Source organism: Catharus ustulatus, chromosome 8 (genome assembly GCF_009819885.2).
Source record: "Catharus ustulatus isolate bCatUst1 chromosome 8, bCatUst1.pri.v2, whole genome shotgun sequence".
Taxonomy (NCBI): domain Eukaryota; kingdom Metazoa; phylum Chordata; class Aves; order Passeriformes; family Turdidae; genus Catharus; species Catharus ustulatus.
Genome location: NC_046228.1, coordinates 5830500 through 5974678, shown reverse-complemented (window position 1 = coordinate 5974678; position 144179 = coordinate 5830500). Strand labels below are relative to the sequence as shown.

General features: G+C 41.6%; 1 protein-coding gene across 1 annotated transcript; it reads right to left on the bottom strand.

The window, feature by feature from the left end:
* Window positions 1-44260: 44260 nt before the first annotated feature.
* On the bottom strand, window positions 44261-87606 carry CACUL1 (CDK2 associated cullin domain 1). Its single transcript, XM_033066241.2, has 9 exons — window positions 87253-87606; window positions 81224-81350; window positions 76924-77026; window positions 67576-67671; window positions 63134-63236; window positions 53115-53204; window positions 50342-50480; window positions 48219-48262; window positions 44261-47741 (listed from the first exon to the last, which is right to left on the bottom strand). Exons 1-9 carry the CDS (start codon window positions 87512-87514, stop codon window positions 47701-47703), a joined length of 1005 nt encoding a protein of 334 aa, XP_032922132.1. The 5' UTR covers window positions 87515-87606; the 3' UTR covers window positions 44261-47700.
* Between the last annotated feature and the right edge of the window lie 56573 nt (window positions 87607-144179).

Here is a 144179-nt window from a genome sequence, read left to right as displayed (position 1 = left end):
AAATTCACATTCAAGGAATTTTTCTTTTATCTCCAAAAGCATATTTAAAAAATAATATGTTCCCATTAAAAGAAATGTATTGTTTACAGAATGCCCAGCTATAACCCTGTGGATCTGTAAACTATGCAGCAAGCACTGCCAGAAAGAAATGAAAATTGTACAAAAAGCTGATAAAAAGGATACAGATGTAAACAAGCTAAATAAACCTTTTAGTTATGACTGCTTTTACTCAATAGGAAAAGTAACCTTTAAATATTTTTTTGGTGATTTACAAAGGTATAGCAAAATTTCAGGCATAAAGTCATAAATAACTAAAGCACACTGAAAAGTGAAAATTAAGAAGTACTAAAGACCTAGTTTCACATATATAAAACAACAATTTCTAGTGTGGGAACAGCTCTGGTTAATCTGGAGACAAATCTTTCCCACTAATAGTTCTCCAAGCACTGTAGAAATCTGCACTAGATGTGAGGCAGAATGGAAATTATAAGATAATATAATATTATACAGACCTCATAGATAAAAAGCCATGGGATGCCTAAATCATCCAATCAAGACCTCTCCATGATTGAAATTGAGTCCTGTGGATAAGTGAAGCTGAATTCAGTTTTCCTGAGATATTTGTCATCATCCAGCTCTCTTAATATACTTCTTCAGGTCATTATACAAAGTTCTGTCTGTTTATCAAGAAATTATAAACTCCAGTGCCAGAATTGCCCTCCAGGAGCCCAAATCTTTCCTCATCATCCTTCATAATTAACCAGATAACTGAAAGTAAAAATGCACATCTGAGGAAAAATAATTTGAGACTTGGCCACATCTTTAAATTTCCCAGCCACATCAAGAAAATAAGCATCTTTTCCCTTGAAGCAAAATGAAATTTTCAAGTAAAACCACAATACTCTAGATCTGGACATTACAAAACACTAACAGCTCTCACAATTTCTTACAGAAATAATTAGGGAGGGGTCTCAACCCCCCATTACAAATTTCTGCAATACCTTTACTCCATAAATGAATACAGAATATGGAAGATGCTTTTTCCAAATGGCAGCAGTTCAAAATATGAAGAATAAAAAGGAAAGAAAGAAGCAATTTATTTTGTTGCATTAATTTTGTAAAAGAGTTGATGCTATGGTGTCATTTTACCACCGTGCTGAGGAGTCTTGTTCTTGAGTTCTACAGGCCAAGGATTTTACCAAGACAATATTAAAATGAGGTGGCTAATGATTAATATCCATTTCAATTAAATGGCACATTGTGGCATATCAACCTGATTGAATTTGAACACACACACATACCCTAAAAGAAATTATAATCTGTAATGCCTCTCAGTGTTCATGAGTCATATAATAAGATGAGTTTTCTGTTAAAATAGATGTCAGCTAATACACTGTGATATTCTGTGGCAGAGGTTCACAAGGGCTGAATTAATTCCAGTGAGATAGATCTCCCTGGGGTCAGTTGAATGTGACACTGAGAGAAGGTAGTTAAAAAGCAGCAAAATTCATCCACTGAAGGGTTTGGAACCCAAATTTTTCAGTCTCTCATCAAATCAGTTTTTGTTAGTTCTGGGGTTTTTTGTTATTCTGTTAAAAGTAATTTCTTTAAAACTTAATGTGTTTCAGGGTTATATTCTCTGATTAACATGCTTGATTCAATTACTCAGACACTGTTTAACACACTTTTTAATGTACAGAATATAACTTCAACCTCAAAAGGGCTGAGAAGGTCAGATCTGAATGAGCAGAGTACAATAATTAAGTATAGCCACAGAGCCAGCCCACACAAAGCATCCCATTACCAACGGAGCAGTTTCCCTTCTGTCCCATTTCTCTCTGAAGTTAATGCTGCTTGACTACAATGAATCACAGTAGATGGTGCCCCATTATCAGCAAAAGTAGTCTATAATTCATAATAAAGCAATTTTTGACCCACTTGAAATGCTTTTTGCACCCAGTTATTCTTTTCTTTTTCCACGTTGAGCATGAGTTGCCTCTATCCAGTCTAGCAGCTTAGTTGCTGCACACAGATTTACTTCACTGCAATTACACACTGCTCAAAGGCTACCAAAATGCTGCAGGAGCAGTGAGGAAGAAGCATGATGAACAAAGAGAGCACAGGAGCAGCAACCAGCTGAAAAACATGCTTTGTGTCTTGGAGGAGACATTCACAAGCATTCGCTCATTTGTTAAATGTGAAAGGGGAGCAAAACTCTGAGAGGCTGAAATGCAAAGGCTGAGAGAGCTGCACGTCCTTGCCATGGGAAAAGGCACATCTGAGCTGGGTGAGCCATTTGTATGCACCAGGTTATCAAGGATCAAACACCTTGTCCACAAAAAGGAGAGAGGTCTCGAGGGCTCTGTGTGTTTGGTGCAAAGGAGGGGGCAGAAGAAGGCGTGTAGATTCTTTTGCTTTTCACTTCATCAGGTTGATGGAGTCTTCCAGGTGATCTAACAGGGCCACAGCCTGGCTGTTTATAGCCACCATCACCCCTGAGAGCACAGCTGGAAGCAGTCTGAATCAGCTGCCACAAAGGGCTGCAGCTCAATGGCTCCCAGAGTCTGAATGTGTGGTAATCATCCAGCTGGGAAGTCTAAAATTATTCCATTGAAAGCACAAGACATTAACTCCAGCCAAAAAAAAAGAGTAATCCTGCTGTAAGACTCATGAGGGGAGGCTCAAGCTGCTTGTAGGGTATTTTTGACACCAGGCAGGCACTGTGTGGTGTGCACTGTCCCCATACATGATGAAGTGTTTGGAATCTTCCTTTTCAGTGATCTTTTGACACTTAAACAACTTTGGGTCCTCATTATCCCAGACATCTAATAAGTTGTTCCATAAAAAACAGAATTGCCAAATCTTGGTCACATAGATAAATATCTTGGATGTCTCACACCACAGCAGCTGTCTCAAAACTCATGTCCTTTTTGACCTTCTCACCACATTGTTCTCAGCTCCCCATTAAAACCACCAACTGGTGAGGACTCTCTGGCACTGGGAATTTCTCATAGTAAAGTTATTATTAGTGGTGGAGATGAAAAGACACTGAGTAACAAACTCTGCTGTGGAACTCATTTGTTAACCAGATGTTTGCTAGGTTTTCTAATCCCAAAGCAACAAAATCTGTCACAGGAACTCCCTTCAAATTCAACACACAAAAAACTGCTAAGTTTTGCAAGTCAATAAAAGTTTGGTGTTGAAAGCTTGATATTTCTACCTAAAATTATAATGCATTATTTTGTACAGATATTATCTATGTATACACAGTTACTGCACATACAGAGTTACAATATCCACACACTTTGAAAAGAGGAAAAAATACAAGTAGTTAAAAAATAAGTGATATAGATAATTTTAGGTGGCAAAGAGGCACGGTGATGAGTCAAAAAAGGTCTGTGAGAAGGAACATGATAAATAATGCAGTTAATGGAATATATAAATTATTATTCATATGCCATATATAAAGCATGACTCACACATGTTTTCAATACTTTCATAATTTGAGCTCATGTCTCATTAGAAATATGATTCAGGTATATAAATGAGACTTCAAAGATTTTAATATGGGAGGAGAGAAATAGTCCCGTAACAGCAGGTTGAAAAGACAAATTGTGATTATCTAATGAGGTGTGGCAAGGTAATGACAAGACAGCACTGACCAAATCATCCTGTCCTTTCCCCTTTAATAATGTTGTGATTTTTGGAGTCACAAAACTGAGTTTGTGATTAAATTAATTTGAATTTTGTAACAGAAGAATGGTGGTGCTAGGTTAATGTATGTACTGCAGCAGCCTCTGGTAGTGACTTTTGGGAGAAGGAAAAAGGGAAGAGAAGCAGGATGTGTTGATGCCTGCCCTGTGAAAACCTTTGAGCAATCAACATTCCAGGTTCCTCTAAGCCATGGTTTAATCCAGAGAGATTTGTCCCATGGGGTTTTCTCCCACAGATTTCTCTGAGTTTTATTCATCCATATCAAAACAAACTGCCAAAAACATGCCACGTTTTCACTTTGCAGCTTTGGATTTAAGCTGATCACTTGATTGATAACTTTGTTTTGCTTCCTAATTTTTTGCTTCCTCAAGTCCTACCCCGTAGTTTGCTTGCTACACTGAACCCATAAAGTTATCCACTAGGCAACAGGCTCAAAATCAAAGCCATGCAATTAAAACATGGCACTTTTTTTGCCAGGCATCCTGCCTGAATTCCTGCCTTCTTTCACCTACAGAAAAAGCCAAAAAAAAAAAAAATCATTATTGAGTACTGCTAAAGATGCAGGTTGAACTTCCCAACAGGAGAGTATAGACCTACATACCAGGCATCTCTGCAGAATTCAAATAAATTAATATTTTATGTTGAAAATTGATCAGCATTACAGATATTGTATGAAATACAGATATCTAGTGGTTAAATTTTAACAAGTTTTGTTCTCCATCCCTTCCTCAGCACTTTTCTCCTGCCTTCATTAGTTAATTCTTTCTGCCTGAAACAGTAAGCTTCTGATGCTTAAGAAAAACCCAGAAGAGCAATAACTCAAGAGACCCTCAGAAGCTTTGATCATTTGTTCACTCATGCTAACCTACAAATCTTGCCTTTTTTCCCTTTGAAAATTCTTGCTATAAATTCCTGCAGGAGAGTCTCAGGCTCTGTGCTGGGGTCCTTTCAGGTGAACTTCTCATGAACACTTTCAATCTCAGTTTGCTGTAGAGTTCTCCAAAGCAGCTGAATGCCATGGAATAAACACATAAACCAGAGTCAGAGCTTCTCCAAGTCACTGAGATACCAAAGATGTGGATAAGCTCAGCATTCTTGACTTGGAATTTCACTCCCTCTGCAAAAACCAGTAGAAGGCAGCCCTGAAATCATGTTGAGCTGGACAGTTAATCACAATGTTAGCACTGCAGTAAATTATCCTGAGTTTCATCCAAAATCAATGACAGTGTTCATTCCTTCATAAAATCATCATTTATCATTTGTCCTCCAGTAACTTTATTAAGTCATGGTTTAATAATTAAGAGCATCTTGCATCTATTATTCATCTTAAAAGGATCAGATGCTAAATCTCAGATGAAAAGAAACTTAATATTTTTGAAAACTGCAGGCATATGATCTGGAAACAATATTGATTTAGTTAGCCTGGTTAGTGCTAATAGCAATAAATACTACTGGGGAAACAAAAAATAAGCTTACAAAATTTCTTCCTTCTCCAAGTAATAAACTGCATCATTGACCTTTTTCAAGCGCTATCTACATGAGATTCACATATTTCCCAGCAGAGCCACTGCTTTCAAATAGGCAATTTATTGGAATTTAAACCAATTTGTAATTTAAAACTATTCATAATAGCATTAGGATTATTTTATTTACTGGATGACTGGAAAATTAATATTGCAACAAAGAGTTTCTCAGCTTACACTGTTTCTAGAATAATAATCACTCTGTAAAAGCCTGAATATAACTGTCTTAAAATATGTGTTAGTAAAATTCACAACCCCAGACAGAGGTACATTCTCCAATATCTCTATTAGAGATTATTTATTTGTGATATCAGTCTATTAAAACATCAGATTGAGGCCAGTTGAGGAGAGCAGCATCAGGAGTCAGAAATTCCTGTGTTGTCCTTATTATACCTTAGCTTGAACCTCCAGAGAGAAAGCTGTCTTTTAAACATACAGAGTGCTTCAGGCATTTACCCTGCAACCATTAATCACAGAATATTCTATTCTGAAGTACTGGAAGAACAAGGATTTATTAGTACTTTATTCTGAGGATGTACAGGAGTGACTTTGCTTGGGAAGCTGGCACTCCAAATCCTCTCATAAACCTATCCAAACAGCATGTGACCTTTCAAAAATGTGCTTGGCTAAAGGTTACATATTCTGACCTTCCCAGACCTGTCAGTGGAGAGGAATTTGACTGACTCAGCACTTGAATTCTGAATCTTTGAAAATCACCTTCCTTTTTTAGTTTCCATCCCCATGCCAGACCCTGGTGACTGCATGACAAGTGTATAGTTGATAGAACAGTGGAGTAATGGTTTGTGTTGAAAGGGACTCTAAAGATCACCTTGCTCCTACCCTCTGCCATGGGCAGGAACCAGGAACACCTTCCACCTGGCCAGGCTGACCAGGGCCCCATCCTCCAAAGCCTCCCAGCTTTGTTCTTCGTTCAATTCTGTTAGAAGCACAGGAGACATTTTTTCTTTTGATATTATGACCATGTCCAGACCCAAATTTCCAAAAGCCTGTGCTCAGCTAACCATCCAACCAGTTGTAATATCACAGCGGCCATTAGAACTCAGAAGTTGTTTTCCTTGGAAATGCAGAACTCCTCTAAATACAGATCCAGCTGATGTAGCTCCCACTTCAGCAAAATTCCCCTCAGATCACCTGCTGGAAGTGTTTGGGCTCCTGTCCAGTGAGCTGGTTGGGCAACTGGTCTCATTTAAAAATAACAGTGTGAAAAACAAAATTGTTAATAAGTGGAGTTGGCTGACAGGCTGTTCTCAAACCACTGCATCTCTGAGTCACTACAGAGTCCCAGGGGCAGATCATGACCCTGGCACCATCCCTTGTGCCTTTCTGATGGTGCCAGAAAACATGTGGGTGTCTGCAAAGCCTCAAAAACCCAGGATACCCACAGCTCTGGTAGAGGTCTCCAGAATGAAATTCAGAAGATTCTATTAACAGCTCACTGGTTCCCAGGAAGAGCTTATTTAACCAGATATATTTGCCCCCACTGCCCACATTTCAGTGCTCACAAATTTATATTTTCCCTGCATGTATTCTATCACTATCCAATGGGTCCAGCCAATTTTGGCAGCATCCCACATGCACAAGCATTTTTCAGTAAGTGGCAGCCAGATCCACATGAGTCATCCTCAGAAATTATCTTTTTCTACAGGGCTCCAACGGGTACAAAATTCCAGCCGTCTCCTAACAACCAGCCCCGTTGTTGAGTCCCTCTGGTAAGTGGTTGCTTCAGTCATACATGTGGCAATTAGTGGTGATGGAGAAAGAGCCTTTTATGCACAATTCCCAGCAGTGAGCAGAGTGATTCTAGCTCTTGGCTGAGCTTATTGACACTCTGCTTGTTTCCCTCTCCACGTGGGAATGGAGAAGAAGATGAGGTCTGTGTTAAAAAGTCAGCGCAGGTTCAATGCTGTTTTCAGCAGAGATTCAGTGAGGCCCACAGCAATATTCATCTGGTTCCATGTGACTAAATCACAGTATAGGTAAATAAATATGATCTTAAAGCTTCCCAGAGGAAGCAGTCTGCAAAATGGAGACAATACAGAACTACTTCATCTGCAGGGAGTGAAGTTCTGCCTGTTTATGAGACAGCTAAGAAAGAGAAAAACCTTTTTTGTGTGTGCAATAATTTCTAATTCTTCTTTCTCCCCCTCTCTTCCCAGATAATCAGCAACCAGAAATAAGAGGAACTTTTAGAAAGTGTTTTCAGTCTTTTTGTCAGGCAACAAATATTTCTTTTTTCTCCAAGGCTACACTAAGGCAGTGCAGGACAGCAAGAATTGCAGAGGGAATAAACAGCCATGCAGAATGTCTGGTCATGGTCACACTGAGCCATGCTGGACTCAGCACCAGCCAGACTCTGCACCCACCTTTGATCACACAAAGGTGCCTTCACAAAGGCTGGTGGCACAACCCACAGTTTGCAGAGGATCAGCACAGAGCAGATATCAAAGGTCACATAGCAGTGTCCCACTGAAAAAGTCTTGTCCCATAAGCTAAGAATCAGATTTACCAATATACTGCCTTGAACAAGCAATAGAAATTCTTTGAATAGTTTGATCTGAAGTTCAGTGATTGCACTGGATGATTTATTTTTTTATACTTTACACATTAGCCTGTCATCACTATTTCTTCTAAGGCCTGGCTGCCCTGTATAATGATCAGCTTTAATGGGTACAATCAGGTATAAAAGGGAATTATTCTCCACAAAAATATGACTAAGTATTTAAAGTGTCCTTGAGTAAAATTAATAAAAATAAAAAGAGAAGTAAATAAAAAGAGGGAGTGAATGACACTGGAAACCATTTGCACTTTAAAAATATAATCCTATTGACATCCATAGAAAAGAAATCAAATGGAGAACACTGAAATTAAAATTACCCTTTCATCTACACAAATTATTGGAAAGTAGTTAGACAAGGTGATTGTTATGCAAATGTAGATCCAGTGCAAGGCCTGGGAGTATTTTCCAAGAAGGCATGTTAACTCTTTCTAACACATTATATCTGTTTGTCCAGAAACCCTTGAGTGTGGCTTTTCTAATCATCCCCACGTGCTTTGTCTTCAATGGAAATATTTACAGTCATGAGCATTCACACACAAATACATTTGATGCTTTTCATGAGTTACAAATGTGGCTGATGAAGAAGTGGGTGTTGATGTATATAAACTTCTGTAAAGCATTTAATGCACTGGCATGTGGCACCTGGATTTAACAAACAGAATATACACAAAAGTAATATATTGTAGAAAGTGAGCTCAAATGTAGATGATATATACTTGAGAGAGTAAGAGGTTACCACACCAGCTCTGGAGAAAGGTTTATTCAGTTGTTTTATAAAGCATGCAGCAGCCACAAGGGATGGGTTTGCACCAAGAGAGCAGCAGCAGAGGATGAAGCAATGCTTGTATCCCAGGGAGACACAAAAGCAGAAACTCTGCACACAAGCCAGGCTTCCACAGCCTTGGCTAAGAGCATGGGGGCAGAAGTGGCCACAGATCCCAAATTACCACTTGTCAAACACAAAGCTCTCTTGTGGACCAGCTTTAACTTTGTGGTATGAGTAAGTAGCACTTGGAGGAAGATGAGAGAAAAAGGGAGAGAGAAAGAGAGAGAATTATATCAGTCACCAAGCAAGGCTGGATGCATGCACAGCTTTTTCTCAATTTCTCCATACCCTCTAAAAAGTTCCAGAAAACCAAATACTCTGCATCAGCTTTTCCTAGAATCCACTGTTCCCAGGAAAGCCTCAAAGGACCCCAAGATGAGTGCATGCAAGAGGAGGTTAAAAGGTGAAGATGTTCTGATTCATGCAGACATGATGAGAACATCTGGTAATGGAGGGACTATTAATCAGCAAAAGGCATAATGAGAGCTGAAGGCCAGAGCTGGAGCTGGATAAATTAAAGCTAAAAATAAGGCACAAAACATCAGCTATGCAGGTTATTGGGCATTGGAGAAATTTTCTGAAAATATGGGATTTTTGTTGCTCAGAGTCTTCCTAAAGATTATAAGATTTAAGGGTTGACTTTCTAGAAGAAATTCTGCTCCTCACTAAGGGTTTAAAGGTTTAAGTTATGGTTGAGGCAGCTTGTGCCATACACAGCATCCTTTAGCCAGAGAAATTCCCCTTTCCTGAGGAAAATTCACTCCTATGGAAGTGAGGGGAGTATGAACTCATGCATGCATCAAGAGTTAAACCCTGCCTCTCTGTCTGATGCACATGCCCTTCTTCCTTGCCTGGGATTTGATTGTGCATCTTGCTAAAGAGTTTTTGTTTCTATTTAAAGCCATGGGTAGAGATGGTCATGAGCCACATGCTACATCCCTGGGTTACAAGCACATGAATTTCAGATTGAGCCTGGAACAAATGGATCTGTAACGACAAAGGCTCAGGAGTGAGATTAATTTAAACTACAGGGACAGCAGCTGAGCATTTCCTAAACAAAAGACTGCTCCTGGAACAAATATTGACATGTTTAAAAGCTAGAAAGAAGGAATTCAGGAGCACTGAGTGTGTTCATTGTGCTTGCTAAAAGCATGCCTCACTCCTCATGCTATTTTAATCAGGCAGCAATACACAGAATTAAGGCACACTTCTCCCACCAGACTGTCTCTTCTCCCTGTGCCTCTGCTTCTGCTCCATCTGTAACTTTTCCCAGCATAATGAGAAATTGCCACAGAGCAGAGGAATTATGCAGGTTTTATTTTGAGATGAGGGAAGGGAAGAATTCTGGCTCCATATGACCTAAACAAGGGACCTGCTCCCACTCTGAGGGATAATCATGGAAATGCTAATGGTGACAGCACACTGTGTATCTGACCTATACTTCAGCACAATTTTCGTTAACAATTCAATATACCTGAAACAGCAATGAAAATTGCACAAATTCGATTTAGTCCTCCAGTTTGGTTTTTGTTTTGTTTCAGCACCAGTTGTTAAAAAAAAAATGTGATTTTTCCTACCCATTGAATTTATTTCTCTAATGTCATCCCAGAGGGGAGTTGGAACTGTGTGAAAGCCTGAAATGGATCCATAGTTAGCCAAAAACAAAGCTCTGTTACATGTGCAATGTTTTTATTAGTGTTACAAAATAATTTTTTTTTTCTGTCTATCACATACCTACTCAAATCCAAAAGAGTCCATGGTATAAAGGAACATCTATTTCCAAAGCATGGAAGGGTAAGGACCAGCACTGAAACCCCACAAAGCTGGTTCCCTCAGCTGCCTGCTCAAATCTGCCCCTCCTGTCCTGAAGCCACAGCCCTGCACATTTTTGCTTTCCCAGTGCTGGCAGCTGCCTCTTTGCAGTTCATGTAAGTGGTGCTGCCAGGCAGGATGGCTCTTCCTGCTCACTCCATAAATGGTCAGTTTTGAGGGAGAAAATAAAAAAATCTCCTAAAAACTTGGCCTAGGATGAGCTTTATAAGAAAAAAAAAATAATAAAGAGGGGCTTGATTGGAGTAAAGCAAAAAAGAATCAACAAAAATTTCATTCTGGGCTGTGCTTTGCCCACCTGGGGGCTTCAGCTTTTCAACCAACATCAAAATACAACATGTCAGTATGAAAAGCCAAGGTTGCTTTTTGAGAAAAAAACCCCACAGCAACATGAAAATTAACTATGTGGACAACTTTGGAGTGAACCTTTTTCAGAATGCTGAAGAAAGGCAGGTTTTTAACATTCCTTCTCCTTCTCTTCCCCTCTGGCAGAATCTGTTTCCTAAGTTCAATTGAAATTCCCAAGTAATTTCTCTCCTCCCCACGTTCTCAAGAAACCCTCCAGCCTCATGAATCTGCTTCTCACAGACTTGAAAGACTTAAAATGCATAGGAATTGCTGCTGTTCAGAGCTGAAATAATATAAACAGGAAGAAGTTACAAAAAAAAAAAAGGAAAATTACTTTTCCCATGGTCAAGTAATCATAGGAAAAGGGGGAGCATTTTTTGACTAAAAGAGGAGAGATTTAGATCAGAGTTGGGAAGAAATCCCTGACTCAGGGAGTGTGAGGCACTGGCACAGTTTGACCAGGGAAACTGTGGATGTTTCAGGGATGTTCCTCATCCCTGGAAGTGCTCCAGACCAGGCTGGACAGGGCTTGGAGCACCTGGGATAGTGGAAGGTGTCCCTGCCCATGGCAGGGGGTGGAACAAGCTGACCTTTAAGATTCTGTGATGACTGGGATCTCCTCAATGTGACAGTCCAAATAAAAGCCCAGGTGTTCTCCTGATGGGATCTGAGCTCTCAGCCAAGGGTTTCCAACAGAGTTTTGTTAGATGGTCTAATGGCACAGAGGATTAGGGTGGAGCATCCCCTCCTTTCCCATTCCTCCCTGTGTTTTTTTCAGTGTTGTGAAAGAAAGGAGGTGTGTAATTCCAGAAAAGGAGTGATGGAGGGAAGTCTGTTGTCCTTACCAGCTGCACCTCCCCACCCTCCTGGCAGCCTCCTCTCAGGATGGTGGCCATCAGGTACACTCTGTGCCCATCCACATAAATAGATCTATTGCCCATAAGGAGTAAATCATGCTGATCCAGGAGCTGGGACAGAGTTTAATCTCAGAGTTCATGTTCCTCAATTAACTTTAATATCCCTGGGGTTGTCATGCCTACAGACCCAGCACCATCCATCCAGGCACCATCACTCCTCCTCTGAGCAACAGCTGCTCCATCCTCATGAGACCAAACTGCAGCCCCTGCCTGGAGCAGCCTGGCAAAGCCCTGCTGGGGTCAGCAGAGCTGGGCTGGCATCTCCTGTCCTGACATCTCCTGTCCTGGCATCTCCTGTCCTGGCATCTCCTGTCCTGGCATCTCCTGTCCTGGCATCTCCTGTCCTGACATCTCCTGTCCTGGCTGCAGCTCTGTGCCTGCAGTTCATGGTAACAGCACTGCAGGGGCTCTGCACCACCTAACCACCACCTCAGTGGTTTGCCTCAGTCTGTTTACACTCAGAGCCAGGATTAACAAAACCACGATGGAAACGGTTTTTCTTGTGTTTGGGCTTGGATGTTTATTATATCTTATCAAAAAATACAGAGTGTATGACAGCACTTCCAGCTACCTGCTAGAAGCAAGGAAAAATGACCTCAAGGTCTTTTACAGCCAAATAGTCCAATAGAGAATTAACACCTATATTATTTATACTTTTAACCCAATAACTAGATTCCCATGACCCTTAGAGTGACACTGACTGACCAACCAGAAACTGCCACCTGAAACCCATGGAGGAGAAGGAAGAAGAAGAAAGACGAACAAAGAGACACCTCCCAAAATCCTCATCTTGTCCCATAGCTATTGCTATACTATAAAAACCTCAAATTTAAAACCCATCACCCTGTGAAAGCGCACACTTCTAATTCACTAGACACTCGTGATTTTTACTTCATCACTCATATTCAGAAGCCTTCTCCAAGGTCTCAGGTGAAAAGCAGTGTTCTCCAGGGGGTGTGTGACTGGAAGCACAGAATGCTCAAAATCCCCAGGTTTCTGGGATCCATCATTTCATGGACTGCACCCCCAGACAGCAGCCAAGTGTTTCACTGGTGAGCAGATCCCTCCCATCATGATCCCTCAGCTCCAAAGGTCACTGCAAGCCTTTGAAAACAACACAGAAATCACACCAGCTATCCCAACTAAGAAGAAAAAATTCCATATAGCCACCTAAAAAAAAAAAAGAAGTATTTTCATTCAACGAGCACAGTAAATTCTGAAATTAAATGGATTCATCCTGTCCAGATTCTCTTCCAAGTAAGTCTGACTGACATGGCAAGGAGTGATCTTGGGGAGGGCTTTAGACTGCTAGAGAAGTAAAAAGTGCGTGTTGATATTTTTCAGAGAAATGTTGCAGAAATCTGGGCTCTCACCTAAACAGAAATTGTAGTACACAATCTCTGTAGTCCATAAAAATTTGCATTCTGGCTAAAAGATGAAAGCCACACAAATCTGAAATATTCTTCCAGGCTACTCCCAGGCAGTTTAAATTTAGGACTTGAAGGGAAATCTAAGGTACTCCCCCCAGCTATTTAATAGAGCCCTCCTAAATAAATAAATCCAGCTAAATATTAAGAGCATGTATGATTTCTGTCCATGCCCCTCTTCCAGAGGCTCTAGTTCAAATTCAATAGCTTCAATAGGAGCCTCATCAACTTGCAATTGAATAAATCTGGTGATAATTTAATGATAACATGCTCCTGTCCTCCAGCAGGAGGGAAGGCTCAGCAATGGGACCTGAAATAATGAAATAATGAAATAATGAAATAATACTTTGGTGGTTCTGGGTGTCCAGGCCTTACACAAGTTAAAGAGGGAAGCCACAGTGGCATTAGGGGAATACCACAGGAGGCAAGAACACTCTGGCTACTGGTTGTCCTCCAGTCCTCAAACCTGTTAATTTTCTACTCTGATATCTGAACACAGCGTTACACAGGAATTCAACTTGAATCAAGGCTGTCTCATGAAGAGCCCCATCAGCAATGGCAACTAATTTGTGGTCTGAAGAATTATTTTAATCCTTTTATAACAGCATAAAGAATACAGTGAATTTCAGAAAATAGTTGTTTTGTCAATATTTGGCTACTATAAAAAGATTCCAAAGGAAAAGTTGTGAAAGTCTTTCACTGTTTCAACTGCAATCCAGTTCCATAAATCATTTGCAAAGAAGCACCTGGGTCTACCCCACCACCTGGGTTTCTAATCTGTGGGACAATTACAAAATAAATCCCCCAGGCAATTTAAAATCTGGCTGTAATAACCTAGTGTTTTCCAAGATTATGACAGAAAGAAGCATAAGAGAGAAACTGTTCATCAGCAAAATGACAACAGCTGGCCAATTTTGCTTTTGAATGTGTATCAGCACTGCTGGCCTTTGTCAGACAGACTGCAGAGAGTGAGTGGAGGCTCTTTTTAAATGTGCTTGTTTCCACTGGCAACCAATGGAGCAAAAGGACAATCAGATTTAATCAATTGATTTCAATGCGCCATGTTCAAAGAAGTTTTTTTTAAATTATTCAAGTAACAAAAGGAGGAAGAGAAAAGTCAAGCAATAAACTGTAATAGCTCTCATTAACTTCTGTGGATCAATTGTTTCATAGTTTAATTTTGTCAGAATCTTCTGAGCTTTTCATATTTTCATCAGATAAAATCTCTTTTTTCCCAAGTGAAGCCACAAAACTTAAACGCGAGCTCCAAACCCTTTGTTTGGATGCTGATTTTTCAACTCAATTTTTCCAGAACTTCAAATAATCAAAATACCTTTTCCTGTCTGAAATGCCTCCTGCTTTTTTCTTAAATAACTCTCTATACGTGAATCATCTGTATTTTTACGCTGTTGCCGAAACGACGTAAAAAACCTTCCACCCAAATTGGAAATGCAACGAGGCTGGATGGCATTTGCAAAGAACGCCTTCCCAGAATAGTTTTCCACCTAACCTTTAATAAGTGTATTTTCCATATATTTATTAATGTCAGTAGAAGAACATGATGTTCTGGAATAAAATATGTACGGAATTTCTGCGTCTTTGTTGCGTAGAGCTCCTGGTTCCAAGAACCATTCAGAGGCTTTTAAACTGTTCACCATGTCACTCCTGTCAAGTGGCACTTTTGCTGAGCTCTCTGCCTTTTTTTTTCCATTGCATTAATGCACACTGGCATAGCTTTTCCTTGAAATTTAAAGTGACTTGTAATAGCACCACAGAACACATCCACCTCACAGACCTTACATTACTCTTGCTTCATTTAATTTTTAAACAGATCTAAATCTCTGTATATCCTGTTCAGACTCCTCAGCTTCCAGTTCAGCGTGTTTAGGGCAGCTCCTGACTCACAGCCAGCATGGAACCAAGCCTCTTAGTCTCTCTTCCATGTTGCTTTCCCATTTATATTTCTCCATCCTGTATTAACCCTCATGTCCTTTGTTATTTTTGCTTATTTATTACCAAAAGGGCACACACATAGACTTGGTTTTTTCTGTAGGAGCTGTAACAAGCTCTGATGTCACAGTAACACTTTTTGTGAGTGTTGTATTTCTCCAGGTTTATTTTACTCCATTCCTGAGCAATGCCCTGTAAATTTGTTGTGAGGAATGTGAGTAGAAAGGGAGATCCTTGCACTTACATTCTAGCTTTGTTTTATTTGCTTCCCTCTGATTTCCCCTGTTATTTTCTTAACCCTTATTTTTTTTCTGTTCTCTTCCATGATTCCTTTTAAGCTGTTTCACAAAAGCACATTTCAGTAGTCTATCACTATATTTCTTCATAGCTCTCAGGGGAAAAGAACATAAAGCAAACAAAACACTCGCTCTTTGATGAGAGAGAAGTTTGTCTCATGTTTTCCAAGCCACCACCTTGTGATGAGATTTCACTAGCTGGGAATTTGACATGCCAGCCTACAGTGAGAGTAGGATGTGCACTGCCAGCCCACACTATTCTCAGAGCCTGCCAACCAGTCCCAGTTCCTCTTCGAAGCAGATCTGTGGTTTCAAGTGTTTGTCAATATTCATTGCCTTTTCTCAGCAGTTGCACAATTCTTCACTTTTAATGAGGAGGTAGAAATGCTGGTAGACAGGTTGAGGAAGGTGCAAGATAATAAAAAGGTCAGACTGAACAAAGATTGCACTGCATTAAGGAGGAATGTAAAATTATTCTGTGTGATTTTTTCAGTAAAACAATGAACCAATCCAGATTTCTGCATTCTTGGGAAAGACAGTAATTCTCTGCTGGACTGAGGGTGAGATGTGATACTGGTACACGTGAAAAGCAGGTCAGAAAACATTAATTACATTTCAAAGTGCTGGCAAAAACATCCTTTCAAACATTCATTTCTGGTAAGAGAGCAAGAACAGGAGATCAAAGTTCAAGTAGGATTTTAATTAGACACCTTGCTTACTGTGGTATGACAGACATAGAGTGAAAAGAAACTTTTCTCCTCTGCAGCCATGCTCTACACAGCACTTTATTCCCTCTAGCACGTCAGAAGTTGGCATGATGCAGAAGCTGACACAAACACAAACAGGTACCAGCACAGAGGCACTCAGGATAGTGACACTGCCTTTCCCCCACTGGGCACAGGCAGACTCTGATCCCAGGCTCAGGTCACCCACCTTTTGGAGACAACATGCTCTTTCATTTGTTTTGGACCCTGACAAAACACATCTGCCAGGTTCGCTGCAGTTTGCCACAACAAAAACAAGCCCAAAGGTGAAAATTGAGGTGTTGGAGCTGGACCTCGAGTGACAGGAGCAGGAGGAGCAAGGCCACAGGACAGGCAGCAATAAGCAATAAGGTTTCAGGCTATATCCTGCTTTCTTCGCTCATCATAATTAATTTTTCACTCTGAGGAGGAAGGACAACTATTCATTTTATAAGATTACAGCAGATCAATAAGGGGAAACTATGATGGATTCAATACTTGACAACAGATTAAATAAAAAGCATAATTCTGGGTCTGCTCTAAAGTAAAAAATTAAAAGATAAAAGTAGATGTCTAGGGAAATACAAAATCAGAGCAGTTTTCCTCCCTTTCCTCCTTTTCTGTCTCATTAAAACAGAAATTGCAAATGATTTTATTATCCTGTGTTCAGCAGACAAGCATCATGATGGTGAACAGTAAAGCCTTTTTTTTTTAATTAAACTAATACATTTGTAAGAATACAAATGTAAAAGTGAAGCAAAGAAAACTTTTGGGAGAAGATTGGTGTATTCTACATAAGCCTCAAAACATTTTTGTCTGAGTCACTAAACTGAGATTTACTAGAGAAGGAGGCAGCTCTCCAAAGTATTTTAGAGCTCTGTATTTTGCAAACCATAAGCCAGATTTGCTGTTCTCATCTGCTGTCCTTCAGCCAGCCCTGTTGCTAAACCCACTACACAACAATTTGTCAGGGACTTGAAGTAATTGCAGCTTTTTCATGCTTGTTGGAGAGATTTCCAAAGAGATCTCCTGTCAATCTACTGCCTGCTCAGAGTTTTGGGCTGACAGTGACCAGGTAACCTTTACTGGAAATATTTGTGGCTTGATGAGCTAAATACCATATCAAATAGGAGTCTACTGGTTTGGATGTGGTTGTTCAGCTAGAAGAGGCCAGGGATTTTCCATCTTGAAAGTCAGGAGATTGCTACACAACTGCTCTTGGTCTTCTAACTCCACACAACTCACATCCACAGAACAGAGCATATTGAAAGAGGAATATGACAGTGAATATTTCTGAATTATAATAATTAGGCTCCAGCTGTTTTCATTATCCTCTGATGGGGATAGAAACCAAACACACTCAATTTTAAACATAATGAAAGACATTCTTCTGGTTCATGGCAATGACTTTTTAAATGTGTCTTGCATTGGGGTATAGAAATATTAAAAATGTGCCTGCTTGCTTCTGTGAAGAGCCAGATATTGTGCAACACAATATTGAATTTCAGTAATTAATTACATGCTGCCAAATTCAGCTGTGGCTTTCCTGAAATGCTAGCAGTTGTTTCAGCTAGTCTTTATGGCTCTGCCTCAAAGCCATTTAAAATGGGTCAAAATCTCTCCATTGACTTGAAGAGGTCTTAAAGCTGATCCTCACTGTCAGGGAGGCTGCTGGAAAAAAAAAACAAAAGGACCTGGAGTCTAGTGTTATTCACAGAGGAATAGAAATGAGAGTTTTGGAGAACAGCATTCATTAAAGTATCAGTTAAAAATAAATGGAGTTACTACTGCTACTACTAAGAGAGAAAATACATGCAAAAATCATCTCTGGACCTCAAAACAATCAGGATTTTCTGTTGGCTTTGCTGTCCAAAGCCAACTGGAATTGGAGACCTGAAAATGTGCTCTCTTTTCCCTGCAACTGAAATAAAATCATGTCTTATTAAAATGTTCTACAGGTGGTAGATTTCTTTTGAACAGTAATTTCAAGACAGAACTGAAATAGTTTATTTTTTTTTTAATGTTATTTTGGTGCTTTATGGGAATGGAATTGGCTTCTTCACAGTTCCAGTCTCCTGTTAGAAAAAGCAGCAGCCAGACCTGAAAAACCTGCAGTTAAAGGAATGTGATCCCAGTGCTGTAAAAAGACCTGGAGAACCAGGAAAACCTATGAGAGAAAAGGAATCCCAGGGAAAAAAATCAAACAAACAAGCAAATAAATTTAAAAAAAATTTTAGAGGAACGGAAGAAGCAGATTTTGAGCTAAAACAGTGGAACCAACAGTCCTGGAAACTGCAGGGGAATCGTGTGTCTGGAGGCTGGGCTGCTGTGAGCCCCAGCAGCACACACCAGGAAAAACCAAACCCTTATTCTGTAAAAAGCCATGCTAATTCACTTGTAATTGTAGTGTTGGTTTTAAATATGGGGCTTGGATTACATTAACAGGTACCCAGATATCTGAGCAAACTCATACAAGCTGCAGGAAGCCCCTGTTACAATCAGCATGTGCTGCTGGGTGGCTCAGGAGCCTGCACACATCTCCTGGATCTGGGAATCTGAGCACAAAGGAATGCTGCAGCTGCTGCCTGGCACAGCAACTTTGGGCAGTTCATGGGAAATCTTGTTTTCTGCAACTTCTTGTCTATGGAAGTAAACTCTCCCCTCCTTGGTAGAGTGAAAATAGCTGTGGGGATAAAGAAAGTGCAGGTAGGGATTCCAGAAAAAACAGAATTCAGGGAATGAAGAAGCTCTTTCTGCTGTATGCACAGCAGAGGCAAGAAGAAGTCACAGCAGGAAGGATTCCTGAAATCTGAGGAGAAGTCACATGAATAAATAATGTGTGATTTTTGACTCCTTGGAGCCCTGAGACTTTTGGCCAAGAATCTTTCAGAACAAGCAAGAAAAAATTCAAGTCATTGTTTTGATTAAGATGCAAATGGCTGGGTTTGGAATACTGCAAAAAGCTCAGGGATCTGTTACCTCTACTGGCACAGGGTGAGGTTTTTTTGGGGGGTGAGAGATCACTGGAACAGAAAAACCCATTTCCTTGAAGGGGTGAGAGAAGAGACACCTGCAAGGAGATTGAAATGCCAAAGAGGTGCTGACTAAATTATTTAAAACTATAATAGGTTGACCAGGCTGAGCAGGGAAAATTCAACAGTTAAAGTGTTCAGGGATATTTTTAATGAGAATTTTCCTCAGTGCTGATCTTACTTGTGGCTTTATGACAAAATACACCAAAGTGGTAGAACAATGGTAGAAAACTCAGGGATAGAACAGAGCATGGCCATGATTTTGAGAGCAGGAACTGTAATTGATTGTGCCTCTTGGATTGATTAAACATCACCACCTTGTTAGCATCTTAACAAGCAGAAAACAAAAAAAAATTACAATTTCACATTATGTACACTTGTTTTTAGCAGTTGTCTCACCAGCACACCTGGGAACAGATATGCCACACTGAGTCTGTTAATCTCTGTGTGCTGCCTGAGATGTTGAAACTGTCCTGGTGGATCAGGTGGCTCAGTCAATTTGAATGATTGAAGCTGCCAATGGAGTGCCATAAATATGTATAATAATACTCCTTGATGTTAGAGTTTATCAGCTTCAGGTTTGCCTGAGCTGGGAGCAGCCTCTCACATCATCAAGCAGCTCACTACACACTCTGTAGCCTCAGAACACCAAGACCGTAAATAACTCTTTCCAAAATCAATTACAGGCTACACACTTGAGCCAAACATTTACTGCTGCAGTTGGGAAAGGAAGGGATTAACCTTTCCCCATGCCAGGAGTTTGCCTTGCATTGAAGAAGATAGCACAGGTCCAGTAAATTATGATCTTGGTGCATGTGGAGGTTGAGAGACAAATTTATTGATGCTCACCCAAGAGAGTCACTCATGTCACAGCCCAGGGGCCTGTGAACCAAACAAAACAAGAAACTTTGGCCTTCAGTTTATGCAGGCATTCCCAACTCACACAGCAGAGCTCTCCCCCTCACAGGGGAACACATTTCTAAGTTGATGCTGCAGCAGCTTGTGGGATATTTCACAGCCAGCCTTTGGAATGGAAAGAGGGGTGGTCATTAACAAAGCCAGCACAAGCACAGGCATTGCAGAGGAGCATTAAAAACCATCCTGGGTGGGAGAAGAATATATAGAAATATACTGATGGAGATACAGATTGATATAGATAAGAAATTATAGAGATAGATAGATAGATAGATAGATAGATAGATAGATAGATAGATAGATAGATAGATAGATAGATAGATAGATAGATAGATATAGATAGACATATATGGTATAGATGGTTTAGAGATATAGATATAGATGATGATAGAGATATAGATGATGATATAAATATAGATACAGATATAGATTATACAGATAGATTAGATATAGATATAGATATAGATTAGATATAGATATTGATAGATATAGATTAGATAGATAGATAGACAGACAGACAGATAGATAGATATAGCAGCTTCTGATCTAGAAAGAAACTCTTCCCAACACATCATTGCAGATTCTGGGTGGAGGAAATGGATTTACTCAGCAAAAATCTTTTCTAATATCAGCTTCCAGAGTTTGACTTTACAGTCCTTGTGCAATGGTTTCCCAAATCATGTGCTCAGCATGCTCTCTTGGGAAATGCATCATACTGCATTTTCCAGCCTTAGGGATCCCATGCTGAGGTCAAACTGTGCATTGTGCATTCCTCTGGCTCCCTGACTCAACCCTGGGGTGCATAAAATCCTGTCCACAATGACACCAGCTTTTAGCAGCTTTTATTTTGTAATTAATTGCTCTACTCACAGAGCCTAACTGGTAGTGTAAATTACAGCTTTGGGGATGGAGCTATTTTTAAAATCAGCCAATATTCAACAATAACCTTTTAAAATTTTATTTGAAGTAGCAGAATAATTCACCTTCTTCTATTTTTTAAATCCCACTTGCAAGTCTTCACCTGTCTGATGCAGGAACTGGAGGTTTTTTGTTGTCCAAGTTAATCTCAGAAAATCAGGTAATCAAGTTCCCACAGCATTGGGTATATCCAGGGAGATTTACACAGATAATTTAAAGGCACCATGTTGATCTGTTGTAAAATCCAGGCTGTCAGGAGTTCAGAAATTAAATCAACAAGAGAAATCACTAGGACTTTAGCAGATTCTTTAAGTTAATCTGATATATTAAAAGATGTCCTAGACATGAACTTTTATATATAATTTGAATCCCTTACACTGCAGAAACATTGCAAATCATTGAAACATGGCTAACTTTAGTGTTTCATCCACTGTAATAATCACAAATAAACAGCTGTAATGGCAGTGGTTCTATAGCAACAACATCCCAATGACATTGAGCATTATTTATAACAGAATGATGTAACCAGATTGTTTGATTAATATCTGCAGAGTCATTTCTGCAGTTTACACCCCTCCTGGAACACAAACAAGCTTTCTGAGGCTGAAGTGTGTTTGGGACACTCTAGGGCCTGATGTGCAAGATGCTGGACACCCACATGCCTCACTTCAGTCCCCAGGGCCACCTCATTCCTTACAACACCCACCCTTTGGGCTCCTTCTTTGTGCTTTCCTCCCTCTGATTCCATTTGTCATCAACTTGTCTGAAGGGCAAGAAATGAGAAAAGAATAAGAAGCTGAAAAAGCAGAGTGTCTCTCATCTTTAATGTCCCTTTTCTCTAATTTGTTCTTACTCCCTTTTCCTAATCCCACTGCCCAAAGGAAATCACAAAAACCCAAATTACCAGTGAATAAATCCACAAGACTTCTGCAGCAGGGCCAAGCCCAGTGTTCTCTAGTGGTGTCCAGAGAGCACCTGTGCCTCTGAAGATGATTTTGTAGCTAAGAACTGGAACATTGGCTCCTCATCACCACCCAGAGAAGCTGTGGAGGTCCCATCCCTGGGAATGTTGAAAGCCAGGCTGGATGGGGTTTGGAGCAATCTGGTGTCCCTGCCCAGGGGTTTGGGGCCAGATGAGTTCAAGGTCCCTTCAACACAAGCAGAGGAGCAGGTGTTGAACTGATTGCTACCTGACTGGCAAAAGATTGTTTAGACACAAGCAGTTAATCCCTCAGGCCACTTGTCACACCTCTTAGAGTGTTGTAGCCCAGTTGTCCCTCAGCTAATGCCACAAACCTGTGATTCCTACTGCAGCTTTTAGCTGTGGGTGCACCCAGCAGTGCAAACAGGAGCTGATCCAAAGCTGCTGCAAGCTCTTCACAGGTGTTGTACCATCCACACTGAATCAGAAAAGGCTTCACTGAACACCCACAGGCAGGTCCTAGAGAGGCTGACAAGAGCCAGCAAGGTTGATTTTTAGGTCCAGGGATTCAAGGTGGTAGAGTCACATCAAGAGAGAGCAGCAGTGGAACCACTGAGATGGAGCATGCCAGGGGGCAGAGATAAATCACTAATCACTAGAAAGGAAAACAATATCCTGAAAATAAAATACCCCAGATAAGAAAACACAAATGCAGGTACAAAAATCCAGTCCAGCCTTGCTCATCAGGGCTGTATTAACAAAGCTTTCCAGAGATCAAAGGACACTGATCCTTCTGCCAGATCAGTCCTCACTGAGAGAACAGGAGGAATTTCAAAAGTCAGGTAAGCAAGAGAAAAGAGACAGCAATAGAAGTGCTGTTTGTATTTCCCTGTCTAAATTCCTCACTGTTTTCAAGCATTTTGAGATTAACAGTTCAAGATCTGCTGCTCTCCATGCAGCTTTTCCACAGACTTTGTGCAGACAACTTATTTGAGTCCCAACTGAAACACAAAAGAATCCTTTTGCCAAAAGCAGCCTTCTCTGGGGATCACTCTTGCTCAAACATGTTTGTCTCTAAGCCTCCCATTTAACTTTGTGGGTATGAGTGCAGGTTAGAAATGCACTAAATTTCTTTATAAAATAACAAAAAACATTTTCCTCAGGGAATACTTATGTGGAATTTGTAGTTTATGCCTTTACCCTTAATATTCTGTACTTTGGATTTATTAAGAAACAATAAATGTTCTGAGAAGAGTCATATCTGAGTTTTTCAATCACCTGTCCCATCCAACACACTTGGAGCCCATGGGTGCAGCTACAGAGCCTGAAGTAACCAGAGGAGAGATCATTGTGGGTCCTTTTTATTTCTGAATGATGACAATGATGGGTTGGTTTGCCAAGGTTTATCTTGCAGGGTGGGACTCCACATCCTGCAGTGGGGATCAGACTCCAGATGAATTCAGATGTGGCAGCAATGTGGTAAATCCAGTAACCATAACAACCATAATCCTCACTGCAGGACTCCAAAAAACTTGTCCTGCTCCTATTTCTTCCTAAAAACACTTTAGCTCAAGGAAGATCAGGGTTTGCTGAGGTTTGGGGAGCACAGAAGAGCACAAATGGAAATGAGGAGGGCGAGTGAGGTTAGAATTAAAAGAGGATAATGAACAATTAATCAGGATACAAAGGGCTGTACAAATGTCAGAGCAAAGCACATCCTTTGGTCCTGCAGCAAATGAGATATTAAATACCCCAAGAGGCATGTTGGAACACCTAAAGGAACAGCTCAGGAAGTTAGGCACTTTTCTGTTCAATCATCTTGTCATGTTTATAGCTCCCCAAAGCCTTCCTTAAATATGATAATAGGAGGCTGACTAGTCTGACTTTGTCATTTTAATTAAAAGCTCTATTCCTCATGGCAGGAGCAAGTAAAAAAAATACAGTTCCTGCTGCAACCCCATGGAAAATATTAATGCCTTCCTCTATAAAATTGCAAATGAGTGGCACAGCTTAGGGATTGCTGTGGCCTATGTTCCATATGCAAAAATCCATAACTCACCTTCAAAAATGAAATTTAATGGCAGATACACTTTGTTAATGTGAAAAAAATCCCAACCATGAACCCTTTTTCACACTTCAGAGAACTTTTGTTTTTCACCCTAAAAGATTTTTCATCCAGAAATTTCCAAGTTTTCCAGCATTAAAAATCAGTTGAAGCTGCAAATTTTATAAGAAGTTTTCCAGTAGTTTGAAATTTGTGTTCAAAATTTTATTCTGCTTGAAACTGTCACATTTTATCCAAACTGGGAGTTAGCCATTAAAGAGAAAATCCAGTTCCCAGCCTGTTCCATTAAGCAACATGATTGTACAGAATATAATAGCTTGAGTCCATATCCTTGCATTTCTTAAGCAAGTCCAAACCCACAGATTGCCAAGCACAGCAGAGATCACACTGCCACCAAACTCCTTCCCAACATCTGGATCACAGCTTCTACAACTTCATCCATTCTTTGTCAGACCTGGAGAACTCCCTCCACAGTCACAAAATACAGTTTGCATCTATTTAAAAAAACCAAAAGTCACTCTGGTACACATAGCAGGGGAGGACAAACCTTGTCAGTCATTAAAGACATCATTTTCCTAAGTGATTGCTGGCAGCTGATGCTGTTCTTTCAAAGGGCAGAGATATTTATGTGGATAACTACCCCACAGCCAGCTCTGCACACTCATCTCTTGCTGCATGTTAACAGCAATCCTTGTTCTCTCTGGTCCAGGCAGAAGGAACATTTTCAGATGGATTCTTTTTCCAGCTGAGCAGTTCCATTGTGCCCCTGGTGCTCATGTGAACCCAAGAGGTCTCAGGCTGGAATTGCCTTGCACTGGTGGGTCAAGAACACCCTCAAGGGGAGAAATCAGCACTGAGAGTTCAGTGACAACAGCAGAGAGCAACAGCAGCTCTGGCTAAGAGGGGGGACAGTCAGGGTAGTTTTGCACTAAATTCCTCTATCTGCTGAGGACAAACGGCAAATCACACCCTGTAATGTTTTTGCTACTCAGAAAATAAAGATGTGCAGGCTCTGCATCTTCAACCCACCTTGTAAGCTGAGATGAGGGACAGAGGGCAGGTGGGGGACAAACACAATCCACCTTTTCCAAGAAAAAGAGTTTAAAAATGAACACTGGAGCAGTAACCACACAAACATCTTTCTTTAGCCAGCACAGCCCAAGATGTTGCAGTCCAGATACAGATATGCATTTCTGTTTCCTAGAGCAAGCTGTAAGAAAAGATCCATCAACATCATTCCCTTGTCCCTTGAGCTCTCCATAAACACTTATGCTCTTAGTAATTCATTTCCTTTGTTATTTATTAAAGCTTTATTCTACTCAGATTTCAGATGTTATTCCACAGCAAACCTCTTCCCACAAATCTGTTGGTTCCCTTGGTTCACAGGAAAAACCTTAAATAAAATATTTGAGGAAAAGAAATAATAATGGAAAGTGAATTAAGATAGCCTCAAAAATCAATCAGCACTATGTGTAAGTATGAAATGAGTTCAGATTTAGGCTGGGATTTCTGAGGAAGGCTGTCACCTGCAGGCAAGCAAACCTCCTGCCTGCCTTTGATCAAAGTCCCTGGGCATTTAAAGTGAGCAGATCAGTTTCTCCATCACATGTTTTTCCAGTAAACACTCAGTTTCTTGCAATAAAAATTAAGCCTAATTGAAAATCAAACCCAAGCATGCTGATGAGATGACTTGTTTTTCTCTGGCAAACCAGTCCATCTGTGTCAGAAATGCAAATCCTTCCTCCATGGGGCGATCCCCAGGGGTGGCTGCCCCAGGACACCTCCAGGAGGGTGAGATGCACTCCTGGCCCTTCACCAGCCCTGGTGCCCAGGAGACAAGGAGGCAGCAGCCCAGCTTTGCTCACAGCTGAGGATGAGGAGTGGGGAAGTCACCTCTAGAGTGAGGTGCTCCAATCTTTGCATTTTGCTTCTGCTCAGATCTCCAGGGAAGAACACAAGTCCCACAGCTTTGCTGTGTTCACTGCTGTCCCACAGGGCTTTCCACTTTTATAAAGTGAATATTAACAAAATCTGGCATTGGACTGCAAGAAATTCATTCAACACCTTGAATAAGAGTTTCCTCTCTCTCCAGAGAGCACAGGAGCTAGAAGCACACTTTGCTTTCTGATCAATCTTGTTTGGTCAAGCAGGTATGGAGACACCTAGGAATGAAGTCTGTGACTGCAAACACCATGCCAGAGAATATCTATTTGCACCTTGATGGCATTAAGGACTAAGGCATTTTTGTGGGAGGAGACAGTAGAAATCCTTGGAGAAATCCAGACTAGGATTTAGGCTTGGAAAAAACAGACATGGAGGAATAGCTAGGAAATATTTCAGCAAGACTCTGAAACCTTTCAGAGTGGTCCCAGCCAAATCTAGACATCTTTTAAATCCCCCCAGGGATGGTGAATGGCTGAATGCCTGGGCAGCCTGTTGCAGTGCTTGACAACCCTTTCAGTGAATAAATGTTTCCTGCTACCCAATCTAAACCTCCCTTGTCACAACTTGAGGCCATTTCTTTGCTGTCACTTGTGACTGACCTGCCCCTCACTACAGACTCCTTCCAGGTAGTTGTGACAGCCAGTGGCACAACCCTTTTTTGCATTATATATCCCTTTTATACAGTCTTGGCACAGCCTGCACTCACTGCAGAACAATAACACAGCCAGGCAGGAAAAGAAATATCTAAGAGTTGCAGGTGCAATAGAAAAGCCACTCAAGTTTGAAATTAGCACTGCATTCAATCACTGGAACCCAAAGAGAGCACTGAATTTATAAGTTTCTGTTTTCATAGGACCTGTTCATTAAAATGAAGATCACATAGTTTGGAAATTGCTCTATGATAAACAGATCAGGATTTATGACATGGTATCTATTTGCAGCCAGCTATGAAAGCCAAAACAGTGGAGGTTTGAGTGACTGCAGGGAATGCTGAGGGCTGTAGGTTTTGGGTTTTAACAAATGCTTTCACCATCACATCCCATTCAACACCCAAATTTTCACTATCTCCATTGCCTTTCCTGCAGAATTTGCTAAGTCACTAATGGACAAAAACACATCCCTAGGTCCAGGCTGGGCACTGCAAGCTTCTCCTTCTCCCATTAGTCAGAATTTTCTATAATTGGGTTTTCCTCACATTTCAGGATATTTATTTTTAAATTAATCCAGCAGGTGTTGTGAAAATAATTATGAATAGCAAATGGCTCCATTGAACCAATCCCTTGATGACCAGAAGCAGATTGCACCCACCCCAGAAAAAGCCTTCACTGTGAGCACAGCAACAGAAATTAAACATTCTGGTCAAAAATGCCCCTGGTGCCCAGCAAGGCAGGCACCCACTTGTAAGATTCTGTGTCACACAGTGTTCTTCATTCCAGATGTTCTTTTATTTCCCTGCAATTGATTTTCAGTGTGATGATGAGGACAGGAAACTGTTTCAGGGTGTACTTGGAATAACAGAAGCACCAAGGACTGGCTCTTGTAACCTGTATTTTTAAAAACCTTCAGGCTCAAAACACGGAGGAAAGCTGAGCTGGGCACTGTTGGGAGTTCTTGCATTTGCATACTCTGTTATTATTATTATAGATTTAAAAATCAAAAGCAGAAACTCAATGGACCCTCCTCAACCTATGGGTGGACAATTAAATAATCACAAGAATTCTGCCAGGAAGTGAACTTGTCACATGCAGCACCTGCTGCCTTTTTCTACTTTCATTTCTATTGAAGCTGCAGGTTCCTTTAATTATCTAAGTGAATAACTTAATGATAAATTCCATTCCATCTCTGACAGCTGAATAATTCAGGAGAATTTTAATAGGGAACAATAAAACAGACTTTTAAAAAAATTCACTTTGGTTCCATCTCAGCTTTAATTAAGTCAGTTCTGGAAAGATCCAAGTTCTAAAGGTCATTGAAAGATGTTGGCAAATTCATCAACTACATTAAAATCTTAAAAAAATATATATAGGTTTCATTTCAACACTCCAATGTACTCTTAAAGGAAACTGTACATCATGACTCAAGTATCCCTATATATTAATTTGAAATGTAAAAATTGCCTAGGGTTAATTGTAAAATGAATACTTCTATTTTTAAATTGCACTTGCAATAAATTTGCTTTAGCCAAAGTACATGATGTTGTTTTTGAGTTAGTGACCAAAACTTCATAAATAATGATTTTTTTCAGGGTTTTGGAGTGAACTTTGGAACACAGTTCATGTCTAAACAAATAAAACAACAAAGTTTTGTTTTCAAGTCATTACTGAGACAAGCAAACAAGAACATTCTGCTTGGAGTCAGCCTAGAGAATTGTTTGATTTGAAAGGTTATTAAAACCCATTTACTAACATTTGCTGTTGGATCAAAGTTTAAATAAGGGAAACTGCTCAATAAAAGTCAACATTTCAAATGCAAAAGATCTCAGTGCTTCCAAGTAACAAAGTGATTATTTTTGCACCCCCCTGCCCCCAACAGAAACAATTCCCTAACCTTTCTCCAAATTCACAGTGCACATTGATTTTTTGGGGTCAGTTCCCTCTGTTGAACCCTTCACCAGATCAAGTTAAAACCTGGCAAACCAGTAGAATCCCCTGCAACCATTAAACAGATTATTAAAATATTCACCTGCTGCTCAGGTGGGTTGTTACAGAGACAATCTAACAGGGGTGCACTCCTGGCTGACCAGACTTTATGCAATGACAAGCATTCATGAAAGTAAATGAATATATTTACGATTATTTTACAAATATCTTGATATGGGAGATGTTCACTGCACCTGCTCTTAGAGAATGGGACTGCACTTTGCAAAGATCCCCTGGAATCACATTTTCAACCTAAATAGATTAATACCTAAACACATTACCTACAGAGCTGCTGTCCCACAGGAAAATTCATCATCCCAAATCATCTGATCAGCCAAGAACGAGACAGAGTGCAGAGCTCAGAGCAAATGCAGCTGTACAGCATTCTAAGGACTGGATTGTGCCTGACTTCAGCCTGACCATCAGAAACATTCACTCTCCCCTTTCCAGATGAAGCAAGTTTCCAGCAGCTAAACAAGCCCTGGTAATTTCCTGCTGTTGTGGAAATTGGCTCCATATCCACATGCCTGGTGAAAATGTATTTTCTCCTTGTGACAACCCAAGTCAGGGAAGGTCATTTACAAGTAATGATGATTTAATGCAAAAATGAAAGCAAACCTTGCACTGAGTTTGCGCAATTTGGGGGTTGGGGATTTTCAGCCTGTTCCAAGAAGCAAGATTCCATGTAAATTCCAGTTAGGACAAGACTCCCCATCATCAGAGCCATCCAAAACCCACTGGGGATTTGGAGCAAAGCACTGTCTGGAAAGCCATGCTGCTGATCAGCATTCCCTGCTAACACTCACATGCCTGGTGATTTCCAAATCTCCAGCCCTGTCTGCCTCTCTAGCAGGAGCCAGCCACAGCCTGCATGCAAAAGCTGTGGGCCATTTATCACCCTGCATCATTCATTGCCTTCTCCCTGGGATGGAGGGATGCTGGATCTGCCTGAGGCTGCAGCAGGGCTGTGCACAGCCCCACCCTGCACAGGAGGAGCTGCTGTCACCACAAAGTGAGCTGGTGTCACACAAAGTGAGCTGGTATCACACAAAGTGAGCTGGTATCAGCTGGTATCACACAAAGGTGAGCTGGTATCACCACAAAGTGAGCTGGAATCACCACAAAGTGAGCTGGAATCACCACAAAGTGAGCTGGTATCACCCAAAGTGAGCTGGTATCACACAAAGTGAGCTGATATCACCACAAAGCTGAGCTGCTCTCTGCTTCCACCAGGCCAAGCCCAAAGGCATCATCCAGCAGCACAAATCCCTCCCTTTCCTCTGTTGTTCACCCCCTTTTTGGGAGCTAACTCCAGTCTGCAGAGTGGTCCAGACTGCACCCACTGCTAGAGAAAAAGGCTTTCCCACTTCACCACCAAAGCCAAGGCACAAAATCCCCAGCCAGACCCAAAGCAGCAGAGGGGAGGTGCTAGCCAAGCCTGGGAATGAGATTTCGTGCTGCCACTCCAGCAATTCCAGAGGAGGAGGTGGAGGTGTCTCTTTTGAAGAGATAAAGAGTTAAGAGAGAGCAGAAACTCCCCCCAAGCTGCTGTGCAGGAGGAGAGGATGGATCTCATGGTGCAGTTCCTTGGAGCACTACAAAAGGAGGGATTGTGGCAGAGCCCCTGCAGGGATGGGGATCCCCCTTCACCCCACCCAGCTCCCACCCATCCCCATGGAATTGCTCCTCTTGAACCCTTTGGTGCCACCAGCAGATGCTCCCAGCAGGGGCATGAAGGAAACAGCCACAAAGGAGCCCTGTGCTGGGACTGTCACATCAGCCACTGGCACGCTGCAGGCAGAACCTGGCTGATTGTTCATGCACAGCTGCACCACCTCATTTCCATGGAACTGTCATGGCTGGGGGGCCAAATTAGGGAAAAAGGCTCTTTGCATGCAAGAGTCCCCAGGTGCTGTGTACAGACCAGGACAGCCAAGCAACTGGAACAAGTCCACAAAAAATGCAGAAGGGATGAGACTAAATTGAGATGCAAAGCAAAAGAATAAATCTGTACAACTTCTCCTTGTGGGATTTACAGAAATACCAATTTGTCTTGCTTTCAGACTGAGGTATTTCTTACTGCCAAAGGCCAAGGCTTTTTCTTGTTTGTTTTTAATAAGACCAAGGTTTTTGTAATGCCTACAAATCCAGATATACAATTTAATGTGAGATATGTTCCCAACATTTTGTGGACTTGGACCATCACCTCATAATCAGGGAGCAGCTCACTATCTCAAGTCTCCCTGATTGAAAATGCTTCCCCTCACACGTGAAGGGCAGCAGTCAAATCCTCCGCTTGGATTTGGACACCCCACTCAGGGGGTCCTCCAGTTTCTCTTGGCTTGCTTTGCTAGGGAGAGGAAATACAACATCAATATTAGGCCAGGCTTTGATTTCTCAGACATTGCATCTCTTTGGCTCAAGCTGATGTTTTCATGTTAAGGGTGAGCAGATGATCTTCTCAAATACAAAGCACAAGCCCAGGAAGCCTGGGGGCAGACCTGGGGCTTTGCTTTGGGCTAGGCTGCATTCCCAAGCTCAGCTAACAGCACATCTCTTATGCACTTCTTGCAGTTGCTCAAGAGCTCACTGGAACAGTGCAGACCTGGATGGGAGAGACACAAACAGGCAGATGCAGTCACTGCCCATTTGGTTTCCCCTTGTTGTTTACACCAGATGCCTGGAAGGAAAACAAGAAGCAAACAAATATCAAACCTGATGTCTTTCATTTCCCTCCACACCCAGAGCCCACTGTTTGCTCTTTGGTCACCTTGAGAGTCTTCTCCCTCTCTTGAGGAATCCCCTCTGAAATGCAGATGAATCAATCACTCCTCCCAGCCATGCCCTGGTTACAGGCTGGCTGCTGACATTGCTTTTCCTGCTGAATCCACTGGATCTGCACAAGCACCCACCCTGGTTCCAGCATCCCCCAGGCGCTGAGCATCTCACCAGGGAAGGGGCACAGCCCCAGATCTCAGCCCAGGAAAGCTGTGCAGACTTCACAGAGTGCACTGGGCTTCCTACTGAAAGAAGTGAATGATATTAAACCTGTCTCCATGTCCCACAGCCCAGAGAAACTGCTCAGGGCAGGAGACAGACCCTTGCCCAGGGCACAGGACTCTTCACATCATTCCCCAGGTTTATTTTGAAGCCAGTGGTACCAGAGCTTGACTTCATCAGTGCCACCACGCTGGGTCTGTAATGTCCACTCTGGGCACTGGCAATGCAAATGTCAGGGCAGCTCATCCTCCTCCTCCTCAGCACAGTCTGCATTCCCAGCCAGCTGCAACAGGCTGAGCTCATCTCCTCTGCCTCAGAAACAGAATTATCAGCATCAACATCAGTAACAGGAAGTTCTCCTTAAAGGATCAACATCTGATTCCACACCAGCCCTAAGACACCTCACCCTGTGACACAGCTCATTAATTAAGGCTCACATGATGGCTGTAGGAGTTTCACTGCACATGTGAACCTATGCAGAAACCTGGAACCTGCCAGCTTTAAAGCTCACTAAAGGGCTCTCACAGGAATTTTGAACTGAAGCATCTCTAGCTCCTCTTGGAAATGCTTTTCTTCAGTAGGATCTGTGGTAGGACCAAGCTCCAAGTAGGTGATTTCTGCCTTACCTGGCTCTGGCCCACTAGGATGGGAGATGTTTTGCTAAGCAGATGTTTTAAAGCCCAAGGACTGGGTTTTCCACACAGCAAATCTGTTCCCCAGGCCAGCCCATAAACGAGGGTCACAGAGAGCCCAGGTGGAGCAGGGGGATGAACACAGAGAGGTTCCTCACATGTAGCTCCAGCCTGCCTGTGCTGGAAACAGCAAAAACTGCAGCTGGCTGAGGCACAAGTTGGCAAAAGATGAAATTCTTAGCAATGAGCCAGCCGGGACATGGAGGCATCTGGATATGTCACCTGCAACCCTCCCAGCAGCTTCTTCCTGCAGCTCATATCACCAAAAGGAATTGCTCCTAATTCATCCAGCTTCATTTATAATCAGCCCCCTCTCTCACTTCTGTTGCTATATAAAAAAATCCCTTTTAACACCAAGAATCATCTCCAAGACTTTAGCTTGCTCTAATCAAGTCAGTATTTCCATCAGACAAACAGGCACGTCTGGCTGACTCTTGCTGCCAGGCTGTTTTCTTGTGTCTGATTCTTTTCTACCCACACTTGACTTTTTCTCCTTCATTTTAAGCACCCTGATGGTGACCCTGCCCAGGACTGGTCCCACCAGCAGCTGCACAGGCACCAATTCCCTCCCTGCTCACCCACGTTTGCCAACCTGTTTTGCCATCTAGTTTGCATCATGATTAGCAAGACAAAAAAAAAATAAAAATACACCAGCAAAAAATTAAGTACTGAATGGCTCCTGTTCATCTCAGCACACTTCTCTGCTTTCTAGCAATTCATCTCAGTATTAAAAACAAAGTCCTAATGACCACCATGCCATCAGTAATTGCCTTAATCTGATCAGAATTCCTGCAGTTATCAATCACTGCAAGTTCTCATTACCCTTTTCTCTTTCTGCTCTGTTATCCCAGAGGCATCTCCACCACCACCATGAGAAATTTTCTTTTATTCAGAGAGCCTGTTAAGGATCAGAGCTACCAATTTCCTAAACATGCAGCAAAATCACATTTTTTCCTTGTCCCCGATTCAATCGCCTCAGAGTGATTCCAGTGATAAATTAAACCTCGAATCCTACGTGCAAGAAAGTGAAAATTGTTGTTTTCCACTTGAATAGATGCACAAAGAGGTGTAAAAGCCAATATATGCCATTCACACAGGAACTGGTATCTCCAAGGACTCCTGCTTTCAGTTAATGGCTTGAACAGAATACCCTGGCCAGGAGGAAACAGCGTTACACAAATAACTGCTGTAGTCAAATTGCTGGAAAATTGGAGAAGTTTAGGAATATTTATTTTGGTGAATTGTAATCCTCAGCAAGCCAGTGTAAGATGCCAAGCTGTAAATAGCCTTCCTTCAAGCAATAAGTGGAGTCTTTTAAGAACTTTTATCCATGGTAAAGGTGAAGTCTGCAGTGCCTGCTGCTCACAGGGCAAAGGGGAAGGGGTGCAGCACCCTCAGTTTATTAATCCTGTGGTTATTGGGGTTCTGTGAGTCTGTTTCTGCACAGAAACACTTGCCAACATTAAAAACCAAGCCCACAGATTTTCCTGGAGCCTGTCCTGAAGAGCAGCCACTGTTTTTAGGTGGTTTTACCCTGGCTGCAGGGCAGGGATGGAGGTATGGCAGTGCAGAACGAAATGAATAAGAATAAAGGAGCTGCGTGCAGCACAAAACCAAAATAGAGGAGAGACAATGGAAATTACCCATTCCCAGACAACCCAGAAACTGAATTCCTGCCATCAAAAGGCATCCCTAATCTCTTCATGCATCAAGGGACTCAGCAGTCCTTGCAATTGCCTAAGCATTTAAAGGTTAATTGCAACCAGGATCTTTCAATGAAGTTATGTCAGAGAATAAAAGTTTCAGGAAATTCAGCGCTGTAATTAAGAGATTGGTATCACAGATTCACATCATCCGGAGCTTTGTGCAGTGCCTGACACTGACTTTCCAGTTTTTCTCTGGAATTCAGAGCAACACAAATAAGTCCATGTCTCTGTGAAGCTGAAGGCTTCAAAATCCAGCTGATCGTTTCTTCTGGGTCTAATTACAAATCCCAGGGCTGTATTGGAAGCCTACAGCCATTTCTTCAAAACTCCTGGATGAACAACAGCATCCCAGATATAAAAATTATAATCTTCTTTCTCGTGGCCTTTTTGTTTAGAGTTTTCCTTTTGCTTCTGCAGACATTGAAATTCCCACAGTGACCCACAAAGGGCTATGAAAAGCTCTGGGGAAAGGAAAGGAATTTATTTTGTTCTCTTGTGGCAGCAAAAGGCTTCATCACACCTATATCTTTGTGTTTATTGGGTGACTGCTGTGAGGCCCTTGCCTGGGATTAAGGGGAAGATGTGAAAAAGCTTCTGGAGGTGGCACCAGAAGTGGCTGGATGTGCTAGGTAAGAGTGTAAGGAGCTGATGAGCCTTAGCAGGGAAAGGAAGCTCTGTGTTCAGAGCAGGGGCAGAGGAGTTATGTGAGGAATAGCCAAATTTCACAGAATTGAAGGACTGAGCTCCTGCCAGCATTGCCCAGGTGATCAATCAGTCACATCTGTGACATCAGTGCAGACCTGACAGCCACATTTCACCAGCAGACAGGAAAGCAGTTCCATGTCCTAGCCCTGCCAGATTCAGCTTGTTCATTTAGTGTCCAGCCCATTTCATACACAGGGGTGCTGAGAAGAGGGTTTAGGAGCAAAGCAGACAAAACCCACATCATCTGCAGATCCTCTGCCTGCTTGAAAAACTACAAAATACTCTCTTAATCAACTGGTGTCTGACAGATCAAAGGCTCCTACTTTGGGACAGTGATTTTCCTCACCACAAGGTAAGAATAGACTGGCATGTGGGGCTGGCATCCCAGATTCAGAATTTATTCTTTCTGGATCAGTCTGGGGAAGCTCTCAGCCAAGCCTGCAGGATCATTAGGACTAAGCTGGAGTATTGAAAGCCCAGCTTTTCCCCTGCTGCCTTTGCACAGTGCCCAGCAGGGGACCAGAGAGGTGGTGGGTGCCCCATCCCTGAAACATTCCAGGCCAGATTGGATGAGGCACAACTTTTAGTCCACATCATTACTGGGATTTCATTAGCAGGGTTGCTAATGAGGAATGGGATTGAGATGTGAGTATTTTCCTCCCTGGTAGAACACACTGACCAATACTCACTAAATAAGCAGTGAAAAGCAGGATGTGGGTTCTGTGCCATCTGGGCAGTTTCCACAGAGAACATGTCTGGAGTCTTGGCAGACCTGGAGGAATCCACCTGGCTTCTAGTCAGAGAATGTGTTGCAAGATGCATTTGTACCTTCATGTTTTAGTTTTAAGGCACTCCCTAAGCTCAGAATTCAGGGCTGATGGGTGAGAAGGGAGCACAGTCCAGCCCTCTCCAAGCCTGGAGCAGCCACTGCAGTCAGACTGGGCTGAAAGGCTTCAATCCTGCCAAGCCTCCTTGCCAGCAACAGCAGAGCCCCACAGCTGCCAAAGGTGAGCCTAAAACTTCATCTACATGAGATGAAAATCAAGAAGAGCTCATACAATCCTGCCCTGGCAGAAACAACAGCAAAACAACCAGTCCTTGGCAGGCAAGAGAGATGCTCTGTAATGCACTTCTGGAAAGTGCCCTGCAGTTGTTCTGACACTGCCTGCTCAGCTCAATAACAGCCACAGAACAGAGAGCAGGCACTGGGAAGGTCAGGTGGAAATTAGATTCCAAAAGAGACGCTGCACATTTAAAATTCCCCAGCCTCAGGAGGACAGAATTGAGTTGTTTGTTCAGGAGGAAGCATGTCTGGCTAACATTGAGTTTGCATTTAATTGGCACTGATGAACAATAAAGTTGCAAACTCCTTTCACCAGTGCATGAATGTGCAGAAAACAACCTGCCACAGAACATTATATAGGAAATATTGTCCTTTGGCATCCTGCAGCCTTCTGCCATGTGAATCACAGCCCATTTAACAATGACAGGGATGCTGAGCTGCTCAGGGGAGGGAAAGGCAGCTCTGACCATTACACACCAGCCAACATCATTAGAGTCAATTACCCTATTAGCACTAAAACAGACCTGATACGTGAACAGGGAGCCTCAATGCTCTTCAAGTGCTGCTTTCAACTGGAGATCAAAAATGGGCACAGGAAAATAATCCAGCTGCTTACAACCAGCACTCAGCACCCGGCAGCATTGGCTCCCTAATTAGGATTTAATAAGCTGGTAATTGTAATGGCAGCGGTCTCATTAGCCTGATACCTCATTAGTGTGAGCCCAGATCGAGTTGAGAAAGCCAGTCAACCTTGCAAGCCTTTCCAAACAACCAGACAAGAGCTGATTAAAGCGAGCGCCGCTTTTGAGGCAGTTCTAATGAAAAGTCCAAAATCACAGCCAATGGGAAACCAACAGTAATTTGTGTCACTCTTTCAAAGAACATCTTTAGTGAGAGGCATGGGACCAGGAAGTTTGTTAATACTAAATAAATGCCCAAAATAAAAAGGAAGGATTTGTAGTCAGCACTACAAAATAAGGAACACTGAACTGGAACAATGCTTGCCCCAAAGACAGTCCGTGGAAATCATTAATGACTGCTCAGGGTAAAATCTCTGAAGCAGACCAACACGTTTCTGAATCCCAAAGAACTTCACAGCCCTTGGTTACTCGCTGTGTTTATTGAGGCTGTCACTTCAGGTACACACTGGGGCACTGCTCAATAGCAGGTGAAATCATTCTGCATTTTCACTGCAGTGCTCAGAGAGGCTTTGATCAAACAAATGTCTGTCTGCTGGCTCTCATCTGCCTCTGTCCGTGCAAGATCATAGCTGAAGGTCTAAAAGTCGTGCATTTATCAATAACAGGAATGCAATGTGTTTTATGAATTGATTTTTTGTTTTGTTTTGAAACTGTTTTGAAACTTTTGATTCCAGGAATTTAGATTAAAAAAACTAGACTATTCCATGAACAAAACTGGAGCACAGATGCCATCTCATGCTGGTTAATCCCCTAGAAACCAATCAATCAAAAACTCCTGAATGCAAATAAAAAAGCCTTTAGGCTCTGTTGCTCACCTTTTTTCCAATCAAAACCATGAAGTTTACTGAGGATTTTGCAGCAAGTCATTTTACACCACCTTTACATCTCAAGAGAGAAACATGAGCAGAGAGTTGGTAAAATGAATTCAAAATAATCAATTCATTAAAAATAAGTATCAAAGTGCCTCATGAAGATCAAATATCTAACAAAAAAGACCATTTCTGAGCTTGATTTCTAAGTATCCAACTAGACAGTTTTCAGGTTCCTGTGAGTGGTTACCAAGGCAGAGACATGTAGAAGATCTTACACATAAGGGAATTGAAGGATTAACCTTCTTTCTTTTATTTTTTTGTGAAAAGGTGTCTGCAGAACAAACCTCTATATAGGCTACCTTTCAGTCATAAAATACCCTGACCAACACAGAGAGAAGACTCTGCTCTTACCCTCATGAGTAATTTTGGGATGGCAGAGGATGTATTTGCACAGAGACCTTGGAGCAGCACCACCCCTGGTGTCACTCAGCAGGTGCCACCTCCCTGTTCAGAAAAGCCACGATGGTCATGGCCACCAAGAATGGAGAAACCCCTCAGGAGCCTGAAAATGAGATTTTTAAGCAGTTAAGGGGATCTTTTTTACTATGCTGGTATCAGTGCCAAGAGCTGGTGTTGACCCAATCCTGCAGGAGGCAGGTTCAGGGAGGGCTCACTGCAGAAATCCTTCCTTTGCCTGGTTGTGTCTTTCAGCATCACAAAATGTGTACCTTTGTGGGAAAGCCCCCAGTGAGTTTTGATAAGGAACTTTATGGCATTATCACAAGAGGACCTTTTGTTCCAGTCACAAGGTCTCCTTTCCTTCCCTTAAAATGAGATTTCTCGTGGTGTAACTCAATGACCTCCACAAAGCACAGTTATTCAATAACAGCAAAATTAATGCTAATGCTAGAGTAATGCAATTTAAGAACAATCCAAAAAAGCATTCAGCACTTACAGTTAGGACATAATTAGGAGTTTGAAAGGAACCCAAATAACTATACCTGCTTTTCCTCACACAAGTTACTGGTCTGACAGTCTCTTGCAAAACAATTCCACAAATCCTTCTGGAGGAACTGAGTAGGGAAGTCCTGGTCTTTCCAATGGCATTTTGTGTAACATGATGTTGCTGCTGGAACCCACAGGTTTTCCTGTGTTTACCCAGAGGCCAGGCAGCTCTGTTATCTGATGGAGAAATCTGTCTATCCATGCTTGACAAGTTGGGATGAATTTTGCCTCTTCTGCCCAAAGCAATTGGGGATTTACCTCACGAGCTCCTCAGGAGCACCATGCTGGCTCTGGGGGCCAAGGAATGGCTCAAAGAGTACCAGGTAATCTGTGTTTGGCAGGTATTGCAATCTATGGCCACAGATGTATTTTCTTTAGCTGTTGTGGTCCATTTCCTCAGGGAAATCCTTTCCACCCCTCCACCACCAAGGCTCAGAAAACACTGCAGGCAAACGGAGCCCACATCATCTCCTTCACCATTCCTTGGTGAGGGAAATGATCTGCAATGAACTCTCTGAGGTCACAGAGCTCAGCAGATTCCATAAATTGTGGATTTCATTGTCTAACCAGACTGTATGGATCCTTCACATGTCCCAGTTTAACACAACACCCCCAGCTGGTTTGTGCAGAATTTAGGGAAGAGCTGAGTGCTGTTTCCTTCCTTGTGCAAGACTGGATGCAGCCACATGTCTGAGCACTTCCCTGCACAAACATCTCAGCTCAAAACTGAGCATTTGGTGTTTTGCAGGGAAGTCCCTGCTGAGTTCAGCAGGGGCAGAGCTTCAGTCTGGTCTATACCCCAGCATCCTTCACTGGTTTTGTCACCTCGTGTCACTGTTCTGCCTACAACCACCACTTCATTCTGTGCTGCCAGTTTTGTTCTGTGGTTTAGAGGAACATAAAGAATATTTGCTTATTAAAATATGGGCAAAAAGTTACTCTGAGGTGAAACAAAGCCCTGACATGCTGAAGCAGTGCTGGCTAGCCACACACATCAATCCTCAGCATGCTGATGTCTCCAAAGAGCCCCTCTCAGTGTCTTTCAGTAATCAGGCAGATTACTGAAAGTTGGGTGCTTTCATCTCTTCAACTTCCAGGAATTTTCCACTAAGTGGGGATAACCCTTTCTGACAGCTCTGAGTCAGAGTGAAAGGCAGAAAAAGTGACAGGTTTGTATGACTTGAGAATAAAACCAGAGAGAACACATCTGTGACTTCATACATACTGAAGTAGGCTACAAAAAAAGTGACAGCAAAAGAAAAGCATTCAATGTTGGAACCTAGAAATCAGGAGAACCTGACTGACAGCACAGCAACATCTAGAGAATAACAGACCAGAACTGCTGGTAGAAAATTTAAATATATTGAAATTAATTCCCCCATTCCCGAGAAAGCAATTATGTTGACGCTAGAAGTACCTAAGATTTCAATCTGTTTTGAAATATCAAGCTGTCAATATTTTCATCCATTTTGCAAATAACCATTAAGGGGAATTAAAATGCAACATTGCTCAAGGATTGCCAGTACATCATCCACACAGGAGAGAGATTAAAGCTGCCTTGACAGCTGCAGCCTCACCCAGCTGCAGCAGATGAATGTCCCACTGCAGAGAGGCGCTCAAGGACAGGAGCTGGCAGGGGGAAGGAGGCAGACAGCTCTAACACGGTGTAAAGGCTCTCCAGAGCACATTTGGACAGCCAGAAGCACAGATCAGGATTACTAAACCCAGAGGAATTCAGGTCAGGATGTTTCTCCTCAGAAAGAGACAGACAATGTCTAGGTGCATCGCTGTTTTCCTTAACCAAACAGCCTTGTCCTGTCCTGCCTTTCTGCTTTGAGAGACACACAGAGCAGTGCAGACTGCCCTGGGCTAGGGGAAGAGGGGGGTTTGGAAGTGTCCAGCATCACCCACTGCAGAGCTGAAATAGAGACAATATTTGAGAACCACATTAAAAGTTACAAATTTCAGACACAACTCAGGTAACACACTGCAGAAGCTAAAACAGAACTGAAATGGTGCCTATTGGGGCACACACAGGTTGTGCACAGCCTCAGTTTGAGGTCAAAGATAAGCTCTTCCATTCTGCTCATGAGTTGTTATGTCCAACATGACCCAGGTCTTGTTTTCTTAGCTCTTTATGACTCTGAAAATTCTCAGAGATTAATATTGAGGGTTAAGCCTGCTGTTTGAAATTTATCTAGCAAAAAGAATAATTATTTCTTCGGTATTAATATCCTTCTTTTGCTTTAAATTCAGTTTATTATCCTTAATTTGACTGATGAAAATCAAATAAGTCACATGGTTCAATTAAAAGCAGCCAGACATGTTGGGCTTTTTCCTGTGTATATGTAGCCCACAAACAAACAGAATAATATAATAATGGCCAAAGCATTTGTTTGTATTCAACAGAAGAAGAATTCATCAGACTAAAGCAATCTTGAACATTCTGAGGATGAAAACCAGCAGAAAGTTAAATTAGCTCCGCTAGGAACTAACTTCAAATGTATTAAGTTTTCAGGATGTTTTTAAAAATCAGTAGAGCTCTTGAAATACTTCAAATACAACCAACAACTGGCTGCAAAGCAGCTAAATCAGTGTAAGGATGGTTTGTTCTGCCCAAGGAATGGTTAAAAGGAAGCACAAGCACCATTTGTGGTACAATGCCATCCTGCCCCCCAGCACACAGCTCCCAGCCAGGCTGAGCACTCCTACTCTCCTCACAGCACTTCTATCAGCACGCAGCTCTAAACTTGGGAACACGTGGAGGAATGTCCTCAACAGGCAGGAGCAGTCCCTGCTGCTCTGGCAGGACAATGGTTGTGGAGTTTGCCCAGTTTGATTCGGCTTTCTGCTCCTTTCTTCCCCAAAGCCCAAGGGAGGGTGCTGTTTGCACAGAATCACAGACTGGTTTGGGTTGGAAGGGACCTGAAATCTCATCCAGTGCCACCCCTGCCATGGCAGGGACACCTCCCACTGTCCCAGGTGCTCCAACCCCAGTGTCCAACCTGGCTTTGGGCACTGCCAGGGATCCAGGGGCAGCCACAGCAAATCTGGGCACCCTGTGCCAGTGCCTTACTGCCCTGAGTAAAGAATTTCTACTATCCAACCTGGTCTCCTACAGCTTAAAGCTGTTTTCTGCTCACTTATATAAATACAGAGCTAAGGATAACTTCTGTTTCTCTGTTTATTAGGCAAACTGCCTCCTGTCCCTGAAAATTAGCCTTGGGCTACTCACACTCTCCTTTTTAATTACACCTCTAATTAAAAACCTTCCTGCAGCACATGAGGCCCTGGGGACCACAGTGCACCCAGCTGAGCACAGACCCTCCACGCTCATCCCACCCAGGATATGGAAACATGATTTTGATTTCTTACAGGAGCCCAGAGATGATGCAGCTCAGGAGGGGCACGGTGCTCAAAGGTGATTCCTGACACCTGCAGATCACTGACTGTGGCTAATTTTAAATTAACAATCAGAGAGTCAAATGTGACAATGAGGCATTGAACTGCCCTGTAGATGAAGCAGCAGCAAGTGTGGATGTGGAACCTCAGCCAGAATCACTGAGGCTGCTGCGCTGCTCTGCTCAGTCTCCTCTCTTCGGACCTTCAGGTGCCAGGACATTCTCCCAGGATGACAAGCTGACAAGAGGACCTGGCAAGCTATAAGTCCAAGTTCAGAGAGTTTGCCACAGATTTGCATAAACTCTTTGCTAAATAGAGTTGATGAAATATTATGCTAAATTTTTTCCTGTTTCCTTTTACCCAAGGAAATCCCCAATTCATCAGCAGGGTCAGAGTGTGACACCACAAATTTCCACCTGAACTTTTGTCACCTGTGATGTGAGAGTTCAGCCCCTCGGGTCTGCCCAGCAATTCTTACAATGGATTAGCTTTTCCACATGAAGAAATTGGCACTGGGAATCTACACAGCAGGAACAGACTGTGCCCCCAACAGAGAGAGCTCACCATCACACTCCCTGGGGTCCTGCTCATTGCTGTGCTCACAATAAGCTGACAAGGAGGTGAACAGTGAAACGTGAAGTTCCTGTGCCATCACCCAGAGAAGTGCAGAACACTGGCTACAAGGAGCTACAGGACTTCATTTCACTCAGCAAGGGGGTGAGAGCTCCAAACCACGTCTGATTGCAGTGACTTACAAAGAGATGCACTGGGAAAACGTGATTCTAATTCTGCTTTCACAAGGAGGAGCTGCTACTACCCACAAATGGCATCTTGGCACTCTAACAGCTCTAACAAGGGTTAGATTGTATACAGTAGTCAGTAAGAAAAGGCAAATTCAATGCTGGAATTATTAAAAAAGAAATAATAAAACATAATTATGCTAGAACATGAATGACCTGAAGGTGCAGTTTTTCATTCCATGTGATATTCCCAGAGGGAAACAGGAAACAGGAGTATGGAAAGCAGGATTTCACTTTATGGGTGTCTCTCCCCTGCATATCTGTAACTATGGCATTCTCTGCAGAAGATTGGAGCCATAAGTGGAAAGCACATTTCACTTGAATATGCATTCTGAAGTTGTTACTGAGGGAACAAATAGGATAATGAGATTATTTCCAAAACAAGTAGATAATCACCAGGTATGACACATCTCTGCATTTTAAGGGAAATGATTATTCTATTTGGATGGAATTCTGCCTCAGATCCATTCCAACAGACATCCAAACTGTGTACCTGAAACAACTGAGGCTGTCTAAGCAACTGGGAACAGCAGGTGCCCACTCAATAAAGACTTAATACAGAAATAATTAAGGAAAAGAACAAAACAGGCCTGTTTTCCTTCTGCTCTTGCACAGGTAGGACTGGTCCTGTCTGCCAAGTTCTGCTTCCAGCTCCTTCCATGAGGTGGGTTCAAATTCCAGCAGCCCATGGCCAGTAACTGAGACCCCAAACCAGAAATCTGGGAGCACATCCATTTACTGATGTGTGGTACCTGCTAGAGAAATCTTTTGTTTCACATTGACCACACAGGGAATTTGAGTCAGGGAGAATCAATCCTTAGATTTCAAGCCCTGCCCTGTTTCAAACAAATAAATTATCTGCTGCTCTCTAACAGAATTGGGTGCTGACCCAGGTCACCACAGAAACTGGAGCGGTTTTTCGTAAGGAACGACTAATTGAAAAACAATACTCATGAGGCAATAAGTGCTATTACTAAATCATTCTGTTGTCATCATTAGGCAAGTAAACATTCCTGTTCTGTGCTAATTAGGTCAGATAGCAGAAGCTCAGAAAGAAGAACAATAACCAAGTGTATCTGGAGCGTTCCAGAGACAGACAGACACAGCCAGAAGGGATTTCTGAGCACTCATTGCCTATGGAATTTTGGGATCCCCTTAACAAGTCATTCCAGTTAGATCAAGATATGTTGGTTTAATCCTTTCCCTCACTCTCTCTAGCAAAGCACAAAGCACTTTGTCAAGCAGTTTCCAGCTGAGGCCAAATCAGCAAGTTTGTCCTGTTTTGCTCATGCAGTAACACTGATTTTCTGTCCTTCCTGACAGACAGGGCACAACTTCCCCTCACAGGTGACTGGTGCCCATTCAAAGCCACTCTATTTCAGTGCTACAATGATGAAATTTAGATTCTTCAGCCTTTTTCTCTTAACAGGCACTAGGGACACAAAAGTATCTTGGGCCAGTATCACACTGACTCGTGCTAAATTTACAAATTGAATTCCCATGGCTTGTAACTACTGGAATAACACCTGCCAGAGTAAGTCCACAAGTGGTTCACACCTGCCATGATTACCAACACCTGAAGTTTGTAAGCTACAAGAAAGATCCTTGTTTATCTCAGATGAAATCCAGGATGGTTGCAGTCAACTGAACCTAAAGACCCACACTGAGCTGAACCAAGTCCCTTCTGGATACCTTGTGCATATCAAGGCATCACACAAAAAAACCAAACCAAACCAAACCAAAATTGTTTTCTCTCTGCTGGAGCTGGGTTGATGACAGGAGTCAGATTCAAGTGGTTGTTTTTTATTCCATAGTTCTACAGAATAGTCCTTTCACTAGGGTTGTCACAGTGTACATGAGAAACATTTTTCAGTCACTCAAAACATGCCCTTTGTAGTTCTTGGGGGTTTTGTTTGGTTTTCTTAATCTTTAGAAAGTAAATAATCATGTCAGGGACAAATTAAAAGGGATGAGACTGGCTGATCATATTTCTATCAAATGACAGGAGTCAAAAACTTCTTCAGTGTATGAATCTGTAAACATTTCCCCAACAACTGCAGGAAGGAGATGCAGCTGAAGAAGAGTTGGGTACTTACTTGGTTAGACCCCCCACTCCATCATTTGTACCAAAGACTATCTTAACCATGTACCAAGACTGCCAACCATCAGTCAGCATGCTGAATTTAAATATTTCAACTTCTCAAATAAAGAAATGAAATTAATCTAAAAATACTTTAATGTAGCAAGCTTGGCTATAGAACCAGTGCAACATAAAGAGGACACCCATTGTATAACCAACTTTACTGCTTAACAGAGTAAGCTACAGATGCAACAGATTCACCACAAGTTATATGGTTAAATTAAATACTGAAGTTAGGATCATGCTGTTGGTAATTGTGGTTTTACAGTACCAATGCTCAAGTTGGCTGAATTAGTTTGACTGTAAGTAAAATGCAGGTTTACAGAGAAACAAAATAATTTAGTATAGTATCCTGTATTCTGTTCCATGCTCGGTCACAATGATAATGTCTTCAACAGATAAACAGCATTTCAGCATTATATAAATAATGCCAAAACATACAGGAAGTGTAATGCCAAATTTACAACATAATACAGTGCTTAACAAACAGATTCCTCAGGCATGGGGGCCAGTGGTGACAATGCTACACAGGACTAGAAGTATCCAAGCCCTACTCAGTGCATACACAGCGGACCACACTGACAGGAATGCTTTATCTTTTGATGGAATTGTCACTCTAGGAGTTTGTGTCCCAAACATAATGTAATGGAAAAGGAATGTTAAACCCTTGCCTCAGACACGAAGCAAAAGCACTACATGTTATTTACAAACCTGAACCAGTAAAATCACTTTAAGACCAGAGAATAACTGTGATCACTTGACAAAGATGACAGAGCTTGGTTACTGTACTGTGTGAACCAGGATGGTAATGAAGTTGTAAACAAACTTTAACCACATTAGGTTAATACATTTATTCTTAACTCAAGAATATTGCCATTTCAGCAGACAATGATTTTTAAAGCTAAGGACACTATCAGAGGTTTTATTTTTGTTTAAAGCCAAAACTTTAAAAACCTGGAAGCTGGCAAATTATTTTTGTTCCTTATTAGCCTTCATTAACTTCTCCACAGCACACTTCAACAAAATTTTCAACCCCCCTGATTTTATCTAATTCTGCTCCAACTTCAGTAGCAAAGCTGAAGTAGACACTACCAACATCTGAAAATCCCTTCTCAGAGTGGCTTGGTTTACACCACTGGGGATGAGTTCAGATTGCTGGCATTGTTCTACATTGAACACAGAACACTGAAGCATTAGGTCTTAATTTGAAAATAAACACTTCCTCAAAATTCAACAGGCTTTGCAAATATGCAAAGAATAACACAGGGAAATCACATTTGAATCTTTCAACCCCAGCAGTGTCAAACTCATTCTTCCTCCCTCACCCTCCAACCAAACCACATTGCCAAAGTGGCTGATGAGACACTGATGGAATTAAATTCACTGACATAAAGCCTGGATACAAAACAAAAAGGAACTTTGTCCCTGCCGCATCTATTTTTTTCTTTTTTTCTTGCATTTTGGAATGAACCCATACAAGCATGAAAGGAGTTGTGTTGGTATTTTGTGTTTTTTAAAACAGCCATAAGAGTTGTGCCAGACAAAACTGAACAAAATTTTTATTTCACTTCAGAAAGATTTTTTTTGTATTACCAACCCATTTCTCTTCATAACTAAAGGTGATAAAAAATAAATCCATAGTAATGAAAAAAACCCCAAACCCTGTAATCAAACTGCTTTTTCAAGTATGTTTCTCCCCTCATAAAAGAGCTGCATTAGCCATACTCTGATTAAAACCCACATCTCAATGAACACACTTAGCCCCCAGGCCCAGATCCCCTGGAAATGGGTTCACCTGGATCTCCAGGACACAGAACTGGAGGCAGGAGGCAGATGGGCACATGCACACTTTATATCACTCCTGAAATCCCTGATTCTGACTACAGTCACTGTCACAGCCCCATCACATCGTCCCAGCAGGAGGAATGGCACAGGAGCCACAGAGTGATGTTGGACAGGTACCATTGCTCAGCCCAGTGCAATTCTTGTGCTGATGGAGATGCACTTTGCAGAATTACCAGACTGGAGAGTTTTGCCCACAGTGTTTTTACAGAGCACAACATAAAGCACATCCTGCTATTTTGTTCAGTCTGGAATTCTCCTCTCCATCTATTGCAGTTATGGAATCATAGAATCACAGAATAGTCTGAGTTGGAAGGGACAAGGATCATCCAGTCCAGCTCCTGAGGCCAATGAAAAGTCAGTGAGGGGGATTCCACAAGAGTTGGTCCCTGCATTAAACACTAATACATGTGAAAAATAAATGGGGACAAACTTCCAAGTTGCTGTTAATGATGGTGATAGGTTCAACTTTTCTTCCTTCCTTCCTCCTTATTTTCACTTCCCATTAATGCAAGAGAAAAGTGCAACTTTGCAGCATGTTTGTTCACATCAAGTTTTTTCCTCAAGAACACATTTTGCAGTAACAAAATATGGTCTGTAAAGTTGCAAAGTGCACAAGCTGAAGGCACAGAGTACAAACACATAAGAAAACAGATTTCAAAATACCTAGTAACAAAAAAAGAGACAAAAGAAAAATCTGGAATTCAAAACTCCCTGACAGAAGATACATTTACATGGGACCAACTCTTCTTGAAAGGTGACAGGTTTTAAACTAACAAACAAATACTGCAAAATAATGAAACTTTATTCTTATTAAGTAGAAGCTCCAGAAAATAACTTGAAGTTTAAAATCTAATACACTGACTTGTTAGCTAGTTTTAAGAATGTCTTTAATATTAAGAAAAGAGTGCAAAAAGGATTCTTCCATTCTAACGCTTTTGGAAGCTGCTGATTTCGGCTGCCCATTTCCACTTTGAGAGGATTGTTTTTCAAGGTGCATTCCTCACAAAGGTTGCAGAAGAGCTTGTTGATAGGCCAGACCAAGGAATCTTGTCTTTCAAAGTCATCCCAACTGTAGCAGCAACTGACATTTTAACATAGAAAGAAGAAAGTCCAAAACTCTTCTTTGAGGCATAGTTCGTGTCAGAGCTTGAGTTTCAGCAGTTGCCAAAGGAGGCTCCAGATACCACTGTGCTCCTCCAGTGTCTGTTCTGGCTAGGAATAAAAGCTGATCCAGTATATTCACTATCTGTATCCCCTGGAGCTTGCACAAGCTGATGAGCCATCTGAAATTACAGAAGAAGTTAAGAAATTCTCTCATATTAAACTTCCCCATTATGTCCCTTGCCACACTTCCCCCCAAACACAGCAGTGTGTGAACAGAAGCTGATACACCACATCAATGTCCATTCAGTCATTTCAGCCTCTGATAAGAGTTCAGCATAAAACTGAGTGATGTTTTATGGTGGAAAACAAAGTGAACACACTCAGCTGAAAGCACATGAGGAAACTTGGTGGTAAGAGGGCCATAAAATGAGCAGAAGTTAACAACAGTATCAGAACAGATAGCATTCCCCAGGCCATCCAAGCAGTTTGAGTTATTTCTTGGCATGGTAAAGGTTAGATTGCAGACAGCTGTTACACGTGGAGATGCAGCCTTTGGCACCTCCCCACCCTGAGAACCCAGAAGTCCACCAGGACCTGAATGCCCAAGCTGGGAGGGGCTGGAGCCTGCTGGAGGGCAGGGCTGGAGCTGTACTTACTGTAAGTTAACTCTTCCCCAGCTCTCTTGCGTGACTGGTCACCTCTGCAGGAGAAGGCACAGAAAGGTTTTCATAATAATCTCACTTAAAGATGTCCCTGCTCCTCTGGACCTTCAAAGGTCCCTACTAACCCCAAGCATTCTGTGATGTTCAAAACAACAAGAAATAAATACCTCAGAGAAATGCCTCTTCTAGAGATTCAGAAACAAAATGCAAACAGAGTAACAGTACCACTACTGCAGGAATCTCAATTTAACAAAAGTGTAAGTACATTTCATAGATTTAATTAGCTCATCCTTTTGCTACTGACAGTAGGCTTGATCTCATAGGATAATCTTTTACAAAATGAAGATGAGGAAAGAATGCTCATACATAGTTGGAGCTTAAAACATGCATAAAATTGTTTTCCTCACTTTGAACTCCCCAACCAAACTTCATAGAACTATGTGAAAAAACTCTGCATCTGTCAGTCTGAAAAGATGCTCCTGAGTCTTACAGACTCTGAGCTGACAACATTTGCTCTTTAAGCAGATTTTAGCACTTAATGGTGTTGATAGCTGTTGTTCTTCAACTAGAAGCTGATGTGCCATTACTGCTGCTGAATCCACCTCACTGAGCTGTGTTCCTCATGGTTATTGCTTTCAATCTTACTACTTCTGTAGGTGGCTGATAATAGTTCTGCTTCCAGTGCATTTCACCAGTTTCACACTGCTTGGAGAACTAAACATGACATTTCAAATATTAACAGTCTATAGCCATAACACCAACTAGTTTCAAAAAATGTTTTTTTCTTTAATTACCTGATAAGGAAAGACTTGGTTGTGAAGTTCTTTGACTGGTTCTGTAAGGAGGAGAGACTATGAAAGGCTGGGAAGGATAGCAAGGGACACTGACCACTGCAAGGCCAAATGCATTTCAAAAAACCAGTTGGTTTTGTGGATATAGAAATGTCATGTTTAGTTCTCCAAGCAGTGTGAAACTGGTGAAGTGCAATGGTAAGCAGAACTATTATCAGCCACCTACGGAATTAGTAAGATTGAAAGTCTGACAACACCAAATTGTTCCCTTTTTTTGCTTTGTTCTGTACATTACATTCTTTTGTCAGCATTATGTGCCTACTCAGTTACAAAGTCTCACACTTCTATTTCTTGGGTCAAATGTACTGCTTTTTTCAGCCCAGGGTTTTATGGTTTTATTTTTATGCTTATCTCTCAAAAATTTTTTTTCTCAACATATAGCCATATAAGAAAAGAGTCTGCACCACAACATTTGCATTTGGGTCAATGGTAGAACTCTGAAGCTCAATCATTTACCAAGTTTTGAAAAGAGAGATGACCTTTGAGGAAAACCACAGGGTATGAAATGCAGAAATACACCCAACACTAACATACCCACATCTAGTGGGTGTTCAAACTACAGGGCCAGGCTCTCAGCATTGCACAGGTTACAGGAAAAATGAAGATGTTTTCTCCTTATGAAGAAATGAACCTCTTGGGAGTAGAGCACAAGGCTTTCCCATCCTGAGCTCAGATTGTCAGAGTACTGCAGAAATCATGAAAAGTGCTGTGCCTTTGCCTGGGCAGAAAAATAGAACAGCACAGAGCAACAGGCACTGCCCAGAGGGAGCAATTTACAGTATGAACATTTTCTGCTGTGTCTTTTATTGTTTGTTCCTCTCCCTTTTCCCCCTCCCCAATTCAATACTCAGATGGGAAATGCCTATTTAAAATAAACACTGTGCCTGTATAAATAACTCTGAAAGTGGAGTAAGGAGAAAACTGACATTTTCAGAAGCACCACAAATAAGAGAGATTTTAGAAAATAAATAGTCAAAGTAAAGGTTGAACAGGAGCATGATCATGCAGTAGAAATCAAAGCCCAGGGATGCATGAACTGCAAGCAACCTGATAAAAAAAACTTCAAGCCTTACAATCATCTTTAGGTAGCACCTGCAGGGCTGTTAGTGCTCAAAAGACACTGAAAATAAGGCCACATTTCAGATACTGAATTGTGAAGGTTCTTTATTAACTCTTAAAGTATTTCTTCAGTATTTTGAGGTGTACCCATTTTTACCATTTCAGCACTGTCCTGCACAATCACTATTGAAGATTAATAATTATTACCTAGTAAATCCATTCTGAATAAGCTCTCTTTGAAGTTTCTGGTCTTGAGCAGCATATTCCTGAAGCTCAGATTCCACAGCAGGGGGTAGAATATTTGGGATGAATTTAGAAAATAAAGCTGGTGCCATCTGTACCCATTCTGTAAGAAGAGAGAAAACAATAGCAAAATACATGGAAGAGATTTTGTGAAAATGTTACTGTTTGACAAATGTAACTTTATAATCCACAGAAACCATGCCTTAAAGCAGAACAAACAATGAGACTGTTGAAATTAGATGTTTACATGTAGATAGAAGAATTACTATTTTTCTCAGCTTCATCATCAAATTGAGATTCAGTTCTTGCAGCATCTCACAGGACCTGCTGAGTCTCTGGACACTCTTAAGGACAGGCAACTGATGATCAGCAAACTCACTTGGATAATTAGATAATGATTGTAACACTTTAGTGCAGAAAATTTATCCCCAAAATGCAGCCTTCTCTTCCCTGAGCCTGACTTCTAAAAAGCCCAGTAGTATCATCATACAACCCTACTCCTTCCTCCCATTTCAAAGGAATTCATGCATTTCTCTCACTGATCTTCCAAAGCTTAGACAAACACTTTTTTAATGTTCATAATATAAATCTAGCCTGTACCAGTTCAGCTTCAGGACAGACATGTGATTTAATTTCACTACACTGAACACTGTTTTACAGGAGCAAGACAATTTACCTTGAAGCTGTTTCAAGGCTTTAAGACTAATCAAGGGATGAAAACTTGGTTTACAGCAACTGTATAACAAGTTCTGAGAAAAATAAATAGCCCTCAACTATTTCTCCAGGCAGACTTTTCCCAGGCTATAGGAGTTACCTGAAATTTCATCTTTACTTAGAAAAAGGGGACACTTTTAAATTCATCACAAGTTTTTATACAATTCCCACAGTCCTGCAAACCGACTGAGGGAGCACTCAATCCCCTCAACCACATCAGGGAAAGAGGCTTTAAAAAGGACTGGCCCCACAACTGAGCTAGAATTAAAAGAGAGTTTTCTCTGGCAACATTTGGAAGTCTGACAGCTGATAGGAACTTTCAAGCTGAAGAGAAAACAAAGGAAGAGGACGAGAAGGGGAAAGCCCTGGCTGCAGCCACGTGGGCATCGCTTCTCCCCCTGCTCTCTGCACTGCAGACCCTGACAGGCTGCTCTAATCCCATGCACCTTCCCCTGGCCCCAATTCCTGCTCACAGGCTGCTCTAACCCCACTGCACCTTCCACTACCCCCAATTCCTGCTCACAGGCTGCTCTAATCCCATGCACCTTCCCCTGGCCCCAATTCCTGCTCACAGGCTGCTCTAACCCCACTGCACCTTCCCCTGGCCCCAATTCCTGCTCACAGGCTGCTCTAATCCCATGCACCTTCCCCTGGCCCCAGTTCCTGCTCACAGGCTGCTCTAACCCCACTGTACCTTCCCCTGGCCCCAATTCCTGCTCACAGGCTGCTCTAACCCCACTGCACCTTCCACTACCCCCAATTCCTGCTCCCCCTCCCCAGTTACCTGCCCCACCACACATCCACACAGCAGGTGAGCAGCACTGCCTCAGAGGAACCCCTGCTCTGACTGATTCAAAATTTATACCCAAGAACCAGGATCACCAAAGTACAGCTTTTTGTACCAAGAAGTCTATCCTGGGCTCTTCAGCTACTCAAAATCTGGTTAGTCCCACAGTACCAACCCAAAGCAGTGTCTGCTGTGCTGTGGACAGACACAGAGATCATCTGGAACAGAAAACTGTGAAATCACAAGTCCATCACCTACAATATGAAGTGTGGTCAAGAAACAACCACCCTGAATTGAATTCAAAAGAGTAATACTTTTATACTTATGTATACACACCCTTCCTGTCTTTGGTCCTGAACACTTTCTAAAATTGAAATTAGCATTGCCTTAAAATGGATGGAAGTATGTTAATTTTGCTGATGTAAAAATAATCTTTGCTTAAAGAAAGTGCATTTTGTACATGTAGAGTCCACTATATTCCTGGTTTGTACTCATGCTAAAAATTGCACTAAAGCTTTTTGTAAAGGATTCCCATTCTTATTTCTATTTCCATAAATGGGTACTGCAAAACAGACTGAAGCTCAGGCACGCCACAGTAAGAAACTGTCAGTACTGTAAAAGGAAGGGAAACAGGTACCATTTATTTATGGATATTTTAACACTTCCTGTTTCTAAAAACTTCTCAAACACGGGATAAGGCTCTCCTCAGTTCTCCAAAACTCACAAGATTGCCATACAAAACTGATTAAAATCTCCAATGCCATTTTCCTTTCAATATAATTGTTGTTGCATAAGACATCATGATGTATTCACAAGTTAAATTAAGCTCTTCCATGAAATAATACCAACAAAACAATGGCTTCATGAAAGAAACAGTCACCTCATGCCAAAGATCTGGTTGTTTGAAGAGTGACTCTCAATACAACTTTCACCATTTCAATACTTCTCAGTTTCTGCCATGACTGTCTCATTAACATCCTTCTTCCTTTATTTTTTACAGAGAAGGAATAGACCTTCCCTTTGTCTCAGAATAGAAGGCTGGGTTGTTTGTTTTTTTTAAAGTATTTGGTCCCTCGCCGGGTGACAAACAGCAAGAATCAGGGTGGAACTGAACATTGTGATGCACAAAACACAACACACTTGGATTGTTAACTGTGCATTAGTTAGAGTAGACACATTTTGGCAAACAAATGACAATCACAAGATGAGATCAGTACAAACATTTCTCCTTTTTACCTGGTCGTAGTGTATACAGGCCTTTCACAATATTTGCCATGGTTGAAGGAGTTATTTGAAACGGTGTTGACTGAGCTTCCAAAAGTAAAGCTGAAACAAAATTAAAACAGTCACCAACTTTTTCTTACACATGATTTTTTTTAAATCCAAAAAAATACAGTAATTGTGGTTTTTTGGCGCTTGATGTCCTCACAAATAAAACAGCCACATGCCTGATTTAAACTTATTGTCAAGAATAATAATACATCACCTTTAGATAGAAGTATCCTGCTCAAATTATGTCTAGTGAAAATGCAATAACTCATTTTTCATTCATTGGAGGTAGCAGAGATTCAGCAACACCAAGCAGGTGATGGCTTTAAGTAGTCACACACAGAACTGAAGCAAACTCACACCTGAAGATCCCCAAATCCTTACTGTACAGCATTTAGAATCTTCCACACAAAACTAAGGATGGATTCAAAGTCCATGCATGTGAAGTGCAAAAATTATAAACACTGAAAAAGAAAATTTGTCTTTTAAACACAAGTTAATGATTGCCCTTTCCTCTTGAGGAAAAACCTGCCAACAGCACATTTACTGTTCATGTTGTGATGTACAGGCTTTCATCCTTATTTGTATTTATATGAGCTTTGTACATACATCTGAACTACAGAAACACAAAATAAAGAAATTAAGAAGGTGTACATTGGCTGACATTGGAGAAGTTCTGCTTTTTAAGCTTCAGAGCATCTCCAATTCTGACTTCAGCATCTGCCACTAGAACACTTAAAGAGAAAGAAAAACCTTCAGTAGCATGTTTTTTCTTCTCTTTTTGAAACTCCTCAAGTGGTTCATGTGATAGGGAAATTAAAACAAAGTACTTCTTTGTAACCTTCAAGTAATCAAAGTTGCTATATTTAACTGTTACAGATGAATTTGTTTTACAAAGAGCAGTCTTAAAAGTACTTGCTCCTTTCAGCTGGAGCCTTGAGGGTGTGAGAGCCTGTGATTTGTTCAGTAATGACACATTTACAGCCCCTGTCCTTAAGATTTGTCAAACAGCCTCTTGGCAGCCCAGAAAGTTAGAATCATAGAATTAAAATAATGCACAATCCAAACTATGTGTGTGCATATACAAATATTTACATCTTTAATTAAGACTGTGGCCACTTCAGCCTAAACATCACCAACAGATTTGCAATGTACCCAAGAAACTGTGAATTTGTTCTTTATACGTAGGAAATGACACATTAAATGACACAAAACAAATTATTCAAAACAAAAAACCTTCATTATTTCACTGCAGCTTCAGAAACAAACATTTCTTATCTTGCTTTCTGCAAATGCACACATGACCTGCTACAATACAAATTTAAATCACTCACTCCTGATTTTTAGTCAATACAAGCATGACAGTGTTATGTTCAACAAGATAACAAAGTAATGGCATGTCTTTCCTGACTCTCAATAAAGAAAATTAAAGAATATCCTGTTCAATAAGCCATACACTATGAACTAACCTGGCTTGTCCAAAAGTTGGACATCAAGCCTCAAAAAATTAATAGCACTGCTGTAGGATTTGTGTTTACAGAATGATTTCTGTAAGAGCAAACAAGACTCCTCTCTGGATAGAACCAAAAGATCTCAAAGTAAACTTAAAGAAAAGTTGTAAACTAAGATGGCAAAGATGTAAAACCTCTCTGCACACAGATTCATTTTCAGTTTTGCAATGAAACAAACTTAGACATTCACTCAATCCTGTATTACTTCTTGAGAGGCTCACTCAAGGAATAGAAACAGCTCTGCCAGACATGCTGGAATCACCTCTGCTGTTATTTTACAATCTTACAAATACTAAGGCTTTTATTAGAATAATTAGTGTCTACAATAATTAGAATAATCTGTATCTACAACATAGAAGTTGCACAGACTCCTCCTACCCACTCCCAGAACTGCACCTGCAGCATTTACAAGGATAGAGGAGGGAGAGGCAAAAATAAAACTGAACCTCAGCTGAATGAGAGTGGTAATGCCACCATGATAGCATCTGCCCACCTCCACAGAGCTCATGAATTAATACCACATTCTACAGACTGCATAACTAACATGTGAACAAGTTAATTAACCTGTAAAGAGTCCTGAAAATAACTCCTGGCAGCATCAGACAAGTGTGGGCTCCCATGATGAAAAGTATTAAATGCAGAAAGATACAAAATGCTTTGAAAAATTCTTGAACACAACACCCAAAATGGCCCCAAGGAATTTTGAGGAACAGGAGACATGAACTTCAGATACTCTGCAGTAACCAAGTTACCCCAATATTGCTCAGCAGCACTGGAGAACCATGGCCCTTGATGAACATTTAAGCTACTTCCTACAGGAATTCCAGGAGTTGATGATATTTAACAAGTCCAAAGTCACTTGTTCGTATGACTGACTTGCAAAACTCAGGATTTAGCAGTTCTAAAAAGCTTTTTCTATCCTCCAACATTCATTTGAAAATAGATTTTACTTAGTGAAGATGTAACTTCTGGCACAGCAGTGAAACTTTTGCATGTTAGTACAAGGGCTGTTTTCCTCCCTCTGTAGTAATTTTACAGAACTACAAGGTGCAGCTGAAAGTTTTTGTTGTTGCCATTTTGGGTTGTGGTTTTCTGTGAGGTTGGTCAGGTTTTTGTGTTGGCTTTTTACTGCTGTTATTTGGTGTTTTGAATTTGTTGAGGGTTTTTTTTACCTGCTGCCCATTTTATCATTAAATAATCTGATGAAGCTTGATGATATATTACATTTTCATTCCTTAAACCTAGGTACAATTCCTGTGTGTTAATTACTGATCTAGAACTTCAAAAGCCTTTTGAATGAAAACTGACTTTCTTTTTGGCTTAACCCTCAAACTTCTCATGATCCTTGTGTTTCATCTTCCTTCACACAGAACTAAAAATAAATTTTTACCAACTAAAATTCTTGGTAAGTTCATAATGAATTAAAATGTAGATCAGAAAAAAAAGACATGAAAACTTTTTATTATTATGAATTTGCCACTAGGCATTTAACAAAGCCACAGCTTACTTTAAAAATATTCATTACATAGACCAAAAGTTTTAAGTACATAGTAAAAATTCAGCCTTAATCACATGGAAAATAGTCAGTGCTGTAAAAAGAATAAATATGAAAAACAAAGCTATAAATGTAGAGATATATGCTTTTGGAGTTGTATAATTGGAATATAGGGTGGTACTTTCACATTTATAATTTTATGAGCTCTTACTGAAATTGGAATATTACTGCTATTTCTTCACCAAGGAGCCAGATTAACTATGGTGGTCATTACCTGAGACTGTATTTTCCAATTTAATTTGAAGTGCTGCAACTCAATGAACATGAAACAAGGAAAATAAGAAACAGAGCAGCAACTTTTTAAAATAGCCTGGAGTTCTTTCATGAAAGGTTTAGATCAGAGACAAAATTTGCATGTAGATTGTTATTTTAAAAATTTCAATGTGTTCTACAATACTTGGTAACAACCCAGACTGCTTCCAGTATTGTTACAACACAATTACTTAGTCCTTAGCTGTCAAATTACAGCTGCAATTTCAATATTAGTGGTGGCCCACTTACACTGAGCATGTAAATATTGATTATTCCATCAGCTCTGCAGAGCACAGAGGGTATGAAACATTAACAGCTACAAAAGCTCTCTCAGTTAGTCCTGGAGAGAGCAAAGGTGTGTGCTGAGGTCTAAGGAAAGGGTAATATTTATGTGACAGGAGTTTTGAAGGAGTGGTTGACTTCCCTGCAATAGCAGCATCCCAGCACACTCCCCATGGGCTGGAAAAGAAGTGGAACAATAAATACTGCAGTTATTTGTGTCTATCAATATTTGGAAGGAAAGAAGGAAGGAGAACATTGTTTACAAAGTTAGAATTGGAAACTTAAAGTGATTAAATTATTTGCCAACATAAAATAAGCTAGAAATTAAATACTGAAATTCACAATCCTGTAAATGCATAAAATTCTTTAAAAATTATTTTTAGTGAAGAACTTCAGAATAAATGCATTCCTTCCCTACATCTCAAAAAAAGAATCCTCTTGCCCCCCAGAACAATTACTGTCAGGAGCTGGAATCTCAACAGCTTTATAGCTGGGGAAAAGAGTACATTAGCTTTTTGTTTCAGAGGAATTCTAACAGAAATCATCCTGGTTTAGTCTGGAACAAATACACTGGAATTAATTGGTATTTTCTCCAAGTGGTCTGCTACCTTTCTTCATTTTTAAGGCCCTGAGGAAGAAATCTCATTTCATTTTACCCATCCTGACACAAATGCTAATTCTAAAGACAGAGTCACTCCAAAAGCCAGTAATTCTGTCTTTTAAAATATTTATTTTTTTTAAGAATCTCCCTTTTTTTCAGTATCATTCTTAAACTTAAAAAGCAAGAAATACAGTTTATGAATGTGGCAGAGTAGAGTTGTGCAGATTTTCTTCTCATACTAACTTTTCAGAGTTTTAGAAGAAAGCAAAGCAGTGTCTAGAGGCTGGATAACATCCAATATATTACAGAAGGAAAGGGCCTCAGTAATCAAAAAAGACATTTTTAAAACACATTGCTTCTGTCATCACAGTAGTCACTCTGAATCCCAAACCAAAAAGAATAATGATTGAGAACTCTTGAGGGCAGTTTCTATATTAAAGCTTTAGTTCAGATTAGAAATGTGATTTTGAAGCAAATTCACTGATCATCCCCACTTTGCTGCTCCTTGGTTGGTTATGACAGAGCTGCCTTGGAGCATATTACTTTAATTCCTTTTGGGCAAGATTACACCAGAGGTGCCCAATCTGCTGCTCCCTGGCTCTCTGTCCAAAGGAGCAGACATGAACAGAGGGAAATAAAACTCCAAAAAGCAAGGGAAGGTCAGCACTGGCTCCTCAACACCACCAACATGGAGATGTTTCATATTCTGCTCCTTTTCCACCACCCCACTTATTAATGCAGACACAGCCTAAACCATGCAATGAAACCCTCAGCTCTTCCTACAGGGCCCAAACCTTTCAGATAAAAGCTGCACCAAACCTCTAATGATGCTCCAGGCACTGCTGTCAAAAGCAACTCAGCACAGATATCCAAGAACAAGATCATTTTCCTTCTGAAACACAGCCATTAGATGTGACATGGAAGTGAGAAGCACAAAGAACAACGTCTTCAGTGTCAGCAGCACACTAAAAAGCTGGGGCAATGCTCTCTGCAAGAAGCTGAGAAGCCATGAGAGTGTTGTCTGCCCTTGTCAGGGCATTTTCACTGCAGTTTGTGCACCAAGGTTGCTTCTCATGTGCAGATTGTTTGAGACAGATGTCAAATTTGAGGGGGAGGGAAGAAATGCCACCTCAAACAGGGTGAATTTCAATTCAATCCATCTTTTCCTTGTCTATCTGTGCCGAAGGGTGAGGCAAGGGGACTGAATAAAAAAACCCAGCACACATCAAAACAAACCCTGTGGTCTCTGCTGTAGCTGTAGAGTCAGGCCATGAACTTGGTATCAATCACAGTCCTGCTCTCAGCCTTTTGCACTGCTCCTCTCAAACAGAGAGTTCTGTATTCACAAAAAAAAGTTGGATATGGCATTTATTAGTGAAAGGCATTTTGTCAAAGCAGCACACAGCTGAAGAGATGAGGAGGGTCCCTTGCTTCACTGACATCAGACAGGTTTTGGGAGGTCAGCACAGCAAAACACAGCTGCTAAATACACAGAGCTGGGTGCCCACAGAGCAACAAACACTCCTGCTGAGGCACTGCACAGGCAACATCCTCCCTGCTACATTCACCAGCCTCTAACAGATATAAACAGATTCATTCTCTATAACTTGGCATTTCTACCTGCTGAATCAACAAGCTGGACAACTTCATTGTTAAAGAGCTGTTCATGTTTGAGTTAACTTTCCTGGTACTTTTTAGAAAGCACCAATGCAGTGGAAATATCTTTCCTGTTTTTATGAAGGATAACCTTTAAAAAAGGTTTTAACCTTTCTTTATAAAGAAAAAGGTTTTCCAACATAAACAGCCCCTTGTATTGAACTCCATTACACATCCAACAAAAAAAATAAAGAAAAAGGAAAAAAAAAATTTCTTCCCCTCATCTGAATCCAAGTGACCTAACTAGAAAGAAACAAAGCTGTCATATGTAAAGATCTTCACAGAAAAGACTTCCTCTGGAACTAACTAGAAACTGAAAACATAATGAAGGAGGCTGTGAGTGGTCTCCCTCCTCCTGACTTTTTTCAAAGAACTTTTTCTTGGAAACCATGAGAAAAACTTCTACTTTGGCAAACACATATGTGTTATATTTTTACACTGGGTTTTAGCTCTGAACTCACACACACACAGACATAAAGACTGACATTCAACAACTGCCTACATGCCTTTAGAATCCACACACAGTAAACACTCTGTGTGCTCAGGCTTCAGTGGTTAATTCTGTAATTACCCCAGGCAACAGGAACAAAATCAGAAGTGCTGCACAAAGCTATTTTCCCTCTGATAAAGTTCACCTGACTTCCCAGTTGAGTAACTGTACAAAAGTGCAGGCAGATTTTTTTTTTGGGAAGAACCAACTTGTACTGAATGATCTGTACCAGCACATTGCTTTTTCTTGAGTAAAAAACACTTCTTGAACTCAAAACAGTAGTGTGTAAGGCAAGAAAAAGCCCTGCAAACACAGATGTAAATGGCTAAAGTACTACAGCAAAGAATTAGGAGGAGGAAGGAGGAGGGAGGAGGAGGAGGGAGGAGGAAAGAAGAGGAAGAAGGAGGAGGAGGAAGGAGGAGGAAACTGCCCTCTAAAACAGCTTTCACCTCTATGCCCAGTTTAACTTTTTGCTGCTTTTTTCTTAGTATGGTAACATCATCGACCTCCCAGAGCAGGATTACACTCTAGCATTCACCTTCCTTTCTTCAGTTTTCAGGAAGAGAACAGGAATAATTGCAAACTCCTGTAATTTAAACCCAAGTGATCTTTCCACCAAGGAGACACAACATTATGCTCTTAATAGCTTTTCTTCTTTTGTTAGATTCAAAAGCAAGCTTGGTTTGGGCACTAAGCTGCCAATATCCAAAAGGGGAAGAGTGGAAGTTACTTGGAAACACTCTGCCATTGAATTTTACTTATTGCAAGTACTAGAAGTAGAGAGTTTCAGGAGTTGCTACTCACTTTCACACAGTAACTGCCATTTTTCTAGATGACAATAAACAGGCAGGATGTTTCCAGGGCATGGAGATTACACTGCAGGACTATCAGAAGAGATAGTGGCTGCATAAGGAGAAAATAAACCTATTTCTGAGTTTTTCTGCTTACAAGTCACCTCATGCAGGACTGTAGCAGGAACAAAGATGACATTCTCCACCACCTCTTCCCTAGTGACATGGGGATATTATCTGCATCTTCTCCCCCTCCCACCCTCATTTCTGAAGCTGCCTGTAAATAAGATGCTGTATCTTTGCTTGTTACATTCAGTTAAGCAGTTCTGCACACAGCAACTTCTCCCAAGCCATTGAACACAGCACTCTTATCAGCAAGAGCCAGCTTTGGTTTTGTAAGGAAAATAATCAGGTTATATTCACTTAGTTCAAATGTACCCACTTTAATCTGAAGAGCATTGACTTGATAAATGTGTGAGTGCAAAAGTGTTTCACAAACAGCTGTGTTCGTGGATCTGTGTATTGTGAGTTTTTATTATGTATTTACTTTAACCGAGCAGAAGTGCTCCACATGGTGAAGTGCTTTAAAAAAAATAAAATTCATCCTCAGCCTGGGGAACTCTGAGCCAAGAGATCCAACACCAAGGAAGAGATCAGGGCTGCACTGCTCTTCTGGTTTCTCCCCCCCATCTTTCTGAAGTGGGGCAGGAACTGTTTCAAAAACCAAATGTACCTGAAATGTACTTACAGTCCTTCCTGGACACAGCTTCAAATAGAAATGCCAGCTTCCAGCCTCTGAGAGAATGACAAGGTACTATAAACAAAACCCACTTTGTACAAACATAGCAACAAATTTCAGGAGCAAGACCAGATGTTACTCTGACCCTCCAAGTCTAGATAGACCATAAATGGATTAAATCAATTTTGTAATTTGTTTTTTTTTTCAACAGACGGAAGGCAGTGAAGTGGCAGGTGCAGCATCTCTTTAAAAAACAGCCTCAGGATTCAATTTCTCCATATGAATCACAACTTCCTTGACTTTAATTTCCAAAGTATCCCCATTCATATCTGTACCTTTTCCCCCTCACAATACAGAAACATTTTTTTGCTGAACCAAAGCTGTATCAAATATCAGCAAAGAGCATCACACACTGACATTGGGAAGCAAAGTAAATAACAAACACCAACTTGCATTCTACTTCCATAGAGTCCTTACATTTCTAAAAAGGAAGGTACTACTCATCTATTTTGGTTCAAATTTCAGAAAGCCAGAACAGCTGAGAAAGGCAGAAAAAAATACAATACTAGAAGTTTTTCAGCACATCTGCAGTACTATATCATGTGCTATGTATCTTCAATTATTTACCAAGAACCTGATAGCAATTTTAAAATTTTATTTAGGTGTACTTTAATTCAATTTATAGATCCTCTTATCCAAGATCTAATTAAATCAGATCACAGTTAGTAGTTCATGTTCAGTATTTATCATCTTACTTAGGAGGGAGATAAAACCCAAATAACTTAGCTTTGATAAACTGATAGTCAGACTGAAATGAACCCAAGGAAATGAATCTCTTGCTCATTAAACAAGAGGCTTCATATACAGCAACACAGACAGTTTACCTTTATTTTTCTTTTATTTTTTTCATTTTACTTCTGCAATTAACAGCTGGGGAAAAGTATTTCTGATTACACACACACACACACACTACACCACAGGTCTTTTCCTTTCAACAGTTCATCTGCAATTTCTGTTTGATTCTGCTATTATCACTGCAGAAAGTTAATTACTTAGCAACAACACATCTGACATCACTTATGCCAGAGGTTTATTCAGTGTTGTAACTTCGCTTTGCCACTGGAAAAAAAAATTCTTTGCCTGAGAAATGCAAATATTTTAAGGAAATATCAGTCAAATTTTCCATGATCTTGTTGCAGCAATCATCTTACCAGTTTTCATACCAGTAATTCTCTTTGGCAAATACAACATCAGGCCCATGGCTGGGCATTTCTCATTGTTCTGCTATTTTTAAGGTGATGAGATCTGCTCTTCGTGACACTTTTCCAGATGGTAAGAACAAGACTTCATCAGAGCTGATGATTTCCCATCCCTGTAGGGAGTCAGGCTCCCTTGTGGTCACCCTGTTCACCCACCCCTCTCCCAGGAAGTCACCCCTCAGTGAGCCTGAAACAGCAAAGCTCCTTCTCCCCAGCATTGCCTGGAATGAGCAAAGACAAAAGGAGCAGTGAACTCCACTCCCATTGCTCTCATGCTTTGCTAGCTGCCCTTTGAGGGGCCAGCAGGGCAGCAGCAGGTCCCTGTGCTCACAAAACACTCTCAGAGGTGGCAGGTTTCAGAAAAACACTGAGGTTCACCACAGGAGTCACACTTCCCATTCAGTGCTCCCGTGGGTATCACTTGCAGCACATTCTATCTGCATTAACCCATTAACCTAAGAGAGAAGCTGCTGCCAGCACTCTGCAGCTCATCACCTCCAGCAATACTCTGTATCATGACAATAAGCCCAGAGGTAGCACAGTTCTTTGACCACACCATGCTCTTAATGTCACTATTTTGATAATGAAGTTGAAAAGCAACAGCATAAACAATACAACATTCATTCTGCCATAATCACAAGGGAAAATAAATATTGGCTCCCCCAGATCTCATGCAAAGCATTACTTCACACAAGGTCAGATTTCTGAAAAAAATAAGATGAAGTGTGTCACATTGAAGTTCACTAGTATTTGGCATTTTATCCCTATTTGCTGTGGATTTCCACAGTATCTGAAAGCACTGTGGCTCTCCAGGCTTCCATTATAAGAAAAATTCAACAGCTTTACTTACGCATTAGGTTGTAAATGTGCTTTTCTGCAACATGTTCCGTAAACAGCTTTATAAGGTCATCTTTTAAGTCTCTGTTTAGCTTGGTTTCTATGTAAAATTTATTCTGGAAAATAAGACAGACGTTTTCAAGTTTACTTCTCATAATAGCAAATAAAATGAACTTATTTTTTGTCTGTGAATAAAAACAGTTCAGAATATTAATGCCATAGAATATGTAAAATGTAAAATGTTTCCTTGGTGACTGCATTTAAACTAAACAGAACATTCCTGTACAACAAAAAAAAAAAAAAAAACATTGGTGACAAACCTACTTACATACAGCCATACATATTTATTTTGTTTTCTGTATCTACAGCTACACCTCTCTATTGATCCAGACTGGACAAATTATATACAAAACACTTCATTTTAGAAGTTCTAGAAATTTTGCAAATTCTCTTAACACCAAAATACAGCTGGACATCGTGTTTGTAACCAAAGAAAATATTTTTTCCAATGACTAAAAACAATTAAGCCATTAAAATAGATGGGTTACAATAACAAATCATCAGCACCTATCCACTTCTGTGGTTCAGTGACAATCTCAGAAGACAGCTAGTCAGAATGAATCAGCTATAGAAATAAGTGATATATACAAATCTACACAAATGTGAACTACATTAAAATTTTTAGGATTCCATTACTTTGACTAATTCAGCATTAATAAAGAATTCATCTCTTTGAGGGAAATTCAAAGATAATTCTATTCCTGAGTTCCTCAAGGGCCCCAATACCTAATAGACTATTTGGTATCAATGCTCCATTTCCTGCAATTAATAGCAAGATTCCTTGTCTGAATCTTATTCACAGAGGTGTTTTAACAGTTGGGGGAAAAATTGCTTCAAGATAAATCTCCTAGTGTTAAAAAGCTAACTTGGAAGCAGAACAGCTGAGTTAACTAATTTGGAGAAACGGTGTAAAAGAGTTAAATAAAAAATCTAACAGAAAATCAACTCAAAAATAATCCACAGGAACACTTATCTGAGATACTTACTAGAAGAAGGGATACCTTAGGGGAGAAAGGTTTTTCCACACTTTAAATCAAGTTTTTCTCCTATTCACTAAAGCATTTAACAAAACCAGAACAAACTCTCAGAAGGCAGAGCAATCTTCATGTTTTTGTGTGAAACCCATTCTCTTGGCTATTATCAAAACTACAAACACACTGTAACAATCTGTCCAGGCAGAAACCCCTTAAACTTTTGAGAGAACAATTATCAGCATTTATTTACCTCTAATAAAAACTGAACCTGGTAGAACAAAGGTAATCTGAGGGCTGAATACTGAACACATGCCCCTATTGTAGTTTAAATTTGTTGCAGTGATAGGTAAAAGACTTAAAATGTTGGGTTTTTTGTTGTTTTTTTTTAAATTTACTAACTTACCTCTGATACCCTGAATTTAAGCTGCCTGTAGACATTTTATCAGGGACTAGGACTCAGTTGTTTCCCTCACCTGGGCCTGTGAACAGAGATTGAGGGAAAGCTCTGCAGACAGAACACCCTAATTAGAACCAGACTAACTCACTGGTAATGGTTTTGGTTAATGGTGAGCTGCCATTACCACAGCAACTAAAGATACACTTGGAAGAAGTGTTAAGCCACACATCACACTACAGCCTTTCACCAGAACATTTTCCTAAACCAGTTTGCACATGATAAGCAAATTATGATGCTTTGTTTTGCTCAGGGGCTGGAAAGCCTAAACTTTCAATTCTACTAATTTTGTTACTAGAAGAGCAACAAAAAACCCACACAACCCATCAGTTACAAGACAGTACAAACAGAGAAGAAATGCAAAATACTCTTCTCATTTGCTCACTTGGAAACACTTTCTAAAAAGAAGTTCCAATTTTGTGAGCTTAAATAGACAATAAAGAGCATCTAACTGAAGTACTTCATTTCCAATCCCCAGTGTTGAAAGGAGAGAGCAGAAGAGCTGTCACATCCCCCATTCCTGTTAGGGGTAAATCAGGAAGATTTTCTCTCTAACTTGTACTGGCTGTGCCAGTAGTTCTTGAAAAATGTCTCAACTCACATCAAGGTCTAATTGACACGTAAAAAGTAAGTAGATGTGAGTAACTGAAAAAGTCAGGTATGATACAAACATTGATTTTACAAAACAACTTATGATAAAGCAATCTGGCAAATACTAAAAGATAAAACTCAGTTAATACTAAGAGGAAATCAATAAGTACTTGAAATGTGTGCTTGTCACATCATACTCACATATATTTGTGTATACAGACACACAAAATGCCCTCTAGCTGATAAGCAACAAAGTGCAAGACCACCCAGCAGGGACTACAGTATTTTGGAGGCAATGAAAATATTTTAACCATCCCAAAACCACAGTGCTCACAAATGTAATGCTCATGCTAAAATATATCTCAAATCAAATGAAAAATTGAGATTCTATAAAAAACATATAATCAAAATTTCATTTTTTATTCAAGTGGAAATATTTTTCCTTCACATGTGATATGTACATCCTGTAAGCACCCAGAACAATCTCACTCAAATTTACAAAACAGTTTTCTGTTAGGATCAAAGCACTGTATGAAGCTGACTTCCAGTTTTATTTGCTTTACCTTCAGTTACAACCCTGAACTTCTGAAGGAGCCTAAAACCACAGAATCTCAGAGGGTCTTGTGGCATAAGCAGCCTTAGACTTAAAAAAAAATCCATGACCACATGAAAAAACAAAGTGCTCCCAGCAAAAGAAGGAAAAAGAAAACTTCCTCAGTTGCAAGGTCAGTCCTCTCAGCCACCCCTTCTGATAAGCTTGGAAACTCCCTTGGCCACCATACACACACAGGGTAAGAAATCACCTTTCCTGCTCTGGTACATATTAGCAAAGGAAAATTCTGCTGCTTTTATGACACACAGGACCAAGACTAACACAAAATACTATGCCATAGTCCAGTTCGACATAAAAGCTTTAGTTTTTCCTCAGTTTCATAGATTTAAAAAATATTTAAATGCATATTAAAAGTTTTCCTAAGCAGCAATATAATTATCCTTTCAGAACAAAGTCCTCAAGAGCAACTCAACAGCCTTGGAAACTCCTGATTAAAGCAATCACAGAAACGGAAACCTTGTCACCTCTGACATAAAGGCAGAGTTTAACAACTTCATCCACTTCAAAATGCTTTGAAAAGCATCTATTAAAGTAACTGCAAAGCTGTAATTTAGACTGTAATTCGGCTTTCACCTCTTGCAGTTGCTTTTCAATTGTATTTTTGGACCAAACAGAGGAAACTGTTGTTGCTGTATGAGAAAACTTGATTAGACACTACAATGTAAGATCATGAGAGTACCTGTATATAAAATATTTCCAAATGTACACAGAAAAAAACCTAAGAAACGCATTTTTCACCCTGACTTCTCTAAACATATTTCCCACATCATGCACAACACTGAAATTATTTCAGTGAAAAAGCATGACAGCTAATTTGCCATTAGCTTATAAACCACCTGAGCCAAGTCAGCATTGCTTTTGGCAGCAAGAGGAACTGCCAGGTAACAGAACCAGATAAAAGGGCAGATTAGGAGACACCAAGAAAGGCAAATTCCTCTTTTTATGCAACAAATCTGTATGGTAACACAATGCCAAAATACTGTAGCAAGTTACCTAAATTCACTGAGACACAGGAGAGCTTCTTAAAAGCAACTGCTACTGCTTCCCAAACTCTGTGAAACTACCAATGAAAAAAACTTTGAAGAGTTTGAGGCTTATTTAATTTTTTTTTTTATTTCTAAGTGATGTCAAAACAAAGTTTTTGGGAGGTTGTATTTCAAGCTTAAGTTATTCATTACCACAAAAAAAGGCAATAAAAGTTTTGGTGCTTGGACAAAAAGGATGCAAATTATTGGTTTCAGAACCACTCCAAGTACACCTGACAGTGCTATGAACATTATTTTGTCTTCATCTGTCTAACACTCTGAATTGCTTTATCAAATGATAAAGACATTTCCAAGACGTGTCTTCCTGTCTTTTCTGAATCAGTACTGTTTGAAAGCAAAAAAAAATCATCTCCACAACCTGCACAAACTACGAAGCCAAAACTTAACAAGTCATTAAATGATCTCTGCTCAAGAAGATATAAATAATGAACTACTTGAGATTGCTTTTTTCCCATTAAAATTAAAACCATTCTCCCCATTCCTAGGAAAGAATTATTAGGACAGAAACCAACTGCAAAACTCTGCATTTAAAAGGCATGGCTTCCCCTTCCTCTCCCCAAACAATTTGATCAGTATTGTTAGGCAGACACCAAAACTAGGCATGGATCATAAGTTTTACATGGCAGAAATCATTATAGCTGCATTTTATTCTTTTCACTTTCAGTCAGCATCTTGTGTATGGACATATTTATTTGAAAAGAATTTTCTAAAACTTACCATATATATGAAAAGAGGCACAATGCTCTGCAATGCTCCCATATACTGTCCAAGAGCTACGTTAAATCTTTCAATATAGACATCTGGAGGGCTGGCCTGCAAGAAACCATAAAAGTCAGGTTGGAATTTGAACAAGAGAAAGATCTGGAACAGCATGGGCTGTGCTTTCATAGCAAACTCAAACAACTGCAAAGGATTTGATAAACTAGGTCCACACAAAGCAAGCCACACATCATTCCAGAGTTTCTGCTCTAACTCCCTCCAGCAAAACCAATCTCCCTTCAGTAACAAGGTTTGCCTAGGACTACACATCAGTGCCCAGCACAGGGTCCATTCAATAAGAAATACAGTGAGCCTGTAACAAGCTGACATTTAGCATAAGCAAATAAAAGCACTTTTCAAAGAGCAGAAGTTTGTTTTGAAAGCACCAGCTGTCATGCCTAGAATCCATAACCAAATCTGCACAAGTGGAGCAGTGTGTGCTCCCACCCCCCTGAGCTTTCACTCCACCAGAGCAGGGTGGCATGAAGCTGCTGCTTTGCAGCTGAGCTGGTGAGTGGCACATCCTGCAGCTCCAGGGATCACTGTCCTCCACAGAAAACCTTTCTAAGTTACTGCTGGGTCACCACAGGCAAGGCAAGTGTTCAGGGGACTTGGCTTCACAAAGAAGCAACATCTTCAAAGGGAGTTCTGCATTCAGGTCTCACGCTCCATGTTGGGCCTGTGGAAGTCACAACAGCCCCCTGGAGCCCCAGCCTAAACATGGCTACACAAAACCTGCATTTTTGGCTACAATACCCTGTTTCCCAAAGAAGGGGATAAGGAAGCTTAAAAGATCTGTTCAGCTACAGGTGAAGTTAAATTGAGAAGAGAACCAGAAGAATGGGGAGCACTAAGCACTGTCTCTGTTACAATACCCATTTGGTGGTGTGCAGGGGAGCTGCACTAGAGCATTCAGAAGTGCACTTAGATACCCACAGTTGGAAGTGGAGCTACAGCAACGTCATCCTCCACCCCAATCCTCTCCCTTACACTGCCCTACCTCTGACCCAACCCCTGCTTTGGGCTTTCCAGAGGGGCTGGGGGGCTGCCTGAGCTCCCACTGCTCACATCCACAGATACACCTATACAGACCCAAGGGAAAAGTGCTGCTTGCTAATGAGAAGCAAAACTTCTCTTCCCCTGCACTGTTTTCCCCTCTGACAGCACCAAGCCAAAAGAACATGGAGAACACAGCAGTAACTGAGACCTTGCAAGAAAACAAGTTCAAAGATTTTCCTAAATCCAAAGTATCTGCGGCATGAGAAACACTCAAGGCTTAGCTACACCTCAATCACCATCAGAACTTAAAGCTATCTTCAAGAACATTTTTCAGCCTTTGTATGGACATTCACCAGCAGGCCTAAGAGAAAAGTTAAAATTTATGTTGATATTTTGTGCTATTAAGTATCCTATATTTATGATCTTTTTTTTCCTTAAAACAGCTTCTTTTGCCTCCCTTCTTAATATGCTTAATGAACACGTGGGTAATTTTCACAGCAAACACCAATACAGAGAAGACAGCTCAGAAAGGAAAGCAAAACTGGCAAAGGAAGAAAGAGTGTTATTCCATATGCAATTGCCAAAGGCTATATATGGTTATTCTCATTTTGATCATAAGGTTTTAATCTTATTGCAAATGCAGTTCTCAGGGGTGGCCAAACAAATTTTAGTTCAAAATGCCAACAACGTATAAAAGTGGCTATGAGCTCCAAAGACTCCCTTTCATATATAGCTACATATACAATTTGTTGCAAATAACATGCAATGAAATCTGCATTCTAAGCAGTATGTATTCCTGCTTCACTCCTTTTCAACCTCAAATTTAAATATGGTTATACCCTCTGATTTGTATACAGCTTCTAAGATTAAAGAAAAAGGAAAATTCTACTTGAAAGAACACGTCAGACAAAAGGAGACCATAGCCTGACACAGGGCACCACTCTTCTCTCACTGATAGTTTGCCATTTTCATTTAAAAAAAACAAAACAACATAAAGTCAACAAGAAAAAACACAGACAGAAGCTGTCTGGGCAGTGGAGATTTAATCCCAGGCAATGCACACAGCCAGTCTGCCACTCTTTTGACAGGGAATACAAGCACTGGTATCTTTTTTCCCCACTGCAGATGAGAACTCTGCTAGCTCAGCTCCCAAAGACCATGTCACAGTAAGGGAGGATTTGTGCTGTTTGAGGGCACAACATCTGCACACCCAATGGAAGGATACCTGGGGGCTGTCAACCACCAGCCTGCAATCAAGTGGAAAACAACTGCTCTGGATAAAGACAAAAAAACCTGAGAGGTCCTGACAGCTTCAGAGGAAGTGCCTCACTAGTGTCAGGCAAATACCAGGCCTTGGTTTTAACCTTTGACATGCAGAAATTATGGTGGTGTCTGCTTTATCAGCATGAAATGTCACTTTTCAATTTTATTCTCCTCAAGCCTCAACAGCCAAGACATTAAAAGAGAAGGACAACAATAAAAAAAAAATCATGCTTGACAAACTCTGCTCAACTAAAGCTTGACTAGTAAACTACCAAAATACCCAAGCCAAAGAGAAATCAATAATAGTATTTTCACAGTTCATCTATGAATTACTGTAATCTGTGTGGGGAAAACAGAACCATCTGTTTTCTGTTCATCACAGTGTTACTGCCAGACTGAAATCAATTATTTGCTTCAGCACAGGATCTTTCTCTACATCTCTACATTCATATTTATAGGACAGTAACTGGAGCTGGAGTAGTTTTATATAAACCACTTGAATTTTGTAAACTAAAAAGCAGCACATGGCAACAAATTCATGAGTAAACAGAAGTTGTGAAGATTTTTATATTAAGTGACCATGATTGGAGCTCAACTTGCATTTAAAATCTATACTTATTCAGATACAGCTATTACAAGAAAAATCCCAAAAAACTGCTTTGGCTGACACCTTTTACTCCTGGTCCTAGTCCAGAAAAAGAGAACATATACATTCAGCTGTTTAAATTATAAGGGATGGGGCAGAATTTTTTTTTTTAAGTTTTTTAAATTGTTTGGAGTTTTTTTAAGACACTCAATACAGGCAGACAATTGAAATCCTCTCCTATGTTTGCTGTTATCTACTACCTGTAGGGCTAAAACAGTTTTCCAGCAACAATTGTATTGTGTGTCTGTCCACAGGAACACTGAATGTTTGGTTGGATTTCTCAAACTCTGATGCAGTTGCATTTGCTTAACATCTTCAGCTTGGTTGTGAGCCAACTGCTTCTTAGAATAAAATACTATGGTTGCAGTTTCAAAGCTGATGTTAAAGACACAATTTCATCTCCTTAACACACCATAGAGGACATCTCAGCACCAGCAGAAATGAGAAATAACCAGAAAACACATTTGAGAAAGGATGATACACAAGACACAGTCAAACAAAACAAGCAGCTGGATATCCTGCATACTCAATTACCCTTCCCTTATTTGAAATCTAGTATCTAGGCATTTCAATGCACTTGTGGGCAAGAAAGCCTATTTCTGAAAAAGATCTGGGTTTTTTCAGCTTGAAAACCAGTCTCAATATCATTCTTAAACTGAACATATGAAATCAGAAGGCAGCTGCTGGCTCAAAACAATTCAGAAATGGCTCACAAGGAAAAAAAAACAGTTCTGTGCTTAAGGAACACAAATTTAATCTGTTTCTGAAGAGGTGTCTGGCACAACCAGCAGGATGTGTAGCAGAGCTTACATTCCTATGGTGAATGGGCAGCTCCATTTTCCTGGGAATATGCTCCCTGCCAAAATGTCAGCACATATGCTGCAGCATCCCTCCCACACCTGCCAAGTGAGAAGGGAGAATGGCTGTGACTACACAAATTAACCTGTTACTCATTTAAGTGGACTGAATCTTCTAAACCACTCTTTGTTCTTTCTCAAGAAAATATAATTTGTTTACCTTGCCTTGCAATGTATGTGATGCCCAGGCCTACCTCACTAGACATTGGTATTATTAAAACATTTTACAAAAAACAGACATCAAACCAAAGCACAGCTGATTCACAGGCTGTGTCTCCCTAGCCAAGCCTGCACTCAAACCTGTTCAAAGCCTCATGACATTTTCTCATGTAACACTCTTACAGCAGGTTAGCAGGTGTGGGCCTCCTTCCATTCCCATTCTAAATGCTTGGAAAATAAAAAGACATTGCATCTAAAGACCATCAAAACTGTGTAGCAGTAAGAAATATTCAGGAGTTTTTCTATCTATTAAAGACATATTAATTTGTGCTGTATTTACTTGTTTCTTGTAATTGCATCAAGGTCTGCAGCCTCAGTGTAGTGTGACAATGCACTAAACAGAGCTGCAGGACTACAAGCCTTTCCAAAAACTGCAGGTTAGAATGCTCCTCTCAGCTTAACTTGATGGTTGTGTCATTTTTAATGGCAATATGGTCACTCCTACTACTTCAAGTCAAAAGCCACACACAAAGATACAAACATTTATAACACTTCTGGTTTCCACCATCTGAGCTCAAATCATCCATATGATCTGATTCAATTCAGTGAAACTCACAACAATAAATTCACTTTTCTATTAAAGTTGCTTTTGCTAACACCTTTACCAAGGGTTCTTTGAGCACCTTAAAGCCCTCATTCAGGACATCTGACTCCCAAGGAAACAACAAGTGGGACAAAACTTCCATACACTGCACTGACTGGCTTGAGAGCTGACAAGACAAAAGGCTGAGAAGTTGTAATGATTATTATCAGGTAGGAAACCTTTCTGGCATTGCACAACAAAGACTATAAACCTGCAGCTCCTGGGGCCCAAACAGTAGACATGCAAATTATCTACCAATACCAGTGACTCCTCAGTGCAGTCATGTTTATTATAAAAAAAATATAATTCATCATCATAAAAAACTCCACCATAAACAGAAAACAACAGATCCCTTTTTCTCTCTTCTCTAGACAAAAAAAAAGGTGCAACGTAACAAATAAATGGTTTTCAGCTCTCAATCATTTCACAAAGGAAGCACTGAGTTTATTCTAACTAAAAGAGAAATATTGCACTGCACCTGGACAAAAAACTGCATTTGTAACAAGCCAGCTCAAAGCCACAGCACATTCTGATTGTCCATGCTCTCAGTACCTTCCAGCATCTTTTGCTGAAGAGATACATAATGGGCAAAGTGCTTGATTTTAAATTACTTTATCAGAGTGCATAAGAATAAATTAAGCCAGAAACACTAGTGCCTAATGCAAATACAGTTTTATTCATTTTAAAGAGATGAATTTAATTTGAAAGCATATGTTTGTGTATCCACCCTACCTCATACATCTGAATGACTCAGCAGTCACCCACAAAAACAGCTGACATTATTTTAAACCACAACATAATGAACAATGTCCATTACCAGTGAAATGTTTCCAAATAAAGCATCTTAGAAAAATCATCTGCATGCTACAGGCTTCACAGACCTCAAAACAACAGGAAACAAGTTAATTTATGTTTTCTGCAGTGACACGTTATTTTGTTTAAGCCGACAAAATCCAAAATTCCGAGCAACTCAGGAATTAGGGACACTGAATTTTCAATTACCAAAAGTCCTGATGGTAAAACTCTGTCTTGACTAAAGCAGAGAAGCTGGTCAGGCATCAGCTGCAGGAAAGGAAAGCAATCCTTGCTGTGAGTCTCTCCACAGCAGTCTGAAGAGAGGATCATTAACTGACAGAGACAGTAAGAGCGAGCTGGAAATGGCCTGGCATGCACAGGCCCCACATCAGCCTGATGACAAGCAATTCATCTCACCTCAATGTGCCAGCACTCAGCAAGCACTGCTCACTGCTTTGCAATTTCCAACTGATCTGCACCCAATGTCCAACATGCAGAATTACACCAGCCCAGTTACCTTTTCCTATGGCCTCTGCCACCACTGAAAGTACCAATACAGAGTGTGATAAAAGGTATCTGTTCTATCACCATCTGTTGAGGGTGGGGGCAGTGATCCTGATCTCCAGGGAGATATTCTGCTAATGGGCATCCATTGAAACCAGGCAGGGCATTGTTCTTTATCTTTTCACAACCCATCCTTCCTCCAGCCAGTCATTTTCTGCTCATGGCCATTGAGTCCCACTGTGGCACTGATAAAATTACTGCATCCCATTGGGAGTTGCTCCAGCCAGGGGGAAGAGCCCAACATTTCTTACCAAGATAAAAACAGAGGCTTTGGGACACTAAGGGAGCCCCTTTCTCCACTGGACTCCAGAGGAAAACCGGATTTCTCCACATCACCACTGGAGCTCCGGAGGGAAACTGCACCTTCTACAGGAGCACTGCTCCAACTGAGCCACATCTGTCACTGCAGGAGGATGCAGCCACCATGGAATGGGACTGCTGCCAACACCCTGCCTGACGGGTGTCAGGTTGTACTCTGACTTTGTCAGGGTTTGGGGTTTGTTTCTTTGTAGTGCTGTATTTCTATTTTAATTTCCCTAGAAAAGAACTGTTATTCCTAATTCCTGTATCTTTGCCTGAGAGCCCCTTGATTTCAAAATTATAATAATTTGGAGGGAGGGGGTTTACATTCTCCATTTCAAAGAGAAGCTCCTGCCTTTCTCAGCAGACACCTGTCCTCCAAACTAAAACAGCAACTTTTCATTCTTTGTCCATATATAAGCCGCACCTGATTATAAGCTGCACTTCGGATTCAGACCAAAATTTTAGTCAAAATGGTGTGGCTTATAATCGTCAAATTACTGTAACTCTCTGAAAAGCTGTGAAACAAACCTTCAGGAATGCACAGGGTAACAAACACCAGCACCACCCAAGCTGTCCTGCAGTCTGGAAAAGCAAAAGTCACACAGGATGACCAGGGTTTGTTCTAAGTGTCTCTGGGACACCCAGCTCAGGACATGAGTGTCCATCACTCTGCTGACTCCAGCTGTGGCCAGCTGCTCAGGCAAGCACAGGGCTACCCACACAGGGAGGGGGAATTAAATATATACAGGGAGTTTCTGCAGTGAATGCCCCGAAGAGAGAAACCAAACTCCATTAAGACTAAATCCATGCAAGAGCAAGTCTGACCAGTCCCCTGAGGTGCTCCCACTTTTACTGTTTGGTATCTGGGTTTTATTGGTTTGGCTGTTGATGAGTGGTTCCTGTAGGAGACAGCTTGCTCTGGCATGTTGGTTCCATGCATTCATTCTGCAGCTCACTTGCCATTTAGCAGTTACACTGCTATGCAAAGAAGGTGCTGGCCTGTCCAGAGAAAGACATTGCATTTGCCTGCCATTTCAGTTTCCATAATCTTCTGCTTTCTTACACACACCAACATTCCTGCTTCTACTGGGCTACTTTTGTATCTCTGAACATTAAAAACCAACAACTTGCATCAAGTCATAGCTTGCCAAATAAAGAGAACTCTTAAAAGTTGTTGGCAGGTGCATGAGATTATTTCAGAAAGCAAAACACCACAAACTGCATTAAAAGGATTCACATGTATAGGTTTTTTCATTGTTTGCCTGTGGGAACCAGAAACTTCCAAGCAACCAACATTTACAAAGTAATGTGCTATTGTTGCTAGGGTAAACATCTAGAACTGCATTTTCAACATAAATCCCAAGTGACTGAATGTCACCAAAATGTATTAAGATCAAATAAGTATCAGGATAGCAAAACATATTTTAGTCATTTCTTAAGAGCAAATTTCACAGTCCACAGTTAAAAGTTTCTTTATAGAACAATTTTTTGAGACACAAGAGTTTTACTTCCAACAGCTCAAAAAGATCCATTTGTCATCCAAAAGCCAAGTCATGCTCACACAAAACTCACGTAATGCACCCAAGGATGGTATATCACAGGTTATATCACAGGTGTGTCTAACCTACATAAGAAAGCTTTTGCAAGGCTAAGATTGCATTAAATAGTTGTCTCAATTATTCTTTCAACAAGCTGATGTTCAGAAGGCAGCCTTGTTTTTAGGCAGAAGTATTTAGGCTCGTATGTGCTAAAGCAAGCTTTAAAATCAGCTGCCTCAGTTTTGAGGTTTAAGAGAAAAGAGTCAAGGATTAGCACAGAGTAAAGAATTTGGGGTATTCCCAAATTCAAATCAAATTAAAGCAGTGCATTACCATGGGATATATCAGAAGAACTGGCCAAACCTGTAAAGCTGAAATGATTCATAGTTCTCACAAACAGAAGAAAAAATGTACAGGCTGCACCAGCTCAGCAGAACCAAGGGAAGCCTTTCTTTTAAATACTATGTTCACCAACTCCAAGCAGCTTGTACAGAACACTGAGGCTGTCACTCCATGAGGAATGAGAACATAAAGGAGAAAAGAAGAAACAACCTACCAAATACCATGCCTATTAAATGCAGGGTGGTTGTTTTTCTTTATAAGTAAAGCCACAAGAAGAAAACAGTGCAACAAAAGAACAGAGAGATCACAGTGCTATATATTTTGGGAATGCATGTTTAGTCAGAAATATCTGATGCAGTTAAAGCATTAAGACTGTTTTGGGCTGACAGAAATTAGTTATCAATGTGTTAGAAGCACTGAAGAAGCTGCTGTAGTTTAGGGTTTCTTTGTGTTTGGCTTTTCTGCTTCATGCACAGCAGATCAGTACAGAACTCAAACATCAGTTATGGAGATGAAAAAAGCTGCAGGGAAAAATCAAGTGGTGTTGCTGCTTCAACAATGACAATTTCAAGTTCATATCTGGAGATTCTAGTCTAAAAGGAATGTTCAACAAGGAACACACAGGAAAACAATCCTGGATGCACAAGTAAGACACAGGGAAGGATAGGGATATACAAACTGTACAATTAGGACTGCTGTAAACCACTGACATCTACAGATAGGCAAGAAAAATGCAGAATAAGATGTAACAGAACTCCATATGCAGTAATTCTTAACTTAAATACAATCTGTATTTAATTCACTTAAATTTTTTTCCTTTAGATTTTCCCTTTTGTGCTGCTTGTGGTGCACAAAACCCATAACCAGTTTATACACATTTACACAGGAATGGCAGACATTTATCTCATGTGCTCAGATCACATTGGACTGAGGTATTTACATCCCAGATTTCCCATTCTTTCATTCTGTAGTATATATTCAGGTTTAGCTACTGCCCTCCACGTGGTTGAGACCTCCAAGGTCTGGCAGTGCCAAACCTTTGGATCTAGTAATTGGTTTTCTGTCTGATAGCCCATTAGTGATTTAAGTTAATGTAAATCAGTCTTAATAGCAATCCCCTCCACAGGCCACCTACATACTGCTCTGATACAATCACAGAACCCAAGAAAAAGAGAATTAGATTGTGCAGCCTCTTACCTGCAGCTCCTTTGAGACTCTCTCTAAGTGGTTAGTTATCTTTTTTATTAGGTCACTATACATCTGTTCCGAATGCTGCTGGCATACACACTTATACACACAACTGCAGAAACAAATATAGGAACAAACAATGAACTTACAACAGTTTGCAATGAAGGGTAACAAACTTCAAAACATTTTGTTCAAGTTTCACTTTAGAGGATAATAGAGTTAATTGAATGATTGTTGAACTTTTAAATGCAGTCCAAAGCTTGGAATGAGCTCCAGCAGGCCCTTAGAGCTCCCCTGGAGGCTCCAGGGTGCCCATCCCACTCCCCCTCCCCAGCTTAATTTGAACTTACAATGAGTTCTCTTAACAGTGCACTTCAAAACAGCCAGGACAATTCTGCCAACAGCACATTCCTACTTCTGGCTTTTGTCTCTCCTTTGTGAATGAAGACTCCATTAAAATAAGCAGGTTTAACAATTCTATGACTATTCTAGGGCAAAACCCTTACTAAAAGAAGGGGAGTGCTGACAAGTACCATAGAAGCAGCACCAAAGCCATGGTAGAGCTAAAAAGAAATGGCAAAAGTTCTAAAATTACAGACCCAAGCTTCTCCATCCTTTGTTACTTAAATTGTAAGAAAATTCTACACTTTCATAATAAAGAAAGATGAAGAAAAAGAGCAATAAAACTAATTCTGCTTTGCTATGCTAACTCTGGTATCCAGTGCTACCTTTGATTCTCAAGAACACTTTATTGCTCTCATACTGCAGTATAACACCTGCAAAACAAGGCTATTCATTGAAGACACATTTACAGCAGGTGTAAAACAAATACATGTATTGCTTTCAGCAAGATGTTATCTGAGTAGTCATCACTGTCAGGACTAACACCAACATCCATCCGTACCAAGCAGCATTTACTCCTCATCAGCATTTTGAAATTTAGCTGCCAAATCCAAGATGCCCAGGGAGACTTCACCTGGTATCTTGGGCAAGTCACATCTCTGTTCTGCTCCCCTTTCCACTCCCCTGTACCAAGAACTGTGAGAGCAAGCAATTTAGGCTAGAGACTGCTGTCAGAACATGTGCAAACAACTGATTCCCAGGGAGGTCAAGACCCCAGCTTTGAAAAAGTCCAAAGCTATGGGACAGCAACACTGTATCTCTGCAGGGAACTATGACTTCCTAATTCCCTACTGAGAAGATGGTACAAAGACAGGCAAACTACAAAGATGGCAAAAGTCTACCTATTTCATGAACTATGTTATTTCTAAAAAACCAAGACTCCCTAGACCTCTCATAAGAAAATATTTTAAAAATTACTGAGTATCCGTAGTTTAATATTAAATATTATCAGTCGAGGTCATTCTTTTTCTTTCACATCAAGCCTACCAATAGCAAATCCTATATTGAAACAAGCAACTGCAAAAGTCATTTTGGTACAATGCTCTTTGCTAAGAGCAAAACTATCAGTTTGGTTTGGATCAAAGAAACATTGATAAAAAAAGTGAGACTGATTTTTGTGATCTCTTACAAAACCAGCCAGCTGGGTAACCACAACAAATGGCCACACATTTGCCTGCTCCATAGCTAACCAGCACACAGTCACTTCCCCAGGCTCACTGCTTTATTTGAATGCAGCTAAAGTGAATTTTAAAGTACACCTCTCCTTAGTGTTACACACACTACTGCTGCCTCTATTTCTGCAACATGCTCTGCAGTCAAGCACCAGTCTTCCCATGTACACACAGGGTGTGTTTATATTTTATTTGAACACTTCTATTTAGAGGTTCCTTCCCCATTTTGAGATCCTGTTTTCAGTTCCTGATTGTGGGCTTAATTCTGTGAATCATCCTTGCCCTGATATTACCCAAAAGAAGTCACAAGGTTGTTGGTTCTTTAACATAACCAAATACCTCAGGAAAAGGAAATCCCAAAAAGGACATAAAGAGGGTAAGCAGTGGGTGAATATCCAAGCTCTCTGAGCTGTTCTGAGGAACAGAAAACTGCACTGCACCTGGGAGGGAGTGGAGGCTGCCAGATGTACAACTTAGCTGCTCTTGTTTTCCTCATCTCAAACCTTCCTTCACATCTCTCTGCCAATTTATCCAATCCTATTATAAGCAGAAGTGACTATGCACAACAGGCTTTGGGCTCACAGGTGAAAACAAACACTAAGGACACTTTGATACATTACAGATAAACTGGTCCATGGTAAATACCTATAAACACACCTTGGAAGTTATTTCCCAGCTCTCACTGCTGGGGAGTAAATACTTACAGCTACCACTGACCATGTCAAATACAGCAAATACCCAAATATTTGGGTATCTAATAATGCCTTTTGAGTTTGCATTTAAACTTGATTCTTTTAGTCAGCACAAAGATGACCAAAATTACTAAAGTGTTTTCATGTCAGTTCACTGTAAAAGAAATAAAATATACAAAGCTATTTGAACCACTTCAAGAAACATTCCATTTTTCAGACTAAAGAACTGGCTCAGAAGTAGACAACATCTAAACTCCAAGTCTCCTACAGACTCTCAAAAATACTCCAAGCAAACACCCTTATTAAATTCAATTTTTAAAAAAAAACTGTTATCCTTCCCTTATCAATCTATCTTGTCCAGACTGTCAATCAAACAGTCCAAAAATATCTCAAAAAACCAAAATCAATCTCCTAGCTGGAAGAGGCTGTGGCAGAGGAATTACAACCACAGACATAACTTTTGAAAGAAAACTTACACACCAGTTTTATCAGTAACACTAAACTATGGAAAATCTTTAGCTTTGGTAATAGTAAAATACACACAACAGATATCCATGCATCATTACAGTCCTGCACCAAGTGCCCCAGATGTACAGGGGTTATCCAGGACAAACTCAAAACCCTTCACTATTCCTTCAGTAAATAAAACTTTCGAGGAGTAGAAAGATGACAAGGATGAACTGCAGTTAACTGCAAACCATAACTAGGTATAATTAAATCATTAACTTTGCACACCTATTCTTTATCAGAGATGACTTTTGAGAGATGCCTTACTGCAGACTGTTTGGACATTGTGGATTTCAAGCTGGGAAAGGATTCTGATAACTTACACCAAAGCTGGCTTTCTTAATTCAAACAACCATCTTAATTATTTATACACATGATGATTGATATCTAAGTCCTGATAAAAGCAGTTCCAGAAGTTTGGAAAGAGGAAGTTTATTGAAGTTTTCAACGGCAACTAAGGGGCAAAACTGAACACTTGTCTTTCTTTTATCTGTTTTCCTAATCCAAAGTTTTAAAGTGACAAAGTGGCTAAGAGCAAGTGGGTATGAGACACCAGAGCTGAAAGTCTCTGAAAACAGCCATCAGTGACTGTAGCTGGCAGCATTATTCCACAGAGGGCAACACTCTGGTGAAGAAAACCAAGGCAGCAGTGCCACAGCTGTGCTGCTGGCAAGGGTCAGGGGTTTGAACAGCATCTGGGCCAGTAAATCCAGCAGCAGTCCCCCATTTTCCATCCTATTCACCACCACCCTGAACACCTGCCACCTACAGAACAAAAACCTCCATTTCAGTTCATCTCTTAAGAAACTGCCAGATCTCTAAAGCGTTTAGCATTTTGGTTTGGAGCAGCAGTGTGCTGGGGAAGCAAACTCCCCACCATGCCCAGTACTGAGCACTAGTTCAGCCTAAAGGGCAGTTCTGTTGTGTGATTAAAGCCCTTTTAAACCAAACTGCAGCTCCAAGACAGGTGCAGCCCAAGCCTTCTCCAGACAAGAATGGAGATAGGAAGGAGTGTCCTTCAAACTGCCTGGAACTGGGCAAGGGGAGAACACACAAAACCACCTGAGGCAAAACACACTAATGACAATTTACATCAAAGGACCTTGGCACCACTGCTTCTATTTGCTTCTGCACATCAGCAACACCAAATTGGTTCCTATTAGGTATCATAAAGAAGCCTTTTGACACATTAAGTCAACTGCCTACCATGCCAATCTCTTTGGAGAAAAGCATGTTGAGTCTTTAATACATTTCCTAGGACATTACACTAAGGAACTCTGATGGGGTTTATTTTAATGTTAATGTTTTCTGCACTTCAGCATTTTAACTCTCTAGCATTTATTCCTGTTAACGTGGTATGTCAAGATATGTATCTACTACTCACTCTAACCATTTAAACAGTACTGCATTTCACATAACTTTCCCATTTGTCTCCTCAAAGGTACAAAATATGACATAAGCATAGACAGCAAGATCAAATAAACATTTCCTTTTAAAGAAAAAATAAGTAACACAGCATTTAAAGTATCTCCTTACCTGTATATTTGTTCATAGGAGATAGGGATGTAGTCACCAGGACTCTGGGTTAAAAGCTGATCTATGGCACTGTCCAACTTTGGCCAATATGTGCTCTTGTAGTCTTCAATTGTTATAACATTCATTACTGCAAGAAAAAGACAAGAATAGATTTAGTAACTTCACCTAAATGACTGGAAACAAGTGAATGCTCTGATTTCAGATCACACCAATAACCAGGTCAAAAAACCTGGGAACAGCTCACTTCCACCAAAATAACCAAATTCAGACCTGAATTTACACCTTTGTATTTACAAAAAATAAAACCAGAAAACCTGCCAAATCAGTGCCTCTGGAGCCTAAGTAACATGGAAAAGCAAACTCCCAGGAGTTCTAACATGAAAATATAATAACAAAAATTTATAAAAAGATAATTTATTAGCCTGAACTAATGTAACTTTGTGGCAGTTCAGAATGAATTATTAACACAGCATCTTCACATTCAGGAGAACAGGCTCTGGCTGAGACTGGTAGGTTTTTGACCACTCCTTCCCAGCAGATGTATTAATTTCACAAGTCTCAGGTGGGACCAGCAGCTTCCTTGGTCTAAAAGATGATGCAATTCCCTCTGCCTCCAACTGCAGTTAGGCTTCCAGGCAACTTTTTTGAATCTGTATTATAGTTCCCCTCTAGCAGGGGCAATTACACTGCCTTTCCTGATAAAGATCACCACAGGGAAGAATAGGAGGTGTTTAAATTAGCGTTCCCCACTGCTCCCTGATCTTCCTCCTGAGCTTCCCAACTGCTCACTCTTGCAACAGTGACTCAGGGCCTTCTCAGCCACAGGAGAGTTTGGATCTCTCTCTTTTCAGGGAGGATTTCTGAACCAAGCACCCGTGGCTCAGTTCCAACAGTTTCACACCCTCCCTTCGGGGCTATATTCACAGCACTACCTCACTGCCTCGTCACACCACCACAGCTTCACAACACCCACTCAAAAAACCCTCAGCAACCAACAGCACCTCAATCAAATCTATGATTTGAATTTAAGCAATGAAATCAAATCAAGTCTATCAAAACAAAAAAGGATCAAAACTATCCAGCCCAGGAAATCTAAAAGAATTTCTCCATTTGAACTCCACATGTGGGTCTGGCCTAAATGGAAGAGTGAATAAAGACACTTCTCACCCCACACAGACCAGTTTAGACACCACTGGAAAGAAATATTTAGGTTAGGGATGAATTTTAAATATATGTTTAGTAGATTCACTGATGGGTTTCAGAAGCAATATTTTTGAAAGGTATTTTCACAAGGGGTTAAAAGGAGCTGGGTGAGTCACTTCTGGCAACATTATAAGGAACAATTGTAAGGAAATTGGCAAAAGAGTTATGAGTATCATGAGGGGAAAAAAAATCGTAACGAGAACATGAATAGAGAGAGGTGTGAGACACGGAAGTGTTGGAACTCGATCTGTATGAGCAAGTATTGCAGATTTCTTTGTGTGTTGTGTTAGGATATTTCAGCTCAGAGAAGGATGTAAGCGCAGCACTGCTGGCTCCTTTTCATCCAGCTGCAGCCATGGTGCCCTCTTGTTTCACAGCTGTTATAGAATCAGATCTAGTTAACCTAAAAGTGTCTGAGCAGTGACCAAGTCCCCACTAGCACTGCAGGACCGTGCCCAAGATCCCAGCCTGCAATCTGAAAGGACATAAAGGACATCAGCGTTTGCTGACAAGAGTGAAGGTCACAGGGCTGCAGCACCAGGATTTCAGTTAACAAATCCAACAAGTCAGCAACAGCAGAGCACCTCCCTGGCAGTAAACTCAGCCTTTACTCCCTGCCTTGCAATGCCCTGAGCTCTCATCCCCTACTGAGCCCACAGATGTTCTCAGGAACAGCTCCACATAGCACCTTCACTATTCCTGCTGACACTCAGCAGCAAAACCTCAGCTTTTGTTTTTTACTTTGTTACCCAGAACCACTCTGTTCCACAGAAAATATTAAGCTGAAGTCAGCATAAATATTAGACCAAGTCTTACTTTAAGATTTCAATATATAATCACGCCCACATCTGGTTTAACATATTAAATAAGCCCTATTAATTTGAAAGAAAAGAGTCAAGTAAGATTTGGGAACACTGCAAAATAATTTTAACATACTATTGAGATTTTTTTTTTTTTTTACAATCTGGAAAAAAGAAAGCAGTAGCAGACAGGAAGGTCTGCCCATTAGACATGCTGCACAGGTACAGGACAAAAAGCCTTTACAAAAAGTCCCATGAGACTTGCATAGAAAATTCACTGATAAATTCACAGTAACATTTTAGAAAAGCTTCATTCTCATTCAAAAGTCTCTTACAAGTACTATGTAATTTGATTTCCACACTTCAGTTCTGAAACTAAGCCAACCACAATATTTACATAGCTAAAAGTCCAAGACTACAAACTGAACAATATTTTAATCCAGAAAACAAAGTACTTTAAAATTTTAATAACTATCACCAAGTTTATAACATCCTTTTTCTCTTGGCAGTGCTTAGACACACAGAAGTGAAGGGTGGCCTAAAGTCCCTCCAACTACAAACTCTGCAAGAACAGGTCGAGAGCAGCAAGGAAAGAATCACACAGATCATTAGCAAGGAAAGACAGACTGCCCTTTATTTTTCTCTCTTTTTAGGCTGTCATGCTTAAATGCTTATCACTAGGTGTTCAGAATTTAAAAGGATTTGCCCAACAGCTTCCACTCCCAAACTGCAATTTAGTTGGTTTGTGGGAAGTGACATTGATATTTTGTATGAAAGTATGCTAGAATGCAGGATTTTATCCAACTCCAGCAAGGCTGGAGAGGTGGGGTTGGGAGATAAATCAGTCTGACAGAATCAAAAGAAGTCAGTATTTTCCAGAGAATTCAGCATTTTCCAGAAAATTATTTAATACTTCACAAGTAAAGCTTGAGCTACAAGCTGCTTTTCCATACCAAAAAAAAGTTCAAAAGGAAAACTTTAAGTGAAAAGCAGAAGGGAAACCATTGCAGTGAAAAAGAATATTGCATGAGCTATCATAACCTAGATATATCAGTATCATAGTCATAATGGAAACAGTCTGCTTCAAGCTACCAATTTCTTTGATACCAACTTCAATGAAAAGAATGGCAAAACCCACTAAGATTAAAAAAAAAATAAAATAACCCCACCAAGAGTAGGTATATATCCCCCATGAAACTGGTAATAAAAGCTTACACACACTCACTTTTTCAAATCTGTAAAAAAGCAAGAGACAGAGCAGGATGGCTGATCCAACCTACTCCCAAGTATGCAGACATCAGTCTGACAATTAGCTGTCATTTATTCTGGCAATAAAAATGACAGCAAGCATCTTTCAGAAGCTGTACTTCATCTCACCAAGTGAGAAACACAAAACTTTACTGCTCAATTAGCAGTGCACCCTACAATCCTCAGTATTTTGCTAAAGTGTACAAACTCTTCAGGCAGCTGTCCAAGAGTCATCTCCAGACTGTGGCCCTGTGCTTTCCTTTTTCTCAACCCCCATGTACACGTTTTCACAAAAGATTTTGCTCTGCTCCCCTGCCTGACACATCCCAGCATATATTAGCAAGATTATGAGTTTACACTGTGGTTGCTTCCAATTCTATTCTATTTTTATAACCTGTTTCTCAGCCTGCATTAAGGCTGGTTAGTAAAAGCAACTTTTTCTTCATCAGACCATTTGCCCACGCAGCAATGCACACACACTGCACTGAACAATGTTATGCAACAGGGAAGGCAACAGATTTAATGGACATGCCAGTGCACACAGCCACATGTGCCTGACCCAAATGGCACTGGCATTAACAACACTTGTAACCACCCTTTCTTGGAAAGGATAAAACAAACAAAAAGGGAATTCTTCATTGTTCACCACAATCAAGTTATGTTGAAATTACTACTATGGTTCTTAGTCTTGTTTTTTCCCTCATGAACTTTGAAAAATACTTTTGACCACATTACTGCTATATAAATCCACAGCTATGACTGAAGCTGATCAACTGTAAGCACTTAGCTTTAAGTTTACTACAACACAGAAGTTTTAAAGTTGCTTCAAGCAGAAGAAAAGCTATTCAAGAAAAACTAGTAAATGAACTACACATTATCCTAATTTTAGTGCTCATCTTACCAAAATCTCAAGAAGGAGAACTGGATTTAGCCTTTCTGAAAAACAGGAAGAATACTCTTGTCTAGGACAGCCTCTGCATCATGAAGGAAGGCAGGAGTTGTTGCTCACTCAACTGCAGAACTGCCTTATGCAGCAGAGAACAGACAGCTTTTTTATTTAGGACTGGCAAACTTCTCTACACGTGTTCTGCCATTACTGGGACAGAGCAGGCAGGAGGGATCCAGCACACACTGATTCCCTCATAGGGAACATTTATATCCAAAGTGACCTTCCTCTCTTTTTCTATGTGTGAAAATCAAAGGTGATTAAGGGATCCTCTGTTAGAACCAGGATAAGAACAGGCAGGACCTCAACTCAGCTCCTTTAGGCCCTCAGTCAATACTACTTCACTGGACTTGTTCTGCACCCACACACATGAACCATCACAACCATCCACAACACAAAGGTGTGGAAACCTTCCAATGAATTTCACTTAGAGGATGTTTAGCAGGGAAATAATTAAAAAAAAAAAAAAAACAGTAAGATATCGCAACATATGGGATACCATTACTGGAGAAGTGAAAACAAGAACTCCAAAACCACACCCTAAGCAAAATCATGCTCTGCTGCTTCTCCCCCTCAGACATAAATTGTGGATTAGCTGGAAAGTCACCTTCCCACTTGCTGGAGATCCAACTTGAAAACCATTTTCCTTCTGAAACAGAAGGAAAAACTAGGATTCTGAATGTCTGGACTGGGACTTCAAGAGCCTAATTTAGCAAGGTGGAACAGCATCTCATTTCAACTGTCTTGAGGGTTTAGAAGCCACCCCAAGGTACCTGGAGCCCTGACAGGCAAGGCAGGCAAAGTGCCAGGGAGCTCACAGAGCCTGGGAGTCTTAACTTCAAAGCAGCTAGCCTTGGCCATGTGCCACAAAACCCAGGCTTTACCCAAGAAGCAGAAATCCAGAAGCCTGAACTTTGAGCTTTTGATCATCTCTGGATGTGGACAGGCGAGAGACCACTGGGGAAAGCAGGGAGGACACACAAAGTGCATTTCCCATCAAAATTTTATCATGGCAATTACACAGCTGCACTTCCAGGAACACTTTTAACTACCCAAATCCAAGTTTTCTGACCATGAAGTCGGTCAGAAAGTTTTTTGGTCCATGAGTAAAAAAAAAATTATTTTTCCCAGAAAGCTGAAAGTAAAACTGAAATGTACAGCTAAAAATCTTCCCTTCCCTCGATCCTAACTCAGAAAAAAATAGAGGGAAAATGCCATTTTTGTTAGAAGCTACACGCAAAAGCCATTTTGGAACCCCCAAGGCAAGCATGGATGGACTCTGAACTACCTGGTGCAATATGGTCTTTAACGACCCTTCCAACCCAAACCATTCTGTGATGTTATGATTTTATTTTTTGGGGCTAGCTTGGGTAAATTAATCCTGTGTCATTCTCATGAGACCTTTACAGACACTCGTCCGTTCCAGGACAGCACGCCCTTTCCAGGGGCTCTGCTCACAGCTGCCACCGGCAATGCCGAACAGGCTCCCAATTCATCTCGAGGTTTTTCAGGCTGAGAGACAAAGTCTATAGAAAGTACGATCTGAGAGAAAAGGCTTCAGAAAAAGCAGCGGCCGAGAACCCTGCCCACGCTCACTCTCCAGTCCACATTCACCGAGACAGCAAAGCAGGAGAAGTTGGGGCGCTGTTCCAGGAAAGGTTATTTTCGCTTTCCAAGGCGCCTTAACCCGTTTGACTTCGCTTCGAGAAGCCTCTCGAGGCGAGAGCCAGGTCGGGGAAGGGAAGAGCCGAGCCCGGCCCCGGCAGGGAGCGCGGACAGCGGGCTCAGCGCAGCGGGCTCAGCCCCCCCGTGCCCAGGCCCGGGTCACTCACGGAACTTGGAGGTCGAGGCGCTGATGTTGATGGCGGCGATGGCCCCGGCCGCCCCCGCCCTGCCGGCCGCAGCCCCCGGCTCGCAGCCCCGCAGCCCCGCGCCGTTGTGCTCAGGCCCCGCGGGTCGCGGCGGCCCGGCCGGCGGCAGCAGCCGCTCCCCGAGCAGGTGCCGCCCGTAGCCGCCCGCGCCCCAGTTGTTGTGGTTCTGGTCGTCCATCATGGCCTCGCCGCCGCCCTCCTCCTCCATGCTCTCCTCCTCCATGGCGGGCGCCTGGCTGCGGGAGCAGGGCGGGATCAGCGCCCGCCGCCCATCATCGCCGCCGCCTCAGGCCCGGCGGGGCTCGGCGGGCTCGGCCCGGGCCCCAGCCCAGCTCCGGCCGCGCCGCGCGACACTTCGCGCCGGGCGGAACGCGGCGGCCACGCCGGGCAGCAGCGCCGCGGGGCATGCTGGGGGATGTAGTCCTGCGGGGCGGAGCGACCGGCGGGGCGCGGAAAGAGGCGCGGCCCGTGCGGGGACCGGCCCCGGCCGCTGCTGGGGTTCGCCCTTGCCGGTCCCCCGGCGCCAGGGAGGCTTTCCCTGCAGCGGGGAGGCTCCGGCAGGGCCGTGAGGAGAGCGGGGCCCGCGCCGACAGCGCCCTCTGGCGGCAGCGCGGCGGCCGGGAAGGGCCGGGTCTCCGGAACAGGGAGCGAGGAGGGATCGGGAGGTGACAGGGATGTGACAGGGAGGTGACAGGGAGGTGACAGGGATGTGACAAGGATGTCCCAGGGAGGTGACAGGAATATCCCAGGGAGGTGACAGGGATGTTCCAGGGGTGTCCCAGGGACGTCCCAAGGATGTCCAAGGGAGGTCCCAGGGATGTGACAGGGATGTCCCAGGGAGGTGACAGGGAGGTCCCAGGGATGTGGCAGGGATGTCCCAGAGAGGTCCCAGGGATGTCCCAGGGAGGTCCCAGAGAGGTGCCAGGAATGTGACAGGGATGTCCCAGGGATGTCCCAGGGAGGTGACAGGGATGTCCCAGGGATGTCCCAGGGAGGTCACACGGGTGTCCCAGGGATGTCACACACTCTGCCCGCTCTACCACACCAGCCCAGGCCGCTGCAAGGTGTCGCTGCCCGTGGGGGGCTTGGGAACAGCCCATCCTGCCAGCCCGAACTGCTCCGGACCTGGGAAGTGCCCGCACAACGCTGCTCCCTTCCATGCTCCTGTCAATAGAGAGGATAACCTGCACAAGTCATGTGTGAGCCTGTTTGTCTTGCAATGAGCAATGGAACAATTAAAAAGTATTTTTAAACATGCTCTTCGCTGAGAACTGTAGTCATAGGACAAGGAGTAATGGATACAAATTGAAAGAGGGGAAATTTAGGTCAGCTTTCCTGTGAGTGTGGTGAGACACTGGAATGGTTTGCCCATGGAAATCACGGATTCCCCATCCCTGGCAGTGTTCAGGGACACTTTGGAAGAGCCTTGAGCAGCCTGGTTTAGTGGAAAATGTCCCTGTCCATGGCGTCAAGGTCCTTTCCAACCCCTTCACATTCCATGATTCTGTAATAATATTGCCTAGTTGCCTTCAAGCACACTTATTTGAAGTTTTATTTTTATTTTCATTTTCACCTGGGTGCTGTGATGATAGAAGAATGGAAATGAATAGTGGGATTTTACTGAAAATAGATTTCCACTGTGTGGGTTTTTGATCTTGCTTGGCAAGCAAAATAAAACAAAAAAGTGAAAAATGTTGATAAAATCAAAGGTGCCTTGCCTTCTTTCCAAAATGTTTCATAAAAAGTGAAAAGCATGTCATCTTTTTTTCTGATATAAACACCAGGTTCTATTTTAGCATTAAAAAAAAAGTGTTCTGTTTTATAAAAGCAGAAGATGCCACTGATTTCACAGCACTGTGGAACCATCTCAAGTTGCTTTGATAAAGGCAAGTGATGAAAACAGTCTGTCCCTATTGCATGGGGGTGGGCCTTGTACATTTTTGAACTAAGAGTGTTTTCCTGAGATGTAAAATCACACCTTGAACATCAATGCTCTGCTCAAACTAACAGACATTTTCCATCCTGGTAAACACCAACAAGTCACAATTTGGTCTCAGAGTCCAAAAGCTGATATGGCACGCCGATGATAGATCTCAGATTGCTGAGGCTGCTGATTTGTTTCCATCTACACCTTTACCACATCTGGAGAAAGAACAGACAGGACATTTTTGTTCACTCTGCTACAATTTATGTTTAGTGACTTGGATGTGCAATGGTGTCAGTGGAGTCATTCGTAATGGATGTTAAAGTTGGAAAGCTAAAGCAGCAACCCATTTTCATTTAGGTAAGTGTTGTGATTCTCTGATAACCACAAAGAAAAGTAAATGGAGGTTGCATATCTTCACTGCTTCAAGGAAGGCATGTTTGTGTTCTCAACCCTCAGAGTAACTCCACTGCAGCCTCCCACTCATCTGCTGATCTCAGGAGTGGGTTTCAGGTAGTTTGCCAGTATTTAAAAACATTGTGACCTGAGGAGGAATCAGAAACTTACTCTAATCAGCGGAGTTTTATCTCTGCTTTACTAATTTCAAAAGTGCTTACGTTAACATCTAAGAGCAGTGGAAAAGTAAGACAAACCTAGCATTTTTCTGTTCTAGAATTTCTGCTTTTCATCATTTTCAGTTCTAAAACGTCTTCTTTTCTCTTTCATGCTATTTTGCTGCCCACACCTATTTCTGTTGCCAGCTCCATAAGTTACTGAACAGCTGGGGGTTTGGTTTGGTGGTTGGGGGTTTTTCCAACAATCTCCAAAGGTACATTGCCCTTCTAACTCCTTTTCACAACGTTCCACTCACAGTGACTACACTCACTGCACTTCCTTGTGGCAGGAATCCAAGAAAGATTAGGAAATACTTCACCAAGCATTTCTCCTCCACTGCCTTGTGCAAGCAGGCAGCTCATCTTACCAATCAAACAAGAAGCCCTTTCTTGCCTCCCAAAAGGCAAATAACAAGCTGCAACAGTCACCCATGGCTCACACTGTTCAAAAGACGCCTGCACGCTGATTAAGGCACTATCAAATGGTTCATCACTGCAGCAGCACTTCTTTTTGCACGGAGACTTCTCTGCACCTTTTCCTTTTTTCCTCGTCAGCATGTGAAAATTCGACTCAGGCTTTAAATACTTTCTTGGCAAAGTTACATTTTGAAATACCACAACTATAATTATTTTCGCTGTTAGCTGAGAATGCCACATAAAAATTCAATTCTGACAAGACTTGAGGATCCTCGTGTCTCTGTAACATCCCTGGAGACTTGAGGCTTGTCTCTGCTGTAACTATCTCGTCAGTAGAATGGGAAATTTCGATGACAAAGTAACGTGCAGATGTCACACTTTCATTTTAATTACCTAGACAAGTATCACAAGTGTTTGCTACATCTTCTTTTTTTTTTTTTTTTTTGGCTCACAGCTTTTGATAACCAGGTCACCACCACAAGCCTTGCTACAAATGAGAAGGGAAGATCAAGATTTCCTAACAGCACCCCTCCACGGAAAGGGTGACGCATTAAATGTTTTCTAGAACTTCACAGAAATTAAACTACAAGGAAGCTTTTCCTTCCAGATTCTCAGAAACAGACAGTGACGCTTGCTGGATGTTTCCTACTGTGTAATTTAAATTTTATATGAACATTTGTATCAATCAGATAAGGGAATTTTGTTTTTCTCACCGATTTGTGCTTATAAAGCAGAATTATTAGGTAGCCCAGAAGAGCTGTTTCTGACTCTGTGTCCCAGCTGGGTGTATATAGGGAGCAGTTAAATGATATATGAGGCATGTTGGGAAAAGACATGCATGTTTTGGTTTATTTCCTGCTGTTGGTAATAAACATTATGACATGGATACAATTCTTATTTTAAAAGACACTTCTTCCTGATTTCCCAAGCACCAATTCCACTGCAGTCAGTAGGAAAGCTTTCATTGATTTCAATGGGATTTCAATCAAGCCCTAACACAGCATGTAAAACGCTTTTCAGATTTATAGCTCTGGTTATAAAAACCAAATAAAAAAAGAAAATAATTCCAAAAAGAAGGAAAAATTAATGCTAGGCAGAGCCTTAAATAGCAGTGTGTCAGGAGGAGGGTGCAGCACAGCTCTTTCAATGCTTAATAAGACAGCCCCTTGCTGAGTGCTGGCAGAGAGCAGATAAACCTGAAAGGAGGTTTATGTGCTGGTTATTTTTGGGACATATTTTGACAATTGATTTGCTCAGGCACAGGGAACTGATAGTCCCATTGCAGACTGGCAATTTGTGGCATGCCTCTTTCTATAGCAGCTCTCACTTTGGGCAAACTGATCTGTGTAAAGTTTTCTTGAAAATGGGCCAGTTATGGTATGGAGAGAACATCCTTGGTGTTTATTGACTATATAATTTGTGAACCCTGACTATATACAGTCTCTCTCATTGTATCATGATGTCTCAGTTGGTCTCTGCCTAAGGAGGAAAAAAAACCAGAAAAACACAATTTATATGATAAATCCTAGGGAAATAAAGGCTGTTAACATGTTTTACAAGTACTATCAATTTCTGAGCTCGATGGAAGGTGTCAGAGCACAAGCAGAAATCACCTGCCTGAAGAGGAATAATCCTTGCCATCTTCCACAGGCAGAAGCCCTATTGTGAACAAAGGAAATTCCAGCTAACCCCCACCAAGACAGCAGGAGCCTGCTCTTGCCAGGTGCCAGCAGAGTGCCTTTGGTGGAGAAGAGAAGCACACAGCCAGGGAACAGCCAGGAAACAGCAGGGTAGATGTGAGCTCTGATCAAAGCCAAACACAGCTACTCCAGGGATGTCTGTCCTTCCCCTGTACTGTGTGTCCCACAGGGCTGCTTTGCAGGGCAGAACAAAAAAAAACAGAGTCAAATCAGAGCATATTCTCCTGAAATGAACTAAAGAGTCACGGCATGCTCTGCTCCTGCTACCCTGGGTGTGTATGCAAAAATTCAGCTTGATAATTTGCACTTAGGCTGCTTGGGATAGTTTATATAAAGTTCAAGTGTGTCCCTGCTTGTCCTCAGCAAGGCTGTATTCCTACTTCTCAGCCTTACAAGAGAACAGGACCCAGAACTGTGTGAAAATGTTTAAAATGAAAATGTATTTTCAAACCAGCTCCCCTCTTTCTGTCTGAATGCTCTCACCAGCAGGATATCAAGAGCACAATGACTACAGGAGTATATGCACTGAAATTTTTCCAGTTTCCTCACCAGTGATCCCATTCCCTTCATCATCTGCGCCTGCTGTGAGGGCCCTGAACACACCAATTTGCCATAATTAACAAGACCAGCCTCACCTAGACTCCCATAAACCCAGTGCCCTTTTGTTGATACATTCTGTTTAAGCTCAGAGCTTAAGGTTCACTCCACACCTGCCCTATGCTGTGTATGTCCTGTCACCTTTCCCTGCCAGCCCTGACATGTTCCTCCCTCATTAATTATTTAACAGGATTATCTCAAGGTCTCTGAGTTCCTGCATGTGAGAAGAGCTCAGTATTTGGCCCATGGGAACAGGAGACAGGAGAGCCCAGCCCAGCCGTGCTCCCTGGGCCAGAGCTGCCCTGAGCACACTCTGGACGCTGTGTCACCTCAGTCAGGTACACAAAGCAGGCTCCTGAGGGCTGCAGGGTGGGAGGTGTGTGCACCCTGTAAAATAGGAGATATCTCTGGCTCTTGCACCAAGACAAAGCACAATTCTTTTAGTATAATGGCACTACAAGCACATTTGTGGCACGTGATATGAGTTAATCCCTGTAACCACAGGCATGACCAGACTATTCTTTCCCATAAGCCAATATCAAAGGGGATGCATGTTAAATAATAAAATATATTTTGGCTATTTTTTGGGTCTTTGGTCATTTGTCTGGATGACACTGGGCCAGTGCAAGCAGCAGAAAGGACTCTCTGAAGATGTGTTCAGTCTCTTACAGCACCTGGAGCTGCCCAGGCTGTTCCACCAGTGCTGTTTCCCAGCCTGGCACTAGCTGGGACCACGGGAATGCAGCACATGGATACATCCAGCAACAGGCAGCATTTGGAAATAAACACAAAAGCTTCAGTTTTATTAATTCAAAAGGAGAAAGCAAAACAGCATGTAAATTTTCTGCTGTTTCATCATGTTTTCTCATCTGACTTGCTTCATTATCTCCCAGTAATCTGCTGAGTCTCTGCCTCTACTTGGGTGTGCAATCTTTTGTAAGATCTCTAAAAGTGACCCATTTATCATATCAGTGCTTCTTGACTAAAAGCAAAAAGCAAATTCTAGACTTCCCCGAGCAGATTTTGTTTATTTTGTTGTTAAGTATCTAATTTCTTTCTCAGAATGTATTCAGAGTATGTGAGAGTCCATGAAAATTTGGTTCCAGTAAAACAAGGTACATTAGTGTAGGCATTAAGTGACATTTTCAGAGAATCCTTCAGAGCTTTTGAGCTTTAACCTTAAACCCATGTTTCCCTTTCCAGTGTTTTAGCTGAGAATGCAAACATAAAGATGTGTTGGGTATAAAAGCAGGAGAACTTTGTCATTTGGAAAAAAAAATGGTGGAAAGTATTTTGATATTACCTGATACCAAGAGGATTCTCTTAGTAGTAAGAAATCTTTTTTTTCAAGAGATGTTATCAATCATATTTATGTATGAGGTTTAGGAACTATTTGGGAGTTTTTCATGATAAGAGTGAATAGAGTGAAAACTTTCCTTCCTCCTAGACTTTAAGCAGATAAGTGTAACAATAGAAAGAGAGCAGCCTATGTAACAAAAAATTCTGCTCTGATTTCTCTCTCCTACATGAAAATGAAAACCTGAGCATAAACAGCTCTCACCCTGTAGAGCCAGCTGTAATTGGCCTAGAGGTGGAGCCAGACATCTGCAGGGCTGAACACAGAGGAGCAGACGTTTCCTGAGCAATAACACAGGAAAACTGAGAAATAGGAATAATGTAAGCCAGGGATTTGCTTGAATAATGGCTCTGTGGGTGTGATACATCCTCACCAGTATCACAGCAGCACATTACTGGAGGGTTTAGAATATAGTTGTGATAGCCACAATGGAATTTCCCAGGGGAAAATGTAGGAAGGGAACATGGGGTGGGGAGAAAGAATCTCTTCACAAATGAAAACCATACATAAAGGAGCAATGTTTTGCTGCCCTACCATGCAGAGCCCTGCTGCTGATTACTGTCTTGCACAATTTTTAGATGCCAAGCAGCAGTTCTCTTGCTCTTTCCAAACCAGGCCTTTCTGGGGCTGTTTAATCAGATAGTAGGGGAGCTTTCTTCATCACATCTTTCACTGCCTTTCACATCTAAGGCATTTTGGAAAATAATTTGCCCAGCACTTATCTGGGCAGGCGTCAGCTACCATCGCACAGCAACAAAAGAGTGGGCACCCAGTCTTTGTTTTTTATCAGATACTGGATATCGACTCCCTCATTATTTCTATTTTCTCAGGAAATGGAAAAATAGCATCTATAGTTCCTCTTGCTGGAAGATAATGCATGAATTCATCATGTCTTCAGCTTTAAGCCAGGCTGTTTTAATTCCATGGCTCTAAGAGTGGAGATACTGGTCCATTAAAACTTTTTTCCCTCTAAGTTGTACCAGTGGGGAAGGTTTGAAAGAGAATTATTTTTAATTTTTTAAATTTTTTAAGAGGTTTTTTCATCCGCTTTCAATTTAATACTCTCAAAGGAAGGTCCACCCCAGTGTTCTGTGGGACCTGCTGCTGCTTCCCACTTTCCATTCTGCATTGTCCATAACTGACACCTGCTCCTGATCACTCCAAAATCTCTGCTGGCCAAACTAATGTCACCCCTGGAAAATACTTTAGGGTGAAAGTAATTACACAAATGCTAGAGGTTTTAGAGACAAAGTTGAACACAGAAATAGCAAATGCAAGGGATTTTTATGTGTTGTTATTCAAGGATCAAAGGCACACAAATGCCAGCCTCCAGCCCTCATGATTACTGCTCTTCCCAGCACAGCAAGTGGCCTTATCTTAATCAAACTTCTCTATCAGTGCTTCAGCCTCATCCTCTTCAGCCTGCCCAGAGTTCTGGCATCATTTACCACCCACAATCTTGTCTGGCTTCTTTGCTCAGTACTCTCTAATTTTCTTCCTACTTCTTCAGTTATTTCTTCCCTTCAGCCTCTCCTCCCCCGCCCATGTTGTGTTTGTGTCCCTGGCTTAACTTTCTCTCCTCCCTTCCTTTCTGGCAGCAGCACATCCTCAGCATATCAAAAACCTCAAAGACATCTTTAACTCTCCCTCTGGACTCACAACCTCATCTTCTTCCCTGGGCACAGTCCCATCACCCCACCTGGGCACTGCCCTGGCCTGGGCTCCTTGGAAACTGCTTCAGGTAATATTTGAGCATCCACCCTCTCTTAGTCCCCCACAGGTGCAGGTCTCCCAAGTACATTCTTTCCTCTGTTACAGTGGCCTATTTTGTCATTTCCCCACAGATGTGGTTATGTTCCCCCCTTATCCATCAAACCACCCATGTTACTAAACTGTCTCAGACCCCTCTTGGGTTTCTGGACCCTCTTCTCCATTGCATCAAACAGAAACTTCACTTTCAAGGCTCTTGGTGATCCAGTTCTTGTCTTTCATTAAGTGTCAGGAAACCAACTCTGCCCTCTAATCCATTCAGGATAAAAGCCCTTATCTCCCACTTGTTAAAACACTCACTTAGGCACCTTTGTGCTTTTTCCCAGGCAGCTATAAGTGTCTGTGAAACTATCCTCATTATCCTTGTAATTCTCCTGTGGCATTACGTCAGTACCATCCTGAAGTGTTAGGCTGTGGGTTTGCTGCAACCCTCTGACTCAGAGTGGCTCATGTGTCCTTCTGCCTCCCCCCTGTCTGTATCCATTCTTTAATTGTCTGATAGTGAGGTCTGGGAAGGACAGACACCGCCTTTCTCTTCCACAGCCCCCACCACAGCGAGGTCTTGATCCCTGACCAGCTTCTGTATTACAGCAGTAGGGCAGTAAATCAATCCAAAGCCTTTTCTCATCAAAATCATGCTTCAATTATTTTATTTTTTTATTTCTGATAACAGATTTGTCCCAAATTTGCCACAGACTGGAGGAATTTAGATGCAAATGACACATACAACACTATGTAATGAACAGAACCAATGAACTAGCAAGAACATAGATGAGCATTATTGAAGACTGATTCTGACTTCATGCCAGAATGAAAGAAAAATTAAATATGGAGTTCCTGGCAGCATATCAGCAGAAGAGTGATAAGAAAAGGCAAAAGCATTCCTGGGAGGTTTTTTATACGTGCCATGTTTTAAATTCACACCTTTGCTTCTATCAACTATTTGTAGGACTGGTAGAACTTATCAGGAAATAAGAATACAAGAAGGAGGCTGTTAAAAGAGTCTGGAACTAAAGCACCTTTGAAATGCCATCTGCTGATGTTATAAGAAATATTTAACCCCATCCTGGTTTTTTGCTTTTCCCATGGTAATAAGCAGCATTAACAGATTATGCTCCAGGTCAATCAGTTTCTCTGCTCTTGCCACACCCTCTTGCAAGCTGCTCCTTCCCTGCTCCAAGACTCATTCACCAGGACAGATTTTATTCCTAAAGCAGAGACCTATCCACTTGGCTTCATAGATGTCTCCCTTGAAGTGAAAGCAGAATTCAAAGAAAATACCCTTTTATATTCATGTGGTCAAAAACATTCTGTTTTGCTGTTAGACAAAAATTTCTAAGCCATAAATCTTTACCAGGACAACTTTTGCTGGCAGAATTATAGTGGCAGCAGAGCCAGTATAGCATTCCTAATTCCAAACACCACCAGTTTGACATATGCTTAAGTCTAGAATGAAAAGACTAAGCTTTTAAATAGCTTAATTCATTGCTGCAATTTCTTTGATAAATATCAGCTGAAAATGGCACGTAGGATTAAAATCGTTGTGGAGGTGCTACAAAACAACACAGTGAATAGGAAACAATGCAGGAGGAAATAGAAACAAAATAAGCTTTATTTACAGTAAATAAAAGTGAGGGGCAACAATAATATCACTTCTCTTTATGTGTACTCATGAGTGTGGCTTAAAGCATGTGGATATTTCACTGCAAAACTCACTGCTGCAGAGCATAATTAATAAAAGCAGAGAAGGGGCTACTCTACTGTTACAGCAAAAAGCCTCAGCTGAATCTAACCACTTTTCACAGACTTTTCCTTCTGATGAGGTTCAATGAGAATTACCAAATTATGGGTGAGCGTTTACCTGCTGCTTTATGGAAGGAGTTAAATCTATGTGGAAAAAAAAAAACCTAACAAGGAAAAGAAAACCCACAAAAACCTAAATAAATGAATCACTGTAGAGGAGCTAACAGGATTAGACAAAGCAAATTAAATACTTAGAAATCTTGAATAACTAACTTAAATAAATGAGGTTTCAAATAGCCTGTCATATGTGCTACTTTCACAGACAGAAATGAAGTTCTCTTTAAACATTTCTTCTGTAAGTGAAACAGGTAAAGGAAAGCCCATATGACAATAATAAGGGGAATTAGGTCAGCTTCTGAACTCATCCATCAGTGACATGCAGCACATCTCCAGTTCATACAATTCCAAAATCATTTCAAGTGATTGTTTTCAAGTCAATCTTCCATCACCCACCTTTCTTTTTGCCAGAGGCCAGAAATAGCACCTCATAATTTATCTTCTGTGTCAAGGCTTGCAGCAGCTACCCCCTTCTGAGCCACTGAACTCAGTTTGCTGCATCTGCTTTCAATATACACACTGGAACCACATTTTCTCCTTGCATTCACCTGTCAAATATGGTTTAGGAGAACATGCTTCAGAAACTGCTAAGAAATGCCACATCCACAAGACTCAGAGCTTAGAATTCAGTGTTTGTGAACTCTCCTGAAAAGCTTCAACTCATTGCAATGAGCTAAAGCTGCTAACTCATGGGTTGGATGCCAGAGACAAGTTGGCTGGGGATTTTTAAATGTATCAAGCTAGAAGCTTCCTTGGACTCAAACATTCAAAATTTCCACCTAAATAAATGCTGAAAGCTTCTGTATTCTTTTCCCAAACACCCTGCATTGCAAGCAGTCTGGGACACTTACTTCAGATAAGAAAGGAGTTCCTGGAACTCTTCTTGGTTCACAGGTCAGGGTGTGAAAGCTCTACACGTGCTCTGTGAGATAAGGCTCAGGCATGGCAAGCCCTGTTCCCTCTCCATCTTGCCCTTGATGCTCTGCTTTTACCAGAAGTAAAACTTGGCTGCACAGATGGAAATCAAAGGTACTTTGGGCAGGTGGCACTTCTGGGCAGTCAGAAGGATGTACCACAGCTTGTGTTTGCCATTCAGCACATCCTTCCTTTTAGGAAAGCTGATGACAAGGTCCCAGTGTACCCAGGCTGCAATGCACAAGCTTTTCCTTCTCTGCAGCTTGCCAGGAATTCTCTCTGGCTCTCCACATTGCCCTAGTGGAATTTAGCCTGATCCAGTAGGAACAACACTGGTAGAAGGGACCACAACACCCACACCATTTATCATCTGTTGTAGGAGTCTATTGGAAACACATGCCCAGTCCCAGGGCTCTGCTGTACCAAGCACCACAGAAGAGAGAACTCTGGCAGCAAATCTCTGCTCTGCACAATTTACTGAGCAGATGTTGGACAGGATAAAAAGAACAATCAGGACAATGGGAGAAGTCTCCTGAAGCTGAACCTCACCATGCCAGGGTATTTATGTGTTTCCACCCTCACTGCTCTGAAAACAGGTTCACAATTCCTGTATGAATGTGCACAGTAAGACTCAAGAAAACGGCAAATAGCACATGGCAGTTCAAGTCCCTTTATGTTGTATTTGCTTCTTCATCTTTCAAAAAGCAGAAGCAGCAGCCAGTCTGAGCTGGAATGCAACCAGCTTTGTGTTGAAAAGGGAAGAATTCCCTTCAAGAGGTCAGTATCCAACCTCAGCTTTGTTCAGCACCACCTCCTGAATAGCAGGAATTATGTTTGAAAGGTATGTCCCTTTGAGCAGCTCCTGAATAGGAAAAACTATAGGAGACTGCACATTTTTACAAAGAGAGGATGTGCTCTTCCCCATTTACTGATCCAATGTTCAAAAGAGCTCAGAAAACACCTCCTGCAGGTGCCAGGCTTTGAGAACAAAACAAAACAAAGAAAAGAAAAATGGATATTCTGGTAACTATGGAGAGGGGAAAAAATAAATTTCTAGGTCGCTGAAAGCAGGCAAAACACAGCAAGTGTTTTCTATTGCCTCTCCACTCTCCCCTGTGCTCCCCACAAACATAAATAGTTCTGTGATTCATTGCAAAGCTGCTCTGCCCTTGCTGAATTTGAAAGAGAATATAATTGCTTTTTCCATACACCAGTAATGATGACAGGGACCAAGATGCCTTTTTGACATAAAGTGGTATGTCATTCATTAAAATTACTACTGCCTGAGTGGGAAGTTTTCAGCAGAAGTGTCATCTTCTCAGAACATGCATTGAAAGGAAGTCAGATAAATAGAAGTTTTCTCCTCTTACTTTTTCACAACACATCAAACTAGTTTGCAGCTTAACAAAACCTGTCTACATGTTCTCATAGGAGCTGTGCGTTTGTTGAAACAGCCCAAAGCTGATATTAAAAAATTAATTCTCTGTTATTCAAAGTGTGACTAAATCCATTCCTCGTGAAGTATTTAATCTTTTATAGTTCCCTGCATTCTAAGCTTATAGATTTAGACAACTTTTGAATAAACATACACCATTTGTTACAGTACTGCAATCAGCAAATGGGAAGCTATATTAGGTTTAAGGGATACGTTTCAATAGGAAAGGAGATAACCAGGAGATGTGGCCAGTGAGGGAAGGAGTGGACTCTTACAAGCATCACCACACAGTGTAGCACCCTAACTTCTGATGCAGTTGTCCTTTCCAGCTTTAGCACCTTGTAGAAGTTCTCCCCAGTGATCATCTCCCCACCACTGCCTGGTGCCCAGTGTGAGCAGCAGACCTGCCAGACCTCAGTGGCCTTCATTCCAAGAGAATTTGTACCACACAGAATCCCAGAGCTCTCATGCAACAAAAATAATGGTGTGCCCTTGGTCAACAGCAATTTGTTCTTTTTCTGTCAGCTCATTCCCTGCAAGAACCCAGTGCCCAACACACAGGGCTGGGAGATAAAGGTGAAACATGCCCTTCATTGTGAAGGCAGAGTCAGAGCACAGTGACATCCCTTTGCTGTGATGCACCTCACTGTACAGCAAACCCAACACATCAATTGCTGATGCTATCAAAGGAAATAGCATTTCCAGCCACATGGGAAATATGTCAGCAAAACAAATGGATTCAAATAAACAGCAGCAGAAGGCGCATAGCAATATTGATTCATGGCTTTTTATCCTCTGTCCTTTTGAAATGGTCCCTTTCCAGCACTCAAGCTGCTGTGATAAATACCTCCTCCCTCTCCTGCACGTTTGACTACTGAGAATACATTTTGTGAGAATTTTTTTTTTTTAGCAGAGAGGGGGAAAAAAAAGGATGGGAAAAAAAAGAAAAAAGACACCTACACTTTGTAGTGATTCTGGGTTTGAGCCATTAGCTTGCCCTGCAGTATCAAGCACAGCTTTGAACCTCTCCCTAATACAACAATGGCTGATTTGTATCAAGGTGCTTCTCAGTAAAGGCAAGGCATTTGAGAAAAACACTGAATTGTGTGTCATTAAAAAAAAAGGTTAGCAGTAGGAATACATCAAAGGAAGCAAGATCAAAATTACTGTGAAGTGAGCAATTGAAGCAACTGGAAAAGTCCTTCCCATTCACACAGGTCACCTATTCAAGTCCAGCCTGAAAAAAAAGTGAAAATGAGTCTTCTGTGGCTTTGGAGAAATGAGACAAGGAGTCTCTCTGCTGGCTTTACATTTGATAGACAGCCCCATTGTAAACTCAGTTTTAACAAAGGACAGGGAAAGTTTGTAGGTCTGGGTAATTCAAATCATTTGAAACAAAAATATGGTGTTTTTTGAATAAACACCACCACCAGAAGGATGTTTTTTTTCCACCTAACCATAAAAGCATAGGAAAAAAAGTGTAAATGGTGTCTGTTAGCTCCTGGTTTATGAATGAATAAGAGGGAGGCCAAAGAGTGATTCTCAACTGCACAGCATTGTCAGCTCCCAGCAGAAGTGTCATCACCTGCTCTCCTCTACCAGCTCCAGGGAAGGACAACTTGCTTTGGGGCTTGCAGACAAACAGGATTGTAAGAGAGTCATCAATGCCAAAATAAAATGCAACACTTGAGAAAAGCCAAGAAAGCTCTAACTCCTGTCCTTCAGCATCCCTAATGCCCTGGGATCTCGAGCAGAGCAGTGCTGGTAGTCCAAGTCTTGCCTGTCTCCCACACAAGACAATTTGTCTTCAAAGTGGAGGCAGCAGAGAGATGTTGCTGACCCAATCCCTGTGCTCTGAGTGCACAGCTCAAAGGCTGCACAGGTAGAGGAAGAGAAAAAATCCCTTGTAAACCTAAGGAACTGCTTGTGCTGACCTCAGGTTTCCCTGGCTGGCACTGGTCTTGTGACAGGACAGTCCTTCTTGCTCATTCTAATGGCACAACTCACCAAAACCCCCTCCTTGAGCTCTGGGGTTTATGGACCAAAGCACAGTTCTTGGGCAGGAACATGGAGTTTTTAGTGAGTTGTTCTGCTAAATAATTTGGAATTGCCATTCCCCTCCTCCAACCCTAGCTGTCCTTTTTTACTGCTATAAAAATGTTAGCATGACTGCCTCTGATGAATTTCAGAAGTTTCAACACATAATTTAAAAGCAGAAGTCATTAGCAAGTATCTATTTGATCACTGACAGCTGAAGCAGTGAGAAGAGCTATCATTTAATAACAGTTAAGCTTAAATATATTCCTGTAGTTTATCATCATTCACTTTCCCTAGATGCATGACTTCAGGTAGTAAACTCTGCAGAGAAGGACAGTGTGAATTACACTGTGTATCAGATACAGCCATCAGCAGCAGACTTTAACCTCAGACCAATCCAAAACAGGAGTCTGACAAACAATTTCAGGGGATCATCATATGACAATAAAGTCCTCATAATATCACCCTTCCACGTGTGTGATGTATTGGAGGCAGCTCTGGGGCAGTCCTTAATGGCCCAGCTGCCACCACAGTGATGTATGCACTGTGTATTAAGGAAATGAAACAGGAATTATGCACAATGCATCATTTCTCCTGCTGCTGTCGTTGGACAGGGAACACTGCAGCACCCTGTTGCTTCAAGATAAAACAGGATCCTTAGTGCTTCACTGATATGGAACAGAATATTTCAGTTGGAAGGGACCTACAATGATCATCTGGTCCAAATTTGTGCAGGTGCAGCAGACTCAGCAAATGAGGAGACACTAACCTGGAATGACCATATCCATTCAGAAAACCTCACTCCATACCATGAAATACCAGCCTGTGCCTTTCCCAGCTGTACCCACAGAAGATTCACTTTACTAAACCCACCCCTCAAAACAAGCACATTTCTCCCCTGCTCCAAGCTCTGCTCCATTCCCCATTCCCAAGGATGAAGCTGGGAGAGTGATTCAGATCCTTCCACACTCTGGTTGGAGCAGCTTTTGGATGCTCCAGCACTCAGCATTACCCCTTCAGTAAGAGAACTGAAGTCCCTTGTACCAGTGTGAATGTGGAGTACTAAACACTAATCTGGAACTCAACACAGCTTCTGCCAGTGCACAACAACAAAGCAAAAATAGCAGCTATGTCTGTCACTTCTGCAGCAGCAGGCAGCTTTTCAGTCCAGCTTTCCTGGGTACTCATTTATAGCAGCACAGAGCAGGTGGAAATCATTGCTGCTCTGATCTGGTGGCATTTTACACCCACTCTGACCAGAGAAGATCACTATAAGGAGAGGTAAATACACAGCACAATCTCCTGAAGACAAACATTTGGCAGCACCTAGTTTTCATCCTCACCATCACACACCTGAAAATAAAATTAGTCTGGGCAAATGTAGTTGTGAGATGCTCTGGTAGGCTGGCAGGGATTGGTTTAGATACTAACAAGCACATCCATGGCACATCTCAGAGCAGGTGACAATCCCAGTTCCAGCCTGCACATCCCTTCCCAGGCCAGCTCACCTTTTGCAGGTTTTCTCCCCCCCTGGGGAGCAGGTGAGGCAAACTGGCTCTTCCCAACAAATTTGCATCTGTCATTCAGAATCTATGTTTTCTCATTACAGAGCTGACAAAGTGACAGCAATAATTAATCTTACTGTGTATGGAGTTCATTGATATCAAGAAGAATTAAACTATTGTAATCAAGTTAGCCTGTTGCAGATGTGTGAAGTGCTAGGGTTTATCAAATTCTGCAGGCACACGATTTGATTCTGCATAACAAGGGAGGACAATACCAATGAGATAGCAGAGAGCCAGCAATATGATGCAGGATTTCATGAATGCCTTTTTTAGCTCTTAAAAAGTGCCACACTTGCAGCTGTCCAAAAGATGCCATGACATGTTAGTGCATGTCATATCAGAATTGCTAAAGGATGCTGCACTCTGGCTCCGTGGGGATGTGCTCTGTGTCCAAATCAACATGTGCCTGCACAGGCTTCTGGAGAGAAAACTGAACTTCTGCAGCTCCTGGAACCAAATAATGGCAGTAAATGTGCACATTTATGAAGGTGTGAAAAATGCCTCCAAGGGGGATGTTGAAATAGAAGCAAAGCTCAACAAGGGCAATTATCTCTGTCAAAGGCTTTTGGTGATCGATGTCACCTGCTCTCACAGTCAGAGCTGGGAAAACCACAACATGAATATTTGATTAAATTAGGCCAACCTGAAGTCTCTGCCAGAGCATGTGATGCCATGGGTTTTCTGTGAGATGGCAGGGTCTCTCCTTTACATCTTTGTCTTGCCTCACCACCTTTTTCTTCAGCTGAAATGCTTTCAGCATCCTAACAAAAGGCACAGCTGGGCAGTGCAGGAATATCTGGCACCCTGTGCCAGCTCAGCTCCCTCCCCAGCACGACCCTCACAAACCTGAGGTGCAATTACTGCAAATGGGCAGAGGGCACAATCAGCTGAGCTGACCCAGAATTGGCTGCCTGCAAATCCAGGTGATCCTGCTCCTCACCCCACCTCTCCTCCCCAGCCTGGATCTGTACATTCCTGCCCCTTTTATTAACCCTCAAAGTCCTTCCAGCTGATTCCATGCACTAAGCAGGCAGATATCAAATCTGGGGACAAAACTGAGACAAGCTTCCAATGCCACAGCCAGCACAAAGCCCAGGGACAAGAACATGAGTGAGGATGTCAGAAGGGGGGAAGAGGCACAACTCCTCTGGTGGCACTGTGGAATTGGCTCAGCTCAGCCAGAGGAGCTGCTGTATTCAGGAGCAGCAGGTGCTATCAGACCTTTATTTGATGCGCCTCAGGCAGCTGAACAGCCTGGAGATTGTCTCCCCAGAATTTACTAACCCTTGGCATTTATTCCCCTTTCACTCACGATGCTCTCCATCCAAGCTGGATGATAAATGGCCAGTACTCGATCCTGCTCTTCCTTGCCTTCAGAGAACTAAGCTGCTCTGCTCTCCCTTAGGCACTCTGAGCTGTTAACAAATCAAGCTGAATGTTTGCTTCCAAAGCCTAACCTGGAGGGAATGGCTTATTTTCATTAGCAGCCTGGTCTATTGTTCAACACAGATCCTGAACCTGAAAAGGCTGTAACTCAACCTGCCCACTCTGATTCCTATTTGAGAGATTTTTCTCCAGAACAGCCAGTATTTTCTGGCACTTGCCTCCAGAATAGGAACCTCTTGGTACTTCAAACAACTCCACAGACCATCCTGCCCAGCAGCCACCCCTCCCTGGCCCAAACATGCCTCCACAAAGAGGGACCTGTCCACCTGTGCTGCTGCCCCCCTTCTCCCCCAGCATGGAAACAGAGCTGTCTAATCCATGGAGGCAAGGAAAGCAAGCAGGAGTGGGTCAGACAGGGAACTGGATATTTCCTGCCTAAGAAAAAACTGTTAGGGCTGGAAGAGACCTTCCACCCTGCTAAGACTCACTCCTGCCATCACAAATAGCTCTTCTGTATAAAATAGCACATAAATTGACCAAACTCTCTCCTTAAACTAAGTCTGTTGCATCTGTTGCAAGGCCATACTCCACTAGTGCCTAAAAACTCTGTTAGTTCCCAGGCTCTGGTCCTTTTGCAGCTGGTTCATGCTCATTTTCTCTGCTTACCTGCTAACTATTCCATTGACTGATTCCTTGACCTCATATTATTTAATGTTTCATTGTGCTCCTTCATGCTCCAACACTAACAAAGGAAGTGCAAACACAGGAGAACACATCAAGGAGCAATAGGAAGAATCATATAGCTTTAATCACTTAAGAAAGGGTTGGGCAAAAGGTAGAGAATGGCCCAGAGCTGAGTATTATAACAAATAAATAAAGAGGAACTAGAAAATTTGACCTATGAGTTAGAAACAAAACAAGATTCTTCCTGCAAATGGAAGAGCATTAATAATATCATACAATGGCCACTTCTGTGTCAGAGCTCTGTTAATTGGGCTAAACAAACACAGCTGGGGAACCAGCTTTGGGGAGAAGGAAGACTTGAGAGAAATAAATTAAATTGTTGGAAAGAGCCAAGTAGGCAAACTTGCTCTTGCTGGAATAACATGGCAGAACTCAGTGAGCAATCCTCATGAATGAGAGGTGGGAAGTTACACTTCCTGTGCTCTGCAGAGGGAAAATGAACATGAAAAGGTCACATCCTGCCCCTAATCAGGAGCTTTTAGGGTCATCTGATTCTGTGGGAGAAGGAGCAAGGTTCAGGAGCTGGGTGGGGCCAGGTTGGACCCAGCTAGAAACATCCTGGACTATGTAAGAGATCATTTCTCTGCAGCAAACAAGGCTTCTTCCCCTTTGGAGTGGTTTGCTCTTGCAAAGAAAGCCATCCTCTACTCATGCCTCTCCAATTAATAGCATTCTCCTCCCCAAAATCACCAGAATGGACAGTACACAAGAGCAGTTAAAGAGAGAGCCCTTAAAATAGAGCAGCTTCATTCCAGTGAAACTCTCAAGTTTATCTTGCTTGGCTTTCAAGACATTCATTTACAACACCTCATCTTTTAATAACCAAGATTCAAAGTTTCCAAAGTCTTTTATGAAAGATCTCCTACAGTGTTTCACATAATTGTATCACGTAATGGCCTTTCAGAGAACATCTTGAACCCAGGCAATGGAAAACATCTTCACAGGCAAGGAGCAAAGAGGTAACTTAACAAAGAATCATTACAGGAACAATTAGGCTTTCAGATGGCAACATCAAAGAGTTTATTTATTTGTTACAGGGCTGGAAAATAGACCAGAAAGTGTTATAAAATGTTCCAGCTCATCTGAGAGCGAGTACAAAAGCTTCATGTGCAGTTATATCACCCTTTCTAAGCTGAAAGCAAATAAAAGCCTTGTGATTAATTCTGTGAGTACAAACCCACAAGAAGCTGGGGTCTATTACCACAATGCATTTAAGAAGCTGCAGAGATGTGACTTGGTTTAGAGATCTTGAGAACCAGTCAAACTTTTTTCCTTTCTCTGTTTAAAAATGTTTGAGCATTTTTCAAGTTGCACTAAAAAACTCAAAGATTGATTTTTTTTTTTCTTAATTTAAAACACAAAAGCCTAGGGCTTAGTAGCTGCAAAACACTTTTTCCATATTTTTTTCTCAAATTAAAACTCAAGCAATCTGAAAAAATTGTATTATTGGTGCAATTTCCAATTTTGTCAAAGCTTTTGCCACTGAAAATTCTGGCAAAGGAGTTTTGTTGTTGCTGGCACTACTGCTCCTTTGTAAAATTCAGGTGAATCACTACAGACAAGCACAAGCAACTGTCTTTATTGCACTATAAAGTAGTTTCTAGTTTTGTTTGAAGGTACTGCTGGTTTGCTCCAGCACAAGAGGTTCAGGATGGAGTGAGCAGGGGATCTGACCTTACTCATTCCCAGCAGTAGGAGCTGACATTTTTTCCTGGTAAAAGCATTCCAGGTCTTTCATTTCCACATTTTCTGAACAACATATTGTGTTCTATATCAAAGAAATGCTTGGGCCAACGCAATCCTTTTTAGCTTTTTTATTTTACACTTCTGTGGGAAGATGAAAAAAGTTGTGGGGATCAACCCATAAGCATTTTCCTCACAAATTCCTAGTTCACTCAGCAAACCAAAAAATCAATTCTTCATCCATTTCTAGTGCTCAGGGTCACTAAAAGTAAAACACATTCTTTTTCAATAAGTCATTCCTCATAAAAGGCACAAAGCTCAGTGGGCAAATGTGTTTTGTGTAGATCTGGAGATATACAAATTGAAATTAAACCAGTGTCCAGCATTTCTTTCTCCCTATAAAAGGCAAATATTGAAGGGGAATTGTTTTCTAGGGGTTAGTGGATGTGTGGGGTAAATTGTTCTATAGGTCCTGTGGCAATTTTGTTATTTGTTCAGCAGAAGCAGCATTTTACTATAGCAATTTCTTTACAGAGAAATATATTAGATGAGTTTCAATGAAATATTTTCCTGATTATCACTATTATGAGGTTGTTTAATAAACAAATGAGAGCAGATGAATCGTTCTACTTTCAATGTCCAATTTCCTTTAAATCCTCTCTTCACAGAAGGGGCCCTTATATTCATGTAGAGAGAGGGGGAGGCAGCAGGTGAGCAGATTCCTTGCTGATCTAACATTTTCTGATCTGTAGCTACCCAGTTCCCAGTATGTGTCTGCAATATAAAATTCTAAGCCTTTACACAGCACCTATCAGCAGGGTGGGGAGGGGACAGTTTGATTTTCACCACAGGAACCCTCCTGCATTCATCACAGCACAATTTAACAGTGATGCTACAAACAAAGCCAAGCTTTTCACCCCGGAGGAAAAGAGAACTCACTCCTCTCCTGCCTCATCCCACACCTTTTGTTTGACCAAACAAGGTGACTGAGTTCCTGTCACCTCTCCAAAACCCAGGGTTGTTTCGTTTGCAAGGGTTTGGAAATTATTTCCACTATTTTCTCAGTTGGCCACTGAGGAAAATCTCTTCCAGCACTAGCCCAGAAATCCTGAACACCTCCTGCCCCCATCACATCACATCCCTCATGGTGCACAGCTCCCAGCATAAGCAACCCCTGGTTTTTATCTTTTTCTACCCACAATTTCAGGAGACAAAGCACCTGCACAACCACAGGTTTTTGCAGAGCTGCAGAGGTGCTCCATCCTGTGCAGTGTGCCTGCTGCTGTGGCAGGGAGGGGATGCTCAGGGCACAGAGATGTGGCACCCACCAGACACAGCCACCACACCTCCCACTGCCAGCTCTAAACCCAGCTCTGCCTCCTTTGCCCTGGAAGAAGCTCTGGTGCAGCCCAGCTGTTATTTTTGTATTTGGAAGGTTTAGTGTTGCCAGCATGGCTAGGGGGTGGTGAGCCAGCACAGCCTTAGGTGGCCACAGAGATTGTCCATAGCCAGCCCACAGAGCTCTGCCTCCACAGACAGCACCCAGGCAGGGTTACATTTATACTCCCAACAATCATTTTCTCATGCCTCCCAATATCAGAAGGTACAGAGCTGGCAGGAGAACATCAGTCCTGGAAGTGTGAGCAGAGATTCACAGGGTGGGAGGGGACCTGGCCAAATTTCCTGCTTTAGTGCAGCCCACAGTGTGTTCAGCCTGTGGCTCACCCAGCTCAGCTGTACAAAGCCATGACTTTTCCTTACCCACAGCACACACATACACACACTGAGGGTGAAGCTGGACTTGTAACTCCATGGTATGGCTTTGTCACAGCTGTCACCAGTTCAGGGAAAAGAGTTGTGAAACTCCTCTTCATTTTGAGCTAACCAGTGAGCAGCATGTTAATTTTCTGGGTCAGCATCCCAGGATTTTCCTTTTCTTAGCATGCTGTTCAGCACTCTCCACTCTTTGACATCATGTACAACTTCTATAGCAAGAGAGTGCTTAATGCTCTCTGAAGTAATTTCTTTCTTCTTTTATGACTGAAGCCCTGGACAGTCTGTTACGCTTCAACCCTGGTGCTATATTTAACTCAACCATCTTGTTCATTCTTCCTCTCATCTACAGCTCAGCTAAAAAGAAGAAACTGCAACCATGAATGAAATACTAGGAAGAAAGTCAAATGATACAACATACTTTTAGGCTAATTCCAGCACTTGCAACATTGCCCATTCTGTTTAGGAAAGATCTGCATACAGCCTGGAAGTGGAGTGTGAGAGTCAGGAATTTAGAAATAGGACAGAATTTGAAACAGAGGTGAGAGAGCAGTAAAATGACTCTGGTCACAGGGAGTTGCCTCAGCCTCTTGCCCTAAACTGAGGGCTTGGTTCTGCAAATCTGGTGACAGCAGATGCAATGGTCCATGTATAGATTTTACTTCCAGAGTCTGGATTTCCCACAATACTTCTGAGCAAACTTTGCCTACCACTGTACAGCCCTGCCTAAGCAAAACTAGTTCAACATGGCATTTGTCACCATTTCCAAAACAAGAAAATTTCATTTGTCTACATTTAGATGCCACAGCACTGTACATAACATCCTTTTGCATGCTAGTCCTGACACCCTTTCCAGACAAGAACCCTCTCATTTTGTTATATCTGCAGGATGCAGGCACAGCACAGTGAAGAGGAAGAATCTGAATTAGAGCTCCCTGGCTCTGACATTGCTCATCCTGCAATGTTTGATGTGGATACACCCTTCACCATCTCATGCACACAAAAAGAAGTTACCTCAACTCACACTGAAATGTCCTATGCAAAAAAATTAAAAATTTTGGGTTTGTCCCAGTACCAATCTTCAACATCTCTGCAGTTTATTTAATACTGCTTCATTCATGTTCAGCAGAAGCATCTTTTCCTAAAGCACACAGAGGGGAAAAGAGGACAGATTTTCCAGATATCTGTGCCTAAAATGAACCATCTACCTACACGCAAATACCCGTGAATACAAACAATCTGCTCTCCAGAAGTATGGAAGATTCAGATAATTTTTAATAACCTGGGGGGAAAAGGTGCCAGTTCTGTTTCTATTCAGTTGGCTTTCTACATATGACATTTTTATTTTCTGTTTCACTGGAGTGCAGACAACTGAGAGGCTCCAGGTTTAGCCTTTGAAATGGTGGTACAGCTGCAGGGTGACAGCTCACAGGTACACACACGACACAAATGTTCAGAGAAGTCTAAATTCCCAAAAGCCTAATGTGCTGGAGGAGTTCATCAGCAGTCACATTTTTAAACAATTCCAATCTGCTCTATTTTGTATGTCTCTCTTGGTCACAGCAAAACCTCATGCAAATCTGCTGCGTGTTCCCAGCAATAGAAGGGGCTCACATACACACTGGCAGCAAAAAATGAATTTCACATTCAGTTTTGAGACTTAAAACCAGCTGCACTTAAAACTCACCTGACCCACACACTGAAAGACTCTCCATTCCAAATTTGCCAGGCAATAATTGCCTCTATACTGAATCTAGACACTTTTTAATCATCCCCCAAATCTGGAACTGATGCCAAAACCACACATGAGACAAAAGCACCAATATTTGCTTAGTAGCCAGTTAAAGGAAGAGTAAACTCCTTTCAAACTTCAGATAGGTCTGAAAAACATCAGGAAAAAGAGATGAGATAGGAGAAACTGAAGCCTTTAGCCTGTGACATCCTGCTCTCAGCAGGGATTTCTGTCACAGGCAGATGCTCCATATCCCCAAGTCTCTTAATGACTCAAGTTCCAACCACAGCAGAAATTATTTCTCTGCACCCTTGGCCACAGAGAGGACTGGTGGGAGACAATGCCTGCAGCCACCAGCCAGGGAACCCTTCCCTATTCCCACTGCCCCTGTGACACAAAAGGGGGGTGTGGAAGGGGCAGTTGCCTTGCACCAGGCTTTGCACCAGCCAGGAGGGAGGCTGGAGGAAGGCCAAGCCCCTCATTGTTCTGTGAGGCTGCTCACAAAGACTTTTTTTTTAAATTGTTTTGTGTCCATTTTGTTCCACCAGACCCACTCTAAATAGGCATTTTGTTTGCCATTAATGAAATCTGCTTCAATTTCAAAAGTTCTGTTTGCAGGCTGTAATCTCAGTCCCAGTCCAATTTAAATATCTGTTGTTTTGGTGGTGGACTTCTGGACTCCATCCCTCCAGCTCAATGCCAAAAACATAACGGAGAAAATCTCAGCCACCGTTAGGAGCCATCTGGTTGTGCTGCTCTGAAAAGTGAGACAGATAAGGAGCTGTATGATACCCATGTAAGGCAATTTGCTGGCCTGTTTATCATACCTGACTCTGGGGTGCACAGCTTTATTTTGATTTGATAAAAAGCAAAGGAGTACAGCTGCAGCACACTGCTGCTTCACTAAGTCGACAGATGGGCATCACTGTAAGGAAGCCACATGGCATTTTTTTGTTAAACTCAGCTCATTAGGTTTTATCTGCAATATGTTGCTGTATTGGCAGAAAAGCTTTCAGCTAGCAGAAACATTAGCCAAAGTTTGTCAACAGATACAGGGAAGATCCTATTGTGGAAGGATATGTGCTGGGGCAGGGGTGGGCTGTGATTGCTTCTCAGCACTCACAAGTCAACTCTTGAAATGTTTTTCAGTTCTCTCTATAATTTGTGCCATAATGGCAGTTCTGACTTGCATATTAATAGAGCTGCTATTCACAGCTTGCAATTGTTGGGGCACTTCAAGACAGTTCACAAATCACATTATCTGAATAGGTGCAGGAAGTTTGTCAGCAAAACCTGGGAAGTGGCAAGTTTTCCTTGTCTCTGACACATAAGAAGATAGATACCCAAATTCTTATAATAGTGAAAAGTGCATTTCTAAGCTGAGAGGCACAGGCTGTATTATTTTGAGGCAGTTTGGGTTGTAAACAGTTCTTTCCTGAGTCACTGGTTTAATTCCAATGAGCCAGTTTATCTTTGAGAGAAAAAGGAAACCACATTCTGTGTGTTAGTAACAGTTCTAGCTACAGTTTGGCAAACATTAAAGGCAAATCAAAGTATTTTCAATTCACAGAAGAAATATTAGAAACTTTGCAAAGTTCCTCCTTGAGGAACTTCAAGAAACTGAATGGGCTGCTTTGTGAGCTCACAGGTATTTCAACAGCTGCTCATGTGGAGTCCCAGCACCAGCATTTCCAGCCTGGGGTCCCACTGGGGTTTTAGGAGCTCTCTTCTGGCACAGAAACATGCACCAAGGTGTCCAAAGCCATTTAGGGAGCCAGGAAACAACCACAACTACATCTTAGTGCAGGTTAGAAATGTGCTTTCAAACCACAACTACATTTTAGCCCAGGTCAGAAATGTGTTTTCAAGCCAGCCATCCTGACCATTCCCATTTTGTGATTCCAGAAAGGGGTCTGGGATTCCTCTTAGATGGAGCTAAACCCCCTGCAGTAATGCCCTGCTCTTAAACAGGAACTCAGCTCTCAGGACCAAATTAACCTGAAACATCCACCCAGAAACACACAGGTTGGATATCAGGGTTCAGCATCATTTCCCCCTCCACATTTCCAGCACTGGGTAGCTGCTGAGGCAGCATTGAAAAATCCCCCTTGTTTTAATTTACAGGTGGTAAATTTAATTTTACATCGGGGGTTTTAATTACTTTAAACTTGAACTAAATCAAATCAAACTCAACCAAAATTTAATAAGTCCAGCTTAAACCAAAGTGGAATATACACTTATTTTTCTGGTTACTCTTAATTTACCAGTCTAATATGGTACTTTGAATTAAACTACACCAGCTCAGAATCTAAATGTAACTTTAGTGTCTGTAAAAGAAAACATTTTTTTCAGTGATACAGCAAGCTGAGCTATGTTTTCCATTAATGGAAAAAGTGATCACACTCTGAGATACTTTATATTTTTATACTGGCTTTTATTTTTAGCCATTTCTGTGTTAGAGCAGTGCCCACTATCTCACTCTAATTAAAGGTCACTGCTCCTGTTGCTATCTATAGCTACAAAACTTCATGTTAAGCTGCCATATCTTGACCCAAAATTAATAGATGTGTTTTAGATCATGCATTTCCCCCTTTCCCCAGCTGCCTGGCCCAAGTGCATGTCACACTCTCCAGCTCTCAGCCGTTTTCAGAGTTATCTGGAAGATGCTGTGAGCTCAGGCTCTGGGGACACAGCTCTCACCATCAGTGGGATCAATCACTTGAGCAGGGCTCAAGGCACAGCAGGGAATGTGCCAACCCTGCTGGTTTGGTCTCTGGGCCCTCGTTGCCCTGCCCAGGGAGCAGCTGCAGTGCTGGGGGTGGCAGGGACAGCTTTGTGGTCATCAGGGTCCTGCCCCAGCAGTGGCACCTGGCTGGGGGATCCACTGCCTTACACCCACATCCCTGCTGGGTGGGTTTACTTCTATTGCTTGGTTTCTGCAGAGCAGCCAGCAAAGTGGAATGCTAACCCGTAAGTAAAGTTCACTGGCATTTTTGTAATTCAAATAAAGATTACATTGGACTTGCAGCCAGCTCTCTCTGGCCTTACTTTACTGCCATGCAGCCAGAGCTTGCTGTACCATGGGCAAAATGTGAAAGAAAAAGATGGTTTTGTGTGTAGAAAAGCATAGCTGTAAAGTTTGCTGTATGATTTCAACCTTTGGTTGTCATAATGATCTGAATCAGAAACTGCAAAATAAAACACAATTACTCCCTCAGAAACAGTCCTATTTCCCAGCAGCCCATAAACTCCATTCATTTCAGCACCAGACATATTCCTCCATCTCAAGCACTAGAAATTCTCCTGTCCTTTTAAATTTCAGTCTTGCTGGAGCAAAAAAAAAAAAAAAATATACAATATCTAGTCACACATGAAAGAGATAAGCTCCATGGTAATTGAACGGCAGAGATTCTGCACTCCAAATTCTGCCTGAGAGCCTGTGTGGATATTGCCTTTCAAGGGCAGAAAGGGGAATGGCTTTTCTGATAACCATTGTATATATAGATACAACAGGAAAAAAAGCAAAGGGCTATCAGCACGGTGGGGAAAAGAAATGGCAGGCTTGATTTTGGAAGAAACACCCCCAGGTTTTACCTGAGACAGGGTTTGTGCATAGAATTGGGTCTCCACTCTGATGAAAATAAGAAAAATCTTCTGGCATCCAGCTTGTAATTGATATTCATGAAAATGTATGAGATTAATGTGCTCACTTGGCACTGCCCTTCAACCTTGTAATGAAAGCAGGTCTGTGAGGAGGTGCCAGAGAATGGGGAGGGACAGCAAAGCAGAAGTGAAACAGGGAAGAAGCATAAGCAAATGGAATTGATTGGTGGAAATATTGCCTTCCTATGGAATTACTGGCCACATGCTGGTCTCCTTTTCAGCACTTAACACTGGAGTTGGATGAGATTCACCCTGATGACCTGGGCCACCCAGACCTGTGCTCCTCTCTGTGCATCAGAGCCTGCAGCTCAGAGCTGGATGCAGTTTTCCAGGCAGGGTTGGTGTCACAGAATCCATGAGATCTCTTGGAAGATGAAGCTGTCCAGTATCCTGACATGCTGCTACCTTTTGTTTGTGCTCTGTCCTGCAGAGGGTCAGCAGTGTCACCTTGTCCTTCCTTTTTCAGGAAACACAAATCCATGTCCTGCAATCCTCTGGCTACTCTGTGGAGGACCTGGCCCTGTCCTTGAGCACTGTGGCTCTCCAGCAGAACATTTTCAGCTCTTTGCATTGTGCTGATTATCTCAACAAGACTTTAGTCACCATCCTAAGGGACATTTATGGCAGTGCTGGCCAAGGCTTGGTTCAGCCTTGTCATTAACAGCCTGATGGAAGGACTAGACCACCATATGGTCCTGAGTGAAATCTAACTGTGGAGCCAAAGAAACCAGCCTGGTGGCCTCCAGGATTAGCCTCAGTAACAGTGTTTGCAGCACAACCCATGTAACCTCACAGAAAGGATGTTTCTCTGGTGTTACAAAACACGACGAAATACACACACACACACAAAAAAAAAAAAGAAAAAAAAAAAGAAAAGAAAAAAATAAATGCAGCCAAAAGAGCTGCAGGAAAGACCTTGTTCAGAGGCAGGGGGGCAGTGAAACCATCCTAAGGAACAAAATTGGAGTGATGCACACCTCCTTGTTTATAACCCATCTGGCTCCACCTACCCTGTAGTTTCTTCTCCCAGAACTGGGCAGCTCAGTGGCTGTGCTGTAGATAATTGCCTTCCCTGCTCAGCTTTGCTGGTGTGCCAGAACAAATGTGTGTGCAGCACATTTGACATCAGACCTAAGCTGCTTTACAGTGAAAAAAACCAAACAAACTTGAGGCTTATTGTGGGAAACAAAAAGCAGAAAGTTAAATATTGCTGCTGAAGTGGTACCATGGAACTCCTTTGAGTAACATTCCTGTGCTCCAGGTTTCTCCAGAATCCACATGCCCTGTCATGTTCTATCCCCATCACACACTGCAGAATATTCTCCAGGGTGAGGAGACAGCTGTTTGTGGTGCATGAGGGAACAGCCAGTCCATCTGGGAAATAAAACTCCCATGACATCCTTTCAATATTTCTAAATAAAATGTTATTTCCAGTGATCTGGCTTAAAAGAAGTGAGTAAAGAACAAAGTAGGGATGTTTTGAGGAAAGCTGAATTTAACAAAAAGTCCAGTTGGTTGCTAAAAGCAGTGTCAGAGGATGTTTTCAGACAAATCTAACAGGTTTCTCAAGGCTCACAGCAGTGTAAGCATTTTGGGGAGTGCAGCAGGGTCTGGGGAGGGGCTGCTGCCAAGAAAGCTCTGCAGACTGAGGTGTCTTCTGAAATAACAAAAATGACAATATTTCTTTTTTTTTTTTTTTGCTAAGCAAATCTTCCCTTAAAACACTCCCATTTAATGACCATGAAAGAATACACCAGGACCTGTACCTGGGGATGGTGCACACTTGGCTAAAATAAGAGAGAGCATTGCTTTGGGCCCTGCTCACACTCCCTGTGCAGTAACCTCACACTGCACACGGGTGATGCTGCAGGAGCTGCATCTCTGCACCTGCACTCTGCTGTCCCCTGCCTCCAGTGCAAGGAACACACAGCTGGGCTGAACATTCTGTGCCCATGAAGCTGCAGTGAGAGTGGCAGGAGACTGAAGGTTTGCAGTTCCTACTGGCCCTGGTGGAAGGAGGGAATCCAGAATCCCCTCTGAGGTCCTGCTTTGCCATTGTATCTTATTTTAAAGGGTTGTTTGTGCCATTATGAAATAAGTAGGTCACAGACAACCCTTACCAGTGTTCCAGTCTGCTCACTTTGCTGCTGATGTGGATTAGCACTGAAAAAGTAATGCTCCTCTTTTCTCATGTGAGGATGCAAATTACCTCCTCATGTTTAATTCCATTACAGAAAAAAGGACAGCTGAGCTGCCCACATCTCCATTTGAGTTTTCTTCTATATATTTTTTCGCTTGGTTACCAGGACTTCCCTTTAGTATCAGCACAGAGGCAGGACCTTGCTAGGTTGGCTCTTTGAATTTAAGAAACCTAATCTGCCCCCCCTGCCAGCATTGAAAAACACAGAAGAAAGAAAAACACTTTCTGACCTCCAGAGGATTTTATGAATTAAGTAGATCCTTTCTTTTTCACCAGGAACCACAGAACAAAGCTGGTAGTGATTGGTCTGTATGAAGTCAAGAGATATCAGGAACTGATGCAACTCAGCATTCAATGTGCCATTACCCCAGAGACAAATTCCCTCCAATTTACCTTCCTGGGTTTGTTCCTCTCTTCTTTGGCCACATTGTTTTCCCTCTGTTCTCATCCCAGTGCTGAGGAGGGACAGCACTGAGGTCCAAGCTGATAAACAGCAGATGAATTCTTTCTGTGCTTTAATTATTTCTGAGGTCAATGAGGACTCACTCCACAGGCCAGTTTTTCCTTATCTCCAGAGTACCAGTGCACATGGAGACATTTATATCCAGCTCCAGGAATGGCATGAGAGCTATATTTATCTTTCCAGGTGATTGTGCCAGGCTCATCACCATGGTACCTGCACTGCATGACTTTTAGCTAGAACCTTGGGCTACAGAAGACTTTTGGTGGCCCTCACTCCCCTGCTGGGAGCCAGCAAGTGCAAGGGACCACTGATGCTGCTCTGGAGTTATTTGGGGAGGAGGGCAGATGTTAGTGTTGTTAATCATTTCTCACTGTGGTATGCTAAGTGCCTGAGCTCTCCTGGCAGGCTGAGGGGTTGTGGATTATTAATCACCCCCACTTTCAAATATATAAATCATGATCCCTGTAAAGGCAAAGGAAGGGAAGGAGCAATCTCCTGTTAACCCTTCCAGCTCAGAGGATGCTGTCTGTCCTCACCTGATCTCACCAAAAGTCCTGGTTTGTCCCTGTGCCAGTCACCTTACCAAGAGAGGCCCCTGTGTTTTTAAACCCCAAACCTGCTCCAGCAGTGTTCTCACATCCACCAGTTCTGGGATTTCAGCTCAGGCTCAGAAGAAGACTGTTAGTTCCCAAGTGCCAGACTCATAAAATGAGGGAAAGCAGCTGGCTGGACATCAGACCCCACTTCATTCCTTGTGTGAGAGCCTGGAACAAAAGCACACAGCACTGCTGCAGACAAAAATAATATTGGGTGAATATTGGAGAAGACATATTGGCATTGAAAAAACACAGGAAAAATAAGCTTGATGGGATTCTCAGATACACAGAAATCAGGATAGTTTAATAGAAATTCCCAGATAATTTGATATTAATATAATTCTCATATAGAGAAGGAAAAGAAAAAAAGAAAATGTCCACCTCACTCCTTCTGAATTATTCTACATTTTGTCTGGGATAAAACAGTATTTCTGAACTGGAGCAGACCTCCCTCAGCTGATCTAAATATTATATCCAATAAATAGTTATTGGGGTAAACTGCATGCAGCCAAGCCCACAGGCTAGACAGTCTTCTAGTTTACAGGAAATCTTTCAAACTGTACAGTCCTTCATCAGTGCCAGAAATCCATATTGACTCCAACCCCAGCCAATGCTGCTCTCAAAAGCCAGAGCAAACCACTGCTCAGGCTGGACCCTCTTTCAAAGCTGCAACGAGATCTGTAATCCAGGAATCACATCTTCAATCAAGCTCCAGACAGGGCATAACCACACCACGTCATGGATCACTATGTTCCTCCAGCTCATCACAGCTAGGAAACAATTTAAGGTCATTCTAAGTAAATTTGTAATAAAAAAATAGGCTTTAAAAGGGTTATTTTACAAATGTTTGTGTTTTTGTATAACATTTTACAAAGCACTGATATTTCAGGTTAGGAAAGAAAAAGGAGGGTAGGTTTTTGAAAAGAGAAAATGTTTTAGTCAGATTAAGATGTAGTACAAAAAATTATATATTTTATGACTGAAAAGAGAAAATCTGCAAACCAATATTGCTTAAAGTGGTTTATCTCAAGAGAGTATCATGGTCTGAAGACAGCAAGGTTCAGCTCAAGTGATGCATCTCAAGACAACAGTGCCAGCCCTGGTTCCTTCCACCTCAGTTCTAGGGAAAACTGCCAGCCCAGAAAGAGGATGGTGCTCACAGTGCTGACTTCAGTTCCAGGACCAGATCCTGCATGCAGGAAAGATGCTGCTGAGATCTTCAGAAGGGCCCCTGTGGGTTGGAAGGAGCTGGCTAAATCATCAAAAATATTCCACCAATACAAGATTTTATTTCAGGTAGCCTTTTCCTTCCCCAAATTCATGTACAGACATGAGGTGTGGCCATGCCAAGTGTCCTGGGCTGGTTTGGGAGAGGAGGAGCTGCTGCTCCTTAGAGCAGAAGGCAGCTATTGCAGCACAGTACATGCACTGGGAGTATTTTGTCCAATAGTTTGGCCGCTTTAAAATTAAATATAGCACAGAATGAAAAAATTCTAATTGTTGCGACTCGTGTGCATGTTTTATGCTACAGTACAGATTAATATTTTGGAGTTTTTTTCTGTTGTGCTCCAATGTTTATAGTGAATAACAGTAAATCTGGGTTTTAGGTCACCACTAAGCCATAATGCTCCAAAGGCCTTGCAGCAAAGCAAGGCAGCAGAAATCCTAATTACAGCAATAATGAGCAAGAGCTGTGGTCTCAGTATTTCTCAGCACTGGTTTGATTTCAGGCTGAGCTGTACCCTAGCCTGGCATGTTTATAAGAGATCACAGAGCTTTGGTTTGTGAGTTTATACAGCCAGATTCTCATGTAAATCAGCTCAGCCCTGTTCCAATCCCCCAAGCCCTGGGCTCCAGCCCCAGGGGAAGGGCTGCTGTCAGTGGAGCTGCATCATTTTACAGCAGCACAGCCCATCAGATGTAAGAGTTTGCAGCACCAGAGAGGGTCTTAAATATTGAAGGTTTTATCCTGCAGTGGGCTAAAAGGATTCACATGTCCTTGGAGCAGCAGGCATTAGTACATCTCTGGAGGAAGGCAGTGCTCTGCACAGTCATTTTCTGTTATCATCTGAGCAGGGCTCTGTCATGGTGGGTAAAACTCACCCCTGTGAACACACCCTGCACAGAGCACACCTGGGCTGGAGGCTCCCTGCAGCCTTTGGAGTGAATACAAATTAATTTATACAAGGGGAAAACTCCATCCTCTCTAAATTATCCAGCCCTGGAGCCAAACCCCCCTGATGCACAGAACTGCATCCTGAACATGCATCCAAGATTTCTGCAGATGGGATTGGGTCAGTGCAACACCTCTGCTCAAATTTAGATTGACAGCTACAGAGAGCAGCTGGAGCAGCTAAAAGGAAAAATTCATCTGATTCCCCTCTCTGCTGAGACTTGACAGGTCCAGCATAAAACATCCACAGCACCAGCAGTGCTTCAAGAGCTGTAATAACCAAATCTTGCCTGCATAAATTAATCATATATTTATAAATAGCTAATAAAATGGAGAAACTTGTGTGTGAAGCAGGAACAAAAAGATGTGATTATGGTTAAGCAAATGTGAGCTGTTAAAAAGTTTTCTCACTTATCTGTGATTAAGGCACTGGCAGGTTCAGCCCCTTGTGTTCCCACAGGAGGGTGAGGATAAGCAGAGGCTTTGAGATCCCATCTAGGGCAGCCTGGGAGGGTGGAAAACCAATGTAAGTTCTTGGGAAAACAAATATTTTGCTGTTGGTTTGGGAATCCTGAGGCTCACAAGGGGATTGCTGGCTGGCCCAGAAGTAGCTGGTAGTGATTTTTTACAGGGACAAGCTCTCAACTCTCCAGGCAAGGAGTTTGCCATCCCCAAGAGCTGCTTCAGGGACCCTGCTCTGACATAGATAAAAAAGCCATTCTCTAAGCAATGATGCCAGGAAGAAATTTGCTTTATCTCAGAGGTTGGATTTATCTGGACACAAAAATGCTGCAGAGCACCTGTAGAGCAGCAGCTGTCCCAGAATAGCTCAGGCAAATAGTCACTAACAAGCCACCAATTCATGCTGAACTATCTTGAATTGTTGAATCACAGAGTTCTTAGGCTGAGAAAGACTTCCAGATTGTAGAGTCCATTAACCTTGTCCCCAAGTGCCACATCTGCACATCTTTTAAATCCCTCCAGGGATGGTGACTCCACCACTTCCCTGGGCAACCTGCTCCAGTGCTTGACAACAAAAACTTTGAGCTGAGAGTGAATTTTCCTGGATGGGAAAAATAAACAGGAAGGATTTGTAGCCTGGATGAAGCCCAGCTTGTATTTCCTATACTCTCTTCATACAATTAACTTCTCCAGGGCCCTTCTGCAATGCTGTACCACTCAGAGGGGGCAAATTTCACTCAAATTTCACTCAAATTTCAACTCAAATTTTACTCCCTTTCTGCTGCACTGGTGGCAGTGGCTTTTCCCTCATGTAATCTGTATATATTAACTCATTCGGGGTTATTTTGTTTTCCCAGATGCCACCTGTACTCTCCTAATCTACCCAGGTAAATATTGCCAGGAGCAAGATTCTTCTCAGAAGAGCTCCTGAATCATCTCTCCTGTTTTCAAAGATCATTTGAATTAGACCAAGAAAACCACCCTGTAGTCATATGAGCTACAGTATATTGAGCATACTCATTTGATTACAATTACTGTGGTTTCCTGGACTAATATTTAAATGGAAAATACATTGAAAATGAGCCAATATCAGGTATAGCCCTTGCAGGAAAAATACTTATTGTACTGAAAATTAGGAATACTGAAATATGAGGTCTGGGGGAAAAAAATCCTGTCTGAGTGTTTTATGCAAACTGTAAGAATGCAAGAAGGAGAAAAACCAATACCAGAAACACTACAGAATCCACCAATTACACATTGTTTTATAAGAAAGTTCTTCAGCAGAAAGCTGTAGCAACTTACATTTTCCCCAGTGAAATTTAAAATGCATTTATATGTAAGTATAGTGGATTATGACTTTGTGAAATATTGCAGGGGTTTTTTTATTTGCTTTTGCAGGTAGTTAAATTTTAGGGCTACTTACATTCCCCCTCATCCCCAAATTTAAAAGGCAATAAATTGCTTTAGTGTTTTCAATTTCTTTTCCTTCAAGAGATGTAAATTGATTGCCTGAGTCCCTCTACAAGCTCTCCTCTTATGAATAGGGGAGAATAATTTACAAGGCCATTGGCCCCATCCAATCCCCCTTTAGCTCCAGTACACCAGCAGGATGGGGAGGGGGGAAAATCATCCCACCCTCCCCAAATGGTTGGATTTTTCCAGGAATAAGGATTCCCCGAGCAAAGCCTTTCATGACAGAGGCCACACAACCTCTGCAGCAGATTTGCAAAATGGAAACCTGTAAAGCCTTGAAGGGTGAGGGGCTGGCACCTGGCTGATCCTGGAAATGACTCACAGGAGTTTTCTCTCAGAAGGAGAGATGCTGAGATGAGCCAGAGGAGCAGCAGGGAATGTCCTCCCCAGCCCTCCCCAAGTGTTACACACAGAAATCCTGTAATCCCACCCCCAGCTGATGTCTAGTGGCAGCCCATCAAACATCTCCTCTTTATTAAATTCGAGTGTGAACACAATCAGCAAAGAAATACAGGGTTTAATTAATGTTTGCCTTCACCATAAATGAAAGAAAACTTTAATTTTTTTTGCTATATTTTACTAATCAGAGTCATTCAATATCTTGGATGCTAGTAAATTAATTCTGAACTAATGAAGTTAAAGGAGGTCATTTGTTAGAGAAAACTGATTACATATCAAGATCTCCCAGGGACCTAAATGAGAAAATCACTATAATGAAAAAATATTTTAAATGATGCAGGTCAACCAAGTAAATCATTAAGGATACAGGGGGATGGAAATATTAATGACACCATGACAAGGAAATGCCAAAAGGGAAGTGAGTTGACACAAGTAAGCAAAAAGACATTTACAGCCCAGGCAGACCTGGTTCTTTTTTCTCCTTATAATGATGGAATCACACAAATTTAATTGCTTGCCTCAAATTAGTCACCTGTGTCCAGATATTTCAATGACAGCAATGAACTAACGTGCATTATGCACCTAGATTTGTATGGCACATAAACCTTTCTAGCAGTATAAATCACAGTGGCACCTAAGGACCCAAGCCAAAACATGGGCTGTATTCTACAAAACATGGGGAAAAACATGCAAGGGGAAAGGAGGGATCCCTGCTTCTCAGAGGTTCAATTCAGCAAACAAGCAGCAGTTGAATGATGTAAGAGTTTGTGGCACAAGCCAGGCTAGTGCTTGAACAGAGGGAGAAGTGTAGCCTGAGTGTACAAGAAATACCCACAGAGACAGCTCTGGTGTGTCTAGCCCAGAAATCCCAGTGCCCTGGACCAGGGCTCTGTGTTTAGATAAAATATCTGAGCCTGGCCACTCTCTGCAGCTGCTGCCCCTCTGCTCCTCCAGGATCTGTAATGACAGCAATAGGAACACAAAAAACACTGCTCTACCTGCATTATTTAGATCCACTTCAGACCTGCTGGATGAAATTAAATGTGCTTAGTTCCATTTCGAACCTCCTGGGACAGCAAACCCCTTGTTGTTATGAGAAACAGCAATTTCTTTCACCTTTCTGACACTTATTTCCTACCAGTTTCAAAGATTCCCCCACCCACAAGCAGCACAGAATTTGGTGAGAAACACTTCCAGGTCCACCTAATTCACAACTTTGCTAACTTTGATTATATCTTTCTCAGCAGTCCAACAAGTCCCAGGGCTTTGCTCTCAGCATCCTTCTTGAGGACACCCTGGATCCTGTGGCTGCACAAGGATCTCATGATTTCTAAGAGCCTTCAGCAATGTCTCTCCTAACTCCTCAGTGCCAGTTGTGAGTCTGGCATTGTGCAGGCAGGATTTAAACCTTTCTTTTTCCCTGTGCCTTGAGTACTCTTGTGAGAATCCCTAAAACTTCCCTTTTTCCACATTGACACAAACGCTGCAGATGTGGCTGAGCCCAATCCTGCCTGGCAAAGCACACAGAATTCCACACACCCAAAGGTTTGCTGAGTTTTACTGGGGCAGTTTATAAGGCTTCAGGATACTCTCAGGAAAAAAAATAAAACTTGAAGGGGTGATTGAAGGTAGAAGCAAAACAAGGCAGAAAGTGAAAATCAACCCATAAGGTGTGGCAGATGTAGCTGGTAAGGAAAAATTGCAGAGTTGCATGGTATGGCAAGAGGGGAAAAAAAAGAGGGGGAAAGAATAAAAAAAGAGGAAAAAAAAAGAGGGGGGAAAACACAGATCTCTGCTTTATAGTACAAAGATGGGACCCTCTCATGGATTCAGGAATTTAGGGAATATTAGAAGAGAAATAAATAAATATATTACTGAAGGACAAACAGTAGCATCAATAAAATTAGTTGAAACAATACTTTATGAAACAGAAAGTACTGGACTCTTTACAAAGATTACCAGAAAGTGGTTTATTCAAAGGAAAGAAGACTCTGTAGTGATCCAAGATCCACTAAATCCACTTTTCAGGATATCTTGACCAAATTAGCCATAGAGAAATACATTAGTGCTACAGAGCAGATGCAACCTGTTTAAATTAGCACATCAGGCAGTTCTATCACAAAGAGGTGTAATTAGATTTGAGGAGCCAATACCTCAAGCAGAGCCTGAAAGAGTGATCAACAGTTTACAGCTTGGAAAACTCCCAGAGCTGGAAGCCAAATCCTTCGGAGCATTTAAACAGAAACTCATCCCCTCATTAAAAGGAGCATTTGCTGAATTTCCAGGAAAGTCTGGGATGAAGCTACCACACTAATGCCACACAGAAAAAAAAAAAAGGCAAAGCCATTAATTATTGAGGGTTCTTATGATTTATTCCTCTTTTAAACACAGGTACTAAAATAAGTGCTAAAAGGCAGATGACAAGATGGAGATTGCTTTCCCCAGCAGTAAGCATTTCTGACCTTTTAGTGACCAGTTGTTTAATTGCAATCTCCAGATCAGCAATACCAGCAATTGATTTCTGTTCATTAAAACTCAGCTGTAGAACCAAGAACTAACACTGATGTTTTACAGTGCTAAGATAGCATTAGGCTGAGTTAAGTAACTGCATCAGTTAATATCATTATGATGATTTGGCTTCCATGTGAGTATGACTTGTATTGAACCAAAAACTAGAATTCCTGTAAGAGCTTCATTACATAGATATTCTCCAAGGATGGAATTAGCTGTGACTGTTTGTCTCTTTTTAATTTGTCTTTCAATGAAATTTTTCTGCCAACTTCAAATGAGAAACCCCTGCCACCAACAAAGCAAACACTTCAAACCCAACTCTACCTCATTGTATAGATATATCTCCATTTATATCCATTTTACTGAAATATTATCAAAGCAGGTATTAACTTAGAAAATATATCAGAAGTTGCCAACTACCTGACACAAAACCCCCAAATTTCCAATCATTTGGGTGTAGCCCCCAACAGAAAGAGCTGCCATAGTCAACTGAAGATGTTCAGACCAGTACAAATAAAAAACAGGAGAAAGGCAGTTCTATCCAGCTGAAAAGGAACAGATTACTGACACATGCAGGAGAAAAGGGAAGAGGGTTCCTTCCTGGAAAGCACAGGGCTGGTTTAAGTTAATTCTACACCCAGAAATATACCCCTCATCTCACTGGTACCTGGGAATTCACTTCTGCTGTTCCCCTCTGGCTTTGTTGTGTGAGTGCTGCCCATGAAATCACTGCCCTACAAGCAGGATGGAGAAAAAAAAATCACAATTTCCAAGGAATCTGCAGGGTTTGCTCTCACCCCAATGGAATTAAGAGGGCCAGAAGTAGCAGAGTGAAGTATTTCTCACTCCACTACCTTTATGTGGAGGATGGTATTTACAAAACAGCTAATTACAAATAATGAGTAAGCATTAAAGCTGAGTTTCACTGTAGTCAGATGCATAAATCTTCCTCACCTATAAAAGTCAGAGCAGATGTACAGTGGCTGTGCATGCCTGATGCTGCCATTCCATGTGGCTGATCCAGAGAGAAAATCAGTGATGGATTCCCACACTTGGGGTGCACATTTTGAAGGCAGAATATTCTCCATGCAATAATTTCTCCATTCCTAACCTTGAAAGAACCACATATTTTTGTATACATATGCATGTGTGTGTATATATACCTACATTTTTTATTTTTTTAATTTAGAGCACTGATAGACTGAATGGTGCAAAATAAAGTGCTCCTCTGACAGGTGTTCATCACAGTTTGGTAACACTTCCCAAATTTCTTAAGGTGTCTTCACCTTTTAGTCCAGCTGTGCCTGGGATGTACAAATTCCAATTTTTGGCCTGCCCCAAGTTGTGCCTGAAGAAATGAGTTCTGGTAGCTGATGGAAATTCAGGGTGCACAACTCAAAATGCACACATGCCAAGCAGGAAGAAACCTGCTCTGATGATAACTTAGAAAAAGAGTGAAATTTATCATCAGTGATACACAAGCATTCACTTTTTTTCCCTCATCATTGGCCAAAAACCCAGTGGATCCATTACTAATATTTAGTAAAACTAATAATAAAAATAAATTAATTACAAATAACAAGGGTGTTTCTGAAGACCACTGACACGTGCTATGGAGGGATTCCCCTTTACCATTTAACACAAGATCTTCTTGCAAAGATTATTTCTCATTTCTAAGACAAGAGTGACGTTTGAGAGATTTATTATTATGACACATCCAATAAATTCCTCCTTTTATTTTCCATGTTTGAAGGGTTTCTGCCCCACTGACAGCTGGCAGCAGATCTTTGTTCTCAGTAGCTGAGACGGTGCAGCAGAATTCAAGTGAGCTGAAGCAGTTTCAAAGGAAACATTTCTGCCTCAAGTCCAAACATTTCACGACATCCTACCATGAGGCTAAAGGAAGCCTGGTAGAAAAGCACTCTGGGTTCTAATCTTTATTTCCTAGAGCTGTCCACTGGAGCATGGCAATGGCAGCATGGGGTTTGCACTGCACAAAAACATTGCAATCCCTTGGCTGTGAAGGAGGAGCGTGGCTGGAGCTGCAGAAATCTACTTCACACCAGTCTAATCTTGGTGTAATTAGAGGATCACTGCCAAAAAAAGGAGCATATGCTTTGTCCAAAAATCTCAATGCAAATCTCTGTGTGTGTCTATGTGTGTTGAATTATTAAATTCAGAACCCCATAACAACATCCATGATAATACATCCTGCTGCTATTATTATACACAAGAAGCTCTAAAGTCACTTTTAATCAAAAGAGATCCTTTTAAATCTATACCTGGTTTTAGTGACATTGCTCTTAATGCAGCTGATGAAATATTAAGCATGCAATTACTGTACATGCTCTATAAATGGCTTTCCTGATATTCAGGCTGTATAGAAGGCTGTGTCAAAACGAGAAGGAAGTTATTTTTCTCCTGAGTACCTTTTTTCGAAGAGAGAGATTAAAGATCAGGTTGAAAGCATTTCACTCAGAAGTGATGAGAACCCCAACTAAACATAGAATTAATTGGGGGAAAAACCAAAAAAAAACCAAAGCAAAAAAAAAAAAAAAAGAAACCAAACAAAACAACAACAAAAAAAATTAACCAAAAAAAGACCCAACCCCCCCACCCAAAAAACCCAAAAAAAACCAAAAAACAAACACCCACCAGACTGGAGGGAAAAACCATCAGAACTCTCAATTGCTGTCCTGCAGAAGGCTGGGCAGCCACACTCAGGCACACCTGGTATGTGTTGAGTAACCCACAAAAGAAAGGGGGAGAGGCAATCTTCTCAAGAAAGCTTGTCAAGCCTTGCAGGCACATACAAAAAAAACAGGTTAAGGTTACTTTGTGCTGCTCATTTTTTCTGGGGAAACAACACTCAGTAATAAGAGATGCCAGAGTGAGTTGCTGACACAGTTCATGCTCTACAGAGGGAAAAGGGAGGTTCATTTTGCAGGTATCCTGTTGCCATGCCACTTTTAGAAGTGCAGCCATAACCAGAATTGATTGATGCTGTCTCATGGCCTGGTGGGGCTGTGCTGCTGTAATTGCACCTACACAGGCAGGTGTCAGAAAAGCCCTGACATGAGAATTTGCACAGCTCCAGAATCTGTCTGTGGAGCTCACAAGGCTCTGAGTAAAACACAACCCAACCAAAATACAGCTGCTCACTGCAGGCACAGCACTGACAGGAGCAACCATCAGTGGCACAAACAGGTACAAACCTCACAAACCCAGTCTCACTGCAGGACATTTTTAACCCTTGGTGGTTAGAAAACCCATTAGGAGCCCATCACATGATTGCTGATGGTTGTGGTTGTGGGCAAGCTGCTCGTTATTGAAGGAACATGCACAAGAACAAAAAAAAAAGAAAAAAAAAAAAAAGAAAAAGAAAAAGATAAAATGTAGGCCCCTTTTACTGTCATAGGGACAAAGGTTCTTGCTCCTTTACACACAGCATCCTTCCTCTTGGACACTGCCAACAGCTGCTGCAAACTGAGGGAGAAGTCTCCTGTTCTGGGGCACTGCAGTCTGATCATGCCATGATTCTCCCTCTGAAATGGAAGAAGCTGGCTGCCAGATTGGGGAATCCTTTCATTTCAACACCCATTCTTACTACACTCATTTGTGCCAGAAACCCTCATTCCTCCTGGACCTGAAGCTCCTTCTTCCATTCCTGGCTCCTGCAGCACAATTTTCTTTCAGAAAGAGCATCATCAGTCCCCTTTTATTATACAGAAGGCTTTTCAGGAAAAGGCATAGCTGGAAGGATCCCAACATCTGGTATTTATCCAGGAGACTGATAATTGTATGCAACACAGGCCTCAAAAATTATTAGACAGCTCTGGTTTTATAAAGCTGTGATGTAGAGAAGGTCAGCTAAAAGCAACAATCCCTTCTGGACTTAAATACTATGAATCTGTGAAAAGATCATTCATTTTATTCAGTGTCTTATAACTAAATGATTATGCTCACCCTTCCTCCCAGCACATCACTATCAGTGACTGATGCACAAAATAATACTGCTCCAGACAGAAAGAAATATAATAGGTTCAAAAGAGGAAAAAAAAATTAAGCTACAGTATTTAGATATTACTACCAGGAGGCAGGAAGATATTACTCACTTTGGTCTTGCATTGGACAGCAACATCTGCATCAAAATAGATGCATTTTCATAAAAGCAATAAAAAATTACCCAGCTGATGCAACATCTGATATATTTGTGGTATATTGCATTATTTCCATGCAGCTGGAGTCCTGCAATCAATATACCAGTACCCTGGATCTGGATTCTTTTTTTCCCTTATGAGCCTGGATGAAAATCTAAATATTTAAAGTAGTATTCAAGTTGTTAATCTATTCCACTAAACAGTCTTCCTGGACATATTCCAGTACAAGGTAAAATGCTTTGTGCTGTAAGGGAAGAATTACTGCCATTAAAGAATTTAATCCCAAATACACCACAGTGCATTTCTCTATGCATCCAGCAGAGTCTGAAGGGCTGCTATTTTTATCAGGTTTGTGTTTTATATATAAGCATTATTACAGCATTGGTTCACACCAATGGTTCCCACCATGCAAAGACAGAGCTCTGAGGAGGCAGCAAAGCTGGATTGTTTTAGCTGAAAGCACTGCAGGTTTAAATACCATTAACACATTTTCATCCTTGTCTCCCTGATTGGCCTTTCCACAGCAACAACTTCCCTGGTGCCAGGATAGATTCACCAGTAAAGTTTGCAAAAGCCACCAGAGGGGATGTGCATTTTGGGAATACAATACATTTAAATGAAAGTGAAAGGCAAGAAAAGTAATATTCAAAACTACCTGAGGATTCAGGTAAATGCTGTTGGGCTGTGTAGAGAACAGATAGCTGAAAGCAGTAAAGAAATTATGAGAAAAGAAAGCACTGGACAGACAGCAGGAAATAATCAAAAAGGATTGGGAGACACGAGTCTGATTTTATGAAGGGCTTTCTGAGGGATACAAGAACCAGTCAGCAGAAAGTCAGTATCAGGTATCTAAGAGGAGAGAATGACTAAAGAAGAGTCCCAATGGATGCAAAAGGAATAAAGTCCTCAGATGTTACATCATAAGGGAGATGTACAGCTGAAAATGTGACTATTCATTGCAGAGGAGAGGGTGGGATTAATTCTGAATCCTTCTCCACTCTGCATCTTTAAGGCAGCAGTGAAATACTTGACTGCAAAAAATATGTTCCCAAAAAAGGCACTAACAGGCTGCTGCTTACTGTGATGTTTTCAGGACATCTCCCTTTGATGCAGGCTTGTTACCTCCTCTTCCCAGCAGCAGGAATGATGTCTATACAGACAGCTAAAGACATTTTTGCTGCTCTTTCTCCCTGTCCTGCTGCAGATGAAGCAGAGCAGGAGCAATGACAGGGCTCCCCCAGGAGCAGGGCTTGCTCTGGGGGCACTGGAGCTGGGTCAGGTTTGCTGAATTGGACTCTGAAGATTTTGTTTAGAGACCTGCAGAATTCACTGGTGACAAATTAAAAGGGAATTAGTCTAAACTGCTTCTTCAAAAGAGAAAGGACAACATTGTCCATCCACTGACAGTAAAAAGCAAATGAGTCACTGGACAAGATGAGTGTTTAATTCAATTCATCATCTTTCATATTACAGAGGTTATAGAAGTAATTTCTCTAGGTTTATGATGAAGTACTAGCTCATAATGTTGAAAGAGTGGTTTAAAATCCTGGCTTTGCTGCTCTCCCAGAGCAGAGAACATAATTCAGCTTGACCCATACTTATTTTTCCACATGCAAAAATAAAACACACATCTGCAATTACCTACCAGGCTCTGGGAGGAGACTGGACATCCACAGGAGGGTTGGGTTCAAGAATCTGAAGTCCAGATTGACAGAAAGCCAAGTAAAGGACAGATGTAGCAGTAGCCCTCTTTTCAGAGGCAATGATAATATTTTTATCTCAGTATGTCCATGCCATAAAAACCTTTCTGACCAAGCCCAAGCTTTTGCAGCACCTGACAAAGTTGGAAGAGCAGAGCAGTTGGAAAAGCAATTCCAACCATTGAAACAGTTTCGCCTCATTTCAACCATGCCTTCCTAAACAGGTTTCAAGGAGAAATTCATATTTCCACCACAGGGAGAGCTTGTTCCTGCTGCTAATAAATTCAGATTACAAACGGGCACCAGTTCATAAGTAATGATCTGACATCAACACAATAAAATCCAGTAAAGACACAAATAGCAAATCAAACACAACAACATGAGTCAGGGATCACTGGTTCAGCAAAATCACCGCAGAAATGGAGTTTATTACAGAAATGGAGTTTATTACAGACCATCTGAATGGCCACCATCACACTGGCCACACAAGGATGGTCCTGCTCTGGCATTACTGGCAGATGTGTTATGTGCAAGCAGGGGAGATGGACTTTCTGCTCTACACACAGCTGAGAGATCTCAGATGGAATATTTGGGTTTGAACATCTCACTAAGAAAAATGTAGAAAATTTAGAGAAGGTTCAGAGAAGAGCAACAAGAATCATAAGTATAGACAAGCACAAATTACAGGGAAAGTTGAGAACAATTGGTTAAATTTTCACTATAGAAGCAGAGTCACCTGACTATAAGACAAACTGGGTATCAGCCTCTAAACAGGTAAAAGCAGAACATAATTGACAAAAAGATTAAATAAACATCATCCCAGGCTAGATAGACCTGGTTCTGCAAAGGAGTAGGGGGAAGAAGCAGGGCTTGACCTCTTAAATGCACCCCAAGTTAAATACAGAAACATGTTTTATATATTTATAGACAGAATTTTATATATTAAATCTATTAAATTTTAATACAGTGATAAAAATCAATAAAACTAAATTTTATACTTTTGTATTTTAAATACTATTTTATATATTTATGCATATAAACATATATTTAGGATATACTTGGCTATGCTTTATTTCACTAGTACATCCTTGTAGCATAGCATGTACTAGTTAAATAAAGTGTCTTATTTGTTAAAAACTCTGAAACATCACAAAGGAAATCCCAAAGATTAATACACTGAAAAAAAAAAAAAAAACCCTGCCAAGGCAATGCCTGCACACGTGTGGCAAAAGCATTAGGGCATACAGGTAACAGGGCTTGATAAAACATCAAAATCAATTGCACTCAAAAATACTGTTGGTCTCAGCAATTGCATTTCTTGTAAACACATTAAAGGATTGATTCAATAATCAATCCTGGATTCATCCAGTGAAGCCATAGCCAGGAATATGCATGTTGATCACAAGCAAAGTTATTAAACCTCATTCAGGTTATAACACTTTCTAGCTTGGAGCTTGATACCTTTATAGAATTTGAGCTAGCAGAGCAGCAGTTGATATTCCTACTTGCCATGCAAATGCATAATCCTTTTCTGAAGGCTACTAAGCTCTTTGCCACCAAAATCAGTGGAACTCTGGCTGTTTACATCGGATCTGTGAAAGGCTTTGAAGATGAAAAGAGCTGTGCAAGTGCTAAGTGTAGCTATTTTGGCAAAGAATCCAGACCAGAAACACAGGCTGTTACACACAGGTCCTATTGTTTCCTGTCATCCTTGTCAGCATAAAGGCAGAAGCCAGCAAAACCCAGGCAGTCTGATAAAACAGACAAAAGGGAAAAAATTAATTTTCCTAAGGATGCTTTCAGAGGCACTCTTAGCAGAGCGACACAGTAGAACTTTATGTCCATTACTAATCCTTTCTTGTATCAACTCTTATTTGTTCTGACATGGTTTTTGATCAGTCACTAAGTCAGCATTTCGGGGGACTCCCTATGATCATCAGTTTATGCACATGAGCAGGGTGGGGAGGTTGAGGTGGAGAGGCTGGTTGCAAAAAACAGCTCAAGTTGAGCACGAAAAATTAGAAAAATTGTTCTGAAGAACCCAGAGCACAGCAGATGAAAGAACCCTAGGAAAACTTCATGGTTTAAATAGAAGAGAGCAGGTGTAGGGTTTGTTGTTGCCTTTCTTGTGTTTATTGGTTGTGGGTTTTGGTTGGTTTTTTTAAACTAAGGAGTCAAAAGTCTCATGGTTTTGAAAAAATATTCAAAAGAGAAAAATTCTTTTAAAATGGCATTGGAAACCTGTGCTACAAGCAGGTAGGGAATCCACACCTAAAAAAATCTGTATAAACCAATTCCTGAAGAATGTAAATAAAAAATAAACAGTAGAGAGAAGGAAGAAGAATTGAGGGCAAGGTGAAAAAATAACTACAGATAAACAGGCTGGGTTCAGAGCAGGATTCAGAAAAAAAGACACCAATATATTATTTTAACAGAGGTCTTGGAAAGGTCTGCAAGACCAAAATGAACCTGATAAATAAATTTCATAAAACCTGAGAAAAAGTGGGTGAAAGACCATAAAACTCAACCTAGGATTTATTAGAGGACAACACAATATATGGCTCTAGGTTCAGATATCCCAAAACCCTGCAGGATCTGAGGGCTCCAAGTGGAGAACAAGAATCACAAAAACACTGGAAAGAGAAGGATTAAGTTGCTAATGATTGCAAATTAATCAAGAATATTGCAAGCTCCACGAGGTTAAAGCTGGTTTTTTTTACAAAATTCATAACTGAAATAAGTCAGCAGCCTGGAGGGAAGCAAATGAAGAAAACTCATTGGCTGCAGAAATTGCTTCAGGTAAATGGCAATGAAATACATGGAATAACAAGGTCTGATGACAGAGTGGTAGGATCACAGAATTGTGAATTACATGGAATAACAAAGTCTAATGACACAGGGGGATGTCTTATTTAATTTCTCTTGTTGCAATGAGTTAACAAACATGCTTCATTTCCAAATTTGTGGAGCACAAAGGCAAGCAACCAGCCCAGCAACACCTGTCTTGAGCTTTCCAGTGCATAAAATGAAATCCAGTGTCACAGAAATGTGGATTTGAGCCAAAGCCCACCAGGGCCAGAAATGCTCAGCCTGCAAACCCCAGCCCCAGGAGGAGCTCAGGGAATCTGCTGCTCCAAGACAAGTGACCACCACGAGCCACCCACGGATTCAGGCCATGGCCACAAACACAGCCACTGTGCAGTCACAGCCTTTTATCATCTCCCACCTGATGCAGGGGGTCAGGGGGATTTCAGGGGGTTCCTACAAAGGGGTTGAGTGCAGCCCTCTGTGAGTGCTGCAAGGGTGAATCCAGTTTTTCTAGGACCAGTCTCCACTTCTTGAGTCTTTGTTCCAAAAGGCTCAGAGGGAAGCAATCAGCAGGAAAGGGCTGTATGATTTCCTCATCCTCTCCACCCCACCACACATCTGCAGGCTGTGTGATGTGGGACTCGGGACCCAATGTCACCCTGCTTTGTCTCTCTCCTAAATCCCCATCTCACAAAGATGCCCTGTGCCCACACATCCCAACAGCTCTTGCTAAAGCCAAATAAAACAGGGGGGAGAGTAAACTTTAAAGCAAATGCCGGCTGTCATGGTGAATTTCCAAACAGTCTGTGAGTCAGAGGAAGTTTCTACATGCTTATGTCTTCCAGCTCAAATAAAGTAATTAAATTATCTTAACTACTGACTAGAAAAAGCTTTATTATTGCAATGGCTGGGTCTGCAATGAATCATGGTGCCATTACACAGCACAGGTGGTTTATCACAGAAATCATCCAATTGCCTTTTAGGACAGGTGGCATTTACTAAGAATAAAATACCCCATGCTTTTCAATGTCTAAGCAGAAAATTCAATCTCAAATATTATCCTTTCTCAGAAAAATACATTGAAAAAGCAACTTTTAAAGGGGAGAAGCAGGCTGCAAAGCTGTTCTGACACTAGTGATTAAATCCTGAGAATTTAAGTCTGTATTGCTCTGCAGAAAGAGATGAAAAACCCAGCAGCCCATAACAAATACCTTCTGCAGGCTGAATTAGTGTTGTTGACAGTAAGATTTTCCTTGAACACAAATGAAGAATGGGCCATGCATGATCCGAAATGCAGCTATACCACCATCACAGGATATTCCATAACACAGAAAAAAAATAAAGGCAACATGCAAAACTGTGAATTCCATTTTATCAAACATCTCTGGGGGAGGTTCTGAAGCAAGCTCTGCTTCCATGCCATCAGCAAAAGCAAGAGAAATTTCTAAATGACTTAGCAACCAGCATGTTAAGGTCTTTTGTTATTCCAAACAAAATAAAAATTTTTAAAAAGTAGCTGAGTATTTGAGTATTGAACACTTCGAAAAACCTGGTTGAGACACCAGAATGCTTCTCTCATGTGCCCTTGACAAAGACAGGCTGCTACACCCAGTTTTACAAAGGGCCAGGTGGGACAGACCCTACAGAGGGAAGGATTTTTGTGGGTAGCTGTACTGAACCAGTCAACTGCTCTTCAGTCAGAGTGAATGAGAGCTAATAAAAGCTGTGGTAGGTCAGATATGGGGTTTGGTTTGTTTTTTCCTTTCTTGCTTCACCAAAAAAACACCAGAGGAGAAAGGACAGTGTGATGTTCTGATCTCTCACCCCTGTTTTCTCTCATGGAATGGGAGTTATGACTGTCCTCTCTTTTTCCATAGAGAACTCAGATTATGAAACCAGAGCAAGAACAAGTCATGTACAAAAAAAAAAAAATGTTCCTTAAAAAGGCAAAAATTAACCACCCTTGGAAAAACAATAAGAGAGGAATGTGAATAACCCAGCATTTCCCGTGGCTTGTATACTTATCTCATACCACCACGATCAAGTGGCTTACTTGTCTCTACCCGTTACAAAAGGGATTCTTTGCATTTTCACGTGGTTCTGCTCCACAACCAACCACACAGTTTTACTACTTTGTCTTAGCTATTTTGGTGCTTAGATACTCAAATCCTTTCCCCTTCCCCCCACTAAGTAAATTTTCCAGGCTAAAGTTCAAAGTGAATTCCAATGTGATTATATAAACACATGCATACTGTAGATTGACATCATACAATGCTATTCTTTGTTGCTGGATTTTTTTGTCTTTTTAGTTTGCAACAACTTTAGTATGCCTGGCTTGCTACCCTAAAATAGTAGCTTATTACACCCTACTGAATAAGATAACACTGTATTTATTCCTCTGGCAGTTTGGTTTTCACAAGGGAAAAAAACACTCAAGATTTAATTCATAAAAATAGACTCGCAAAGGAAAAATAAAAGTAACAGACCTTATGAATCTCTCTGTTTATTAAGGCATGTGAGTAGTGGAGTGGAGAGAAAGCAGGTTTATATGTTTCAGTCCATCATGACTGTGAAATTGAACTGTAAATGGTACCTAGTGCAGCCAAGTGAGACAGACACCATGCCGGGAGTTAATGGAAATGTGGAGAGCTTTTCTTTTTAACAAAGTACTTGAGCAATTATTCCAGCACACCCACAGTGAAATGAGATAAAGTTAGGCAGTGCATTACAAAGGCTGTTAACTGCAAAATAAATTTCCTGACAGCCATTGGGAACCTTTCATTCCTCGTTCCTTTTCCTGCACCTATTAGCTCCACACGCCCAGCAGTGCTGGTGAGGATAAACAGGCAGCGAGCTGTGGGCTGGGAGGTTTGGTGTGTGCAAACGTGCTGGTTCTCACCCTCACCTGGCACAGAGGTGGGGCTTGGGGTGTTGCTTTAGCCCTGCCACCAAAACAACACAAACACTGAGTGCTTCTGCCAGGGCTTGGTATTGACGTGAACATTTTACTGCAATAATGAAAACAGAGCAGAACTCCCAGACTCACCTTGCCCATCTCTCCCCAGCTAACCTGAGGCACCAAGGAGCTGAAGGTCATGTTTGAGGCTCAGCCTATCCAGGGACAAACAGGATGAAGGGCAAGTCCTCCTTGCCCTCTAGAACCATCCTTGTCCAATTGCTTGCCAAAGCTGCCCTGCCTCCAGCCCCAGCTGCTCCCCAGCAGCCGTGTGGCCACAGCAGCGTGTCCAATGGTAAATATTGATCTCCTGGGGCACAGCTCACCCCCTGTGCACGGTCAGGCTGAAAGCCCTGCCTCTCATCCCCCCATCCAAAGGGCAGCTTTGTTGGATCAAGTGTGCAGGTGAAAACACATCCACTCCCTCAGTCAGGAAGCTGAAAGGAGCTTGGCTTCCAGAGAGAATAAAAGAAAATCTCTAACAGACACCAAGAGAGAAAGGCTGCCCATATAGAAAGTATTCATCATTGATCACAATGGCTTTCTATGGATTTTCCATTTAAGGGAAAAATCCTTCCCTTTCAGAAGGGCATTAGAAAGCACCACTGGTATGTTATGGATTACATACCAGAGGAGACTGCCCTCAGCCCCTCGTGAGAAACCCACTAGACAAGCCAATATAGGAATGATGTTAAAATGTTTTGAAAAAGTGAATAGTTCCTATATCAGCTGCAAATCCTGTTTTACAAAGTCCTTTATTTCCTAGCAGGGCCCATGCTTAAATCTCTGACATATCTTACTGTGACAGCAGCACACTATTTTTTTATCATACTATTTTGAGAGCATCTCAAACACAGCCCTGCATCAAATACAGCACATTGAGCCAGAGTCAAGCCATGTTTTATGCAATCCCCATGACATCTCTTACACCTATGGCAACACAAGTGAGCTCCTATTTGCATTTCCAGAGCAGATGAATGGAGAGCTATTCACACACAACTCTTCCCTTGCTATTCCTGGTGTCTGGCTGAACCACCAGTCTTTTCAGCAGGTGCACTGACTTTGCTAACTCTCCCTTCTGGAGCTCATTGTCATGGCTTGTTGCTGCTGGCCCCAGTGACACCACCCCTGGCAGCACCCCTCTCCTCTTTTCAGGGAGGTATGATTTGAAGATCTGTATCTTTTGGCCTCACAGCTATTATTTGTGGCAGTCAGTCAGAAAACACAAACTGAAGTGAAAATAACCAGTGCTCTCTCCTCTCTAGCAGACCTGTCACTGTTACATTTTCCTGACTTTATTTGACATAATCAAGATTTATTTTGTTTTCCCTGCTCATGTGTCCTATATGAGCATCCTACACATGACTAACCAACACACTCTCCATCCCCTCCCTAACCCTAATCCAATCCCAGCAGACAAGAGCCTGTTACCTCCAGGAACTGCTCTGATTTCAGCCCTCCTGAGCTGTACACAGGCAAATCTCCCCTCTGCTGAGCAGGGACAGCAGTTAGACATGAAGCCAACCTGGACCCTGGGGAAGTCACTGCTCTGTCCTGCCCAGAGCTGCTAATGCACATGGACCTGCTCTTCTTTTGCCCTGCAGCATTTCCATTTCCTTGCAGGTCTGTCAGATTCTTTCCATGTTGCTTTTCCTTTGCTGTGCAGTGTAGCAAGATCAAGATGCCAGCTATTTATTTTTTTTTTTTGCACTGTGCGTGCTCTAGATCTAACATTATGCTTCAGATGCTATCAAGGAGCCAAACGTGACACGATTTCAAGGTTGGCCTCAAGGTGGTTAACTCTGAGAGTCAGCCTTTCCATCACCATCAGATACAGATCAAACAAAAATAGATGAGGGCTGACAGCAGGCTGGCTTATTATACTCTCTATTTCCAGCTGGTTTAGTTCAGGATGTTTTTATCAAGTGAGTCTCCACCCCACCTCACTAGTATTCAAGGAAAGCAGAAGGGGAGATGGTTGCACAAAAATGAAATAGTTTGTGATTTACAGCTGAAGAAAAACTAAGACAATGGTTTCCCCAATCCACTAGATGTAATTGTGCCTCAAGCATCACCATAAGATAAAGCAAATCCCAAAGATAAAACCAGTCTGGGGGAGGAGAGGGCACCCACAGCTTCAAAGTTATAATTTCAAGATGTAGCTTTTCTCCCTCCCCTTACATAAACATTACATCAAAATCATCATAAACCTGCAGCTGCCCAGATGGCACTTGTGTCCTCACACACTGCACAGAGCTCCCTCCTGACTTCAAAGGAACAGAAGATACTGAGAATTTTTACCTTCACTTTTCCATGCTGATAGAGATCAGGGAGATTTGTAGACTTTGATCATCCCTTGTTTAATTCAAGTCAGATGGAGCCCAGTTGAGTTGTGATGGTTCAGCTTCAGCAGGGGACTCCATATCCCAGCAGAGTTTTCCTGACTCTTTCTTCTCCTCCAAAACCTCTTATCCTGACCCAGCTGATTTCAAACTCTCCTGATCAGATCTGGGTGAAGAACTGCCTTTTTATTTGTCATGGGGACTTCCTGTGATTATCACACAGGTGTCTAAGGTGAAGGACCTACACTGTTGCTCACCATTCTGGCCTCAAAATACATTTTAAAAAAGATTTTGACTGTTCTACAGTTTCCCAGCCAGAGCTCCTTAAATATAGGGACATATCTTAAATCAATCTCTAATGTAAGTTCCAATCTTTTACAGACACTGCTAATTTTTGCACCTGTAACAAATTTAAACAGTAATTATGAGTGTAGCTGACCTAAGAATAAATGAGAGCATAAATGAGAAGTTTTAGCTTCTCATTAAATATGTGTGCTCAGCTTTCACAGATTCATCATTTCACCTGAACAGGTTCTAGACAATTGTAACACTGCCTGCTCTCCAAAATGTTGTGTCTACATGTTATGTTTCTTTCCAGCTTGTTTGTCTCACTTTCAGCAGAGATAAATCTCCGTGTCACGAGGCAGAACTGCTGTGGCACAGCACCTGATTACAGAGCAGTATTTATTTGAGAAGAAACAACATCAACTCACAGGTCCCATGCAAAGCCCTGAGCACACAAAAAGCTCTGCAGAAGTTGGGCTCTGCTCTGGCTCCCTGTGCAAAGCTCCCTTAATTCAGGGGGACCTTCTCATCCATCCTGGGCACAAAAAAAAATCTACATCTCATATGCAGTCCCTAATTCTTCAGTGGAGGAGCACAACCCTCCCCAAGCCCCACCACGCCTCATGGCTGTGGCTGAAAGTCTGTCCTATCATCCAGAGAGATTCCCATTCCCACCTGAGAACTGGATAACGTGGTCCCAGCAGGATCAGAGCACCTTACAAGGGTGAGGGGGAGCTGAGGTGACAAGACAACATTCAGGAGCCTCTGGATCTCACATCCACCAGTTAATTAAGAGGGAGAATAGGGGCACCTCACCACTGACTCCATACAGAGTGACAGCTCCTGTTGAAGGTACCAAAATTACCTCTCTGGAGTTACAGGGTCTTAAAATCCCACCACTAGCTAAGGGTGTGTGTAAATGCTGACCTAGCTAGTGGGATTTTGACCTAAATTTGGTAATGATCTAACAACCAGCCCTTTCTTCCAGGGGCAGAGTCTTAGAGCTTCCCAAAGTAGATGCAATGGCAGGAGTTAAATGTCACCATCTACCTTTGGATGATTAAACTCTGTTTTCCTCCATCTGATACAATTGTAAGAGTGCACCGTGCTGATCAGGCATACATTTTGCACAAAATGTCATGCATGTTTATTATTAGATTAAGCTGCAGTAGGTTTAATTTTAGATCTTTTGATTCAAGTGGTGCAATGAAGATTAAATGTTAGGCATTATTAAAGATGCAGATGTGGACATATTGAATTATAAACCTCATTAAGTGCGACGTCCTAGAGACAGGCTTCTGAGATAAGCTACAAAGGACTTCCTTACTTCATACCAAAGTTATTAAAATATTAGAAGGTAAATCTAATCACAAAAATATTATGATAGAATGAAACTGATACTTTAAAAGCGTTATTACAAAAGACTGTATTTCTTTCATGTATAATTACTTCCTTCTCAGTTTAGATTGCTGGATTGATATTAAAATGCAAGTATTTTTCCTCTTTTGAACACATATGAAAAGTAAGTACAGTGGAGCCAAATTTTGTCACTGTTTTCAGTGCCTGAGCCTTGAAAAATCCTCCTCCTCAATGGCAAGCTTTTAGTTCTTTCAGTTCTCATCAAGATTAAAGTTATCCACTCATGATTACATCTGGTAGCAAAGCCATCCCCACTCACATGGGTGTGGGAGTGGCCAAGACATTTATCACAGTAAATACATGACAAGATTTCGGAAAGGCTGAGGTGACTAAAATTTAGAGAAAGGACTAGAATGGTGGAACAGGACAGAGATTCATTAAAAGATAAAGACACACACAGAGGACTCTCATATTCCCCCATAAAATTCTTTAACTTTAATTGCTATAACTTTCTCTTTTGTAGAAAAGTAGGGGATACACAATGAAATTAGAAAGGGCAAAAGAGGAAAGTTTCAAATTCATGCAACAATTTTTTTTTAATTTTTTTTTTACAAACTATATTATGAGCTTGTGGGACTCATTTCTACAAGTTCTGAAGGTTCCCTGTCATTCCACTTCACAAGATTCCCTGGATAATAAGAATTTCACCATGTCACTGGTGAGGCCAAATGATCTGTAAGGTGTAAAAGCAGTGCTAGCCCAGAACCTTCAGCCAACCAGTGACTGTCAGGTGGGAATTCCTGTAGGAATTTCATAATTGCACAGTCTTGTCCTCCCCTCAAGAGGGTTTTGCTCTGGCTCTTAATACCAAGACGTTCCTCTAACTCAGCAGAGCAATTGCAGCTCTCAGAACCCCTGGGCAGGTACAAACCATCTCAGACTGCACCAGGACTTTCCTAGGTTTTGTCAAAACTCACTGGAAATCCATATCCAAGTTCTGGAGAAGTTCTCACCACTTCTGCTAATATTTCCTCCATTGCAAGGCAAGGCTGAGCTGTGATAAAAACATTGCCCAGTTATTAATTGACTGCTTCTCCCTCCAAATTTAGACATCAAATGTTTGTTTCATCCTGGACACCTCTAGAAAAAGTCCATTAAAATCCTCCAGTTCAAGATCTATGTTTTCTTAGCAGGGCTTTCTTCTATTTCCCCATTAAACTCTGCCAACTCTTTGACTGCAGTAGATAATGCCATTCTCATGCACTGAAAATACAGAGATAGCAATTCAGCTTCTCATTTGCTAAACAATTGAATTTGTAAAGTAATATAAGGATTTAAGAGCATTTTCTATTGCTGAATGAAGTGACCACAATGGATTTGATCCATAAGTTATTTGAATTTGCTTGTTTGCAAGATTTGCTAGATCTGATAACCTGTTTGTCTTAGCATACAGAGCAGGTCTTTTTTTCAGATAAAGCTGGGGAAGAAAGCACCAATTTATTTGATTGCATTATATTTTACGTTAGATGCTCCTTTTGGGATTCTTGTAAAAGCTGGAATTTATTTTTATCTATCTGTCACTGACTGGAGACACTTGGTGTCAAAAATGGCAAGATAAAAAAGCTTGTTTTACAAATAAACCTGTAGGAGCAAAGCTACAGCAATTTTTGTAAAGTGGGCAATCACATTCTAGTGGGTTAGAGTCTGAATGTTGCAGCCATTATGAGAAATTGAAAATAAAACATGAAATACCTCACTGCCACTAGGAAGGAAACTGAGGAACAGGGAAAGAAAGACTAGTAGCAAATTATCAAAAATTTTATTACATTTTTCCAGTAGAGAGTTACCAACTGTCCTGCTCCCTTTTAGTTGCTTTTGTGTGTGACAGGCTAAATATTTTTAGGAAGAAGTTTCTCCTTTACTAAAACCAAATTCTATTTAGCACTGTTTTTTGTATTGAGCAGAAAAAACCAACAGGTTTAAAGAGAAATATTAGATTACTTGTGAGGGTTTCTGAGGAACAGCATGGTTGGGTATTTTTATCTTCATTTCCTTGTCTTTTGCAATTTTAATTTGAGAAAATGCACGTACTGTGAAAAGTTCAGTTAAATATTTCATTGTTAGTGCATGCTGCAGAAAGCAAAAAAACCCTTAATACTCTAAAGATCAGCTCTTCTATATTTGTTTTGGTGGGTAATTTGTTAGTGTAAATGAAAAAAAAAAAATCAAGATTCCTACTGAGAGCAGACACTCTGAAAGAAGGCAAAAAGTAATAAAGCACCATAATGAATTCAGATGTTACAGACAGAACTACTAAATAAAATACACAAATGGGGGAGTCAGGAGCCTTTTCTTCTGCTCTATAAACACAGGTCAGGTCTGCAGAACTCAGATTGTTTCTGGAGCTGGAAGTAATGGCAGCTCCTATATCCTTGTTTTGAGTAAAACCAGCCATGACAACACCATCTCTTGCACAGCCTGTGTGTTTTAGCACATGGAAGACTGTAAGATGACTCACCAGGCTTTTAATTGCAGCTTTGATCATTAAATCTCTTTTGAATTACTGAAGGCTCTGTTTCCGCTTTCCAGTTACAAAAACCATCAGAAAAGGATTTGAGGTTTCAGGTCGGAAAGTTCAGCTTTGCTTTTCAAATCCCAGCCTCGCTCAGTGAGGATCCATAAGGGGCTGCAAACACCAAGACAAAAGCACAAAACAGATCACACCAGACCAATCTTCTCAGCCTCGAGCATCCTGTGTTGGCATCCACCTCTTTATCTTGTCTGCCATTTCCAGGCCAGAACTTCTGTTGCTTTGGTAACCCACTAAAAGCACTGATGCTTGCACTGTGGTTGGCCTGCTTCTAGCACTAATCACTGTTTTCACATTAATGAGATGCTGTTTATGGTTATTTTAGTGAGATGTTCTGCTCAATAGCCAAGGAAGGCACCACTAGATGGCTCAAGGGACTAGAAGGCTGCTCCTGCTTCCCAAAAATCCCTAGGCAAGGCTCTGGGTGCTGACTCTCCAAACCCAGCTTCTTCTGGCCATGAGGAAGCCATTTGGGCAACACAAACCAGGGCTCAGCTTTGCCCTGTTTGCAGCAGCCATCCAGCAGCACAGATCCCTGTGGCACCACGCTCTGACACCCTCCTCAAACACAGCAGCCTCCACGCCATCGTACCCTGAGAGAAACAAAAGATTTTGTTCTGACAGAGCCCCATTTCTGAGCAATGTGTCAGCAGCCAACAGAGGGAGAGGATGATGCCTCAGTGGTACACTGAGTTTGCTCAGAAGTGCTGGTTCTGGCTCTTTTCCCTTGCACAGCCACACAGCTCCCAAGGCAGCTCGTCAGTGACTTTTAATCCAAGGCGACGATTAACGCCGTTGGTCGCCGTAATCACCAAATGTCTCCTGGCTGATGGAAATCCCTTCCCTGATGGAAACTCAGGACCTGGCCACAGCCCAGCTTGAGAGGACATCTCTGTGCAAAGAAGGAATTAGGCATTAGCCTAATGGACTTTTAAATCTCTCTGGTCATTGGCCCCAGAGAGGTGCATCCAACTGGATGCCTCTAGCAGTTAATTTGTTCCACAAATGGAGAGGGGATTTTTTTCTCTTTAGAAAGCTTTTCAGCGGGACCATTTCTCCCCCAGCCAACATCAGTTTGACTTCTGCACAGTCACTTTAGATTTGGAGGGATAAAAATGAGGTAAAACTCATCTCCTTATTACACAGCTGAATGAACTGCTCAGGGAACTGCAAAGAAAGAGCAGGGGAAATATAAGAGGAAATTACAAATAATGTTGATAAAAGCAGCAAAGAGTCACA

Bases quoted from the DNA above. Each gene is read 5' to 3' on its own strand.
- CACUL1 (XM_033066241.2), bottom strand. From the start codon at position 87,514: ATGGAGGAGGAGAGCATGGAGGAGGAGGGCGGCGGCGAGGCCATGATG. The intron at 53,205-63,133 runs GTAAGTAAAGCT...ATTTTGTTTCAG, and splicing joins GCACATTTACAACCTAATGC to CTTTACTTTTGGAAGCTCAG. The intron at 50,481-53,114 runs GTAAAAAGGAGA...CTCTTCTTACAG, and splicing joins CCTGTATACACTACGACCAG to AATGGGTACAGATGGCACCA.